The sequence below is a fragment of the Diadema antillarum genome, unplaced genomic scaffold (assembly GCF_040938485.1).
Source record: "Diadema antillarum isolate AM-2024a unplaced genomic scaffold, OU_Dant_1.0 scf00000038, whole genome shotgun sequence".
In the NCBI taxonomy this organism is placed as follows: Eukaryota; Metazoa; Echinodermata; class Echinoidea; order Diadematoida; family Diadematidae; genus Diadema; species Diadema antillarum.
The window spans coordinates 1-116385 of NW_027270927.1; the positions used below are offsets into that span (position 1 = coordinate 1).

General features: G+C 38.3%; 4 protein-coding genes across 4 annotated transcripts; 1 reads left to right on the top strand and 3 right to left on the bottom strand.

Annotated features, from left to right (window-relative positions):
* Positions 1 to 9335: 9335 nt before the first annotated feature.
* Positions 9336 to 10851, bottom strand: LOC139709968 (octanoyl-[acyl-carrier-protein]:protein N-octanoyltransferase LIPT2, mitochondrial-like). The gene is made up of 3 exons (XM_071621920.1): positions 10662 to 10851; positions 10009 to 10290; positions 9336 to 9586 (listed from the first exon to the last, which is right to left on the bottom strand). Exons 1-3 carry the CDS (start codon positions 10849 to 10851, stop codon positions 9345 to 9347), a joined length of 714 nt encoding a protein of 237 aa, XP_071478021.1. The 3' UTR covers positions 9336 to 9344.
* Positions 10852 to 21469: 10618 nt separating this feature from the next.
* Positions 21470 to 70210, top strand: LOC139710538 (run domain Beclin-1-interacting and cysteine-rich domain-containing protein-like). The gene is made up of 20 exons (XM_071622476.1): positions 21470 to 21543; positions 25167 to 25389; positions 26036 to 26192; positions 27495 to 27708; positions 44913 to 45019; positions 48867 to 50046; positions 50689 to 50798; positions 51763 to 51967; positions 55080 to 55139; positions 55669 to 55773; positions 56489 to 56682; positions 59512 to 59580; positions 61050 to 61123; positions 61933 to 61997; positions 62764 to 63002; positions 63428 to 63489; positions 67187 to 67340; positions 68289 to 68379; positions 69162 to 69237; positions 69940 to 70210. The coding sequence occupies exons 2-20, from the start codon at positions 25343 to 25345 to the stop codon at positions 69986 to 69988; spliced, it is 3258 nt and encodes a 1085-aa protein (XP_071478577.1). The 5' UTR covers positions 21470 to 21543; positions 25167 to 25342; the 3' UTR covers positions 69989 to 70210.
* An 11043-nt stretch (positions 70211 to 81253) lies between these two features.
* On the bottom strand, positions 81254 to 104777 carry LOC139709444 (cyclic AMP receptor-like protein A). Its single transcript, XM_071621414.1, has 11 exons — positions 104691 to 104777; positions 102737 to 102789; positions 101547 to 101658; positions 97495 to 97555; positions 96907 to 96994; positions 92523 to 92612; positions 91788 to 91826; positions 91273 to 91351; positions 89140 to 89270; positions 88040 to 88187; positions 81254 to 81812 (listed from the first exon to the last, which is right to left on the bottom strand). The coding sequence occupies exons 1-11, from the start codon at positions 104775 to 104777 to the stop codon at positions 81561 to 81563; spliced, it is 1140 nt and encodes a 379-aa protein (XP_071477515.1). The 3' UTR covers positions 81254 to 81560.
* A 4156-nt stretch (positions 104778 to 108933) lies between these two features.
* LOC139709979 (golgin-45-like) lies at positions 108934 to 114260 on the bottom strand. Its single transcript, XM_071621930.1, has 5 exons — positions 114083 to 114260; positions 113258 to 113457; positions 112183 to 112311; positions 111124 to 111364; positions 108934 to 110031 (listed from the first exon to the last, which is right to left on the bottom strand). Exons 1-5 carry the CDS (start codon positions 114116 to 114118, stop codon positions 109858 to 109860), a joined length of 780 nt encoding a protein of 259 aa, XP_071478031.1. The 5' UTR covers positions 114119 to 114260; the 3' UTR covers positions 108934 to 109857.
* Between the last annotated feature and the right edge of the window lie 2125 nt (positions 114261 to 116385).

The window sequence follows — 116385 nt, forward strand, 5'->3', positions numbered from 1 at the left end:
CCCCTTTGCTCGCTCCCTCCCATGGAACACCCCCCCCCCCCAAAAAAAAAAAAAAAAAAAAAAAAAAATGAAATCCTAGCTACGCCGGTGCCCTTTCCCGCTTGGTTTCCCTAAAAAAAAATAGTAAAAGTCTATAATATAGGGATTGAGAGTTTCCTATATATTCCAACCCAACGTCTGTCCAAAAAAAATCTCGTTACATTTAGCGTCAAAACGCACCCCCTTGAAAAAAAGCTGGTGACGCCCCTGCACTACTGAACATAAACAAGGGAAAAAGGAAAAACAAAATGCTGAATAATCATTTAAATGAAATAAAAAAGGAATTCCTGTACTCAGTTGAAGAATCATATGAAAGCATAGCTTTATTTTTTACAAGATGAAAATTTGCAGGCTCTTTACAAGAAATTGCATTCAGATTTTTTTTTTTCACCTGAGGCTTTACAGCTTAAATTATAATTATCAATGATATACCTAACCTAACAAGGGGAATGCTTACGAAGAAAGAAACAATTCAACAGCAACAATAAAAAAAGAATATTAAAAAAAAAACCGTTGAGGAAGTGTTGAAGAAATGAAAGTCAATCATTAGGAAAATGGGTTTTCTGTGGAGTTCTAACTGCAATTTCATATCCTTAAAAAGGAGGGTTCCGGCTGTTGCCTAAATGAGGCATATGACACAAGTACAATAATCTGTCAACATTACATTGTTTTGAAAGAGAGGGTGGATCCTTTGTACGTTGAAAATTACAGACCTATGTACTACCACTCTTCGATGTTGAATATAGAATTTAATCAAAGATTTTAGCCCAAAAGACGAAAACTGTGCTATGCGAAATAATTTAGTGTTCATAAGGTTGGATATAATGGAAAACAGGAATCCGCGGTGAAGCCACAGGAGTAATAGATGACAGGATTTGTCATTGTTTATAATATCTGTATGTTGTTGTTGATTATGCGGGAGGGAGGGGGTGGGGAGAAAAATGGGCCCGACCTGAAAACACCTTGCCCCAGCCAGTACTGCTACACCACATCAAATGTTTTTATAAACAGATAAAACAATATCAGGATATAAACCTAGGCTAATAACATGAGGCGCTCATAGTGGTACTTTCTCTATACAGAGGAGCTCATTAAGACAGAAAAAAAAGAAGAGAAAAGAAAACAGAAAATTCTCCACAGCAGCTCATTTAACACAGGGGCGTCACCAGCTTTTTTTCAAGGGGGTGCGTTTTGACACTAAAATGTAACGAGATTTTTTGGACAGACATTATTTTGGAATATGATAGGAAGCTCTCAATCCCTAGACTTTTACTGTTTTTTGAGGGAAACCAAGCGGGGAAAGGGCACCGGCGTAGCTAGGATTTTATCTCTTTTTTTTGGGGGGGGGGGAGGGGAAGGAGGATGTAGAAGTACCTGTTGTCCCCCCCCCCCCTCCTCCCACTCTTAGAACTGAAATTGCATTTTGATGTTGTAAATGGTGCAATTTGATGCATGTTTTGCTTATTTTATCGACTTGAAACAGTCCCACTTGTTTAAGGTAGCAGTAAATTTTGATGTAGATTATTAATGAACAATTTGCCCGTAAAATAGTATCATCAAATAAACTTCCTGTTTTAATATTTACACTGAATATCATGAACGCGGCCAAGCAAGAGCGAGAGCAGTGAGCGAGTGGGAGGATGTGGGTGTCCCCCTCCCACGGTGAGCACTTTTTGCATTTTGATGTTGTAAATAGTAAATAATTTGATGCAAGTTTTTTGCATGTTTTATCGACTTGAAACAGTCATTTTTTTTTTTTTTTTGCTTGGAAATTAAGGGGGGGCGCACCGGGTGCAACTGCTGGTAATTACTGGCAGCAACATCGGGTGAATGGCATAACAATTAAATGCGAGCGAGCGAAGAGAGCGAGCTTGAAAAGTTTGACATTTTACAGTCCCAAAACTGCCATTTGGAGACATATTTTTTTCGCTTTGGAAATAAAGGGGGGCGCAACGGGCGCAACTGCCGGCAATAACTGGCAGCAACATCAGGAGAATGGCATAACAATTAAATGCGAGCGAGCGTAGCGAGCGAGCTGGAAATTTTTGACACTACATCACAGTAAAAAAAAAAAACTGCCGTTTTTAGTTATATATTTTCGCTTTGGAATTTAAGGGGGGGGGCGCATCGACCGCAAATGCTGGCAATTACTGGCAGCAATATCAGGAGAGCATAACGATTATTATTAATGCGAGCGAGCGAGCTTGAAAATCTTACATTTCACAGTCCAAAAACTGCCGTTCTCAGCCATATCTTTTCGCTTTGGAAATTAAGCGGGGCGCACCGGGCGGAACTGCTGGCAATTACTGGCAGCAACATCAGGTGAATTGCATAACGATTAAATGCGAGCGAGCGAAGAGAACGAGCTTGAAAATTTTGACATTTTACAGTAAAAAAAAATGCCGTTTGTAGCTATATTTGTTCGCTTTGGAAATTAAGGGGGGGGGGCGCACCGGGCGCAACTGCTGACAATTACTGCCAGTAACATCAGAAGAATTGCATAAAGATTTTAAATGCGAGCGAGCTCGAAAATTTTGACATTTTACAGTCCAAAAACTGCCGTTTGAAGCTATGTCTTTTTTTGCTTTCGAAATTAAGGGGGGCGCACCGGGCGCAACTGCTGGCAATTACTGGCAGCAATATCAGGAGAATTTAAATGCGAGAGCGGTAGCGAGCGAGCTTGAAAATTGTGTTATTTTACAGTCCCCAAACTGCCGTTTGTAGTTATATTTTTTTGCTTTGGAAATTGAGGGGGGGGGGGGCGCACCGGGTGCAACTGCCGGCAATTACTGGCAGCAACTTCAATGGCATTATACGACTAAATGCGAGCGAGCGGACAAAAACTGCCATTTGAAGCTATATTTTTTCGCTTTGGAAATTGTGAGGGGGGGTGGGGAAGCCCGGTGCACCCCACCCCCCCCCCCCCCCGGATCCGCCACTGGTAGTCAAGGGTGTCGGTTTATGTTCTTGACTGGGGGAGGTATAACCAGCGAGGTGGCGTCGAAGTGACCAAGCGGGGGAAGGATGTCCAAAATCTGCACTTTAGAGCATCCCCTAATTGTGAGTGTTTGTTTGTGTGTGTGTATTATATACATGGAAAAGTTAGGAATTAGCCCATAAAGGTCAAGTCTTTTTATTGGCAATGCAAGACATTTTTATATAGACTAAGTAAATATGTAAAGCAACACTGCAAAATCAATGATCTAGCTTTGATATAACGAAGCGTAAGGTACAAAAGTGTAAATTCTACATCACATTGTGCAACATTGTAGCGACTCTTTTTGCCGTTCGGATATTGAGTACACACTGCGCACATACTGCTTTTATGCAGGATGCCAACCAGGGTCCCATTGCATAAAACTTCTTTAGCAACCTTAGAAAATTCAGGTTGGGATTTGCCCAACCTGAATTTTTTAAGGTTGCTAACCTAAGAATGTAAAATCTGTTGCATAAAAACTCTGGTTGGGAGCTTCCAACCGGAATTTTGTGATTTCAACCGGAAAAAAAATATGGTTGGAGTTTTATGCAACGGGCGCCAGGAATCACGCTGAATCACAATCTTTTGTCGGCTCCGGGCTTTTTGAACAATGTTTCACACTATACACCTATTTCATGGTTAAAAGAAATCATAGAAGATTTTCTTACCTTAGATGATTTTCTTACCCCCCCCCCTCCCCCCCCCCCACCCCCGTAGTTACGCCACTGCATTTGGGTGAAATAATTGGACAGATTTCTAACAAAAAAGCAAGAAAATCTTTTCATGGCGGGAATTATGAGCATGTGGGGTGGGGCAAATGGTGCAATTGCCTTCCAATATTTCTTATGGGGGCAACATTTTTTTTCTTTCAAAAGCAAGAAAATCTTCTCATTTCGGGAATTATTAATTATGGGGGGGGCGAAATTATAATAATTATGCTTGCCCCTCCAATATTTTTATGGGGGCAACTTTTTTTTTCTGTCAAATAAAAGGTAAGAAAATCTTCTCGTCTCTGGAATTATGGAGGGGGGGCAAAATGATATGCTTGCCCCTCCATTCTTTTTTTTTATGAGGCTAATTTAGGGCTCGCTCTTGGGCTGGCAATACGGATTGGTCAGAAGTAACCTACATAGACCCTACATACTTGTAAGTAGCACACGTACATGCAAACGTGTACGTGTTCCGTACCGTACGGATGTACAGTACGGTCGATACATAGTAAACACTGTATAGAATACTAGTAGATATGTATAAAATCAGTGCTGCCAGATCTAGGGGTGCGAATTGTTTTTGCCCACGATTTTTTTGTAATGTCCCTGGTGCAAAATTAAAAACAAAATAGAAAAGAATAATTATTTAGCGTCCGGCGTTGAGGTCGCTTGCAGACTGAAGCTTTTTTTTTTTTTTTTTTTTAAGGATCTGAAGGGGGGTGCGTTCGCACCCAACGCACCCCCCCCCCCTGGTGACGCCCATGGTCAAATGCTTATCTTAGAAGTTATGTAAGTGTGGTATAGGTATTCTGTATGTCTCCCGTACTTGGTATACTTTGATATTAAAAATTTCGTCAATGTTTCTCTACACGACTAATACTTTTAAAAATCATATCTATTGCATCTGTCACTGTTTGTATTTTTGGAATATGTGTACATGATTGTACAAATTTTATTTGTTTTCATAAATGAACCAAACAATCTACAACCCCCCCCACACATATATATATATATATATATATATATATATATATATATATATATATATATATATATAATAATAATGATAATAATAATAATAATTAGACAAATTTGTATAGCGCAGCTACTATGTAAATATACTCTACTGCGCTGTGATGTAACAGGGCTCCTGTCACTGATTAGACACACGAAAATAAATAACAAATTAATCAAAGGCTTCTGAAAAAAGATTTGAAGACAACAAGTGATGATGCCTTCCTCAGTTTCTCAGGTAATTTATTCCAAAGTTTTGGAGCAGCACAGCTGAAGGCACAGTCCCCTAAAGTTACTTTCGTTTTTAAGTGAGATTGCTTTAGAAGCAACTTATCCTGTGTACTTCGTAAATTATGAGAATATGAGTGTGATTTCATTGATATCAATTCTGATAAATAACCAGGTGCTTGACCATACAATATTTTATAAACGAGTATCAAAATTTTAAATACAATTCTCTGTCTTACTGGCAACCAATGTAACTTCTTCAAAACAGGTGTAATATGTGAAAATTTTGACGAACTGAACACAAGTCTCGCACATGCATTCTGTACACGCTGAAGCTTGGTTATCTGTGAATCTGGTAAACCAAACAATAGCCCATTACAATAATCAAGCCTATAGCTAATGAATGCGTGAACAAGAGTTTCAGCGTCTTCCTGGCTCAAATATCTACGAATGTGACGCAAGTTATGCAACATATAAAAAGCAGACTTGCATGTGGTTGATAATATATGCTTCTCCATGTTTAAACGAGAATCAAGCCATACACCCAGGTTTTTCACAGAGCTCGATGGTTTAACTTCCAAATCTCCATCTGATATCTTACTAATATCCAGCTTTGCTACTTGTCTTGGTGTCCCCACAACAAGAAACTCAGTCTCAGTCAGCTTTCTATATATATATATATATATATATATATATATATACACATGTATATATATATATAGAAAGCTGTGTTACTATGGGGTTTTGGCACTAGCCATGGCTCAGTGGCCACAACAAGAAACTCAGTCTCAGTCAGCTTTCTATATATATATATATATATATATATATATATATATATATATATATATATACACATGTATATATATATATAGAAAGCTGTGTTACTATGGGGTTTTGGCACTAGCCATGGCTCAGTGGCCTGGGGCCACTAAAAACTGATGTTGGACCACCAATTTTCTGACAAGGCTATCTTTAGTGGCCAAATTAGGCACTTAAAATTCCAAAAGGATTTTGTTTCCTTTTATTTTGGGCCACTACATTGTGTGTGCGTGTGTTTTGTTGTTGTTTTTGGAAAGCGGAGGGGAACAAAATTTCACTTTGAAAGATCTTAGTGGCATGAATGGGCCATCAGAGATAAAAAAAATAATAATGTCGAGCCCCGCTGTTAGTTTATCATTTCTAATAAAATTACCTCTGGTCTAAATGTTATTTTAGAGGCAAGTCATTTGTTTGTTTTATATGTCTATTTCAGAGAAAAATCTAACAAACATCACTACAAAACTGTTTAAAAAATACATGAATAAAAGAAAAGATAGGGTAAAAATACTGGTAGACAAAATTGTTCCATCCCCAGAGCTAATAAACATAGACACAACTAAATTGATGAGTTCATTGTAAAACCATTTTCCAGTTGTGTACACATACATGTATATGTTTATTAGATATCTATTTCAGATTGAGCACTTATGCTGAACTGATTATTAAACAATATAGTTCTGGCTTTGGTCAGTTGCCTGACAGCAGTGGAATCAACAACATTCTTGGAACTCCAGTAAATCACATGATACACACACATTCACAACTATCAGCACAAGTGAGAATACTTCTTCTGTTTTATTTTGTTGTTTTTTTTTTGGTTTTTTTTTTTGGTTTTTTTTTTTAATGTAGAAATACACATGCATTTTACATGCTGGTGAGTAGACTATTGATAAAATCCTGTTGGGAACGCAAGCAAACTTTGGAGCTGCTAATGACAACATTACTCAATGCAGGATGCATGAAATTTGAATACCGGTATACATTATATATATATATATATATATATATATATATATATATATATATATATATACAATGTATATGTATTGATACACTGGTCAATATACACCATAGTATAACTGATTAATTTTAGATACATTCTTGTACACTGACAGATATTAAGCCAAAGTATGGTTATCATACAAACACAGTATGAGAATGACATTACATGTACAGGCTTGTATCATGATTAATCATACACAGTATGAGAATGACTTTAAAAACTAATTACTTATACACACATCAAAATTATATTTATACATTACGAGAATAGATATAAAATGCAGCACCAAGTTCATTTATGAGGGAAAAGAAAAGAAAACTTGGAAAAATGTGTCATGAAGAAACAATAGATAAAGCATGTAAATACCACACAGGCCTTTGTCACCAAAAACCACAAACGAGCGTAAATTCCCAATCAACATGAGGTGTTCAGTCCTTGTAAAGTTATAAAGACATACGAAAGAGCTGTTTGTAGGGTTCAAAATCTGCTTTGCCTTGATAGATATATGAATGGACAATCATGCCAGCATAAAATGTGACAACAGTCACAATCTTTATACAGTCACTGGTGTGGAAATACTTTTGCATACTGTGCTAATGCTTTATTTCACTGATTGAAGTAACAGTGCAATGTTTGTCCTGAAGGACACACTCTAAAGTCAGGCATGAAATATGATTTCAAATTGCTTTGCTTACAAACAAGTGGCAATGTCACACATTCGGTATAATTTCATTAACTCTTTATGTGCCATGTTCGCACATCCCACTCAGTCGATGGCGTGCCAGCTTCGCATATTCAGCTCAAACGCAGTAATCCGCTTCAACCGATTGATAAATCGCCTAATCCCACGGTACAATGAAAGCTTTTCTAGCGCTTTTGTTCCTTTTACATACAGCTTGCATTCTATGTGGTGATTGACTTTAAAGCAGTGTTCCCAACTAAGTTTGCATGTACATTCGAAGTTTCTCTCACGGTTTCATGTGTAAAAGTCATGCCTTCACAGTCGTGTAGCAACTGGTTGTTAAAAAAAAAATAAATAGAAATAGATTTGTCATGCAATTCATATCAAAGCAAAGCTTGGCACTCCTCTTCAACTTTGCTCACTATTATGTCCAGCTTAACAGATATTTGTAGAAGTTATACAGATTGGAAAAACAGAATTCTTTCACAAAGCATGACTACCTTTGTGTCTCAGGATAACGTGGCACACAGGGGGTTTCCACCATGGCAAATAAAGAGTTAATCTATTACTCTATACATGTATTACCATTATGAAAATCTTGATAATGTTTCAAACTATTCATAAACAATAAATCACCTAGAGCTAATCACTACAACCACACTTCAGACAAAAATCAAAGTCAGTTGTGATCTCCCTGTGTTCAACATAAACATGAAAATGTTCATGTCCATCTACAGTATCCAAAACATGGCAAGTTTTAAAATTTAGCTCAAGAATCAATGTGTGACATCTTAGAGGTACTGTATTTGTGCTGAGAAGAAAGGCGTTGACCCTTACTTTTTTTCAATCAAATATAGAGACTTCTTTAAGAAGTAAGAATAAAATGGCATATTTCTATCAAGAGTACATAGACTTGCAGCTATCTTCTCTTAGAAGTCAGGAGATATGACTAGAAGTTGGGCATTTGCGGCATGATTTCCCCTTGTAATGCCCCTCACAATAATACTGTTTTGTCATTTCTCCTTCTTTCTTTACAATTATTGGAGCTAAGCTAGACCCCAGACAATATCTAATGACCCTGACAGAACCTACCACACAGCAAATCCTGCAGAGCAAACACATTGCACTATCCAACCTGTAAGAAACAGGTTTATCACAGAAAAAAAAATACTTTCATCTTGACCATAATAATCACAGTTTGAACAGACCAAAAGTCATTATATTATTCAGCACACACCATCCATTTACTATTTTGTATATATACAAAATAGTAAATGGTCAAGAGTGCAATGGCACAAGATTTTGCACGTGGCAAAAGATAAGATGCTCTACTCAGTGAGGCAAATCCAATTGGAATAGAGAATCTCATTTTTAACAGAATGTGAAATCTTGTTCCATTGCTTGAATAAAGACCACTACAGTATTTTATTTTACACAACATTTTGGACGTTGATGAGTGTGGTCCAAGCCAAGGACTTTCATGTTATCATATTTCAGTACTGCTAACCATTTCTCAGGAAAGGCAACTGGTACAATTGGACAAGGAAGTGATTGAGTAAAATGACTGACAGTAACTGATAGAGTGCTCATGGCAAAAATATGAATATTGAGTTGTCAGAGGTGAGCAAAAATGCTAACCTGCATACTTAGCAGCCTATCATGTACATAACTGTACATGGATGACATCACTATGTGCTATTCAAAAATGCTCTACAAAAAGAGCAGCTGACCAATAAGAATCTTTTGAGGCATTGCATAAATAAGAATAATATAGAGTCATCAACTTTAAAGTGTTTGCATGTAAAATGAATGTCCTTTGTCTGCCCATCAAGTAAGAATTGTCTCTCCATGGCAACAAGCACCACATCATCTCTATGCCACGCCCTGCCTGCCCCTGTCTGCATCCTCCAAGATGCATCCAAACTGTTCACTAAAGGAGTTCAGAAATGGTTCTATGGTGTCCTCAACGGCAACATCCCTCCCAAGCTCCCGGCTGAGTGAGGTCACTCCCTTACCCTCAATCCCGCATGGCACGATGTGGTCAAACCAGCTCAAATCAGTGTTGCAGTTGAGTGCCAGGCCGTGGCTTGTTATGTAGCGGCTACAGTGAATTCCTGCACAGAAATTTTATGGTTGTATTTGAATGACTGAACACATATTTCAAATTGAGTATAAAAATACAATTTCATTGATCAAACACATGTTGCTGGCATATTTCTAAAATTCATCTCCACCTCTCTCCTGCAGTGTAGAAAGCCATTAATTGTTCGCAAAGTAAGGTGCAACAAACAGATGATAACACTGATGCAAGAAGTACATTTTACATCCCTGTCTGGAAAATTAAAGAAAAAGCTTGAATACAAATTACAATTTATCTTCAAGGAACTCAATTACTGAAGCTTTTTTCTCTCTCCACATGTTCTCTCACAGCACAGCCAGTTCTTTAATCAGTGGGTTCAGAATGAATAAAGTTAAAGAGACAGTCATTTCATTTTAACAATCCGAGCACTTTATGTCTGCCTACTAAATCACTCACCTATTGCAGCAATTTTCCTATCCCCGACCCAGACACCAGTGTGAGGTGACCTTTCACCTTGGATGCCAAACTTATCGCACGTCCTGATAACGACGCCCTCTAGCTGTTCCACATACCATCGCACACTGCGATTATAATGAGTCAGGTCCAGGATGGGATAGGCCACCAGCTGACCCGGGCCGTGAAAGGTGATTAATCCTCCTCGCTCAGTCCGAAAGAAGTCAGCACCTAGTGATCTGAGTCTTTCTTCGTCGTCAGGAGAATATCCTTTGGTTCTGATACCTTGGAATCAAGCCACAAAGGTTTAGATAATAAAACGATAGATAGAATGGAATACAATAGAATAGAACAGAACAGAACAGAACAGAATAGAATAAAACACAACCCAACACAACACAACACAACACAACACAACAGGATAGAATAGTAAAGAATCAAATAATATGAATAACATAGATAACAAAGAAAATGTTAAACCAGTCACAGTCACAATTGATGCAATGCTTGATATTTGGATTACTAAAGAAAGTTTTCACCAGACACTGCTACGTCAACTCCTATTGGTGTTTAGGTATGACATGCTACAGTTGTAAAGGATAGAATTTATGAAAATAAACAAACAAACAAACAAACAAATAAAAAAACTGGCTTACCAATTGTATACACAGGACTGTGTGTGCATAGTAAGAGCAAGTCCTGAGTTCCTTCGTGCCGTCGCTCCTTATCTGTGATTGACTGGAGCACATCCAGCTGTCGTCTGACCAATTTCTGCTGCAGATCCCAGGCTCTCCTGTATGATATGCAGCCTAAATTGAGGACGGATACCAGTCTCCTTAAACCCATGGTGGCTATCTGAAGGAGTTAGGTCTCATTTCTCCGGATGAAATTCTTACAGTCTGAAAACGAAACAAAACAAAACAAAACAAAGAAGACGAAATAATAACAGTGTAACACCCTGCCTAGCCAGATAACTACATGTATCATCATGATGCAAAAATGCACTGAAAAGTGAAATCATAGAGACAGAACACTGAAAATATGATAAAGCACCAAATGTGCATACAGGTGTTGCATAAGTTTGAATTGTACCATGTGATGACGAAAATCTCAGTTGCCCCGGCTGGCGTGGTGACCATACATGCATACGTAGCATTTTTCTGGCAACTTTGGTACAATGGTATTTAATCATAATCGCATATTCTACCAGGCTACACATGTCTGGATTTCTACACATTTCCCTATTAAATTTCAATTTAGTGTTACCAGCTACACTCATGTCATGACATAGCCCGACCAGACGCTGTTACGCTATGCGAACTCTATGTACCATGTACAGCGACTGGGCTGTGTATAGTTAGTCATGACACAAATATTGTTGTAGCCCGACCAGATGCCGTGGACAACTCGCCTGGCCTTGGACTTGCTTGCTGTGCAGCGACATGGCTCTCATGTACAGTGTAGACGTTATGCCGTATGCGGGCGCACAAGGCGAGGTTAGCAATCAAACATAACATATATTAATAAGTAAAGGCAATTAACTGAATGCGAGAAACAATATGTTATCACTCACACAAATATCAATGTATGGGACTATGCAATGATATAAGCGAGAGAAGACATTAACAACCGAGCTCCGAGTATGTACGACAGCATTTAAATTTAGAAGTCTAGATCCGTTTCCAAAATCAGGCATCAGCATCATATTGATCTCGAGAAGAAAATGTGAAATTCTACAATACATACCCTCCAAAAGTTGAGAGAAGTGACAGAAGGACTGTTCAGACGTGTTTTTTCCGTCTGTGTAGTTTAATCTAATTTGCATAAATTTAAATATTCATAAATAAATGCATTTTTTTAAAACATCGATTTGCATTCCGCCCTCTCCGTTTGGTGTGAGTTAATAATACGTCCAAGGCAAGCGTCTTCTTGTATTATTCAAAGAATGGTTTCAGAATGGTCATGATGACGATAGCAATCATATAACGATGACATCAAAAACTTGAAAATAGTCACAAAGTTGGCGATGTAGTTGATTCTCATCAAGAGCAGTTCACCACCATGAGAAATACCGATGCAAGGTACTGATCGAATGAAATAATGATCCATCCAACGAGGTGTATATAGTCGAGTTGAATCAGTCAATAATTAACATCTGTCACCTAATGAAATGTTCTGTCCATTGTACGAATGAAAAAAAAAAAATTATTTGTTTTATACAGTACCTAAAAATAGATCCTTGTCATTTGATGACGTTTTATGAATTTAGAAAGAAATCGCATGATCGCATGCACACTGCAAACGCAAGCATTTTACTTACATAGTGTGTCGGGCTCTGGGTGTGCGTGCAAATGGAGCAAATCGCCTAGATTTTAGATTGCACGATAATTTTTGGAGCCACAAGTGCATGAATGATAACGTAATAGGAAACTGGGACAAACAATGATCAATGTCAAACAACCAATCAAATGACAGGGATCCATTTAGGTGCATTATAATGATGATTAGTTACCTAGCAATGTATCTATTGCACAGGCGGGATGTAGTGACAAGTTATAGTCTACCTACCAATACAAATGAGAATAAACAACGGGTTCATATTTTTGCACATCATACGAGAAAAATGGATTTTCCAAATTTCAGTTGATACTTGGAATATTTTCACGAACTTACGTGGAAGGCTTAGTTTAGTTTAGTTTAGTTTCAGTTTAGTTTATTTTGCACCAAGCATTAAAAATATACAGAGCATACAATAAAACATGAGTGTACAAAATGAGATGCAAAAAGAGAAAAATTCATAGGACATACGACATAAAAGTAAAAATAATGTGGCGGTATGACTACATACAGAGACAATGCCATTGGTGGGGGAAGCAGCAAGAAAGGAAAAGCCCTTGTGAGTAGCTGACCCATTTTACTGTAACATACATACCTTTGACATATTTAAGAAAAAAAAATGTCAGTTAAGTTGACAAAACAGAACAAGTCAAACCAATGCAATCATTACAAAAGAAAACTACGGAGGTATGGACGATAACAACACAGAAAACAGCAACAGCTTATAATACAGGTTCATTTCATTTTTATTTGTTAAATTTCTACACAAATTAGTTTGTAACATATTACTAGAGATTAATGAATAATTGCTTACTGCTATAACAAATATTTGAAAATTCAATGTATAGACTTTAAAATCATATTTCATGATACAGAATGGATTTAAAGCTGCAGCAGCAGTCTAGAGTACGTCACAAGTGGGTATTATGTGCGGTGGAACCTATACAGAATCTATAATCATTACTAATAGCAAACAGAAAATGCGGCACCGTGTTGGATAGGAATTAAGATAAAACCATAAATTCGTATAGAAATTTCGACACACTACTCAAACACCTTGCAGAATTGCTGATAAAGCAAATCGGAGAGAAAGAGAGAAAAAGTAGAGAAGGCCTATCTCTTATGGAACAAACACACGGTCACACAGTGTGGTGTATGTGGAAATGTCCCAATTTAGTGTCCAATCAAGAACTATCAACAATCAAGGTAAAACAAAGATGTCCAGTAGCGCACTCAAGGGGAGTAGCTATTAGTCAGAGATGAGGCAGGAAGAGAAGATAATCAGAATAATGCTAGCATGAAAATAAGACAATGATCTATATGGACTGCAAGTTTTAACAACATCTCCAACATCCAACATCTATATACTTTAGTTTTTTAGCGCTTTGATGAGGAAGTGGAGACCTCCCCATAGGCCAGCTGATGGACGGTGGTCCGCCAAGTTGTGTTGTCTTTCTCTGTTCCCGTAGTGAGATTTTGAGGATTGCTCACGAGTTACCCTGTTGGCGGTCTAGGCGTCAGAAAGACAAAGGGTCAGATCATCAGGCATTTTTATTGGCCAAGGTACGAATGCGGATGTGGCTTAGTTTTGCAAAGACTTGTCACACATGTCAGGTGGATGGTAAAGATTACAGCATAGGTCAAGCCGGCGCCATTGATTCCGATATAAGATACCAGCGTTTCAAGAACCTTAATTCTTGCAACTTAGATACATAACCAACCTTTGTCACAATCCATGTCTTACACTTTTGGTTGAAAATTTCCAAAATATTTCAACAAAAGTGTGCAACAGATCGTTGAATTTCGATTTTATACTGATATAGTATTTTCAATTTGAATTCATTTGAACGATCTGGTGCACACGTTTATCATGATATACAAATTTTGCCTTGAAAGTTACTAATTAAAACTATGGGCAGAGGAGTGCTCAATTAGTTCATTCAATTGACTTTGTATTTCATTTATGTATGAAAAAGAAATTCAGAAATAAAATCAAAATCAATCAATCAATCAAACAAACGAAACTATTCACTGAGGGGCGCAGCCCTGGAGTGAATAGTTCTTTTGGAGACACCGAGGCCTATAGTTTTAACCAGAAACTCGAAATTAGGAAAAGTATATTTGTTTTATATTTTTAATCAAAAATTTAAACAAAAGAAGGGGAAATAGGGAAAACGCGAAGCGAGAAGTCGTGTCGTAGTGGTGGATGCGGTGTTGTGAAGGGATTCTAGTAAGCAGCGCACGATGTCACGTTGCTTTGTGATGTCATGCAATGATTGTACAGTACATTTCACAGACAAAGTGACGGTACGAAGCAATGCGCAATGTCAGAATTGCTTTATGACGTCACAATTGCTTTATATTGATACAGTTCACCCAGACTGACTGACGTTACGAGCAGAAATTGTTCCATTTACGATGCGACGCATGCAGTCGTGCGCGATGTCAGAATTGCTTTGTGACGTAACAATTGTTTGTTTAAAAAATTATTGTGACGGTGCAAAGCTGGGCACAACTGCAGAAATGCTTTGTGACATCATTTTTCAAATACATTGTTGTATACTATTTACAAATAGTACTTAATGGAGTGTCAAACATGCAAACACTCTGATATGGCTGAAAATTAACTACCCATAATCACGTGAAGCTCTTTCAACCAATCACTAGAGGATAAATTTTTGATCCAAAATATAGTATTTAGTATGCTACAGCTCCCTTGCGTGAGAGGAGGATACCCATCGCCTCATCCTCCCCTCGCTTGAGTGTTTCCCCCAAATATCTGAGTCCAAGTTGCACCTCCCCCCCCCCCCCCCCGATGAAATATTACTGCCTATTAAACGGCCATGAACTCAACCATCGTCTCTTAACACTCCTTAAGTGTGTACAGTTCTGGTAGAGGTGAGGATTTAATTAGCTTTTAACGTTTAGTGAGATATTCAGAAACCACTCTATAAGATGTCAAAGAGCATGCAATTCTAAAGGGTATCAAAAGTATATGTGATGATAATCGGTTTTGAAATGGCTGAGATATCCCAAAACAAGGTGAAACAAGGAGATCCTAATAAAGTTGTGGCATGTCGCCCTTTATTATTAGCACTTTTTTGGTTATCTCAGCCATTTGAAAACCAATTTTCATCAAATAAACGTTGAATCCTTCTTAAAATTACATGCTCTTTCATATTTCATAAGAGGCTTTTCATTATCTCACTTAGGAATGTTCAAAACATGAATCCCCACCTCAACCAGTACTGTACAGTCCCTTTAATATTTATTACCAGGAAGTGTTTTACCTAAAAGAGGCGGTTGACATCTGACTTCAGCAACACAGCCAAGAAGGATGATCCTGAGCTTGGTAAATCACCAAGGATAGAACATGATCAGAGACTTTTCTCCATGCTGGCTGATACATAGGCCTACGTCAAACCAAACTCTAAAAAGGTAGCACATTAATTGATTTTTATGTACATTTTAATTTAATTTATTTCATTTCCAACAATGCAAAACATTTTCAAACACAACATAACACAATATCAATACAATGTAGTAACAAAGAAAAATACGTGAAATTAGCACTACTGTATACATATCACAAAAGCAGATGAAATTGAATTAAAATCAAAATTGCAGGAAATGGAGGAGACATGCTGAAAAGCTAAGCTTGTATTTTGCAGTCTCCTCGTGGACAAGATAACTATGAATAAAATAACATCAAGGAAGCAAGCTGCTATATGTATATATATATATGCACAACACATACAGACTTATACAAACAAACAAACAGACGGATAAACAAACACAAGCAAGCTCTCTTGTTAAAGAGAAAGAAAGAGAGAGAGAGGGAGAGAGAGAGAGAGAGAGAGAGAGAGAGAGAGAGAGAGAGAAAACACAGTGAAGGAAAAGGAGGAAATTATCTTGAAAGGAGAAACTTTGAAAATATAAGGGAGAAAGATTTGCGGTGACACCATGTGTATGAAGTCCTTAACCGTTGTTTGGCAGAAGAGCCAAGAAAGAGGAGAATTAAAGAGGGAAGCGACATATGGGGGTTGTAAGGAGGGTAAAAAGTGAAGAAAATATCCCTCCCACACCATTTCCTGCCCGGTGTACGGTCTGGGAGGGATATACCTATAAATGCTAATAGAAAAGAGCTCTTTTTGCAATTTTGAATCCCCCCCCCGATCCCAGTTACAGGCCTGAGCATAGGCGCCGGAAGTGGGGGGCAGGGGGGGCGGCCGCCCCCCCAATCCAAAAAGTGGGGGGGGGGCAAAACGCATTTTTGCCCCCCCAAAAAGCCCCCCCCCAAAAAAAAAATAGTAATAATAATAATGATAAAAGTAAATGAATAAACAAAGAAAATAAAATAAATATGTATATAAAAATATGAATAAAAGGGAAAAAATATGGCTACAAACGGCAGCTTTTGGACTGTAAAATGTCAAAATTTTCAAGCTCGCTCGCTTCGCTCGCTCGCATCCAGCAGTTGAGCCCGGTGCGCCTCCCCCTTAATTTCTAAAGCGAAAAACATAGCTACGACGGCAGTTGTTGGGCTCTAGAATGTCAAAATTTTCAAGCTCGCTCGCTTCGCTCGCTCGCATTGAATCGTTATGCCATTCTCCTAATGTTGCTGACAGTAATTGCCAGTAGTTGCGCCCGTTACCACCACCCCTTAATTTGCAAAGCGAAAGATAAATATAGCTACAAACGGGAGTTTTGGGACTGTAAAATGTCAAAATTTTCAAGCTCGCTCGCTTCGCTCGCTCGCATTGAATCGTTATGCCACTCTCCTAACGTTGCTGCCAGTAATTGCCAGCAGTTGCGCCCGATGCCCCCCTTAATTTCCAAAGCGAAAGATATAACTACAAACGGGAGTTTTTGAACTGTAAAATGTCAAAATTCTCAAGCTCGCTCGCTTCGCTCGCTCGCACTGAATCGTTATGCCATTCTCCTAATGTAGCTGCCAGTAATTGCCAGCAGTTGCGCCCGATGCGCCGCCCCATTAATTTCCAAAGTGAAAGATATAGCTACAAACCCCAGTTTTGGGACTGTAGAATGTCAAAATTTTCAAGCTTGCTCTCTTCGCTCGCTCGCATTGAATCGTTATGCCATTCTCCTAATGTTGCTGCCAATAATTGCCAGCAGTTGCGTCCAATGCGCCCCCATTTATTTCCAAAGCGAAATATATAGCTACAGTTAAAACTCCAGTTTTGGATTTGTAGAACATCAAAATTTTCAAGCTCGCTCGCTTCGCTCGCTCGCATTTTATTGTTATGCCATTCACCTTATGTTGCTGACAATATATAATTTGTCGATCGTTTCACACCGTCATTCCATAATCCATGTAAGGAAAACTTACAATGTTTCTCAATGACTGTGTTGTTGAATGTATCACATTCCGTAATGTATTGTAGTCCCATTATTGCTCACGCACACACGCACTTGTAAGCATACAGACCGTCTAAAATTACTTTATGGTTTCCCCCATGTTTCGACCCACCGTACGCCACTTTACATATATATATATATATATATATATATATATATATATATATGTATATATATATATATATATATATATATATATATATATATAGATATATATATAATAGATGTGTGTGCGTGTGTGTGTGTGTGTGTGTGTATGTGTATATTGTGTAACATATGCATGGTCTAATCTTGAGCCCCCTCCAATGTTTGCCCCCCCAATCCAAAACTGCTTCCGGCGCGCCTGGGCCTGAGACCTCAAGCTTCACTCATATTGGCTGATATGTAACAAACCGGAGTTCCTCTTATTGTAATGGAAGAATGTTGAGTTTCTCGACGAAGCAAGCTGCATATTAAAGAAAAAATTTCCATGTATCCAACCTCTTTTAGTGTAGGCGCAGGTACTCGTCATGTGAGTGGTCATAAAGTGCTTCATTTTCTTTCCATATCATTTTGTAAAGTAAGTCAGAGTAATAAGTTTAGGGCTAGTCCATTGATTTATGCCTACTAGTGTTATAGCCTATTGTTGATAATCATTGTCACAACAAAAACAATATTAATAGCAATAATGATAATGATGATGATAATAATAATAATAACAATAATAATAAACGTATTATCGTTATCATTATTTTGTATTATTATTTTATGAAAAGTAACAGATATAGAGTACCACTTCAGTGGCGACTCCAGAGGGGGGCGCACCGGGCGCGCGCCCCCTCTTTATTTTCTGTTAAAACAACAAAAAGAAAAAGAAAAAAATGGGGGGGGGGGGCGCGTGCACCCCATTTAATTTTGTAAATGCGCCTCCCCTTTAAGGAATTATTCTTGGATCCGCCCCTACACTTCTACCGTTTAATACCATTTTGATTTTGTACTATCACTACTCCTACTACTACTACTACTACCACCATCACTATTCTAAAAGATGATGATAACATTGTCATGAGAAAATGTAGGCTCTTTCCTCAAAGGCTAGAGCAATTTTGTATTCAGGTAGGCAACTAGAGTCTCACGTCCTATTATAGGGCTCACACCCGTAAATACAATGGAATGTCCGAGACCCCTTCACAAATTCGTACCAAAGATACCAAAATAAATGAAGAAAAAAATTAATTAAAAATCAATGATGTAGTTTGGCAAAAAAACTGAATAGCTGTAGATATTGAGTATGAATTCCTCTACAAATTGCATTTTGGTTAGAAGATGAAAGCTTTTCTGGTGGAATTTGAGGGGACTATATTTCATTGGGTACGTGTACGGAAAATGGGTGATTTTTTGAGTGACAAGAACTCGTAGTCTGGCTTTTCGGACCCCTGGACAGAATTTGAACTGAATTATCCACCCTGAGAATTTGATGGATGAAAGGGTACATCTAACTTATCCAGGTTAGTGAAGCTGAAACACCTCATTTCTCCCAGCTATTTTACAGAATTTTTTGAAATTTGATTTCTAACACACATCCCTATGGGGAAATATTTATGGGTGTGAGCCCTATAGAGGATGCATGCAATGCACACAAGTCTATGGAAAGTATTCATCCCATACAAACTCTGCTGGTTTATGTTGATATATTGTGTCAGATCTCTTCCTCCCTCCCCCCTTCCCCTTCCTACCCCCCCCCCCCCAACTCTGTTTGGCTATAATTTGTTTTCTTATTATGTTGTTGTGGTATAGATAGATCTTTGTACATAGCAGTCATCAGTATCACACAACTTTGAATGACTGTGTTATTTTAATGTATTTCTTTGTTTGGCTACCACTGAAACAGGTCAAAATTCATAAAGTTAGTCTGTTTGACAAAACAAAGTCTTTTCAAGTATTTTGTAGGCAGTAATGTGATGATGACACCCCCATAATCAAGATTACTGCCTGCATCTAGGTATTCATCTTATGAAGAACTGATCAACACTACATTTTTATTTTTTAAAAAAACCTCAAAGGGTGTGAGTTTCAAAAGTGTCCCTTTGAGAAGCTTTATAACCCTTGAATGTGTAATTTCCCATATGATGTAGGTGCAAATATCATCAAAAACACATTTATGATTGATGTTTAAAAGTCAAATGAGAAATATGACCTTCACTATAGAGGATGCATGCAATGCACACAAGTCTATGGGAAGTATTCATCCCATACAAACTCTGCTGGTTTATGTTGATCTATTGTGTCCACAGAGATGTCTTAGTATACATCTCTATGATTGTGTCAGATCTCTTCCTCCCTCCCCCCTTCCCCTTCCTACCCCCCCCCCCACCTCTCTCCTCTACCCCACCCCCCCCCCCCACCCCAACTCTGTTTGGCTATAATTTGTTTTCTTATTATGTTGTTGTGGTATAGATAGATCTTTGTACATAGCAGTCATCAGTATCACACAACTTTGAATGACTGTGTTATTTTAATGTATTTCTTTGTTTGGCTACCACTGAAACAGGTCAAGATTCATAAAGTTAGTCTGTTTGACAAAACAAAGTCTTTTCAAGTATTTTGTAGGCAGTAATGTGATGATGACACCCCCATAATCAAGATTACTGCCTGCATCTAGGTATTCATCTTATGAAGAACTGATCAACACTACATTTTTATTTTTTTAAAAAACCTCAAAGGGTGTGAGTTTCAAAAGTGTCCCTTTGAGAAGCTTTATAACCCTTGAATGTGTAATTTCCCATATGACGTAGGTGCAAATATCATCAAAAACACATTTATGATGTTTAAAAGTCAAATGAGAAATATGACCTTCACTATAGAGGATGCATGCAATGCACACAAGTCTATGGGAAGTATTCATCCCATACAAACTCTGCTGGTTTATGTTGATCTATTGTGTCAGATCTCTTCCTCCCTCCCCCTTCCCCTTCCTACCCCCCCCCCCACCTCTCTCCTCTACCCCACCCCCCCCCCCCCCCCAACTCTGTTTGGCTATAATTTGTTTTCTTATTATGTTGTTGTGGTATAGATAGAGAAATTTGTACATAGCAGTCATGATCAGTATCACACAACTTTGAATGACTGTGTTATTTTAATGTATTTCTTTGTTTGGCTACCACTGAAACAGGTCAAAATTCATAAAGTTAGTCTGTTTGACAAAACAAAGTCTTTTCAAGTATTTTGTAGGCAGTAATGTGATGATGACACCCCCATAATCAAGATTACTGCCTGCATCTAGGTATTCATCTTGTAAATGAAGAACTGATCAACACTACATTTTTATTTTTTCAAAAAACCTCAAAGGGTGTGAGTTTCAAAAGTGTCCCTTTGAGAAGCTTTATAACCCTTGAATGTGTAATTTCCCATATGATGTAGGTGCAAATATCATCAAAAACACATTTATGATTGATGTTTAAAAGTCAAGTGAGAAATATGATCTTCACTATACTGTATCTGATGTCAGAGCCTTATCTGCAGATATAGCGCCACCTTACGGCACACTAGTAGTTTGATTGACGCTGAAAATGATTGCAGTACCATGTGACCTTTGCCCCATGTACAAGTACAGTAGTATTCTGTGACTGTTTGATGAATGCTATGTGTTGTGGCTGTACGGTTCGGTAGGCGTTGCGTTGCATGTAAATACGGTCCCCTCTCACGCGATCGGAAACCGGAAGACCGGTTGTTTTCATTACACGGCTATTGTATTAAAACGCGACAATCACTCATCTTTCTTGACTCTATAGGAAGATGTTGTGAGACAAGCGGACACAAGGTTCGTGCATGTGACTCCTTGAGGTAAGTAGTTTGTGTCTTGTTGACAATTTAGACTCTAATTTGTTTTACGTGGTAAAAGTGGAAGAAGAAGTGATATTGAGTCAATAAACGTTAGGAGAGTCTATTAACATGATTAATAAACAGTAAAATTACGCGTTTATAGACTAGACGACTACATTCTATACACAGCCCTGTTGCTGTTTATACACAGAATATCGATTCCAAACCAAGTCAGTATTTGTGACTAGATAAAAAGTCTAACTGTTAGTGTTAACGTTAGTTGTCTAGATCTGTACAAATTGTACACTGTACAAAGTTTAGACAGGGACTTTTAATGATTGTGCGGAAAAGATGATTGGCATGAGATGATCTGTAATTTGTAAAATGAAGTCGTAGCTCGTGGGAGTCTAACTGCGACAGCCGCCACACGCAGTGTGGCGGCTGCGCCGTGCTCCCATTCAGATCTTCATGTTGAACAAACGGGTGCATTTGCGGCGCTATATTTCCTTAATTTTTCAACAGAAACTACTAACCATTAGGAATACTTACATGGGTCGATGAAACCTAAATGACTATCATCGGCGACTGTTTGATGCATTTCATTACTTGTGATGCACAAAATGATGTCTTATAAGCAGCTCGCCGATGTTCACAGAATTCACAATCACTTGCACAAGCGCACAGAATACTTGAACTAACATAAGCGAAACTGCGGGGAAGCTGCCAGGACCGCGCCTGGCGGCGCGGTCTCCGGGGCTAGTGGGAGTCGTACTTAGCCTGACCAGACACTAGTCGTACTAGATAGGCTCTGTGTCTGTGAATAATTGGCTTTGATTTTGTTGGGAAAGAATACGACAGCAACAATGTCAGTTGATTGTTATTGTTCTGATCTTTACACTATCACGACTAACCCAGACTTTTCGGTGCTAATATTATAGAAATACTATAGCGCATGGCACGAAGTGTGATAGTGTACCGTAAGTGCAGTGAACGCGAGGTTTCTTTAGATAGGTGCCACCTCTGTGTACGAGCCGCTAGGTGAGTACGCAGTGCGCACCAGTAAAGATACCGAGCCTCCACTGCACTTACAAAATACATTGTCGCACAACGGAACAAGTGAAGTGTGCTATTTCTATTTTTCTTTTATAAAATAGCGAGTTTTGATGAATAACCCCCCCCAAAAAAAAATAGAAATGGCAGTCTAATTAAATTAACATTAAATTAAATACATGATGAATGATAGACAAATTTCAACGCGATTCTATCTCTCGCGAAGAGCGAGTTTTTTATTGAGCAATGATGTGAAAGTTGACATTTACATTGAGACTTCTTGATGACTGATTTGGTTCAAATTTATGAGTAATTGGAATTAAACTATTTGTGATTTTGATGCAGTTCGGTTCAGTGGAATTTTGAGATATCTACTTAGATACATTAGCGCCTTTTATAGACTATACCTCATAAGTCATAAATGAGATTCTTATCACTGATTGGTCAAAAGTATATCATGTGACAAGGTGTAGTTCCGTCTATCTTGCCTAAGGGTCTTCAGGTAGAGTGATTGAAAGCCAAAACCCTCGTGATAGTAAGGCAAACCCCTCATGATAGAATTCGTAAACCCTCCGCGACTTTTGCACACATAACAATTACACGTAGACTTCGCGCGCGGTGTCCGCACCAACTACAAGGACGTTCACTACTGTAATACGCGCATCCTTCAGAACACTTGCACAATCATCACACTAGCTACATGTAGTAGTTAGCGCACAGCAGGCGCACACAGGCATGTTTCAACATGGCATGGCGATCGGGTGCTCCTCCGTGATTTGAAGTGAGTTGAATGTGCGGAGCTGGAGGATTTGGAGCAGTTACTCGTACTTGTCTTTTGGATTCATAGGATCCCGAAGCAGAGACAGATTTCATTAATGTTGGAAATATCGGATAATAACATACTGTAATCTTCTGTCAAGATTTTTTGCAGGAGCTTGCAGAAGGCCGCGTGAGTACTGGGTAGATCTGGGTAGTCTACGATCATGTACGAAAACCATGCAAGCGAGCGTTGCGATGTATACTAGTACTAGGCCTAACGTTAGGGCTAGGCGTAGAATCTACTTCGTATTTAGCTAGCCCCAGGTCTTGAACGATGAGGTATATTTTAAAACAAATATTAACTGCTCTGTATTCGGATGGTGGTGGAAATTATCACTCCCTCGGTGCTTTTCATACCATCCCTTCTATCACCCCGAGGCGTTAGACGAGGGGTGATAGAAGGGTCGGTATGAAAAGGACCTCGGGAATGATAATTTCCACCATCATCCTCATGAGCAGTCAATATTTGTATGCTATTCTGCCTGTAGATCAAAACATCTCGATAATTTCCCCATCAACAATTTGTCTTGATAGTATGAATAAGAGTCTACATGATATTCATATATTGAAGCATTGAATTCTCAAGTCAGTTTCTTTCCTTTACGTAAGCACATGTTAGATGTAAACAACTACCTAGTAGCTAAAATGATGTCGTTTTATAGCAAAGAAAGGTTCTGATTGTTAGTTTTGATGGATTTCTGTGACTCTCTACCCATTTTTGCTGAGGAAGGTATTGCAAAGAATTTTCTAACAATCACAATGATGATAGAGCAGGTCACAGTTTTAACAGTCCAAGAAAGCCAAGTATCTATTAAAGTCTACAAGTAGGCCTTACATACATGTATGTGTTTTTAATATAAATAATGTGGATTGCAGATGACAGTAGTGTAGATTCCTTGTCTGTATGTCTCTAAATATTAATAATAGGCCCTACTGTATCTCAGTGCTTGTATTTTGTGAAGTTCATGAATCGTCTGGTTACCAAAATTGACTTGTGCAGGAACCCCCTCCCCATGCATGAAGACTATTTCTACCCATGATTTAGTCAGTGTGGAATGACAAGGGGATTAGAATTTGATGAGTGCAATTTTCAAGCAGGGACAAATATACTTTAAAGACTTGCTAGATCAAAAAAAAAACCAGCAACAACACACCAAAACAAAACAAAACAAAAACGTTATTGAGGAGCTGAATCTTGGATGCAGTGAAAAACAAACAAAGAGTCATTAAAAAAACAACAACCTGTACTTGGTAGCCAATGCACAGACTGTAAAATTGGCAAGTTCCAACGAGTGATATTTGTCAGAGAATCTTTATGATGCCATATGAGACAAAGCATTGTAAAACCAAAGGAAAAGTTGTGAGAACATACTATACAAGTACCTACATGAATGCATATTCACGATTGTAAATATTTTTTGTAGGGTTCATTAAGTACATGTATCATGTGTGTTCAAAGGTATTGATTTCTGAAACCTAAATGCAGTTCTTTTGGTTAAAAGTATAAAGAAATGATTTAGGAGCTACTGTGGAAAGGAGCCTTGTACTTACAGTCTTTGTACAGGCAATGCTTGGAATTAAAGGTTTTATTTGTGCAAGTCATTATTAATGAACTTTGCACCTGATGGAAATGCGGTCACCGCAGCATTTTTCTTTCTGTTCATAGCTAATCAAGCTGTTACACACATTTGCCAAATGATGCAATGCTGTTGTGTGGAGCTTACCTTCATAGTCATTTAAATGTTCTTTAAATTGTTGGTATGATTTATTTATAGATTGAGAAGCTTTGATTTGGAGTGTGACATTGGAATATCTTTGGACTCATGCGCTACTGATGGCAGAGTAGCTGAACATACAAGTACCTTGGCCTCTACGTGCAAGACCTATCACTGTACCAAACTTTACTGAGTGATGAAGGAGTGGAAGGGTAACAAGAGCTGTGCATGTTGTCATGACTACCGTCAGAAATGATGTCAGCTCTCCTGTGCAAGGCAGCAGGTAAATATGCATTTTTTTTCCTTAATTTCTCCCTCTTTCTTTCTCTGTTGTTTCTCTAATTTTTACTCTCCTTCAGTCAGTCTTCATTTACTTAATGTTTTGATATGTACATGCTGAGCAGTTTTCTAAATCAAATTTCGGTTATCCTGAACAAGAATGGGAAATGAGAATGTTAAATTATCATGTTTGCTGTACAGTATGTAACTTCATATCTTTGATAAGAGATCCACTTATTGCTATCATAAGTAGGAAATGCTACTATTGTTTTGAACCTTTAAGAAATGATATGAATGTAGTGCAGTTTTTATCAATGGGTACAATTTGTATGTTTATGTAAATCGCAATGCACAAATGCTCTGGAGTTGTGCATTGCCCAGATGAGGCACATTTTTCTTCATACCCTTGGTAGTTCAGATTATTATAACCTTGTTTTAGCATTCAGTACATCAACCTTGTTTTAGCATACATTCATGTTGAGAGAACATCATAGAGTGTGAGGTGACATGTGAGGTTTGGTCAAAGGTGTGAAGCACTATCTCCTTATGTTTAGATTCACTTGCAGGTAAAAATTTGTGTTATACTGCTGTGATAGCAGTGAAAAAAAAGAGAAAGAATAAATTTATACAAACCCCCTCTCTCTCTGCAGGCATGAAGAGCACTATGGACTCCTATGGAAGTTGAAAGCCACAACTGAAAGCCTCCTAGCTGCAAATACCACCAATGTATGGTCCATGTATGGCGGTCTCAACCGGCTAGCAAACCAGCTGGATGTAATCCTCAAACATGGCCTTAAATCAGCCCAGGTTAGGGTTATCAACATTATACTGTTTGGTACCGTAATCAGAGAGAGAGAGAGAGAGAGAGAGAGAGGGAGAAAAAAGAAAGGTACATAGATACACTAGAACGAAATGTAATAGCATTAATTAATCATTGTGTTAAAGATGCTCACTCAACAAAATCTTACATAAAGCACTGAAAATTGCCTTCACCAAATTTTTGGTAACACATTGTACAGTGCTAGAAAAAAAAATCAACAAAAAAGGGAGCTTTTCCTTTGGATACCAATTATCACATCATGTAATGGCTACATCCCTCCCTTTCATACTCTTGTATTGTGTGCTCTGTATAAAAGGGCACTATTTGCCTATTTCTGTCCAAGTACGAGTCATTTATTACTTCCTGTACTGTAGATTATTCTCGGGGAAGTAAGACAACTGGGTGATGGATCAATTAACTGCTCTAGATTTTTCAATCATTGTCCTCACAACTGTACCCCTACAATTAAAGTACTAAAGTTTGAAATTCACTGTGAAAGAACATCTGGAAGAGGGGAAGTAGTTAATATTCTGGGCCCTGTTTCATAAACGTTGGGAGCAAACATAAGACAAAAATCAGACATAAGTCCTTGAATACTCAGTTCTGATTTGTTGATACCTGACTTACATAGTATGTTTGATATTCTGATTTTATGTTTGATCTCAACTTTTATGCAACAGGGCCCTGGTTAACCTGAGCCTCTTGAATGCTGTGTCAGAAAATCAAACACAATTCTCTGAACGCTCAATTCTGATTGGCTGGTACCTGATTTACATTTTATTCTCTGACTAATGTTCGATTCCATCATTATATGCAACAGGGCCCTGGATCAATAAACATATTAAAAGATGCCATTCAAAGATTTGATACTAATCAAGAACATCACCTTTCAGTGCCATCAGTGTGTACTTCACACCATCAGTCTTAGAGTCAAGATTACCAGCACAGTACGACGGATAAGCCTCAACTACTCGCTTAGGACTCATAGGGCTAAAGCAGACAATGATCCCTTTTGTAACTCTTTTATTCTTCCCTATTTTTCACCTTGAGTGTTTGAAATAAAGATTGCACAACATTCTTGAAGGTTGCTGTGTTTCAGGTCAGGATTTGTAAAGTTTAGAGACTCGGCATCTTATGTGAAATTTGGTTAGGAAAGATTCACTTGACCTGTTGCCATGGAGATAGTATAAATTCCCATGATTTATACACATTACATCTGGTTTCGTGAAGCAGTAGGAAAAGATTCTTCCCTCAGGTTTACAAGTTTTGTGAAATTTTTCATTCCACAGCATTTTGATGATGACTATTGGTCCTTTGTGCTGGGGCTCCGTCGAATCCAGCCCGTGCTGGCGCCATCTCTGGACCAGCTCAGTCGACGGGCGGAGCAAGAAGGGCGAGTCAAAGGGTTGCTATGGCTACAGGACAGTCTGGAGAACCACACCCTGAGCTTCCAGCTTCAGGTGCTAGTCTCAGATTCCAGCCACCTCAGGGAGTATTACTCAGGTTGGTGTCTACTCTAATTTTTGTGGTCAATGACCTTGTCAGGTGTCATCCTGGCTTGGTATAGACTCTCTCTGTAGCGTGACTCATCCTTTTCTGTCTACCAATGAGTTTCCTTCATTTCAGTTTCAATGGAAGATTTGCCTGACAAGCTACATTTTTTTTATCTTGAGATGTCTTAAACGTTGTAAATGTCTCACAATTCACAGACTAATAAACAAACAAAGTTTCAGTTGTTTTAAACATGAGTAAATTATCAATATGTTTCCACACTGAGGCTTTAGAATGGATTGCCTACATGTATGTGGCTATCGCCAAAGTATCTTCATTTCTGTTTGAATACAATCAAACGAAATACCAGTAATCTGTTGATATTGACCATCATGTGTTGGAGCACAAACTTCCTTGTACATACAACTTTCATTCTAAAAGGGGGGGGGGGGGAACCTGCAAAACCTGTGACATTGAGAGCATCATGTGAGAGTGTGTCTGACTGTGTGCATGGATTTCAACAACCATCTGGTTCGTATGCTGAGCAGATGTGTGCTGTCAGAGGTAATTCCTGATTATACCTGGATCAAAGGATTATTGTTATCAAGGTTGTGGATGGGTGCCAAGCTGGAATGTTTGCAATTGGATGCAAGGTGGAATTTACATATGTGCAACGTATGTGCGGATTAGGAGGGGAACTAATAGATATATCTTATCATTGGGATGGCTGTGATAACTTAGTATCCATAACTTGATGATTGTGTATAGATGTGTTGTTAGCAAACGAGATGGCCATTGTACTTTGCGTAAAAGATCAATAAATGAGTCATTGTTTTTGTCGTTTTCATTTGATATTTTATCTATAAATCAAGTGTGAATATGTCTTTTACAGGACTCTTCAGTTTTAGATACTAAAATTGATATATGAAAGTGCTGCGCAACTTCATAAAAAAACCCAGTAAACCATCATTAGCAAAAATAAAAAATGCAAAATTCACCATGAATATCATTCCAGGTGAGCTTTAAACAAAATGATTGCTGGAGAGAGAGACTCAGCAAGTCAATTATGGGGTACAAGATTAAAGGATAACTCCGGATGATTTTCAGACTTTTACATTTTAAAAACTGTAAATCAGTTAAACTGAGTACAGAGTTTCAGAATTTATAGTGATTGGGATGAAGAATGAGAATGTTTTCAAAATTTATAACAAATTGCAATGAACAAGGATGATGACATGGCAGCCTCACTATAAGAATGCATGAGTTGGGGCTCAAGGAAGCAGAACAAAAGAAGAAGACATGCATAGATTCTTCACAGGTGAACTTGTTGAGCAAGTGGTATTGTAATGGAATTGCACTGCTACATTTCTGAAATATATGAGGCTCTGATGTCATCGACACTGTTCAGTGTAATTTGTTTAAGATTTTCAATTTATTGGTTTCTCTGCTCAAGGACCACAACAAATTCCACGAATCTATACATGGAGCTGTTGATTTATGTACCACATGATGTGAAATTATGAAAATCGTCCGGAATGTCCCTTTAATGTGAGAGTAAGAAGAGAGAGAAGGAAAAAAAAAAAGGACAATTATGACATACCACAGATGGAGGATATAAGTCATGGTACAGTGGTATGGTTCTCATTGTAATTTTTTTTTTTTTTTTTTTTTTTTAAATACAGAATGTATTCTGCATCATTTACACATACAATATACATTATACATATAAGCTTCATTTTTACTATTGTTCATGAAAATCTTGCATACAACAGATACTGGTCTTTGGAACTATAAATTGCTTTTTACGTACAACCGTGTGTCGTGTATGAATTTTGTTATTCTGAGGTTACTATTGTGTACTCTTATTTCTCTTATTGGCAGTTTGCGTTCCCACACTTTGCCATCCATACTGCATGTATGCTGTCTTCTTTTGCCTTTGTTCTTTCTTTTGTATGGTATGATGTCCTGGGTTGATACTGTTTACTGATTATTGCTAGCCAGCTTGGCCATGACTCTTTAACACACAAGGGCCTGAATTCACAAAGGTGGTACAATCTTGTCCATGGTTTAAACTATGGACAGAGACCATGGGGTGCCAAGTGTTGCATGGAATATTTTGTTACGAAATCAGTCATTTGGTTGACAACAAGATTGTACCACCTTCGTGAATTCGGGCCATGGGGTCTGAAGCTCTGTGTGTTGGTTGAAATCATTTAGCTCACTGTCCATTGTGTGTACAACTGTATTGGACTGGTTTGCCTTCTTGCTGTCAAGAGAAAAGGGAAGGGGTGTACAGTTGTTACATATATAGTGCACTCCCGTTATAATGGACATGGTTATAACGAAATTCTGGTTACAATGAAGTGAAAATTCAGGCCGCAACATTATCCACTCTGTTTTTTATTTTGTTATTGTTTGGTTAGAACGAAATTTAGATATAACAAACGAAAACTGCCGGTCCCGAGGACTTCGTTATAAGGGGAGTCCACTGTATGTGAGCTGTAACTCTTCGGTACTGACGAAATGTGTTCAGTGCCCTATCCAAGGGACAAAGCGTCCCCCCCCCCCCCTCCCCACAAGTATGGATGACATGACGTGACAATACAAAGACATTGCTCAGCTGGACTCTGCTCATAGGGGCTGAACCCAAGCCATTCGATTACAAGGCAGGCATGCTACCATTAAAAAAAAAACACCTTTCAACCCATTCTTTCATATTTTGAAGTACCGTACGGTAAAAACTTTGCAACTGTAATCTGTGATTTCCAAAAATGATCCAACATGGAGACTTGGTACAAGAGAAGCTCTGGTTGAGTTTGACTACATGTTGTAGCTTGAGTGGACAATGAATTTGCATCTTTGTACAAGCCATTTTTTTTTGGAGGAAAAATTATGATTGTAAACCTGCACAGAAGTCATGTCTGGTGATTAATCAATGTTTCAGTGAGTAATGCACAGTATCTTTATAAAGCAGGGCTCAACATTAGTGGTGGCTTGGTGGACCAGGGCCACTAAAAATCAATGTTGGGCCACCAAATTTCCTAAAAAGCTATCTTTTGGTGGCGCGATCTGGTACTTACACGTAAGATTCAAAATGGGTCGTTATGTTTCTGTTAATTTTGGGTCGCTACATTTTTTTTTTCAGGCCATCAAAATGTCAGATTTTAAGATTTTAGTGACCTGAATGGGTCACCATGCAGAGGGAAAAAAAAGTAGTGTCGAGCCCAGCTGTAAGTAAGTATACAGTACATTGTATGTCAATTCCCGATGTATTACAAGACATCAGTAACCTGTCTCAATCAGTGTTGTCTGTAAAAGAGTCAAACTTTGCTTTGATGTTAGTGTGTGCCAGGTTTAGATGAAACCACTTTCTATTTATGTAAAGAGAAATAAATGCTTATTAATAGTTTGAATCATCCTTTCAGTTCCATTAAAGTCAATAGGGTAGACATATATTTGTAGCAAACCAACGTTTTTAAAGTGATTTAATTGAAGCTCTGTTCTTGATATAATGGATAACATGTCAATATGTACAGTGTATCAGTGGTAGAGATTTCACTGCAAGATTTTTTTTTTTGACTTGCAAGATATGAAAGTTAATTAGGTAAAGTTTATAACTACAAGCATGTGTGCGTGCATACACATACACAAGTACACATGTGATTTTTTACAATGCATACAATGTAGCTGAGTAATATTTCTTTGTTGTCTTTTATATGACGTACGTAGATTGTGTATACTGGCAAGGGTAAAGTGATGTTAATCGCAGTGTTGCTTCTCTTAAAATCTATTGGACATTGCACCTTGAGCTGCCTTCCATTGATAAAGTATAAGATATACAATGAATTGGTATTCAGTTTAGTAGCCTCGATGGCCAAAACCAGGATCTTTGGTCGTGATGTATTGGGTCAAGGTGCACTGTGACACTAGAAGCAAACTGATTTCTGTGCTTTTGTACACGTGTGGGCTTCCAGTATTGTAACATGAGCACCTCATGGACAGGTGGTAGGAACATACGTGTATATGGCACAAATTGTGTTTGATATTATTATCATGAATTTAAATTGTAGCGTCATCATTTCATTTCACAAAGACTGCATTACAATTGTAGGTAATGAAAAACCACACACACAGAGCTATATACCGAGTATTTTGTGTCTGCTGTAAAATTGTTCTAAATCTTCAAACTTGGCATGTCTTGTGGCGTGCCTACAAACCATTATCATCGTCTAACAAAATGTGTTCACTCACAGATGTTTCATCTGATCATTGCGCATTCAGGAATTTCAGGAATATGCAGGAATTTGCAGGAATTTGCACGAATTCATGTGCTGTACACATGGAGGCATACAAAATGTAGGATGTTTTTTGCTCATTATAGGACCTACTAGTATCTCATTGGCTGAAATGTTGTGGCAACTCAGGTAACTCAAGAGACAGAAAGAAGAAGAAGAAGAAGAAGAAGAAGAAATGATTGAACTTTCACCAAGGCAAATCCAGGGTGATGTCCGAAACATCTTTTGATGAGGTGACAACACTGGTTTCTAGTCCGATCACTGCTGAAACCATCTTCCTCATCTTGACTAGCATCAACTGCTGCCTCAATATCCACACACTGGATTGAAGGTGCTACAACAGCCTCATCCTCCTTCTTGCTCTTCCGTCCCCCAGTGCCCTTGCGTGGCATGGTGGAGGTACAATCCTGTTAGAGTGGGAGCTGCTTCCCTGAGACGACAAGATGGGGGCCAATCCCGAAGCAGTACAAGGGGCAGCAGCAGTAGTAAGAACAAGCCAAATGATGTAAAAGACCTTTGATGACCAGAATGTACAGTATCTGACTTTGGCTGCGTTTATCAACTTTCTCCTGTTTAAACGGCTTTCAAAAGCTGTTTCCAAAGCCCTTTGGAAACGGCTTCCAAAATAGTTGCGTTTATCAACTCTTCGCGAACACGATAACTGGCCTGTCACTGCACAGCTGCATTGCGCAATTCGACCCGAGGAGAAGAGGTCATATAAGGCGTGCATTGTTCGTAACTGCAGTACAATACTACAAAGCCGTTTCAAAACAGCTTTGCGTTTATCAACTTCAAAAGGCTTTTACGAACAGGTTTCTGAAAACCTGTTTAGGAAACCTGTTTGGAAAGCCACAAATTTGCGGCTTTCGAAAAGGCTTTCAAAACAGCTTTGCGTTTATCAACTCGTAAAAATTCCTTGAAAGCTGTTTAGAAAACCTGTTTCTGCTGAGAAAAAGAGTTGATAAAAGAGTTGACGAGGAGTGACGGCGACATGATGATGTTATACGTAGCACACACCCAGTCACATGGTCTTGGAAGTAGGTCAAGCGGAGATGGCGCTGCATCATCGATGCAATGTTGCTGCAATGTCTCCTCAGTCTTCCTGGTCTCCAGAATGTCTCAGAGATGTCACAGATGTCATTGAGATGTCTCCAAGACCTGCAAGAAACTGGAAAAAAGTCTAAAGAATAAAAAATTGAAGACAGTGAACACATTTTATTTTTCCCTCAACTCCCTGGAGACCCAGCCAGTCTCCAGAAGACATCATGGAGATGTCTCTGCAACCAACGGAGACTCCAGTTGCCACCAAATCTTCACGTAGTCTACAGGCCATTGAGATACCCACTTAACCTGTTCGGTACGGGAACCTGGTGGCCTGCGTATTAAGTCTTTGGGCATTTCAGAATTCACCATGGGATGGGTTTTACTAGAACAGCTCATTTATAGGCACTTCCACATGTTCGCAAATTTTCACACATACACTTAATTAGCAAATTTTTTGCATCTTAACCAAGTCTCAGATCAAACTACAATGCTTTATAATTTGGCAAGTAGGAATGTATCTGATTTTGGAATTCTCTCTGAATTTAAATTGATTTTTAAGGATTGAATTTTTCCTTTCCTAGCTTGACTGATATTCTGCAAAAAAAAAGAAGAAAATTCCATCAGTATCAGCTGAGCAGACAGACTGTATTCATTACACCCATCGCATGTTTTTATGCTCTATTTCAGACTTGGACTAGATTAAGTAAGCTTATAGTTTGTCAGTACTCCTCTGCGAATGACATATTTCTGGCCTTCACCTTGTGGTGACGAGTGAAAGTGATAGAGTTTCCTGCAAAGAATGACTTGAGGGGTTGAAGTCAGCAGGAGGACATCCGATTGCTGGCCTCCAGCTTCCATCAGACAGGAAATGATCTAACATACTTTGATGCCTGTCGAAGCTTTCACTTCCTGGCCTGATGTTGGCAGTAAACTTCATCACATTTATACTTCCTAGAATCATTTAAATAGATGGTAGGCTCTTCAAATGTGGAAATGAGTGATTACAAACATCTAGTGAGGGATAGACATAACTCTGTCTATTTTGTGCCCTTTTGTTTCTTTGTTCTGTTATACATCTATGGACAGTCATTGAACATTTTTCATTTTGCTTGCAACTGCTTGCAGAGGAATCTTGCTGTTCATTTCAAAAGGAGGAGCAACTTCTCTCTCTTTTCATGCTGAATACTGCTATCCAATGCTTAATCACTTCCTTTATTCTAAGGAATTTTTATACATCACGTGCTAATACTTCCAGGAGCCCTCCTCTCATGCGTAGGTAGTTCTGTCCTTCAGATGCATTCTGTCTGTTAAACAAAACAAGACAACATTGATAAATGAGCGTGTCTGTGCGATTGAAAAATGTCTTAATGAGTTTGCTAGAAAAAATTTATCTTCACCTTTCCAACCAGCATTTTTCCCCCTCTTGATGTGGAAAAATTCTTGTGACAACCTGAAGTGGATGTACAGTGTAAATGCTTGTTTTATACACAGATATACTAGGTGTTACAAAAAGTATTTCCCACTTTTGATCCTCAATAGTTTGAAAACCATACATCATAGTGCTGTCATTGATATGAGCAATAGCTGAATAGTGTACAATTTATTGGAGGTGATTTAAATATGAGAGCATGAATCAGTTTCATTTAATCCATGATAAATCTTAAAGTTAAGTTCCAGATTTTGGTCAAATTTTAACCCTCTGTACAAAACTGAACTCCACACAGGAACCAATGATGTGTGTGTGAGTGTGTGCCCTGAACAATAGACATGACTACGAATACCATCTTTTCAGAACTCTGCTGACAGGGCTTCTTAGTCCATGGGCCAGGCCAGATATTGGTACAACCTGAGGTGGCAATACCTTTTTGGTGTCATTTTGTTTGTCAGGCATTGATATGCTTATCAAGCTATGATAGCATTTCCAAATGAGTAGCTTAGTCATAATAAATGAATTTTAAACCAATTGGGTCTCATTGTTATATCCCTATACTTCTGAATAGAGACCAACCGCTATACAAAGAAGAGCACTGTCTTCTGTATGTTCACAGGTGTTCTGTTGTAAACGCCAGGCCCCTGGGAGCAACTTTTTTCACAGGGGTGCTGAACCCCTGACCCACCCGTTCGGTTGCAGGACCATATTAGCAGCGTTTCAGTATTGGGGGGGGGGGGGGGATGCATAGGCCATACAAGCACTGTCAACATTTTTTTTTTTTCGGGGGGGGGGGGGGGGTGACAGTGGGAGGTGAAGGGAAGGATAGAGACATTGAAGCGAGGGCGAAAAAAGCCCTCTGCCACACAAGGAAACTTCTGCATTTTTAGTGAAATTCAACAATCTTGTAAACACTTTGTGGTAAATTTTGAAATTCTCCAATCAAAACAGAAAGAAAACTATGTTCATGGATAAAATGTTTTTGAACATGGTATTTGTTATCTCTTGATCCATGTGTGAGCCTTCACTTTGTATAAGTCCATAGAAGGGGACCTAAAGGGGGAGGGTGTGAGGGAGATTTTGAATTTTCAGACCTGAAATTCAGCGTTCTGGTGCACACTTTTGGTGAAATTTTTAAAGAAGTATGAAAAATAAATAATCACAGAAATGTGAATGACCATTAAATCGGGGTATATAATCAGCTATTGTTCCGCGTGTGGGTCATCACTGTTTAATAATTATATTGAACTTGATGAGGCAGGGATGGGATGGGTAGCCCCCTCCAACACGATGGAGCTTTTGCATTTTTAGAATTGAAATACAATGTACAAAGATCTGATGCAAACTCTCGGTGGAATATCCCAATTTTTTTATCAGAGAAGTGTGTGTGGGTCTTTTCACTTTGTATAAGTCCATAGACGGGGACCTAAAGGGGAGGGTGTGGGAGGGGGATACCCCCTCCCACTTGAGGGAGATTTTGAATTTTCAGACCTGAAATTCAGCGTCCTTGTGCATACTTTTGGTGAAATTTTTAAAGAAGTATGAAACATGAATAATCACAGAAATCAGAATGACCATTAAATCGGGGTATATAGTCAGCTCTTGATCCGCGTGTGCGTCATCACTGTGTAATAAATATATGGCAGTTGATGAGGCAGGGATGGGATGGGTAGCCCCCTCCAACACGATGGAGCTTTTGCATTTTTAGAATTGAAATACAATGTACAACGATATGATGCACTCTCGTGGTGGAATATCCCAAAATCTTTATAAGAGAAGTGTGTGTGGGTCTTTTCACTTTGTATAAGTCCATAGAAGGAGACCTAAAGGGGAGGATGTGGGAGGGGGATACCCCCTCCCACTTGAGGGAGATTTTGAATTTTCAGACCTGAAATTCAGCATCCTTGTGCATACTTTTGGTGAAATTTTTAAAGAAGTATGAAAAATGAATAATCACAGAAATCAGAATGACCATTAAATCGGGGTATATAGTCAGCTCTTGATCCGTGTGTGCGTCATCACTGTGTAATAAATATATGGCAGTTGATGAGGCAGGGATGGGAGGTGTAGCCCCCTCCCACACAACGGAGCTTTTGCATTTTTAGAATTGAAGTACAATGTACAACGATCTGATGCACACTCTTGGTGGAATATCCTGAAATTTGTATCAGACGATAGTAAGTCATCTATGGAGGGAGACGAAGCGAGGGAAGGATGTGATGTGAGGATTTATCCCCCTCCTGCATGAGAGAGCTTTTGCATCTTTATGATTGCAATTCAAAGATCTGGAATTTCTGGCGCACACTTCTGGTGGAATTTGTAAATATCTAACATAGCCACAATCAATGCATGGGTGGAGGCTAATATACAGTAGCATATGGGGGAGGGTTTTGGAAGGGGGTGTCCCTTACCCCTCCCATTCGAGAGAGCCTTCGGATTTTGAGGAATGAAATGAAAATATATTGTTTATACTCAATTATAGTAATTTATGATGGAATATTTGAAAAAAATGTCAAATAAAGAAGCATGAAGCTACTAAATGTAGTGGGGGAATAAAAGTAAACTGAAAGAGGACATCCCCCTTTCGAAATTAAGGAACTTTTGGTGACAGATCTGGTGCGCACTTTTTGATGAAATATTCTGAAAGTGTCAATCTCATAAGTCTATACTAAGTGTATGGAAGTTGGCCTAACGGGGTAGAGTGTGGGAGGGGGTATCCCTCCCACGCTAGGGACATTTTCCATTTTCAGAATTGAAATTAAACAAAATGGTGCACTTTTGGTGAAATATGTGGACAGTTAGCAAGATTGTGGGGATTTTTTTTTTTGGGGGGGGGGGGGGGGGGGGGCGGGGTAGGGGGATGGAGAGGGTGGGGGTAAAGTGATGTGTTTGCACAACCCCTACCCAATATTTTTATGCGAGGATTGATGCCATTTAATACAAGGAAACTGTGGCATTTTTGGAGTTCATGTGTCATTATCTCGTAAACAAATTTTTGATGGAATTTGGGAAATTATCAATACCTGAAGTGTACTGCTACAAAGTATATGGAGGGGAACTAAGCGGGGAAATGGTTAAGGCCTAAATGAAAGGAGGATATTATTCCCACACAAGGGAACTTTTACATTTTTTGAACTGAAATGACAGATCTTTTTATGACTTTGATGAAATAATCATTCGGAAATATGTCAATCTAAAAATATGTACTAAATCCATGGGAAAGGATAAAAGGGGGCGGGCTATCCCCCTCCCACGCGAGAGAGATATTGTATTTTCAGAATTGAACTGCAACAATTCCTTGCATAGTTTCGGTACAATATTTGGACAGTTTTCCATCAAAAAAGCAAGAAAATCTCTGACATCCCGAAAATTATGGGGGGGGGGGGGGGTAATATTATGGCAACTGCCTCGCACCCCTGCATACGAGGGAGCTTTTGAATACTCTAGAATAGACAGGAAAATATCGTGGGAAGGGGTATTTCCCTGTAACACGACGGAGATTTCGCATTTTCAGAATTGACTGGTGCACACTTTGGGTAAAAGATTGGGATAGTTTCAACAACAACAAAAATCCTCATCTTGGAAATGTTTGCTCCCCCGCCCCCTCCATCGACGCTCCCATGGAGGGGGTACCCTCCCCCTAAATGAAGGAACTTCTGTATTTTTAGAATTGAAATTCAGTAATCTAGTAAGCCTTTCAGGTAGCATATTTGAAAAAAAAATTTCAACAAAAAAGTAAGAAAAGTAAATATCCAGGGACAATTGGAATGCTTAAATAGTGCTGTCTGCGTTTATATAAGCTTGTTCTGTGTGGGAGGGGGCCACGCGCCTCCCACTCTATGGAGATTCTGCATTTTCAGAAATGAAATTCAGTGATTTGATGCACACTTTGGGTGGGATATTTGGACAGTTTTCTATAAAAAAGAAACAAACAATTTTCCCTGTAAAAAAGATAAAAGTTGGGGGTGCGGAAGCACCCCCAACTTTTGTTTTTCATAGGGGTGCTACGCCCCCCTGCTCCAAAAAGTCAGGGGTGCTGCAGCACCCCCAGCACCCCCGGCTCCCAGGGGCTTGTAAACGCGGTGCGCTTAGTCTTTATTCAAGGCAGCGATGGGAATATCCTAGGGTTATGATGTCCACAGCGCTTAGTCTAATATTCAAGACGGCGAAGGGAATATCCAAAGCTTATAATACAGTGTATATCCCTTTATCTAAAAACAACAACAACAACAAAAAAGCAATTCCTCGTGAATTTTACCATATTTTTCAATTATTTATCATTTTCCGGTGAAAACGCTATGGTGAAAACGCTAATACCACGCCAATGTCGCTTTATTTCTATCCAATAATGAAAGATAATGCAAAAAACAATGTACCGGTACACTACAATACATTATAATCAATTATGTTGTAAATTAACAGAGTGATTTTTGTTTAAAACTGATGTATTTGTTGAGAGGGTGGTATAAAAACAGTATAGATAATCCCTTTTATTAGGAACTTTAGATGTGATAACGGTACATTGGTCTAGATAAAGACTAAGCGCACCGCGTGACAGCTGTGGACATCATAACCCTTTGGATATTCCCTTTGCTGCCTTGAATAAAGACTAAGCGCACCGCGTTTACAACAGAACACCTGTGGACATACAGAAGGCAGTGCTCTTCTTTGTATAGCGGTTTAGTTTCGATTCAGAAGTATAGGGATATAAAAACGAGACCAAATTGGTTAAAAATGCATTTATTATGACTAAGCTACTCATTTGGAAATGCTATCATAGCTTGATAAGCATATCTATGTCCGACAAACAAAATGACACCAAAAAGGTTTTGCCACCTCAGGTGGTACCAATAACCCATTTTTCGGGTCTTGGCCCATGGACTATCTGATCTCTTGCTCCCAGGCACATGAATGCTTTATCAATGATTCATGATGGATTGCCCTGGGCACTACTAGTCTGAATTCATGGCAAAGGGTAAGATGCATGCACATGAAAAAGTAAGCACTTGTTTTCATGTGCTTGCAGTTGCATACATTTCAGGATAAATAAAGACTAGCTGTGATAGTGGAATTTCTCACGAATATGTAATAGAGCATTCTAATCCTGCCCACTGTTTGCAAATAAATCTTAAATTTAACAAAACTGATTTATGGTCTCATTTTTAGATTACCGCGCCAATAAAATTGGACGCTATTCAGCTACTGCTCATACCATTGGGCCGAATGCATAAATGCTAGCAATTGCTTGTGCTAGCCTTTTACTTGAATCCGTATGCATAAAAACAAGCAATTGCTTGCGAGCAGAAGCTTTTGCTAGCAAGCTAAAGCAATTGCTTGCTGTCCGCAAGCAATTGCTTAGAGACCAAGCATTTGCTTATAAACGTGTGCATAAAGCCTACCTTTTGCTTGTTCTTGCTAGCAATTGCTTACGATTTTCCAAGCTCTGTAAAATGAGCTTGAGCTTTTGCTTAATTGGGACATTCCCTTTTAAGTATCATTTTTCATTTTAAAACAAGAAAGACCACACTTGTGCAGGAGTGGTATAAATCTAGAAGAAATTACTCCTAAGTAATGTAAGAAACTTTTTGTTTCAACAACGGGAATGTCCAGTGGTTAGCACGCAATATGTGATGAAAAACAGGTAGGATGTCTGACTTCGGTGGAGAGCAAGGAGACCTCGCTCCACGTGCGATCTGGAACATCCGGGCTACTACATGTATGCAGTGATGGGAATCAGCCAGTACGTGTGTGTGTATAGATGTGTGTGTGGGTCTGGGTGTGCATTTATGAGTGTCATTTCATAGCTCCTTTGCTATGTCAGGAGATGTTTCCACACTCATGCCCTTTCAAATACATGCCGTCACACTCGCCTTTATTCTTGTGTTTGCACAGGCGTGACGTCCTTTTTGTTGAAAACGCAAGCAATTGCTCGTGAGGGACAAGCAAAAGGTATAAGCACAAGCAAAAGTTTATGCATATGGATTTAAGCAATTGCTTGAGCTAGACCTTTTGCAAGACGAGCTTGTGCTTTTGCTTGAAGCAATTGCTTACAAGCAATTGCTTGTTTTATGCATTCGGCCCAATGTTAGTGTTATCTAATCCGTAGTTTTTGAACTATTAATGATAATAAAAAGTTTTGTTACCTCAAAAGTTTCCATGAATTTCCTTGTCTTAGTTTGTGTTTCAGGTTAAAGTATGTTGTCTGTGAGACTTACTCGCCCCAAAGTGCTCTCATGTCTTAGTAATCATGCAATAATGGTTTCGTACCAGAGCCGCCGCCGTACGGCAGCGAGGTAGTATTGTACGAAACCACTGACTGCGACCAGCAGTGTGTAGCCCCATACGCATAGCTAACTGCGACCAGCAGCCCCATATGCATAGCGTAATGGGGCTTCGAATTGTAGCATTCAGGATCATGACAGATTTAGTATCGCGGGTATATGTCAACTTAAAATCCAAAAATTATTTCAATTTGAAGACTAAACAATTAAGTTGAAATATTGAAAACAGGGTTCGAGCAACGTTTGGTTCTGCCAATAGTCCCTTTCTGTTCGAATTGATGACTGAATGTGACTCGGTCGAGAGGACCTTGGGAGAGCTACATACGCTGAATACTACGGCCAGCGCATGCGCACACAAACATCTTATCCGTTCATGGATTTGAAATTCGTGCGCATGTGATGTGTTCGCATGCACTGGCTGTAGTATTCAGTGTATGTAGCTCTCCCAAGGTCCTCTCGACCGAGTCACATTCAGTCATCAATTCGAACAGAAAGGGACTATTGGCAGAACCAAACGTTGCCCGAAGCCTGTTTTCAATACTTCAACTTAATTGGTAAGTCTTCAAATTGAAGAAATTTTTGGATTTTAAGTTGACATTTACCTGCGATACTAAATCTGTCATGATCCTGAATGCTACAATGCGAAGCCCCATTATGCTATGCGTATGGGGCTGCTGGTCGCAGTTAATTGCATGATTACTCCACATGAGAGCACTTTGGGGCGAGTAAGTCTCACAGTGTTAGTTATATGAAAAGTACTTTAACCTGAAATACAAACTAAGACAAGGAAATTCAGGGAAACTTTTGAGGTACCAAAACGTTTTATTATCTTTAAGGATCAAAAGTGGGAAATGTTTTTTGTAACACCTAGTATGCCAGCGGCACTTTTGTGACATTTACATACTGTATACATAAAGTTTTTATTCTTACTTATGGGTAGAACAGACAACTTTTTCCAAAAATTTACCAATGCAATAGGTACTTCTGTTGACAAAACATATGAAATACATGACTACAGTTGTATGGCTATCTTTCTACCATGCACTTTGACAATACAAGTACTGTATGTGGCATTTTGCCAGTAAAGTTCAGTGTGATTGCTACAGTTTGCACAAACGAAGGTAACAAAACAAGACGTGATACATTTGAAAATGATCATCTCATAATCTCCATTCAATGGAAATTTTGACACTAGGGTTGAAGTTTCTTGGAAGACTGTCGTATCTCTACATTGAAACTCTTCAAATTACATGATGTCATAGGGTGCAAGAGTATTTATTTGTAATTGATAAAGATAGTTATTGCTTCTACACTGTATTTACTTAGCCAGATGAGAAACTGTGATTTAGGTTTTTAGTTTACAATGTAGTTCCCCATTCATGGCTCTGCCTCCAAGTTTGTTTGCATGGTATATATCTTGCATCGTTTTTAAAGTTCAGTCAGTTGTTGCTTCACACAGTGTATGATGTGGATCTCCTCATTTCTACAGCAGTACAAATGACTCAGATTATTCAGTTTTTAATTCATCCATCCACCTTATTTACAGAGAATTGCTGGTGTGTGGTAAGTTCTCGTATCAAGTGTCAAGTGTACACTGCACACTTCTGTTCTGTACCATACAAACAAAGATTTGATCTGCAAGTTACAAATGTAGCTTGTGGATTAGTTTTAAATTGTTTATTCTATATTTTATCCCTCATTAATGAGGCCCTTTTCAGTGATTGGTCTATTTAGTGTCACGTGACCAAACCTGACACTGCTGATCTGATGTTTGCTGATGTTGAGAAGAAAGTGCCAATGGAGAGAAATGTGTTGTACAGTAGCGACATTCATGGTAGAGTGCATTGCACCATGAATGTTGTCGTAAAAGTACGTGATGGATTTGAATGTTTTTGATCCAATTTGCACAAATTTAATGCCATGAATATTTCTGGTTTTACAGCACTTGTTCTATTTTAACAATTTAACTTCTTTTATTTTAAGTTTCATTGGAAAGATATAATTTTAAGTAAGACAGTATCATGCATTGTTTTGAGCTACTGCTGAAACTATGGATTCCTCGATGATAGAAATTGGACTATTTTCTTCAGGGCTGCACCCCTCAGAAAATTGTGCTATTTCTGTCACCTTGGAATCCATAGTTTTAACTAGAGCCTCTCAGTGATTGGTATTATATTTGTGACCGTGCACCTCAAAACGAACATAAAGTCGCACACACTGATTTTGCGTGAGGACTGAAAATAAGTGAAATGGGTCAACCTAGCCGAACTTGACCTTTTCATATTTTCTGAAAGAGCGGGTCTTCATTTACATTATGCTAAAATTTGGTATCATAAAACGGGCAGGAAAGTGTGTTTTTTTAGCAGTTTATCTCGAACATTTTTGGTAGAATAGTGTGATTAGGAATCCCTTTTTCATTTCTGAAAAACCTTGTCCACATTCTTCACTTTCAACTCTAATAACTTTTGAAAGGATAGTGCTAATGCTTTAAAAGTTGGCATTGATTATGGACAGAATGTGTTAATGAGGCATGCTTAATTTCAGTTTAATCTGATAATTCCTTCATTGTTGTTACTCTGGTGGTTTACTTCCTTCTTTTTTTTTGTCCCATTCATCGCACAGCCAGCACGGTTTGGTAAAGATTAAACGCTTGAATAGACATTGTACTTCAGAGCCTCTTTTCTCAGTTCACACTTTTCCTGAGTTTGTGCTTTCTTTCCAATATTTAGATAGGTTAGGAGAGTCCATTTCATTTGAGTTATACATCATTTTAAAGCTTAAAGTCTGTTCTTTCAGAATATGGTCTTAACTAAAATTTAATGTCTGGCGACTTTTTGTTTGTTTTGAGGTGCAGGGTCACATTTGTTTATCGTCTTGGGCAGCAAATCTGCATAGCAACAAAAACCTGCCAGTCAACGTGTGCTGTAAAGAGAACTTTTTTTCTCATTGATGCACCCAGAGACAAGATGCTCAGCAATCAACAAAAATGTGTACACTGTATGTGTATGTGTGTGTGTGGGGGGGGGGGGGGGGGGGGTGGTGTATAATTTTACTCTTGTCTGTAGTTTTGATAACGAAGAGTGTATTGTATGAGATGGTCTCCATGTAATGTCAAGCAATTAAAACTCCACAAATGAACAAGTTTACTTTTGCTTTCATCCGATGCTTATGTTACAGATGTATGTGTAGCTGCACGTGCATGTTTATAGTCTGTAATATTTTGTGGTATGAACAGTTTTTACAAGACAATGGTATTCCCTTGAAGAGAAAGTATAGGAGAGGAAACTTAAGATTCAATGATATGCCAACCCCACATCTTTACATACGCGTGTATCTTGCGTGTGCTCTAACAGCCAGATTTGGTGGGTTTTTTTATTTGAATTTCCTTTGGACGCATATTGTGGGATAAATGTAGATCATCGTTGGTGACAGCACCCTAAGTGGTTGGACTCTTCCCTGTGGAAATGTGAATTTTGGAAGGCTACTTGTGGACAACTACAACTACATGTACTTAATGCATTTCCTTTAAGGTTTGGTGAGAGGTGTTTCCCGTGCAATGCATCTGGGTGGAGTTTCTCTCTGTCCTTGCTCAGAAATGGCTTTCTGGCTTTATCCAAATTATAGATTGTCTGCATTGGATATTAACCTGTTGAAGACTAGTCCCGAGTGTAACCAGGCAGGAGTCTATGGGAAAGGCATGTTATAGCAAAATCAGCCTGCCCTTAACGATTTATGTTTTCTTTAGAATGAATTGACGGTGGTTAGTTCAGCAAGAAATCATCTGGTACACTCTGATATGAAGAGCTTACATGCATAAAGCTTGCAATTTTCTGAATTTACTTGATGAAGACACTTCCAATGTAACAGCAGTAGTGATCAGGATCATCGTTATGTTTCATGGCTGGTGCACAAAGTGTCTGAATTACATGAGAGCTATTGTATAACTGACAAGTCACAGTAGTTGCTGGTATGTGTAGATACATGTACCTGCACACATCAGAGCAATGACGTTATCGACAGTCTCATTGTTGTGAAGGGACAGCCAAGAAATGGGATGGCTTCAGCCATACAGTGTAGCTACTGTCACTATCTATATCTGACATGTATCCACAGTGCTACTTGTTTCTCATGTTTTTGCTTATTTTTGTTTTCCCTGTGTGACTCCAGATGATGCCTTTTTGTGCAGCAACGCACACTTCTCTGCCTTACACACTCTCCTGCAAGCAGTGGAGCAGAACAATGCTCGCCTCCTGGCACAAGTTGATCCAAACTTGGTAAGAATGAGAGTCAACTCTTGCTTGGTGCATCTGTGTATGGCATCATCTGTTTTATAACTTCATGAAAATGTATGTAATCCATGGATGCAGTGCATGTGATGTTAAAGTGAAAATCATTATGTGTGATATCAGAAAAAATTTGTGACTGCTTGAATGTCAGGTTAGTCTTTCAAACATTGAGTAGATGTTCTTTTGTGTTCAAATGCTGAGTAATTTTATCCCTACAGTTCTTTGCTGGAGATGGCCATATCAAAGTTCTTGAATGATGTCATGCAAGCACTTTTGTTGAAACAATTATTGCTCTCCAGATTTTGTCTACTTTCAGTCATTGTAGTAATGTTCTGTTAGTATTATTTCTTTAATTTTCTTTGAAGTCAACTTGTCTCTATAGTATGTGGCTTGACGGCAATAAAGATTCATTGCACACTGAAATACACACATGAAATCTTGAGCAGCCATTTTGTTCAGTGCCATTATTAGGCAACCACATGTATGATGATCAATACATATCATAGTATCCCCTTTCCTTGAAGTTTAGTTCTTATCTTTTTTCGTAGATGGTTGCACAGAGTAATGATAACATAGCAATTAAGAAGAGGTTCGCATGTTTTAACCTTGGATATGGTTAATCTTCCATGGTTTAACGCAGGAATGTCCTTCATACATACCACAATGTCATATTCTGATCAATAACAGAACTCTTGAACAGGAAAACCTGCTTGCTTAATAGGCCTAGCTGCTTCATTGTATATACACTATATTCAATTACACATCCTTTCAGGCCAGTACACCGATGTTTGTTTTTGCTTGTGTTACAAAAATACATTGTAGGTGTTTACGTATAAACGTTTCAAGTAACTTTGGTCCTCATATTTTCTTATCTCCAGAACACAACTTGGCAATACTGATAAAATATACAATACTTCCTTTTTCTCGACTGAGAATAAGAACTAAATATTCAAAACACCTATCAACAAATTTACAGAATTTATCAGCTTATACAGTCCCATTCACATAATAACAAGAAAACACTCTAAATTCTGCCTGGAAGGCTCTCTTTCCTTATCCATCATACAGAATTGTGAACTCATTTACTAGTATAAAATGATGGTTCACTGGCACCATTTTCCCTCCTGTTAACAACAACTAAGTGATACCATGTCAGTTGATGTGCAGCAATAAAGATCTGGGTATGCTTGCTGAATGAAAAAAAAAAAGAAGGTCAGTTTAGACTGCATTGAAACTTGGTATATGTTTCATGTTTCAGGATTGAAATCTTAGCAGTTTACGAACCCTTCCTCCTGATCAGGTAGTCATTTGAGTGCATTGTGTGCTTGCCTTGTGGCTGTTTTGCCTGTTTGGTGATTGTGCATTGCTTGGCATAAGATTACCAGAATTGTGTTTCAGTGGTGTGTCATTGAAAAGTATGCATCTGGCTAGGTCAGGCTTGCCAGATAATGCTGTGCTGACAGGCATTTTCCTCCAAGTTGAGAGCAGTTAGGCCGAAGTACAGCACCATGTTGAGTGGAGACTACATATGATTGGGGCTCTTCACACACTTTGGAGATCGTAGCTGGTATCCAGGTATGCTCTAGGGGACGTACACTTGTAGGACATGACCCAGGTGTCCAACATGGAGTGGGGGAAGCTCCTTCCCGACGTGTTTGTACTTATGCATCTCCTTCATCTTGCTCTGTCTGTCCAAGAGATGCTATGTAAGCTGTTATTTTCGCGTACAGATATTTTCGTGAATAAGAAGGTCACAGACATTTTCGCGAGATATTGTTTTCGCGAATTGAAACCAACGCTATCTTGAATGCATTGTTACTCTAGTGTATGACAACATTTTCGCGTGTTGTTAAATTCGTGATCCAACTGTGATTCGCGAAATTCGCGAAAGTTAAACCCTCACAAAAATAACCACTTATACAGTACTCAGTGGTTGCAGAATCTCGTGTGAGGTGATGACTTGGAAGCGTAGCCGGAATAGGTTGTCCAAAGAGAAGTTCTGTAGGGGACTTCATACAGGAGTCTACTGGTGTAGCATGGAGATAAAGCATTGCTACAATTAGTGTATCTGTGGATCTTTATTTGTCAGAGCACACTTATGGAGGAGGGATTTGACAGTTCCTATCACCCCTTCTGCCAGCCCACTGGACCTGGGATAGTGAGGAAACAAGGTCTTGTGAGTGATAGACCATTTCCTACACATGTCCTGGAAAGACTATTCAGTGAGCTGTGGCCCATTGTCTGACATCATCTTGATGGGTGGACCAAAGATGCTGAAGACTCCACTCATGAATCGAGCAACAACCTTACTTGAGGTATCCATGAGTTTGTAAACTTCAGGGTATTTTGTGTGGTAATGTGTGATGATGAGGAGACGTCCTCTCTGTATAGACTGAAGAGGTCTTTTCAAGCTTGGTCGATGGGGCAGTTGGAACATCGTGTTACTGCAGTGGCTCCTTCCGCTTGGTTTGCAGTTCTTGACATGCAGCAGACGTATTTATGATGAGTTCGATGTCTTTAATATGTTTGGATGAAAGACTGACTCCTAGGCTATGGCAAGTTGATGTGTCTGTTCAATGCCCTGTGCCACATGGCATTGCCTCAAGATATCCTCTTGCATCATTGGATGGATCACAATTTGTCCTTTGAAAAGATTCTCTTGGATACACCGAGTTCATCAACATAAGGCCAAAAGATGCAAAGCGTGTTTGGCAGTTTCTGTATGGAATCTGGCCATCCTGTCATCACTAACTACCCTGAGGCACACAGGACAGGGTCACTTGAAGTCTCTCTCCAGAGTTCTTGCCCTTTACTTTGACCAAGGCATATTAGAGATTAATGTTGAGCACATTTCTTGTCTCGGTGTAGACATACTCCACTGTGACATCAGTTGGTATGGCATGCTCTTCTCTAGGATTTGGCAGCTGACTCAGTGTGTCTGATAACACATGTGTATTCCAGTTCTGTAGCAGATGTCAAACTTGTATCCTTGGATTTTAATGACATGGCCTCTGAAGAGTGGGGGTGCACTCATCAGTGGTTTCTTCTAAATCATTTCAAGAGGTTTGTGGTTGGTTTCGGTCATGGAGTTTGTATGGAAGTGATTTATACTGGACTCCAGAACTGAGGTTTGCCCACTTGATGTATGAGTAGTTTGACTCTGCCACGGTGAGGGTGTTTTTTTTTTTTTTTAGACAAAGGCTGGCCAACTTAAAAAAGGCATGCTTCAACACCCTTCATCAATGCATCTACTCCAAGTGTTATGTTCTTCCTTGGGTCAAAGTATATGCATTCTTGGCGAATGCATTCCTATTTTTATTTTTTTGTTTGTAAATGAAGTATAAAATCAAATGTTATTCTTGAAGTGATAAAGTTGATGAATTACTGATAAATAAATGCCAAAGATTGTGATTGGAATTTACTCGTAGATCATCCTGATGAATGCACGAATGAATCAAAACCTTTGTCTTTCCCCTGAATGTCCACAGTATGTATTGCACCTGCAAGACACATTAAGATGAATTGCTATGGTTTAGCATACACTGCCACATTGAAATTTAATTTTGTACTTGCTCTTGTAAGCTCCACTTACCAGTAGTTGGTCCTTTTCAAAGCAAATTGAATTTAAGCAGTTTAAGCAGAAAATCATCACCCCCTGATATCATTTAAAAAAAGAAAAAAAAAAGAAAAGAAAAGAGAGAGCAGATAATGGACTCACTGTACAGCATCCAGCTGGCGTAACTAATGCTGTAGAAAATGTAAGTTCTCACAAGCATTCACCAATTACCCTTATATCACATTCAGTGTAACTCTGTACGTGTACTTCTACTTTCAGTTGCAGAAGCACCTCCCCCATACTGGTATCCATCTTTCCAAGACACGTCCAAGATCACCTGGTAGCCCCATCCCTTCATCAGTGAGAGATATTCCCTCGTCAGTCAGGGTAACCCCCGCATCACCCACGTTGGCAAGACAGGAAAGTATGGAGCCCCTCCCATTCAGCTCCCCCAAGGGTGCATCAATCCTGGACACTGTTGAAGACCAAGCCCTCGGGCGGAGCCCCTCGAATGTCCGGAGGAATTCAGCCAAGGAGGCTCTGATGGCCGTCTTGGAAGGAGTCCCAAATGGAGACCTCAATAATGGGAGTGTAGTGAGTGATGCTGGAGCAAAGGTGCCTCTGAATGATCCTCTTCTCAATCGTCCTGCTGCACCCATTGCCAAGGAAAGTTTCCAGAGGTCACGAATACTACTGCGAGCAGAGAGTGAACCTGCTCTCATGAGGTCTAGGGTGAACATGGATGAAAATGATAACAACTTTTATGGCATGAAGAAAGTCTGTGACAATGGTGATAGGAGCGGCGATGGCAACCACAGATCTCGCCGCAGGACCTCCAGCTCTCTTTATTGGGAGGAAGGTGAGGAGCAAGACATGGATGCAGAGAATATGCATGGAGACCAGATTCAGAATAGGATCATCTTCACCTATGACAATTCACCTTCTTCTTCTGCTCATGCCAGGACATTTGAGTCCTCCATGGAGGACTCGACAGATGGGATGCAAGCCACAAACTGCAATTTATCTCCCGAAGTGCCCAGCTCTCGGACGAACAATCTCCTTCGCAGTGATTCTATGTCATCCGGCAAACAGTCACTACTGAACTCCAGCAGTGAACATCTCTTGTTTTCCGAGGAGGAGGAAGACCAGATCGGGTTCCTTGGAGAGGTGGCACGCCAGGGAAGACGAGGTCGAGCAGCTCATCGCCGTAGCAACGAAGACCTTGTTAATGAGTCTGGGTCTCAAGCTGTCAAGCACAAACACTTAAGGCACACGCGATCCAAATCTGATCAGGTTTTAAATGTGAAGGGAGGTGGTTTGGACCAACAGAGAAGGGACTCTGTTCCCATCAGTACGTTCAAGCCTAATAATGGGACCAAACAGTGGACGCCAGAAGCAGATGGACTCTCCTCATCCTTGCCTGCAGATCCTTTGTCAGTGAGAAAATCATCAGGTATCAGTAAGTATGCAAGCATATAATGATTGATAAATAAATTGTAATAGCAAGTACACTCAAGACTGCCTTAGAGGCCACCTGTGTATAATGGCCGCCTGCCCAATGAGGCCACCAAAGGCAATTCCTTCTGATTGGATAAGCCGTATAAACAACCCTGTCTATAGCGGACACCTATCTATTTAAACAGCCACACTTTTATTGTCTCCTTTTGGTGGCCAATATAGACAAGTTTGACTGTCTATGTATGTACATTATTGTATGTGTCTGTGTGTATGTGTGTATGTTGATGTGTATAATACCATACAGTATGCACACATACATAAGTGTTTTATGTTCATACAGTTACTTTTGTTCCTAAATTTCTAAATGAGGGTACTGATTCTAGTGAATTTCTTAAAATATGTCACAGTGTATGAGAAAGGTACATGTAGAGCCACAGCGGTCAACAACATCCTGGTACCATCCTAACTCTAGCCACACAACTTTCAATAACTGCTTTGTACAAAGTGTATTTCACAGTCCAGTTTGTCAATCACATTTTGATATTCCAAAACTTATTAAGGCACACTCCTTCCAGTCATACCCATTCTCTATCCCAAACTCTTGACTAATTATTTCACTCGTTTCCCTGGCAACCGTAACCAGGCAGTCCGTCTCCAGCGTGCGATGGATACTTTCCTCAGCCCAGCCAGGGAGAATCCCTCTTCACATTCCTGTCTTCTCAAGACTTCGCTACCTGCCCAGAAGTGGATAAGGTACGTCAAAGATCACCCCTTCTGCCAGCATAGTATGAATTCAGCACGTTCACACTTTCCTGCTGGAGGAAACTTAACTGTTCTCATTCATTGGTTTCAGAGTGCAGTGTGAACTCGTTATCCTTTCTGTGCATGTGTCAAGGATAGTGTATGTTCCATTCACACTGTTCAGAAATTTGTTGTAATTTGGTCAACACTGCTGCAGTCATGGTCATGGTGATATGTGAATTGTATGCCTGCATCTTTATTTATGGTATATTTATTGCATGTAGAGGTGCAATGCTGAACTTCTTTAGGCGTTGCATCAAAATTATGACTAGCAGGAACCCTCAGGATCCTGATTCAAGCAGGCTCCTGAGGGATCCTGCTGGTCGTAGTTTTGATGCAACGCCTTAATAGGTCTTTAATACATAATAATAGGGAGTTGAGGGGTTATTAGGTCCGGTGTTTGCATATATAGAATGAATTTATAGTTAGTTGATGTTGGTAAGCAATAGAGCATATCATTCCATGAATGAGGGATGTGTCGTAAATCAACAAAGAAGATTAGGAGAGTAGTGTATGGAACAATTGGTACATTAAAAAGTTTCTCACTTCAGGGCAGTGAGTTAGCTCACTTGGTAGCGTGTCGGTCTCACGATCCACAGGACCCAGGTTTGATTCCCGAGTCCCACTGGGTAATGTTGTGTGTAATCATATCGTCCCTTTTAGTAAGAGGCAAAACTCTCTGTCCCTCAGTTAGGACATAAAATGGAGGTCCCGCGTGTGAGTAAATGATCCCGCTTCATGAATTCATTGCAAAGAACAGGGTGTTTAACCCGGTGAAGCGGTCCCGCCTAACATCCAACTGGACCCCATGGAAGACTAGCTATTGCAACTGATTATGGGCTATCCATCCATCTTCTCATATGGAAACGAAATAAACAGACAAACAAGCAAAATATTTCTTCTCTCACCCCACCAGGAAAACGCCCATTTCTGTATCTCAGAGGCCATCATTGCTGCTGTTGAACAGATCAAGTGCAAGCAGCTGAGTAAGCAGTCCCCGTCGGATCACGAATCTGACGCCTCCGACGAGGAAATCCAACAACTCAAGCAGCGGATTAGACTGAGACGGAGCGAGAAGCGGGAACAAAGGATGCAGTCTGAGACTGACAACCATATCCCAGGTAAAGTGTCATCATCTCGGATGATACATCAGCATCCAAGGTAGCACATTAACAACCCAGATTACATATCAACAATCCAGATAAGACATCAACATCCAGGGTCATCATCATCATCTGAGATATCACAGCAGCATTCCAAATTACACATCAACATCCCGGGTAATACATCATCCAGATAACACAACAGCATCCAAGGTAACGTGTGTACAACCCAGATAACGCATCAACATGGAAGATAATGCATCATCATTCCAGATTACACATCAACATCCGAGATTACACATCAACATCCCATGTAATGCATCACCATTCCAGATAACTCATCAACATTCCAGGTAACGGATCATCATCCAAGATGATACGTCAGCATTCCAGATTACACATCAACATCCTAGGTAATGCATCATCATCCCACACAACACATCAATATCCAAGATAACACATCAACATCCAGCGTAACACATCATCCAAGATTATACATCAACATTCCAGATCACATATCAACATCCAAGGTCATCCTCATTATCTCAGATTAACCTCAACACCCCGGATGATGCATCAATACTCCAGGTATCACATCAACATCCCAAGTAACATGGCAACACTCCAGGTAACATGGCAACACCCTAGATGGGTATTACATCAACATCCAAGGAATCATAACAACATCAAGAATATCTACCCTGTGCCATTTAGTTAGTCTTAATTACTGCTAGTGTCTATATATCACTGTCATGTTGAGAGTGAACAAATATTGCATGGATACACCTTTGATTTCATTTTGTTTGAATACTGTCACTTTGTGTTATTGCACATACATCAAATGCACCTTTTTGTTGGAGGTATAGTATAGAACATCATTGTTTATTTTGTTAATTGTGAGTCAAAGTGCCGATTTACTGTATTCTTACTCCTTGAAAATATGACAGCCTTAGAGCATTTCTTGCACAAAATAGTTAGATTATATAGCATGTATGTGATTAGAAATATTGATGCATGTTTTGTCGAGCAGTATACAGTTTGGACGTAAGCATTCAATGGACAATGGTAGCCATTATGTGTTCAGTTTGTTGGTAATGTTGCTTTGGTTTTGAGCACACTCTCCACTTATGTTTACTTTTTTGCTATCACATGTACTTTCTATGTTTTCTCAAATGATCATTTGATTGTGCTCTATATGTTTATCTCAGAACCAATTGGGCTATGTTTCTAGGTGCCTATGCCCAGCTTGACTGTAGTCAAACAATGAAACATTAAAGTGATTCAATGTACAAAAGAAGTCAGAAACAGGGATGGTACTCTTTGTAATTTAACCCAGCCTTACCATTAGGTTGCAATGATATCCAAAGGGTTGACAGCCTTTCACTTCCTTGTATTTTTTATTGAATGCACTGCACATCAAGTTTGACTTTCTACACAACCACCTGCTTGCTACATACTGTAGCTTCTACTTTTGGCACCAAAAACCAAATACAGCACACAAAAAGCGCTTCCTATTGTATTGTAAAGGACTAGCACACAATAGGACCGGTCCCATAATCACCAAGTAACTTCCTCGTCTGGCAGTATATCATGTAATGATAAGGCAATTGTTAAGATTGAATAGACTTGGCCAGGGTTGTTGTGAGACATTGTGTCATGCCAACTCTAGCACACTGACTAGTCATAGCAGGTAGTTGGGATTCTTTTCATTCACATTGGCTTTGACGTCTATTGAGAACTTACTACCCATAGTATTGGTTATCTCCCTATTACACTCTAGATTGATTTTATTTTTGTTTTTGGCAAAAAAAATACTGTTTGTCTGAATACATTGTTGTATGTGAATGTTTCAGCTTGAACAGTAAAGGAAAATACTATTATTAAATTAAGATGCCATATATTTTACAAGTACGATACATTGCAAACTGAGACATGCAGGACAATTTTGCAACTTACAGCTCTGGTGAATTCCTGATTGAGAACCACTTTCGAGACCATGGGAAAGAAGTATTATTTCGTTTTAGGACAAAAATGTTGATTTTTTTCTTTGCAAATTTTCAATTTTGCAAAAAATATCAGTTGGTGAGGAATTTTGGAACATCAGGATATAAACTGTTTATACAGTACTTAACAAACGTGGTGTAGATTACTGTAAAAGTGGAAATTTTCGCGCATTTGTAATAAAATTAAAGCACGCGAATATTTTTTGCTTGTCATATATATGTTCCAGTAGTTGACGTTTTGATTCTGCGGAATTAAAAACACGCAAAACTCTTCTAACCCCCGCTGAGCGCAAAAAAATTAGTCACGTGAAAATATCCACTTTTACAGTAGCAATAAAGGCGTACCTGAAGAAAGCTGAAAGCATGCTCTGCAGCTTACTCTAACCGAATACTATGCAGGCACAAAGATGAAATATTACTGCTCCTGCAAACAGCTATCGTGCACTATTCCACTTTAGTGTTTACAAAATTTATTCCCAATCTGCAGTGTCAGTGCGTTAGGAGCAGTAGGTTGGTCTGATGTTTTACAGTTTTACATGAGACATAGTTTGAATTTCAGATTTTACCCAACAAAAACAATCAGTGGTGTTATTTTTGAAGTGAAAGAGAGGGATGTTGTAGAGAAACAGATTTACCCTAGATCCATGTAGCTTAAGATGGTGACTGGGTTGCGCACCATGTATCATATGATTTGTGTTGATCACGCTATATTTGTATTACGAGGAAGAAGTTATTACCCATTTAAGGCAGGAAACTGCTCAGGGAACTATACAAGGACAGCATGAGACTTTTCCTGTAGCACATGATCCCATCAAGTCTAGGGGCACATGCTCTTTGCTCTAAATTTGAACAAACACCATTCTGGTCCTTAAAAAAATACTGCCAAAAATACTTATTTTTTGAAACTTTGCCCAAGGTAATTGTTCATGTTTACAGGAATTAATGAGTTACATTGTCAATGTCGATGTTCGTGGGGAAGGGGGTGGGGCACCCATGGTTTAAAAGAAAATGTTTGCATGACATGTATATGTGCCAGCATGCCTGTAAAATTCCTTTGCATCACATTGCCTTCCTTTTGTTTTTGTTTTTGTGTTTCTGTTTGACTGTCGTGGTGGTCTATGTCGTAGAAATTGATAGTGGATTTCTACCCGGCGACCTTCAATCCCCAGCCGAGTACTCAGACTCAGGTTTGTCTAAAATTGTTGATGAAGCAGATTATAAGAAGCATGGATTGGTTTTACTTTCATATCACCCCACTTCACATAACTCAACTTTTGAGACACTTGATATCGTATTGTAGCTTACCTCTTTTGTTATAAATCATTGTTTTGTCTTGATAATGTTTTTCTGTTGTCATAGTAGCTGAGATGCTCAAAGCAAGTGTTCAAAGTATTGTGGCATGATGTCTACAAATGTACATTAAGATGTTTGAGGTAATTTTCTATATGTGTGTACACCCTCAGCTTTTGAATGGAAAACTTTTGGAAAAGAAACAAAAATGTAAAGGTATTTAAGGTACTTGATAAGGTACTTATCAAAGATATGTTTTAAAAATCCTCTGATATGACTGATTTGGATTTTGATAATTTGATTGATCAATGATCCTGAGCATGAAATTGTGGCAGCCAGGCTCTGCAAGTGTTTCTGGACTTAAAAAAAGTTCAGTTTGATGTGGTATGCACTCGAATATTTTCCCTTTCATCCTTTTCCTTGCAGAGGAATCGGGGGAGGAGGCGGAGGATTTTGCAGTGACTTGTGAGACCAATCTGGTTGCCATGAAAATGGAGGGATTGACTGCATCCCTTGGATCACTTTATTCAGGTGAGCGTGAACTTATATTTTTCATTAATTTTTTCCATTCCTTTTTGCCCCTCATCTCTAGCACACTACTGTTAATGCAAATTCTATATTGTCCCCATGTATAGTCAATGTATCTAGCAAAGTGCAGTCCATGTACTGAAGGAAAAAAAAACACACATGCTGTAAAACCAGAATTATTTGCTGCATGAAACTTTAGTGAATTAGAGCTGGCGGCCTTTTTATGGCATGAAACTTTTGCGAATTGCAGACTATGAAAAAATTATGAGTTTACTACGTGTACGACAAAACAGGGATTTGTTGAACACACACTGCTATTCGATGTAAAATGCTCAAGAAAATGGAATGTGCATTAATAAACACACATAGTTTTAAAAGGAGAAAAGAATGTATGCTCCTAGTTGCATTAAGTTTTGACGTGCAATACAGTTGCAATTTTATTTGATCGTGCACCAGGTTTACCAGTACTGTAACAGCAGTAGTACACAGTACAAGTCTACTTTTAAAAATGTATCATGTACAGCATTCTGCTGGCATTCATTGCAGTGCATTGTGTAAAAAAAATCTTTCATGTGCTTTTTATTTTCGCAAATCTTGGCTCCTCCCGAATTTGTGAAAGCTTTGTTCACACAAAAATTCTGGTTTTACAAGTAGATTGTGATTGCAAGCTATTTTTCAACACTTTCCTCTCACACTGTTCCACTTTTTTCTCCTCCAGATGCGGAGCTGAAGCGAGCTAACAAGATGCATCCTCTAGAGACGGTGATTCCTATTGGTAAGATGGACCCGTCCTCCAATCAGCTGTCGGCTGAAGCCATAGCGCTCTCACTCATCAAGAAGTTCTCCTTTCGTCAGCTGCCCGCCGCCTCTGAGCTCGAGTGGCTGGTGTCGGAAAAAGATGCCCCTCAGCAGGTACACAGAAAAAAATAGGCAAACAAACTGTACAGGAGACACCGATTATTTTCCCTTCTCCTGGCGATTAAAAAAAAATAATCTCCACCAAAAACAAACAAATTGATATTCAAGAAAGGAAAGAAACCTGGCTGTCATATTCAGTTTAAACACAAAGGCCAGCATTCACAAACATACTTTAAATCAGATCTGTGGTTTAGATATACATATTGTAGTCCATGAAATAGAACAAATCGAAATGTGAAATGGGCATACATTTCATGTGGGTGTGCAGGGCGTATTCAGCATTAAAAGTCTGCTGGCATGTGCAATATCTTGTGTCGTGCTTATTTTCACATTCAAAATTTGCCTAATATGTGGATTAGAGTTAAACTACCTTTGTGAAAAAAAGGTTTTGGATCAAACAGCCTCTTCATTGAACAATACTCTTGACTACTACTGTGCAATACTTTTATGTGTCATAACCTTTTACTGTAACATTGCATTTTGTTAATTTTGTCTCTATCAGATTTGAGTCTGCAGAATTGCTCTTTATCAATTTTGCATTTCTTGGTTTTTATCTTGGTTTTTAGCTCACCTGAGCCAAAGGCTCAAGTGAGTTATTGCGATTGCTCTTCGTCCGTTGTCTGTCGTGCGTAAACTTTTTACATTTTCATCTTCTTCTTGAAAACCCCAAGACCGATTTTCACCAAACTTGGCAAGTAGCATCCCTAGGGGGTTAGGATCTCAATTTGTTAAAGTGGGCACCATGCCCCACCCAGGGGGCCCCCAGGGGGCCCACCCCCCCCCCCCCCAAAAAAAAAAAAAATGAAGGAATCTTAAAAAATCTTCTTCTCTAGAATCAGAAGTGATAGAGCTAAGGTAATACTATGAATTAGTACATTGATGACTGTAGTTTCAAGTTTGTTCATAGCGGAATCAGGGGTGCCCCCCTTGGGACCCGGGGGGAGGGGTGGGGAGGGGTCCTCATGGGGCCGAAATTGTACATTTTCATCTTTTTCTTGAAAATGCCATTATGAATTTTCACCAAAATGGGCAGGTAGCATCCCTAGGGGGGAAGAATCTCATTCCCATTAAATGGGCACCATGGCCCACTTGGGCCTAAGTTTGGACCTAAATTTTAAATTTTCATCTTTTTCTTGAAAACCCTATCACAAATTTTCACGAAATTTGGCAGGTAGCATCCCTAGGAGGATATAATCTCAATTCCATCAAATGGGTACTATGCCCCACCTGGGGGCCCCAGGGGTCCCCCCCCCCCCCCCCCCCCCCTCCTGTAAGGAATCTTTACAGATTTTCTCTGGAACCAGAAGTAATTGAGCTAAGTTAATACAATGAGCCAGTATATTGATGACTGTTGTTTCAAGTTGGTTCATGGGAGAATCAGGCCCCCCCCCCCCCCCAACTCCCTTGGGACCCAAGGAAGCGGGGTGGGATGGGGGTCCAAATGCGGGCCTAAATTTTCATCTTCTTGCTGAAAACAATGTAATGGATTTTCACCAAACTTGGCAAGTAGCATTCCTATGGGGATAAGATCTCAAAGTGTTTGAATGGGCACCATGCTTTCCTTGGGGCCCCAGGGAGTCCAAACCTCCTAAATTGATGAATATTCAATTTTTCTCTAGAATCAAAAGTGATAGGGGTTTAAGTCTTTTTTTTTTTTCCAAACTGCATAATCCAACATTCTATAAAGTACAGTGTACATGGCAGGTATTTTTACCAGTGTGATGGAATATGTAAATGGACACCATGCCCCCAGCTCTCAAAGCTGCCCCCACCATAAATTTCCAATTTCTCAGGTAAGAGTCTGCAAGAATGCATAGAAGGTGAACTTGCGATACTCAGGTGAGCGCGAGACCCCTGGGTCTCTTGGTTTTTTGTTTTTTGTTTGTATAGAACTACAATATTATTGCTGTTGTGTCCAGGCTATGTTATATCAGGAGATGATCTGTTTCATAACATTTCACTTCCATTGTCTGTACATCTAGATTAGCAAAAACATTGAGAGTAGTCTAATTAGTTTTTTTATATCATTGCTTTGTTTTCCCATTTATCCTCGAAGATAGATGATACTTTGCAAATATCGTGAGAACCGACATTAAATTATATCAATTTAACACTATCATCATTTTGACTATCCATGCTATGCTCTGTGCTGGTGGGGAGCAAAAGGTTTTCTAATAGCTTTTTACTTTCTTCAAGGATTGATCCAGACCTGATTCTATCGCTCATATGTACCTTGCAAACAGGCGACTAGAATTCAGTGCAAACGTGCTCTTCTCTTGTGATCTCACTTTTCAATCATTCTGTCCCCAGCCACTCACTGCAGTCTCGAGCCATTATCATTAATCTACAATGAAAAACTGTCACAAATCAAATGAAAGCAAACTGTTGTGTGAAAAAAAAAAATGTGATGCATGTCGTCTTTTGTCTTAGTTTGATTTGCTGCAGTCCATTATGCCAGCAAAGAATAGGATGGATACAAAAAGAAATAAAAATGTTTTCATGTGACTAACACATAATAAATCAACCTTGGAGCAGCCATCCATGTGTTCGAGTTTCACATTGACGCAGATATTGAATTACTAAAGTACACAGATATGTTAGTGACTTTCCGTATTCCTTTCCCTACTTTGTAGTACAGATGGCAATTTATTGGAATGTAAAGGGTATGAATTAGGGGTAGGTATTTCCAGTACAACATGTCAAGTAGGGAAATCAAACATCTTTCTTTTGGCAGTACCAAAAAAAGAAGAAAAAGAAGAAGAAAAAAATGTCCTCCTGCCCAGATGACAGAGTAGCTTATCACATTTTGTTTCCTCCCGTTAGCTCCTGCCACTTCCAAAGTCAGTTCCGATTTCTCCCGATGATGGCGAAAACGGAGACCTGTACAAGAACGTAAGTGACCCTTTGTGCATGATGGTCAGCACAGACCACAAAGTTGACCTCCGTGATAAGTCCCACTCCTTAACACTTCATTCTCATTTGCATGTAGTGTTTTATTTTCTTTCCATCCTCTCTCATATTTCCTTTCCTTTGTATTAAAGCAATGACTATGTACATTTTATTGAATTTTATTTGTGACTAACAAGAGTGAAGAGTTCTCATCAATAATCAGACAGTGACAGCAAGTTTGTAGTACTGCCTGCCAGCTAAAAGTCTAATATCAGCGGCTTTAATCACATTGTGTGCTTCATTTACGTAGAGCAATGCAAACTTCCAAATAGTGTTTTTTGTTTATTACGCTTCATCCTGTCTTTTCATTCTTGAAATATAATGTCAGTAAAGTGAACTCATGATGAATTGATATCGTTTTACACTTTCTTTTTCATCGTAGTACAAAAACTAATTTACAAATGCAAGAATTCGTACTGATAACCAATTTAATGACATACTTGCTTTTAGTTTTTTCATGCATTGGAGAATAATCAGTATATTGAACAGTTTAATCAAAGGAAAGAATGTTATAAGTAGGCTCACTGCATTCTAAGAATAAGAGTATCATGGTAGCTTTTGGGTCTTTGGAGCAAAGGTTTGCCTAACTTTACTCAAATATTCCTAATGTGATCATTTTTTGGAGCCTAACCGCCCCCAGGTTCTAATTTGCTATTGTTGTTTTATCGAAATCAATATATTCTATACAAAAATCTTTCTCATGAGGTTACTCTGGTCATGGGAGTCATATCATCATATTGTACACATTCGTCAAGGAATGAGGTGACTATGACAACAGTCAGACCCAAAACATACTAGCTCTCATAATTATTATGTGCTGTAGACTTCCATTGCTGTCCAGCCTTCATATGGACATTAAAACCACATTTTAAAGTGCACATCATTCAGGGGTTCTGGAAGCAATTATTTATTCATTTATTTTTATCATTTTTAAGCTTTCATTTTGTGTCGTCTTATTATGTGTATTATTTTCCTGTTCATGTTTTCATTCTGTGTTACTGTGAAAATTAGTAAAAGTTGTGTCAAACTTTGTGAAGTGTACATTATTCATTCAATCTATCATTCCATCACAAAATTCATTAAAAAAATAATGTTCAGTTTGCTTTTTTTTTGTGGCAATTTTCTGTAAAATGCTTTGTTGTCTGAATCACAAATTGAAGTGTTTAATCATTGTAAAAAAGACGAGAAAATCAGGTTATTACTTCTATGTCAGGGTATAGTGTCATTATGAAGATGGAGGTTGTAGTATGATACAACAAACACACCTAATGGGCAAATGAAATGGGAAAATTTAGCAGCAGACAGTCACCTTTGGATGGCAGTGCAAATGTCTACAGAGTTCATGGATCATAGTAAACTCTGTTATGCCATTCGGTATAATCATATACATATTGTGTTTCTGTAATTATCAGATGCGTCTCCGTGGAAACCTTGAATGGGCCCCGCCCCGACCTCAAATCATCTTCAGCATTCATCCTCCTCCAAAGTAAGTTATCAATGTGCTCCTGTATATTCTATTGTGTCTCTGTAGAAAATTTTTCTGCATTTAAATACTAAACAAAAGCTTTGGCTGTCAAACAACTTTGGGAGGAAAAATCCCTATGAATGTGTTTAATGCACATTTATTCCAAACCCTGACTATTCGTGAGGGTTGATGGGACTCGTTAAACTTTGTGAGTGCCAGTGATTATATTACATGAGATATATTTTTCAGGTTTTGATGATCAAATGATGCCTCAAACTTTAACAGATAGTCAAGTTCATTCAAAAAGAGAAAGGTATTCTCAGATATTTTCGAGTACTGCACTAAGGAGGAATCAAACTGCTGTACATGTAATGTAACAATTTTGAAACTAATATGTTTCACTTCAGCTGCTTTATCTTACATCTGCAAACAAGATCACAAAGGGCATTGGCACTATGTGTACATCAATGCCCTTCTTGGACTCAAATAAAATGATTCAGTTATGGAATCAAATCAGTCATATTTAAGAAAACTACATCCTTGGAACCTGGAACTACTGGGATTAGCAGTAGGTGGTATGTTTATGTATGTGCAGGTGTGTGTGTGTGTGTGTGTGTGTGTGTGTAAGGGGGGGGGGGGGAGATAGCGGCACATCTAGTCAAATAAATAATGTTTCTTGAGTCCAATGAGAAATATGTGCTCTGATGGCAAATATTTCGTGATCATCATACAGTTGATTGAACCTTCAGTTATCATGATATCAAGGGCAGTTTGTGGATAAGTTTTGTCTCATGAATGCTTGTCAATGTCATGAAATTACTCTCCACCAGACGCAAGCAGCTGGTTGCTAAGCAGAACTACCGATGTGCCGGGTGTGGAATGAAAGTGGAGAGAGGTAAGATTCACATGCCCAATTCTATTTCTCAAATAATTGTGTGTTCTTTATTGTACAGTGAGAGTATGCAGCTAATCACTTTGTGCATTGCATATAGGATCAGCCTCATGGTATTCTACATTTATCTTTTTATGTTCCCCTTCTTTTGAATACTGTGCACTCATCTTTAGAGGATTCCAATACATGATTTGATTTCCTGAGGGCACAGTAGTCATCAGATATTTTCAAATTTAAAATGCAGTTCATAAATGATTACAGCCTGATGATGCTTAGCATTCATAAAGAGTGATGATTATCCACTTTACAGTGTGTCTCCTGATGTGTACACTGACAGGATATTATTTTTATGTCAGACTTTAATACTAGAAAAACAACTTTGTACCAAGATATTTATGAGAGTTTCACTTATACTAATTACTTATAGGGATTGATGAGTATGGATGTCTGTATGTCTTTGTACTATGTTGAGCTGTGGAATACTGTTAAAGTGGAAATTTTCATGAGAGTGATTTTTTTTTTCACTTGGTCTGATTAGAAGAAGTTTGTATGTTTTTAATTCTGTAGAATTAAAGTAGTATTGTGTAAACTAAGCAAGGAAGCAAGCCAAAAAAACAACAACAAATAGCCTGTTTTTGTTTTTGCAGGAAAATTTATGCTTCTACAGAAGCATTTAAAGTTGAGCTTACATTCTGAATGAGAGGACTCAAAAACAAATAGACAGAAACAACACGACAATCAAGCCAATTTTTGTCTCTCACTCAACCAGGTTTCCTGAAGAGATTGAGGTACTGTGAGTACCTTGGCAAGTATTTCTGTCAGTGTTGCCACACCAACATTTCTTCGCCGATCCCGAGCCGCATCCTACGCAAGTGGGACTTCAGTCGCTACCCGGTCTCCAACTTCTCGCAGGAGCTGCTGTCCAAGATTTTCTCCGACCCCGTCTTTAACGTGGCTGACATCAACCCCATCTTGTATCGGAGAGTGCGACAGATGCAGGTCGTTAAGGTTGGTGTCTTCTCCTTATCTTCTAGTCCATTTCAAGAGTGTAGTCTGTTTTAGAAGACCACCAGTATGATAAGGCAAAGGTTTGATATTAGATTAGTACAAACTTGACTTTTGTAAAAAGACAGGTTGTAAGTTGTGTGTGAAGGCAAGTGTTGGAACCAAGAGTGAAAGGCTTTCAGGGAACATTTTCAGTAGGTTTGTGGAAAATCAGTTTTCCAGCAACTTTTTTTTTTCACTTTCGTTGTGATATTCAGTGTTCTTTGTGATTTGTGAAAATACAAAATCAATGTGCTCTGTGTCTTTGTAACCTTTGTCATAGTAGGTAGATAGCGAAAATATGTTTTTGTGAAGCCAAAATTTCTGGAAGCGTAATCATTGGAAGAGTACAATTACTATTTTTCACTATGATTCTTATTCTTTATTAGGAACTGCGAACCCAACTGTTCTACCTCAAGGACTTCTTGAAGATCTGTAGGCTGTGTGAGAGGTAAGCAATCCCTTTGGTCACCAAGTCTTCCAAGCTTTTCAGGAAGAAATGATTATCTTGGCAGCACATTATGCTAGAGTTTGCATGGTTCAAAACCTGATGAAAGAAGATTGTTATGGTGCTACATCACTATTGAGTTGGATTAGGAAAAAAAAAATATTCATGTGAAATTCCAAAACCTTATATTCTTTCATTTAATTGTACTCAAACTTTCGCTGATTTTTTTTTTCAACTTCACCCGGTTGACTGAAATCAACTGTGATATGTAAAAGAGTTTCCATCTAACATATGAGGAGTCATAACAGATCATAAAAAAAGGTTTTATGTTTTCAGAAGAGACATCCGCCTGTTGATATGAATATATGGCAGTTGTAATGGTCTTATCACACTATAAACTATTTCAGTGAATACTTGTTCACAGCATTATACACTTCACAGTAACATGTAGTAAATAAGATTCCAAGTATCAGTTCAGTATTGACCACTGCTACTTGAAACCTCCAGCCAGGGCGTGACTTAGTGGTAGCCTGGGACCTACCCTAAAAATTGATGTCCGGCCACCAAATTTATCATTTGGTGGCTCGATCTGGCAACTAAGGTTCAAAATGGATCGTTATATCTGCTTTGCTATGATTTCAAGCTGCTACATATCTTTTTTCGGGCCATCAAAACTTCAGATGTAAAAAGAGTTGAGTGGCTCAAACAGGCCATCTGACAAAAAAGTTAGTGCCAAGACCTGGTACAGTCGTCATCATAGTAACCCTGAAGGTAACCCTCAGATGATGAACTAAACCTAATACAAAAGCAAGTTAGACTTAAGGGAACACTATCGATGCTGATGTCCAGAATAAGAATCAGACCAAGTATTGTTTTTAAACAGATGTAATCAGCAGTAGACCTGGTGCTATTTTAACCGCATCCGGTTTGTGTTTACCAATTTTTTATTTTTTTTTAAATGAAACATCAGTCATCACATGCATTGCAGATGAGAATTATGTCTTTTTATGCTGCTTGGTCCCCATGAAAATCCATGATTAAGGTTTTATTGTACTTCTTTGCAAATTTATGTTGTGACATTACTCTATTTTAAGTGTACACGACAGTATCATGTAGTAACTGAATGGCTGTAGATGTCTCAACAAGCCCAAACAATCTGAATGTGTTTTAATGATATCAAATATTTGTGTTCATCTCCCATGCATTTTGTACTTAAATGCTTTGTGTATGGAGAGTAGCAGGTGAGTCAGCATACCACCTATGATTCAAATCTTGTGTGAAAACGTGTGTTTCGTCATGTTTTGCATCGCTATCTAGGATGTGTTCAATGTCCTGCATATCATTTTGACCCTGTCTGTGTGTGATAATGTACCTACCCGTATGTTTGAATGAAGCTGAATATTAATTGAGTTTTGACAAAGGCCATAAGGAAAACCAACACCAAAACAACAACAACAACATCAACATAAGTAAAAAGCAACAAAACAGCAGCAACAACAACAGCCACTGCCACCACGTATTGGCTGTCACTGCCATACGAGAGATATAAGATTAATGAGATGGGATTGTTAATGATGCCCATATTTGAACACCTTGGAGAAAATCCCACTCAGCGTTGCTGAGAGTTTTGCATGTCCAGGTCTAATCTACGATCAAAACTGAATTGATTGTAAAGCATACCTGAAGAGGTGATTAGCAGCTTAATGATCATTTACAAAGTATAGAGAGGGTATTGAAACCCCTTATCAGATAAGGTTATTTAAGGCAGTAGTTATTTACAGTATTCATTTTAACACTATAGGTGTAATAATATGTTGCTTGAAGGTTTTATTCATGATATATATATACGACTGTTATTGTCAAAGCTTGTGAATAATATGAGTGTAGTCACACCGACAACTTGTGACATGGCCATTCTAGTGGTATGTGTAGATGAACTACATGTGAGCATGTGTGCTGTGGCATGTAAATTGCCTGCAATGATCAACAACAAAAAACTATTACTGTCCTTTGAAAATAAGTTGCTTGTGTTGCCCTAATTTTTGTTTTCAGCAAGTCAATAGCATCCACGTGTGTAATAGTGAACAATTGTCCAGCATGGTGTTGGTCTTGGGGGCGGATCCAGGAATTCCATAAAGGGGGCTCTTTACAAATCAAAGAGGGTGCAGGTGCCCCCCCCCCCCCCCCCCCCCTCCATTTTGTCTTTTTTATTTCTTGTGCCCGTATGCCTGGATCTGCCACTGGGTCAAATGGTATAGTTTTGTCATATGCTATGCATTTTCTAGTAAAGACTGTATTGGTTTAATGGCAAAGTTTTCTTTGCCAGATCCTTTGTACAACAGTATGAGTTTAATATACATAAAGAGAATTTCTTAAGCATGCATTTATTCGGTGTCATGTTTGTGCATCAGATTTATTTGGGGATTATTATTTTGGGAATATATAAGTAGCTCAGGGTCAAGATAAGACACTTGAATGAGAATGAAGGCCAAATAATTTTATGCAGACTGAAAGAATGAAATTATATTAGTAGAATACACTTATCAGCAAAGTCTGAGGAAAATCAGGAAATCTGTTGAAAAGTTTAAAATCTTCAAATTTTCTGTGTTGCCATCACTGAAGATGTCAATATTTTGTGACACCACTCATGGGCAACAATGTAAAAGAAATTCAACTTTTTCACTTTTCTATCATCATGAAAAAGCTCTTGACTTTCCTCTTTCAGGAAGCAGGCGAAATTATATTACACGTAATATATTTCAGTAACAAGGTGAGCTAAAGTGCACTTGTCATAAGAAGATGAAATTTTGTGGAATTCTCTTTATATTTCCTCTATACCCTTGTCCATACATTATATCACAAACTATTGTCGTCTTCTCGTTCAGGGATGAGGGTACCAAAATTTCAATGCATTGTCTGATTTTCCTCCAACTTTTGCTGATGTGTTCTGCTGATATTGCTTCATCCACTCAATCCACATTATATTTGGGTTTCATTCTCTCTTTCACTTGTGATTAACTTCAGAAAAAAAACATCTTGACTAATTTCTTGTATAATTCCCATTGCCTGTGTGCATGCAAGAAAATATTCTTAATCCACTACCCAATTGTGATGGTCCTGATGGTTTTGCCAAAATCATTTTGATATATACGAGTTAAATGCTTCCCGTAATTTGTTTGAATTTGAATTTTTAGGTCGGCAAAGACTCCATGGAAGCGCAATGTATTTGATATCATAATACTTCTCTGTGATTTGTCAGTAAATGGCAACTTGGCCAAGACTACATTGATTTCTAGTTTAGATGCATTGTTCTTCAAGCTGGCATGGAATAGAAGAAGTGATGTGGCAAAACTTGATTGAATCTACTTCCACTTTCTGTGAATGCCTGATGCATCATCTCCTGTCAAGAGAGATATGTCCTTCAATGACTGTTAAATGATCATTGTAAGCATATTCAAGCATTTAAGATTGTGTTAGACCTTCTTTATACTGTGACTGATGACAAGACATTCCCACTCCCTGAGTTTCAGTTTATACTTTGTACCCGTAGCTTGTAATTTTCTCCCATCATTCATGAGAAGACATTTGGTGAAGTGAACAGACTCTCCTGGGTGAAATCAAAATGCATCTTGTCAGAATGTAATTAATGTCCTTCTAGCTCTGAATTTGATCTGTGATGCTCCCCTCTTGCTCTCTCCAGCCTGAAGGCAAAGTTTGACCGGCAGCCCGGTCACTGGATGGGCCAGCCTGACCTCTTCTCTCTAAGTGACCTTATCCAGGTGCGAAGCGGTGACATGGAGAAAATCCTCAGCCAACTTGTGGGTGACGGCGTAACACATGTCAACCAGTGTCAGGTACGGTTACCCCCATTCCACATCACTTAGTCCCTGGAGAGGCCCCAAATTGGCAAGATCCCTTATAGCAAGATCCCTCTGCAGTCTCCAAAAACAGATAAAGATAGTGTTTATGTGCAATGGCTCTAAAAACCCTTGAAAGATCATTGAAAGACCAAAAAGTAATTTTCGAGCAAATTTCTCAAAAGATCTCTGAAGGACCTTGAAGACTGCCGATCATTCATTGAGAAATCAATAAGACTGTGGAGAGATTTTTATCATTTGACATACATGTGTTCTCTGTGAAATCTTCAAGAGTTCAGTCAATATCTCTGAGAGACTGATTTTTCGGTGATCTCTCAGTGATCTGTTAATAATCTTTCAGTGATCTTCTCTACAAAATGTGGCAATTCTTCAGAGACTGCCAAAAGATAATTGAAAGACCAGTAAGACCCTTGAGCGCTTGTTAGAGATTCCTAAAAATTGCTGAAAGACCACTGAAACACCATTTTAAAAAAAAGACTACCAAAAGACTGTTTAAAATTGTTTTTCGGAGACCATGTAGACCATGGAATTCACTGAAAAATCATAAGGAATCACGGAAATCCTCGAAGATCATTGAAAGTTTATGGGAAGATCATCATTAGAGATCACAAAAGACCTCCCAGATCATTGAAAGTTGACTGAAAGATTGTGGAGAGTTCTGTCAATTTTTATGCTCTTTCAGTGGTCCTTCAGATATCTTGCCTTATGTCAAATGGCCCCATTAACCATCCCATCTCTCCTTCTTTTACACCCCCACCTGTTGCCTACTTGCGCTCTACTGGCCCCCTTTGTGAACCCCTACCTGTACCCCTCTGTTCCTACTATTTATGAAACCCACTTCTACCCCATCAGTATGGCAATGAATGCAGATGTCTAAAGCAATAATCCACTCACTCACTCATGATTCACTGTGTTTATTTCCAGCTCTGCCAGGCTAAGGGCTTTGTTTGTGAACTGTGCAATAAAGACCAGATCATCTTTCCATTCCAACTCAACACAACATACCAGTGCCCAGGTAATCCTTCATTTTCCTTTTTTTTTCTGCTGTGACAATCAAGTAGAGGTGTCAGTTCTTGGTTAGTTATCAATACCAACATAGTTCCATCTACTGTAAAAGTAACTGTACTCTCTTTTAATATGCAGATGAATCATATACACCTATGTGTTTAATCTTTTTACAGTAATAGCTGTTCTGTTCTTGATGACATTGCAGTGACCGTAAATTGATCAATTGACAGCTATGGCATTAAACGGAAGACAATTTTCACTTGAAATCCAAGTGGACAAGATTTGACATTGGGTACATTTGTACCTCTTTACTTTACTACTAGAGTTCAAGGAATTTGAATTACAGCTGTAGTGCTTGCATATCAATATCTTACAATTACATCGTAATCTCTGCTGAATATAAGCATGATAATTTAGTCATATTAAATATTACATTGCTTTCTCTCAAAGCTTCCTATTTTTCGTGCAAAACATTAATACTTTCATGTGCTCAAAGTTTTAATACATTGTATATCATGTTTTGAGTACATCGCCGCAACTATTGCTGGGATGATTTTCATGCTGAGTAAATGACGTGTAAACCTCCAATGGCGATTGTAAACTTCTGTAAACTTTTCCTTTATTTCAGTCCCATGTATTCTGAACTGTATTGGTTCAGACAAATATGTCATTCCATGCTTATAGTTGTTCTTGGCAATAAGTAATAGCAGTGGTGTTCTGACATGATGTGTTGTACACTATAGTGTGTGATAACATTCCTTTTGATGATTCTGCCCTGTTCTCTGACAGACTGCTGGGCATGCTACCATACGGTTTGCTTCTCAAAGGAGTCTCACTGTCCAAAGTGTGACAGGATTCTGGCCAGGTATTGTGTAGTCTCATGTTCAGACCTTCCAACTTACACCTGACAGCATTAATATGTATCACGATATTGAAGAGCAAAAAATACCATCAGTTCGATTTATTATCCTTCTTCAGCAAACTTAGTCAATGTCAAGGGACCTCTCTATATGGATGGAAGATGTGGAATGCATGATGAATTGAATATGTAAAATACATTTCCTTCAGCTGTTATGTTGCAGTGAGATTAGCATGATTAACACTGCCCTCCTCTAGTGATAATCAATGTAGACATGGTTGCCTACTTACTTTTTATAAGAATTGAGAATTATAGTGTTCAGTCTACACTTTATGCCAAAACACTGATACAGAACTGCAGTACAATTTCAGTTTATGAGCCAAATATTCAGTTTTGTTTTGCATGTTGAATCAGAGAAGAAATGGAGAAAAAAGGAAGGAGATGCTGCTTCACATGATTTAAAGATATCAAGCTGATAAAGATGCTACAATCATCTCATCTGATGTGTTTATTATTACTCTTTGACTGATGTTCATACTGTTTGACATGTTGTCAGTGTCCGAATAGTGTGTTTCCAGTGTTTGATGACTTTGTGTATAGTGTGTGACTGAAAAGTTGACTGAACATTGTCTCATTATTTGACTGGTGTTTTCGTAGTGTTTGAATTGGCGTATTCAGTGTATTGACTGGTGTATCTGTCCCATGCAGGAAGAGCCATTATGCTGCCAAGAGACAGCTTAGTGAGGAGGAGGCATAGGAAACACCAGCTAGCTAACACTTAGCACCAATTGCCTTGGTCATCCAGCTCATCTCTCTGGCTTCATGCATCCTCTCCCAAAGACATTCCACAGAGCTCCCCGCCAAGCTGCAAACGAATTTCGAGACGGTATTTTTGTCATGCCCATCCAGGTGATGGAGTGGCATCTGTCTGGCCTTCATTTTCAGCTTTTAATGAATGAGTATTTTGAACTTGTGTCACTCAGAGCAGAGCTTCATACTTAATTATGACAACTCTTGACATTAAGCGTTAGCGCGATGTAGTCTCCAAGTATGATGATATGCCCTATGGTCTACACTTACTGTTATATTTTGTAGAAAAGTGAACAATGTGTAATGTTATCCTTTTTTGGGGTGGGGGTGAGGGACGGACTTTGGGATTGTTGGGGACATATGTGAATGTCACATAGATTGCCAAATGATTTGAATTACACTATTCTTCTTCCCTTTTTAAGTTTTATCATTTTAGGGAATTCTTTGTCTCTTGTTTTACAGCCTCATTCCTGACAAAACTTACTTTATGCAACATTTTCAGCATTGTTTCATTTTCAGATATTCTCCCCTTTTTGTCACTTTTCAATTTATGCTTTTGCCAATGTCCTTTGGCCTTTATTTGCAACAGTAACTATGCTTTTAAAATGTTGTTATGATTTCTATTACCTCATATATAAAGCAAGACATAGATATTGAGCTTATCCCCATTATTCCTTTTTTGTTTTATTCCCAGTACACGCTTATCGCAGCTTCATCCCAAATTTTCTCACCAAAAGCTGTAAGAGTGGACTTTTCTCTTGTTAGTTAAGTGACATCTCATAACCATATTAAGATATCGTATGATAATGATGTCAGTTTTATGCAAATGGGATTTGTGAATTCCTGAAAATAGCAGACAATGTCACCAGTATGGAGTAAATTTGTATTAGTGATAGATGAGACTGAAGTATTGCTGTATGATGGTAGATTGTCTTGTGATACAGAGGAACAGCTGATTTTATCAAATGCTGTTGATAGCAGACAAGGCATACGTGCCACAAATGAATGAACTGGACCAGCAATTTCACTTTGCATTGTTCAAAAGTTACCCTTTCAGGAAATGAAGTATTTATGCTCTGTTAATCAATGCCTAGCTGTGTTTGCTTGCTTGTCACCAGAACTGGGAAAGCCTGTATCATCAAGGTTCATTTGAATATATTTTTATAGTCCCAAAGTGCTGCATATTAATTGTGTTTTAAAGTATTATCGTGTATTCCACTTCATCTAGCTGCATGTGCAGTTATTATGCATGAAGAATATTTGTATACAGTGTACATTGCTGGCAATGTAATTAAGGAGGATGCATGCACAAGTTGGTGCGATGAATGTGACTGTAAACTGTTCATTGTAAAAGCCATGTGACACATAATTGTATGTTCTTAGTCGTTGAGTCAAATCACTCAATGTCACGTTCATTGAGTTTGCAGTGTGTACATGTGTAGCACTCAAGAACTCACACTATTTCCAATTACTAGCATGCACTTTAACCTGTCGAGGACGAGCTGATTTTGCCATGATATGCTGGACTATAGTTTTCAATGCGTTAATTATCACCACAACTTGGCCTGACTATACCACATAAATTGCATACACTCGCTGAGGTGCGATGATGGCACAGCCCTACCCAAAGCATGGGTAAAGGAGCTTGTTATGCAATAGGTATCATGAGGATCACCTTCATTAGTCTCCACCCATAGACAGTTTGTTTTAGTAGATTCAAGAGGAAATTGTGGAAAGGGTTGCTTCATCTGGAGACAGAAAAAGAGGACAAAGAAAGTCAGGCCTGAAACGAATGTCAGGGAGCAGTGGAGCAAAAAGTGGGCATGTCTGTGTGTCTGTTGGAATGGGAAGGGGGAATGGGGGTAAGATAGTTGACTAGCAACCCCTCCTCATACCCTATGACACATGGTTTGCAGTGCATGAAGTTTGTCGTATACTACAAGTTATAAGTATCCGAACCTAGGTTTGTGGGCATCCTGGCATAGTAGTTGAGCAAATGAATTGCTTTGACTGCAGGGTCAGTATGTCTGTTAGGTTTCTGTATGTTTCTCTTTTTTTTCGTCTGTTTAGAATGTCTATGGGTGACTTTCCCTGTTTTCCCTCCTTGTGGATATTTAGGGATTGATTTAAAAGAAATATCCAAGTTAATAGCCTTAAGGTCACACTTATGCAACAACAGATACCCAAGTGTGCTTCTACAGTGTAGGCATAGAAATTCCTTGTCAAGTAGATCTGTATGAGAACCAAAGTGTGAAATCATAACCATTCATTGCCATGGAAACTGGTACTAAACAGCCTCATGTAGGCTAAATGTCTGTTAAAACAACAACTGATTGCTAACCATGCTTGAACAAAAGACTGTGACATTACTACTTCATTACTCTGTTGTTCAGATTACTAAGAGCTCCTGTCTTGGTTGATAGTACTGTATAAGCTGTTATTTCCGCGAGGGTTTGATTTTCGCGAATTTCGCGAATCTCAGTTGGATCGCGAATTTAACAACACATGAAAATGTCACCATGCACTAGGGTAATAGTGCATTTATGTTAGCGTCGGCGTCAGTTCACGAAAACAACATTCGCGAAAATGTCTATGGCCTTCTCATTCGCGAAAATATCTGTACGCAAAAATGACAGCGTATACAGTAACTGAAAGGATAAACTGACACACTTCACAGAAATGCCGGTTTTATGTCGGTTGGTTTCTACTGATAGCAAAACCATCAACTTTTGAGTGGCCCATCATCATGAAGATTATCTCTATTTCCATGTACAGGAGTTAGCCTTATATTAGCCAAATGCCAAACATTTGGTTTATGTGTGAATATGGCAAGTTGTAAGTGGTACAGGCAAATTATCACTTATCACATTCTCAGGCAAAATGATCCACTATAGAATATACTGTGTATGAAACCACCCTGTAAAGACACATACAGTTCGTGTTAATCTAATGGCCTTATATCCAGTCAGACTTGCCAGTATTTAAAGCCAAGTCAAAGCTCAGCAATGGTTGGGACTGTTATCTCATTGATATGACTGACAGTAAAGGTTTTTGAGTAAGATATGTGTAATTTGGACCTCCTTCTCTGGCCAAAATTAACATAAATTGTAAAGAGAGTTGTATCTTTTATCTTGTTTTTTTTTTTTTTTGTACAGACACAAGCAACATGGTGTATGTTTTCATGTAAAGACAAAAAGGATGTATGAGATATTTTCTTGTATTGACTAAAAAAAATGCTGCTGAAATATACTATGATAGGGGTGTGCAAATATGATCTTGTATCTATAGATAGTTGAATGAGGTATTTATAGGAGTCATATGTAAGGATATAGAGATCTATTTTGATAATCAAGGAGATGTAGTCTGATAAAACTGTTAATGTTGAGACATGCAATGAAAAGGGAGATGATCCCATCCTAGCAACCAAAGTCATTTGCGTAGAAGAGGAAATTTTAAATTTCATTGTTAACTTGTGAGTTTTTCTCAGTATCACAAATTTCTATCTTTGCTCCAGCAGCACAAGTAACACATTTTCAAGCATTCAGTGTGATTCAAGTCACTGTAACTCAAAATCACACAAACACGTTAGCTTCAAAGTCAGAATTTAAATAGAATCACTGTGCTGATAACTGCCAAGCACATTGCAAATCTCTGCTTGGCTTATAAATGTGTACATAATTCATACTTGCTTTCAAAGAGTCTTGACAATTAGATATTAATATAATGGGCATTAATAAGGATAAAAGAGGATTTTGTTCAAAGAACACTAGTACTTAATTTCGAAAATCCTCTGATTTAAAGATCGGATATGTATTGGAAAAATATTTGATTACAAGGCATGCAAACTGTGATTCTTTGTGCCCCGATAGAAATAATGATCTCCAAAGAAGAAACTGTAGATGTGCTTTGATAGGCTCCCATAGTGCTGGTTAAGTCTTAGCTACATTGTATGACAATATTGCCGTATCACAACTACACCATGTGCCATCTCTGCATTGTAGAAGAAGGAATCAAAAGTGAGAAGTATAGAATTACACGACTTTCGTTGTGCAAAGACACTAACAAACACATGCTAGCAATCGGGAAGAAACGTACCAAGAAAATTGGCAACCATACATATCTCAAATTGGCAACCATCCATATCTAAAAGCATCTTTGGTCAAGTGGTACCGAGGTGAACAGGGGGTTGTTTCATAAAGCTGTTCATAAAGTTACGCATGAATTATGAGCGCCTGGCGATCAGTTCTGATGTGTGTTGTTCGTAACTTTACGAACAGCTTTATGAAACAGGGCCCAGGTGGCAACACCTAACTAGTCTATTAGAGCTTCATGAATCTAGTACCCTGTCTCAGAGTTGATGGACGATGAATATTGTGGATCTTGTGATTTTGGAGATTTACAGAGAAGACAATCCAAAAGATTCCAGTTGCCAGTGACACAAACCTTTTTTGAAACAACTCTCTGAATTTGACATTCCACTTGCATCTTTTATCTAATTCATTTTTTTTTCTTCAGTTGAGCCATGGGGGAAGCTGTTATACATGTATGCAATTCTCTTTAAATGTTCTTTAATGAGAGATAATCCTTGTGCTAGATTTCTTCTCTTTTTTTAATCATCTGTACAAATTATTGCAATCATGTTTACCTTTGATTTGCAAAGATGTCAGGATCATGAAGAAATTTAAAAAAAAAAAAAGTTAATGTGTGTCATTTCTCCATTCCACTGATTGAGGACCTGTATTCTGGTAAAAGGTAAAACCCTTTAAAGGGTGTGAAAAGACTAGCAATGACCATAAATAGTCTGCTATAGTAGCAACGACACTTATATACTTTGACACAAGAATCACCAAATTACATTTGTATGAAAGAACTTTTTGAAATATTTAAAAGCAATTTGATGTCAAAATGCGCGAGGAAAAATAAAAGAGTAGGAGGAGAATCATTCATCAAATTTGTCATTTTAGTTATAGATTTTAGTTGTATATGATCCATGTAGTTGATCATTTATGGCAACGAAGCAACTGTATCATCTTCTAGGGCGCCGGGCAATGGGGCCATTATCATATGGGCATAATGTAATGAGGGAATGCCTTCTCCTTGTAGACAACATTTGTGTTTTCTCAGCTATCAGTTCAGCAGTTTTTGTACACCTCTGCTACATTATACCAATGTACTACCTTTGAAATGAATTCCATGATGGTGCTTAATATCTAATGTCTTTACAGCTGTACATGTAATTCTGTGTTACATACATTTATTTTATAATACGTAATGGGGAAAAATGATTTGAATCATTCAGCCAGTGATACAAAGTAACGTTATTTCTGCTCAAACGGAGGATTTGTCTTTTTGTCCAGTCACAATATGCATATTTGAAAGAAAAGTGAGATTAATTTAAGATGCAGTGTACATTGTATGTTTTCTATTGTTATGCACATGGAGCATGCCATGTATAAATATGTGAATTATTAAATTCTTATATAAAGAGATACAGTGTACAATTTTTGCTTTCCTGTCTTCCTTTTTTTGCATAATACACGTAATGTATCAATGTATGTGCATGAATGCTTGTGCAGTGAAATTCTGTAATTTCATGATAAACAGCAAAAATGTGTTTTATTGGTACATACGTATAGACTTAAAATGGATGAACATTTTCTTTATTCCATACACACTCTCCCAAAAATCTGTGAAAGCAAGCTCTGAAATACATTCAACTTGTGATGGGTGAAATATATTCTAGGTAGCTCTATACAATTTACCAAATGAGATATTCAATGGAGTCTGTATGTCTGTAATACATCAACTGTGAAGGTTGTATTAAATTTTGAGAGGTTTCTATCAGTTTGTGGGCTTGTGTACAATATCACATCACATACAACTGTACACTTTGTACTACAGTAATTACATGGGTTTAATAAGTTTGAGTCAGGAATTGGATAAATTGTATGACAATGTAGTCATGTTCACTTATGTCATGCCCATAGGTAGAATATTGTCTGATTTTCTCTTGTAAGAAAACATTTTTGCATTAGTGGCAATGACTAAAATGATAAAAAAGATAGGCCTATGTCTCACAATCTTGATTTTCTCTTGTAAGAAAACATTTTTGCATTAGTGGCAATGACTAAAATGATAAAAAAGATAGGCCTATGTCTCACAATCTAGTCCATGTATTTTTGTATAACATGCATTGCTTCAAAACACACAATTTAAACATGCAGACTGCGGATACCTGGGTTCCTATGATTTGTGAGGTATAAGGAAATGTGATCTAGGAGGTGGTCTAGCTTCGCATCTGTGGAGTGCCTGACAGTGATTGATGCATCAGGTTTGGAAAAATTTTGAGTAAAGGTATGTGGTCTTACTACCCCAGAAAAAAATCAAATGGATGGACTTTGGTTGCCAGGCTTCAACAGAATGCTCAGACCTCACTGAGAAATGCTATTTAGGGGAAGTTTCACCCTCCTCAATAGCACTGCAATCCCCTCAAATGGAATGTTTTGTATATTCCCCCCCCCCCCCCCCCCCCCACCGGTCTTCATCTGCAAAATGTTTCCCCAATGGCTGCTACAGCTCTTCCCATGACTTTCTCCTGCCTGCCCTGTCCTTCTGCATCTCCTCTTCCTAACCCACCTCTGCCCTCTTCCTCCTCAATCCACCTCCTACCACCCCCTCATTCTCCTCCCTCCTCCTCATACCCCTCGTCCCTCATCATCCTCCTACCCTTCCTCCCTCACCCTCCTTTCTACCACTACTTTCTCTTCTTTCTCCTTGATCCAACCTCCTCCTCTCCCTCTTCCCTTTTCCACAACTCCTACTCCTTTCCTATTCTATTCCCCTTTCCTTCTAGCCCACCTCCCCTTCCTTCCCTTTCCCCTCTCCTTGTACCCCTCCTCCTCTCTCTACCTTACTCCTCCCTCTTCAATCTATCCTCCTCTTTCTCTCTCTTCCTCTCTTCCTCCTACCTTACTTTCATTCTACTCCTTTTGTCTCAGAGAAGTAGAGACTGGTTTAGGGATGTCTATACATGATGGAAAACAAAGGACAAAAAAACAACAAATTTTTTTTTGATTCAATGAATTATGTCTAGTAAGAATTTGATGATTGTGACACAACCCCTTAAAGGGACTGTACAGTACTGGTTGAGGTGGGAATTCATGTTTTGAACATTCCTAAGTGAGATAATGAGAAACCTCTTTTGAAATATGAAAGAGCGTGTAATCTTAAGAAGGATTCAACGTTTATTTGAGGAAAATTTGTTTTCAAATGGGTGAGTTATCCAAAAAAGTGATAATAATAAAAGGCGACAGGCCACGCCTTTTATTAGGATCTCTTTGTTTCACCCTGTTTTTGGATATCTCGGCCATTTCAAAACCGATTTTCATCAAATAACCTTTAAGATACCCCTTAAATTGCATGCTCTTTGACATCTTATATAGTGGTTTCTGAATTTCTCGCAAAACGTTATAAGCTAAATCCTCACCTCGACCAGAACTGTACACACCCTTTAACTTTTCTCAGTACATTGTACATACCACACATACCTGTAATTGTATTAGCAATAACACTGCAACACACAACACTCAAGACAATGTTCTTGTCAAGTTAAGAATGTTTAATTAACTGCCTTGTGTATTAAACAAACTTCATTTGCAGCCCACTGTGGAGCTAACAAATGAGCACTGGAAGAAAAAAAGAGTCACTCTGGGAATTCAAAATTATACATCAGTGAATTAACTCTGAACATGTTGCATCAAATTAGCATACCATTACCTTAATGGCCTGGCACCTACTTCATAGCAAGGTCTGCAATTGTATTGTGCGTACGTAGCAATAATTGATGTTACTATAGTAACAGATAGGAAACACTCAGCAGAGAGGATCACATTTGTTGCTATGGTAATACCAATTATGGTATTGCTAACAATAATGATAAAGGACATTTATATTGCGCAGCTATTGTAATGATATACTCTACTGCACATTACAAAGTGATAATCATGGCATACACAATTCAAACATGGAATGCATTGTTCAAAGGTGTGTTTTTAACCTGGTCTTAAACTCATTAACTGTAGCTGCTTGCCTTACAAACAGAGGGAGATTATGCAATATCGTTGTATATGCACATACAACCACAAACATCTCTTGCAACTGAAGCCCTGGTCTCACTCATGGGTAGATCATTCCATAATTTTAAATACCACCTCCCTGTTTTAAAACAGTGAAAAATAGCCATCTGTTATAAGTGGGCTTGTGCTGCAGATTGTTTATACCATTCATATCATTACCCCTGACAATGTCAAGATGTCAAAGGTTTGGAAGTCTCGACAGTCAGACTTTTAGTGGAAAGTCACTCAAAGCCTTTCACACTCTTTTAAGTATCTTAATATTCTACATGCAAGATGTTTGCACAATTTTACATTTAAAAGAAACACTGAATACACAAGTCCAATAGGACATGAACAGACCTTCACATTTTTATGACTATAGAGAAAGGATCATAACTTCTGTCTACTGTAGTGATTCCCAATCAACTTTTATGACAACTTTGTTACACATAAACATCAAATTTCAATCCTTTACACATGACAGACCACAACCAAGTGCATGGGGTAATATATGATATACATGTATGTACTAACAAAAATATACTATATCCAGTTTGAATAAATGTAATATGTATGACAACAGAGCATTTTGGAGTTTGAGCTTCATTTGGAGAATACTGACATGACCTCATTAACTTACACTGCAGTTGCTGCAAATTCATCAAAAACATCACTTTGTACAAATTTGGGATATTTACATTGTGTTAAGTAGTACTAGCAGCACAAAGTATGCATAAACATGTGTACAACTCTTTGTTTACATATCCAAATACTTTCAGCAATGAGCAAAAACTGGCACAGTCATACACTATTAATTGCAACAGTGAGTGATTTTTAGGACACGATACCCAACATGATGACACCATGCACTCATTCACAAATCATCTATTATAAATACAACCCAAAAAAGGTATTCTCACTTCAGTTGCCCACTGATGCAGGTTTGACCTACAGCTAATAAATGTTACATGTTTGCTGCAATCAGAACTCTCTATGGCAGGCAACTAGGTGACCAAAAGTATTACTGCCACAGTACAACATACATTTGACACACAGTAGGATTACAGATTCACGATCTAGATCACTAAACCTCTCAAGACCTAGAAAACACTTTGTGGTTTGGTGCTGTATTGCTTTATTACCAGAAGGGTTGCCAATTCTGTATTTAAATTCAAGAATCGGTGTGGACCACATCCGTCAGTGTCTGAGGTGTTGTATACAAAAAAATAGCGTATGGTCTTTACTCGTGCAATGAAGTGAAGGAAAGAGGCACTCTATTCATCTTTCAACCCGAGTGCAAATTTCGTTCAATCGCACTTGTGACTACTCACTCTTTGAATATCATTCATTGTAGCATTTCATAAAGAAAGCTAATTCTTGTCTTCTTTTTTTCACTGAGCTCTTCATAATTCATGTATGAATGTTTTATGCAGGTGAACAATTTTTAAAAGCCTTTGATCGCTAAATTCATATCTTATCAAATTGGCAACACATACTAATCAAATTTTGGTAAGATTCTTTCTAATTGTGTGCAGATTCAATGACTGTAACCAGTTTCATCTCATCTTTCTCCAACAGAAGATATGCAATCAAATTCAGAGGTGCCAATTTAAAGACCATAACATGAAAACTTCTGCAGCACAAATTTCCTCAAGATTTGATTGTTCGAATAACCTGTATTGTGGTTTGATGGAAGGACAAATTAGAGGTCCATGGCATTTGATACAATGCACATCCGATATAATGAACACAGTTACAACAAAATTCTATTTACACCAAAGTAAAAATTCTGGTCCCAAAGTTATTGTCTATACAATCATCTTTATATACTTTATAATTCAGCTATGATGAAATTTCAACATCTAAACAAGAGAAAACTGCCAGACCCGAGGCCATTGTTACACTGGAAGTTGCCTTACTACTCATCTCATCTGACTGGAATCTGGCACTATGATTCCAAAATGTCTTTACTCTTCATGGCTGCACAAAATACTTTTTTTTTTTCTCTCTTTTTTTTTTGCAAGGGTCTGCTCCTGGCTTGTCAAAGCATATATCAGCCTTTACCAACTAGAATGCCACACAATCTTAAGTTGTATTCCATTCATATTGATTTAAATGACAGTTTTTAATTCCCCTTTATAGACATATTTGCTTAGGATCGTGAGATAAACCTAAGTACAATTTTTTTTTTCATGAAAACTTTGAACTCAATATACAATGTATATATAAAAATTCTGCAAAATAAAAACTTCAATAGGTCTGCATATGAAAGCACAATGGAAATATTTCAAAGCTATCTTGTCTCCACATTTTCGTGAAAGACATGCCTAGACACAATATGGAAATCAGTTGCTCTGCTTGTACACTAGACCAAGGTCCACTAATAACTCTGTATCTAGAGATCTGACTTACAAAATACCTGATATAACAATCATTTCTTTGGTACAAATGGAGCCAATGTAGTCTTTTGTCCCTGTTGCAAGCTAATCATAGCAAAATATACACCTGATATATAAGAAAAATACATATACTGGCTCTGATAAACTTTCAATATCAAGTTTCCATTGTTGTAGTATGTAGGGTCAAACCAACTGATTAATTCCAAACAGCATTCAAATTTGTTACTGTCTGTAGAGAAAAGCCTAATTTAGTTGGATTGCAGGAACCCTTTAAACACAGTATCACATTGCTCCATTTATCAACAGTCTGGTGGATCACAACGATCACTTCTATCACAGTCCCCGCAATAAAAAAAAAGGAAACAAGAAGGAAATCACTGATTTTATCTGCTCTCCATGAACAAAAAGTACTTGGCACATGAAATGAGACATCACTGCATGTACACTGTATGGTTACTGGGAAGTCGCTGATAGGAAATATGGCGGGTATTTCAGCATGAAGCACTGATGGATCCATACATTTTGTACGCCAGGATGCATCACTCATTTCACAACCTTACAGGTGTACATCAATTTCAAGATGACAATTAGTAACCTCCTGACAGTTATATGATCCCTGATGTGGAAAATAGTATGAAACTCAATAGTATGAAACTCATATAAAACAATATCACTTACACATTCAAGCAGGATCCTCATTTCATGTTCTCTTCATGACTTTCAATCACAGCCACTCACTATCTGTCTACTGACATTTAAAATGAAGCCACACTCATCTCCATGACACAAAAGTCGAGTTCGTCTTGACCAGCCTATTTTTACTATACATATTCACTGTCTGCACAGAAGCACACCAATACACTCATGGCCACTGTCACAACGCATCACATATGATAAGTAGAGCAAAGATGGAGGACAAAGAAAATGCATAACTGTGATGATAACATCTTTGTGCCATCTGATCACTTGATCTGGACTGTGTTTAGACGGTTATCTGGAGCATCTCTCAAGAAACTGAGACTACTTCATCGCCCTTTTCCGTCTTTTCCGCCTCGCCATCCTGGGTCGCGTTCTTTGCTCCCTCATTGTTCTCCCCATCCCTCTCGCGTCCACCATCCTCCATGGAGTACTTCACATCATCAGTACCCAGGGGGCCCCCTCCATCCACATCTAATTGTCTCTCTGTCGGAGGTGCCTCCGTCGGGACGTCATATTCCTGGATGATGACTCTGGCAGCTTGGTGGGACTGGAACGCTAGCTGTAAAAAAAGAACAGGAAATAAAGAATAGAAGGATGAAATACTACCAACAGTTCCTCCAGTGAGAGAGAAAGTACATGTACATCAAGCATGTACCCTAGCTAGTCAGTGAGAACCAGCCCATACCAAATTTTGGTATTTGTTCCAAAATTGAACACTTGAGATCTTTGGTACAGCCTTCTTAATCTTAATGTGAAAGACATCCATGGCTTGAAATTCATGCTTTTCTTTTCTCTATCTTGAAAGTATGTTGCTACACTGCTTTGAAATGATCCATATCTCCTCAAAACTGGACTACATTCAATCTTCAGAGTTAATTTGCTCATTATGTTATTTGCCTGATTGCCAGCTTTCAGATCTTTTCTTTGGTGGGTTTGTAGAAATAAGAAATAAAAAAAATTACATATCTCTGGAAAGCTTTGGAGTCTCAAGAAAACGGAAATGTTAAAATCATGCAATCAGACATACTTGTAACACACAGATTTGGCTCATATCCTATAAATGAGAAGCATTTTTGGTTGGTTGTTGGAAAATGTCAACATAGTTTTGACATACTTATTTGATGAGCTGGTGTATACCTACATACCACAATGAGAAACTGACAGAAATTACAGGCACACAGACAGGTAAATGTTTACATGCAAGAAGTGAAAAAACAAACAAACAAACAAATACAAGCTAAACATAAGCGGGAACAGAAGTTTTGCATGCAAGAAGACAAAGTCAACCATGGAAAGGAAATTCAGAACACAATGGATGCAAAGGCATGAAAGAATCACACAGTGGTGCAGCCTGATACATGGTACTGTAAAACCAGAAACAAGTTCACAAATTGGAGCCGACAGCCTTTTTTGAGGCCTGCATTGCATTACAATGACAAAACCTTTCATGTGCATTTTACTTCTGGATTCTTGGCTCCTCTCCAAATTCACAAAGTTTCATGCAAGTGAAAATTTCTGGTTTTACAGTATTGACAGGGCATTAAAGCAGGATTAGATTTGAAGAAAGGACTGCATGATTGCATGATTTCAGGATTTGTCTCACGTAATAGTAATGGTAATAGTAATAGTAATAGTAATAGTAATAGTAATAGTAATAGTAATAGTAAACGTAATAGTAATAGTAAAAGTAATAGTAATAGTAATAATGATAGTGATAGTGATAGTAATAGTGGTAGTAGTAGTGGTAGTAGTACATGTAGTTGTAGTAGTAGAAGAAATAGTAGCAGTAGCAGCAGCAGCAGCAGCACTGGTAGTAGAAGTAACACATGTAAGCAGTAGCAGTAGAAGTAAATCTTACATATAAATGTCACTAGTAGTGGCAGTATGTTATAACGATTGTGTCAGCAGTAACAGAAGTGCAAGGTCACTGAACATTAAATGCAGTTTCAGTGACAACAAATGGCTGCAAGGACAGCAGTGGCAAAAGTGGTGTCTGTAGTGGCAGAACTAGCAACAGGTGAAACTACTACCAGTAATCTTAACCCATTGAGGATGGGTTGAGTTCGCTACAACACGCATTTCCAATAGACCCCTGCACGAGTATACTCGGGACTCGTCCTCAATGGGTTAAAGAATACAACAGAATGGTGTGTATATAATGTATATGGTACATCTTTAGCATGCATACAAAGAAGGCAATCCGTGCTGTGGTTCTGTGGTTTGGGGTGCACATTTGACTGGGAATCATGGGATCTCAGATTCAAAATGCATCATAAACGTGTAGTGAACAAGATGGTAGTCATCCTCATCCTACAACATCCAAAACAAACTGAGGAAAACCAATATCAATCGGCTTGTCTTTCTTCAAATCAAATGCTTGCCAAGTAATATAAGGCAGAAGGTTTCACCATTTCATGCACAGGCAGACAATGATATCACTGTGCACAAATACAAAATAATGCTAACAAAAACAGGCTCTATTTTCAGTAATTTCAGTGAGTAAATTTAAGAAGTTTAAGGAAAAATAAAAGGGTTTCTTTAATTTTTTACTCTAAGAGAGCACACTCAACACCAATCCATCTATCTTTCTTGACTAAGACTTAAAATGAACATTTACAATTCTAAGTGACTTTAGATTGATTACTTATGTTCATAAAGTAAATAAATTATGGCAGAAACAAAAACTTGCAACTGAGACTTTGAACAAGACAGAACCCAACTTGAACATGTGATAATGGTGTATCTGACAAATCATACTAAAATAAATACTAGTTAACACAAGTATGGAACCCTATGGTGAATTAATTCAAAAGATTTCATATCACTTACACAAATATACCGTGAAACCACACATATTTGTGATATGTCATACTCTCCTTTGGGTTTATGGCCCTGATTTGATTTGTGCGGAAAAAAATGTCAGCAAGTGCTGTAAGCATGTCATTTCTGGCAATCAGCTGAAAAACATTGGGTATCAACTTTGCACAAAACCTATACTGTATTGTTTATTGCTCTTCTGCAACCAATAAGTGAGTCTGCTCATTTGAGTGGTCATGAATGTGGTAAGAAAAGCTACTACAACTTACAAGAAATACTGATGACCTCAAAAACTAGTGATTAAATAATGTGTAAAACATGTGGGAGAAAAGTAAGTAACAGGATCTTTTTTTTTTCTTTTTTTTTTAAACAGGAGTGGATAACTATATAATAAGCATTCACACTGCCATCTAACTATCATGCACTTAACAAAACAATACAAGAACAAGTTGAAACAGGCGGATCATGCTGGGGACTAACATTGTGGTGTTGCGCATCACAAAGCAGTCAGCACTGCACAGAAGGCTATTTCATTGGCAAGTGCTGGTACTGGTTACGGTGGAACGCAGATTTCATTCCCAGGACGGAAACGTCTTCGAGATCTGGGGTCTCCGGGGCGGAGACGAGAGGGTACTCTCTGATTGGTTGGTGGGCCGATCGTTTGTTAAGAGCACCCTGTGTGAAGCGGGGGGTGAGACCAGACAGTGTGCAGAGGAATGAAGAAGTAGAACCACTAAAGGACTTCTTGCCATGTCAGGCAAGGCGCTATTAAATGTCCCCTTCATGTAATCACTACCAGAATATTGACATGCACACATCTGTACAGTTATGATTCCAAATGCTGTTGTGGAAGAGTCATGCATATAATCTATGTTAAACACTGAAAAGGGATATATTTCTAATTCTTTTATGTAAAAATAACATTCATTCTCATTGAATGTTATCATGTCCTTATCATTGTTGGCCTTTTACTTTACACGAAAAGGTGCAAAGAATGAGAGGTGCAAACGAGAAATCACGTTTCACTTATATCCTACTGACTACAGTACAAATGAAGACAAAGAACTAGTTTCCTTTACTCCTCATTGATTAGAAAAGACTGATTATCAAACTTGAATTACACTTATTGGATCCTTTTACAATGATATCTTGAAGCTTACAAAAAAAAAAGAAGAATAGAAACATGGTATTTCAATGGAATTCTGGACATGGGATGAATACCTTAGTGTTCAGATATGAAGGCTAAGCATTTAGATACATGTGAAGATGATCAAATTCATCATTCCCATTTAGTGTATACATTGTAATGGAGGTAGAATAAGAATATTTAATAATTAAAGTAAGGAATTTTGATGCAAATCAAATATTTTGGAATGAGCCAGAAATACAAACAAGAGAGATGGAAAAGAGATTAAATGAAGCAGTCGAGGAACATACAGATGCTAGGAATTCTGTGTTAGTGGTCTGATTATAGCATGGGCAAGTAGTATATCAATTCGACCGACAAAGTACAATTTGAACATGACTGCGCAACTTCAGATTGGGAAAGGAAAATATGCAATTTCCATGAAAAGCCATGAACACTGGCTACTAAAGGTATGTTCATCCATAGTAATTGTTTAAAACATGAAGTTGACCACTTGCCAATGAAGAAACTCAAACATACACACATACACACACTCTATCATCATCATCATCATCATCATCATCATCTGTTCCTTCCCCACTCCACTCCCCCCCCCAAAAAAAAAAATAAAAAATAAAAAAAATAAAAAAAATAAAAATAAAAAAAAAAATAAATAAAAGAAAGGAAAAGAAAAAAGCTCAGATCAGTATAGCAAATCCATGAAACACTAGACAGATCTAGACAGAAACTGAACTGGATGGATTTTAAAATCATGAGCAAACTTATTCTGTGATCTCTAACCAATTTGTCAAACAATATTCAAATATTCTTTTACCATCATATAGTCTCTAATATAGATAACCATAACTTAAATTTTTTTTTTTAATAAGCAAGAAGTTGAGGCAAGTTTGTACGAGTGTAACCACTAAAATTTGAAAAATCTTTTCAAAAATTCACATTGTGCACGTGACAGTCAGTTGATCTACATTCTACCGGGACTTCCAAATTGCACTGAAAGTTCATGAATCTTTCATTGAGTAAATTCGGGTTTTCTGTCTGACTGTTATTGTTGTAGTTGCTTTACTTTGCAGATCTCATTTATTGTGAACACTCAATAAGTTTGTCATTATGGGAATGCACAAAGACTACTATCAAAATCTGACACAAGTGGAACACACAAATTTGCTGAAGTACATACACAGTACAGTGTATGTATCACATGTGCTCATGGCAAAACATAACATAATGGTAATATGTTTGAATGTCATCTCGCCACTTGCATGTAACACAGGGAGAGTGATAAATCCAGCAGCATCATACAAAACACACATGTAGACACTCCAACATCATTATCATAGCCCTTACTGAATCCAGTAACTCTAATACATTGTAATTTTGATTGAATTCATAGTAGATGCTGATGCCAAATTACTAAAAGGCATTATGAAGATTAATATCTTTCACACAAGGTCTCCCTCCAAGTCAAGCCTGTAATTTTAGACATCAATTGTTGCGACAATACCAAGACATGTATGCTACTTGTAGGCTCTAGATCCTAAAAATTGACTACTTATTGAATACTTTTTGTATCACAGTGAATGATTACATAGGGTGACATTAATCAAGACACCCTCAACCATCATGGCTTCTAAAAGGTCTTGTACTGTGACTACTCCAAGAAATAGTGCAGTGGACATACATACAAAACAATCAACTTCTCACATGTTGGACATTTCTACAATGTGCAAGTCAGGCAAGTGACATGTTAATAATGGGTATCTTTTATGTCACTGGAGCATACTAATAACAGACACTGATATACATGTATGTCAAAATCTCTCATGCTGGACAAAGATAGTGAAGAAAAGTCAACATACGGATTTCAAGGCTACACTGTTCAGACTATTCAGACTATGTAAAGTGCTTATATAATGACACAAATGCCAACAAATACTAGTATTTGGTCACATATTCACTGAAGGTATTGATGTAAAATGCATTGTTTAACAGTAAATGTAAAATTCCTGTTAATCTAAAATCACTGACTTAGAATTACTTTGCTGTAATGCTGATGATTCTCTTCCATACTCTACTCATATCTATTAAAAGAGTGTTTTAAGTTTACATGATTATCTAATCACAAACACCTGAATGATGTATAGTGTACAAGTATTGCAATAAAAAACACACAAACAAACCACCAAGCAGATACTGAACTCACACTTAAGAAAGGAAATCTATTCATTTTAACAGTTCGTCTTCCTTTCATTGCCTTCGTTAAATGAAAAATGTACTTCGCAAAGCACACAGAACTTCTTTTTTTTTCTCAGAATGCAGATGATTTATGAGAATCATGAACAGACATAAAAATATTTTTATGACAGTGTCTGCATGAATGGAATATGAATGAATCTAAAACTTGTCATGTATACTGATAGTTCACTGCTTCATCAGTGTAACAGTAATCAGATCAATTCTCTTTCTATTCCTGCAACACTTTATCCCAGGTTGTTTGAGTGTTGTGGGAAAAGTCTACAATGTATGATTTTTATGGAAAGTGTCATTTTCATCCTTCTATGTCACACGCTTCTTTGGACATCTCAACATCTTATGGCATGAAATACATTGCACATTATGTCTTTTTTTTAGTACTTGTTTGATTCTACACTCATTACTTGCTGTGACTTTTTGCTGGCACATTGCTTTAAGTCATGAATCCAACAATATGTCATCACATTGAAAAGTGATATACACAGAACAAGTATGCAGTACTGATGGTTGATATTAAATGATTTTGATTCACAGTGCCCACTGATGTGCGATATAGCACACACAGCCTTTACCTTGATCTGTGTCCATGAGAGCCGGCTCCGTGTCTCTGGGTCCATGCCGTAGACAATGGCATTAACGAACCCAACCAAAGGATCCGACATGGCATGCAGAAGATACAGTGCAAAGATGGGGTTATTTGGAGACACTGCATTCTGGATTCTGCAAAGAACATGATAGAAAAGAGAAATTAATTGCACTGCGACAAATGGAATACATCAACCACAACTGCACAGCCCCTTAGAGGTATTTCTCACACGACAAGAATTTTGCTGCAAAGATATCTGTTCAAAAGTGAACCTTTTATGATTACAGTCAAATAGTGAATTACAGAGATGAATATGAATTGCTAGGATAGCACCTAGAAAACCACTTGGCAATATATATCAATACTTTTTTTGCACAGTATTCTGACACTTTAAAAGATGAAAGATAGCATTTGACTCACTAGTATTGTTTGCCATACCTCATGGCAAAGGCACCACTTACAGGGCAAAGATTTGCAGTCTTGTTTGTGTATGATTTCAATCAACACATGCTTTGTGCAAGAGAGGTCATTAGTAGAGGTCACTCCTTTACACTCCAAGGCCAACAATGACTGTACATTTCATTTCCTCTCACAAAATTGATTCTGCCCCAAGGTAATCTGCATGTAGTGCCCTTTGGTGGACAAATCACATGGGGAAACGGAGGTTAAAGGTCTTGTTTACCTTTAGGAGCAGTGATTTTAAAAATGTTCAAGATATCACTTTTGATGCATATATGTAGGTCAGTTGTATCACAAAATATCCTACCATATTATATACATTTTTTTTTTTTTTGCAGTAAAGCTTACAATATAAGGAAATAATGACTATTTCTGTCATGAAACCATAACTATAGACGGTTTAGTCGGGACACATTTTTATTATAACTATTGTTCACATTTGATATATTTAACAATACTTAACACTGATTATGCTGGTTCAAATTTTTACATTGGTTGTTTCTATTCCTAACTCACATTTTAGAACTATTTTGAAGCACTAATGCTGGGTTTTTGTTACATCTGAAAATGGTAAATTCTACCTTTAACAACTTAGGGCCAAACACTGATTTGAAGCATTACTTTTACCTGTTGATCAAGGGGAAGATGGAGAGAACGAGATAGATGAAGGGATAAGCCCTCAACGGCTTAATCTCCTCTCGGATTAGCTGTCTGCTACGTTCGATCTCCGGCTCATAGGTGCCCTGCCAGCTTCGTATCTAGACATGATGAAACAGATAGCAATAGCATGAGGAAGTCTCCTAATTAATTTAACCAGTTACAAGGCAAAAGCGTTCATGCATCAATCAATCAATTACACCACTGCCATATGGTGACTGTAAATGCGGAAATATGATTGCAAAAATAACAATGCTCAACAATGTTGACAAAAAAATATGGAAACAAAAATTTTCCCTGCACACACCGTCAAAGGCCAGCACACTATAGCATCATTGCAACATCAAGTGACTACTAGTATTGAAGGACTTTTTTCCTGAGAGATTGATACATGTACATTTGTATTATCATTATTATTATCATTATTATTATTATTATTATTATTATTATTATTATTATTATTATTATTATTATTATTATTATTATTATTATTATCATCATTATGTTGTTGTTGTTGTTTTTGTTGATGTTGTTGCCATTATCATGAAAATGAGAAGACCACAAAGTTAACAATTTACGACAATGTCTGATCAACCGCTGTTGGGTTAGAACAGATTTACCTCAGTGGAACACCACTGCCCTACTGGCAGGCCTCGAATTAACCGACGGCCACCGACGGCCATGGCCGTCGGTGCCCCTCTCGTTGGCCGCAATGCCTTTTGTTTTTTGATCAAAGTTACGGCCAAAAAAAATGTGCCCTTTTTCTTGGGGCCGTGGTGCCCTTTTAGAATGAAAGTTATTATTTATGACGTATGATATGCCCTTTCTCAAAGTCTCTTTAATAAGCTTGAACAACTTTCCTGATCTCAAAAATCATACCTTCAGTTCACTCGCGTCCCAATATATCTGATTCAAACTCAAAGTATCTTTCCGAGATACGAGACGACGTGTACGTACATGTACGCCCGACCGGCTTTTACCGTCCTGACTGCCTCCTCAGCGCAGCGGCCATAGAGTTACTAACTAGGCAGCGCATACTGGTATAGAGTAAAGAGTGAACACCAAGTTCACCAAGAAAAAAGAAAAATCCCACGATGCCAAGGTGTGCCAGACTGGGGAATGGGGAGGGGTGGAGAGAGAGAGACCAATCAACAGAAGAAACCGCGCGTACTGGCGCATTCTTGGAGGTCATGAACTGTCTGTCACAGACTAATCAATTCACACGCGCGCGCAAATTCCTTTGCCATGTGATTTTGCCAGCCAGCTGTCGGAATGTGCTTTGAAGTTTCATGGCAGCCTGGCCTGGCTGGCCTGAAAGAGTGTCGAGTTTCAATCAATACCTACTGTTGTTTTATTCCTGTTTTAAAAAATGTTGTTTCACCTGATAGAAATGTGGAGATCGGGAATGTGTTACAGCTGTAGGGAAGAGGTTTTTGTTGTGTGTTGCACTTTGTGTGTGTGTGTGTGTGTGTGTGTGTGTGTTTGTTTGTTTTTCTTCTTTCTTTTTTCATAAACACCAAACATGCCCTTTCCAATGTGGCCTTGGTGCCCCTCTGACTGACCTAAGTGCCCTGGCCTCTTGGAAAAAGTGCCCTTTTCTAAATGGCCTTGCCCCTCCAAAATCCTATTTCGAGGCCTGTACTGGGCTACAATATCTTTGTCCATGTGAAACATGCTTGCCCGACCGGGTGCGAATATCTTTACCCCACTGGAATTGACTGCAGCACTGGCACAATTGCAAACAGTTACATTTCAGGAAAGCATGGAAATCATGCTTTAGTCTGACTTACATGTACATCAAGCCAGATGAAGGTTCAAATCGCCTACATGGTTGAAAAAAAAAAAAAAAAATGAGCGCTAGCACGAAAGCCTTCTCACATTTTCACAGTGTGTGTACCATTTACATACCAGAGGACTCTAGCCCTTCATCGGTCATCTTGTTTGTCTTGAGCTATCTCATCTCTCATTTCATTCCATAGAATGAAGATGGACCACTCTCAGGTTTGTTTTGCTGTAAACTGTGGCCTCTATAAATCAACTCTGAATGGACTAATCTTCTGTGGCGCTTGATGTTAGGAAATGAGTAGAAAATACAGCACTTACCCTGTGGCGGAGTTTGTATGTGATGTAGGTGTAGGTAACAAACATGAGAACGATGAGGAGAACCAGCGGTCCGTACCACCTGTTTCAGGGGCAAAAAGGGGGAAAGTTCAGCAATCAGAATGGGCATTGTAGCTTTTTGTTTGTAAACTTTTTCATTTCATTTTTCACACTGCAAGTTTTGCTCAGGCTGAAAGAGACAGTTGTCATCACATCCTCTACAGTAGATCATATTTAGTGCTTAATTTCCACTCTTTATATGACAGACTCTACAAATGACATTTCTTAGGACCAATACTAACTTGAATGTCAAATACAGTACTGTCCCATTATAATGAACATGGTTACAAAGAACCTCTCCTTTAACAACATAGTAGATATTCAGGTCCAAAAATAATTGTCTGTATATCTTTCTACACTTTACTGTTCATCGAAAACGACATTTTGATATCCAATGGAAGAAAAATGCTAGTCACAAGAACTTTGTTATACCAGGAGTTGCCCGTACATATACTTACATGAAGAATCGCCATACAGGGTATTCATCTTTAATCCAACTATAAAGAGAAAAATATGGAAAGAAAAAGGATAAATGAGATGTCAACAAAGAACAATTTTCTTCCCAGCTCTCCACTGGCTCTGTTGATCACGTTGAGCAAAAATTGCATTAAAAAAAAAAAATTATCTCACCTTCTCCACCCCTCTATCTCCTATAAACACCCTACATACATTCTGTTAAACAGATGATGCTATTTCTTTCCACAAATTCATGAAAAAATATAAGATATGTTTTATGCACAAAATAGATACAAAAATATGCTGAGCCATGATCTCATAAAACAAAACAAAAACAATCAAACAAAAAAAGACTATAGAATGTAAATCTCCTATTGCACCATAACACAGGTTCCCTGTTGAAGAACATGATTACTTTTTATAATTTCTTGATGATTTATTTTTTTTTTAATCATTCATTAGATTGCCAGCATTTTCCTTGTGAGGTCAACTTTAATATCACTGCATAAATCATTTCAACGTGCAAAGATGAGATGAAATGACAAGTACATGTATCTCCATCTTCATGTGAGTGCAATGAAATCTCTGACAACTGATGTGTAAGAGACATGTACAGGAATATGAGACATAAATTTGTTCCATGAAACATGGCCATTCACTTGAATATAAGATTATAAATACATTTATTGATCCATAGCAACGCATGTTGGTTCCTTTCTCTGAAGATTATTACTCACCACCATGCTCCTGCCGGACCATAGCGGTCACCGATTAGAGGGAGACACGCCATCAGCAGTGAAATGCCCCACGTCACGATGTGATATATGCTGGATGACAGGAAACATGAAAGACATCACCAACTTTATGATTAACCCTTTCTGTGCCATGGATTTTTGGCAGTGTGTACAATGCTATGGGGTTTTCTGTGCCTATGGGCACTTGATGCACTCAATGGGTTAATCAACACATGACAATGATTTGAGTCCACTGCTCCTATGCATGTCCAAATCAAGTACAATGTATTGATGATATTCGTGTGATTCAATAATCTATGATAAAAAATATGCACTGTCTGCAATATCAAGCAGAAAGATCCATTTCAATCACTAGTAACTGAAACATACTAACAGTTGTGATGTCTGTGAAAATTCTCATGCTCACGTCATTTAAAATTAAAAAAAAAATTTCAAGAGTGAAAAAAAAAAAAAACTAAGCTTTTGAATTACAATGAAGTCAACAACACATGGACCAAAATGAAGACAGGGCCCTGTTTTATGAAGAGTTAAAATTGATTCTAAAGTTGTTTTCAACTGTAAGTCTATGGCAGACTGTGTGGTAAGGAAATTTAATATTGATTTATCTTTTGATGAAATGGGACTCAGGTCTGTCAACAAGATCAAAGACCTCCTTGCAATCCACAAGAGATGGAGGAGTTTCCAGCAAAAAGCACTATATTGGACAGTCTCCTAAAACTGCAGGGTAGATTTAATGAGGAAAACTTGTACGGTGAACTTACCACATGTACAATGTAATCAAATTTATATCAATTATGATTTCCTTTACGGCAGAAAATCTAGCTGCGGTAAGTAGTTTCTGTTTCACATGAAACTATTCAATAAACAACATTTTTAAACAAAGGGGAGTTTCCTAAAACAACAAAACAAAACTATATTGAATAGTCATCTAACACAGATGGTTAGATTAAAAATGGAAAACTTGTATGATGAGCTTATCATATGACTGTAATGAAATGTATATCAATTATGATATCCTAGGAAATCTAGCTGTAGTACATTATGTAAAAAGTTTCTGTTTCACATGAAGCTTGGTACTAACCGCAATTATTTCATTTAAAATATTACGCTTTTTCTCCATAATAACTGACAATGGAAGTGCTATCAGTTTCAAATCATAAATACATTGTCTGTTGATGTACAGGCTTGTATAGATCTACACATACACATTCAACTCATGCTTTATTAAAAAAACACACACACACACCAACAAACAAAGTGTGCAAGGCATGCAAAAGAATCAGGGATTGACAATGGCCTAAGAGGCCAATAATTGATCTAAAAGTAACTAGAACTATCACTCATTGTGATTAATATACCCCCACCCACAACTGAGGAAATTAGCTCAACCAGGACTAATTTCTTTTTAATTTTTTAATAGCAAAAAATGTTACCATGGCAATGCACTGTTCAAAAGTGAATATATGTATTGCTCACTGTTAGTCATATGTCCCACATCTCAAGTCAAGTGCTCAAAAACTGAGTGAGCAAGATAAATAAACTGACAATTTGTATGGTTTTCATTAAAAATTGTGTGTTATCATGGCAACACAATGTTGGACATTAAGAAAAAATGAAGTTTGCACAATAGCCGTTACATGTGCAATTTCAAGCCAAATGATAAAAGGCTGAGGGGCTATAGTTGAATTCACAATACTAGTGTATCATTTTCATTCAAAATATATTGTTACCATGGCAACACATTTTCAACACTGACAAAAGATTTTTTGCACATCTCCGTAATATAGAGGTAACATATGCCAAATTTGAAGCCAAAATGCTATAACACAGTTAGGAGAATCAAAATGTTTGCATGATTTTCATTCAAAATGCACTGTTACCATGGCAACACATTGTTTCACAATGATGAAATACGAAGTTTGCATATCTCTGTACTATAGTGGTTGCATGTGCCAAATTTCAAGCCAAATGCTCAAAGACTGAGGGAGTTACCTGAATCCACAATATTTTTGTATGATTTTCATTGAAAATATGCTGTTACCATGGAAACGCATTGATCAACATTAACAAATGGTTAAGTTTGAACATCTACGTACTATAGTGGTCACATGTGTCAAATTTCAGGCTAAATGCTCAAAGACTGAGGTAATTACCTGAATCCACAATATTTTTGTACGCATTTTAGTGAAAAGATGCTGTTACCATGGCAACGCATTGTTCACCACTGACGAAAGATTAAGTTTGCACATCTATATGCTATAGTGGTCACATGTGCCAAATTTCAAGCCAAATGCTCAAAGACTGAGGGAGTTACCTGAATCCACAATATTTTTGTATGATTTTCATTGAAAATATGCTGTTACCATGGAAACGCATTGATCAACATTAACAAATGGTTAAGTTTGAACATCTACGTACTATAGTGGTCACATGTGCCAAATTTCAAGCTATATGCTCAAAGACTGAGGTAGTTACCTGAATCCACAATATTTTTGTATGCATTTTAGTGAAAAGATGCTGTTACCATGGCAACACATTGTTCACCATTGACGAAAGATCAAGTTTACACATCTATACACTACAGTGGTCACATGTGCCAAATTTCAAGCCAAATGATTAAAGACTGAGGGAGTTAACTGAATCCACAATATTTTTGTATGATTTTCATTCAAAATATGCCGTTACCATGGCAACACACTGATCACCACTGACGAAAGATTAAGTTTACACATCTACGTACCACAGTGGTTATGTGTGCCAAATTTCAAGCTAAATGCTCACAGACTACGGGAGTTAGCCGAATCCACAATATTTCTGTAAGCTTTTCGGTAAAAAAAAACTCGTTACCATGGCAACGCATTGTTCATCACTGACGAATGATTAAGTTTACACATCCATATACTATAGTGGTCACATGTGCCAAATTTCAAGCCAAATGCTCAAAGATTGAGGGAGTTATCTGAATCCACAATATTTTCATTTGATTTTCATTCAAACTATGCCGTTACCATGGCAACACATTGATCACCAATGACGAAAGAGTAAGTACGCACATCTACGTACCACAGTGGTCACATGTGCCAATTTTCGAGCCATATGCTTAAAAACTGAAGGAGTGAGATTTATCTACACATTTTTGAATGATTGGTTAAAAAAAAAAACCTGCCGTTGCCATGGTAACAGATTTTTTAACGCACACACCAAAGATGTTTTGGCACAACTATATAGTACATTGATCACATATCCCAAATTCAAACTGAATTGTCACAAAACTGAGAGAGTAGTTCGATCCACAACATTTTGTAAGATTTTTATGAAAATCTGCAGAGACTCCAACTCTCCCGTTTTCGACGGGAGATCTCCCGCCGAAAGCCCATTTTTGCAAAATCTCCCGTTCTCCCGCTTGAGATTTGATTTCTCCCGCCCTGGCTCTGTGTCTCCCGGTGGAAAGGATTTCTTACTGATTGCTGTCGTATGTTGAAAAAATAAGCCTTAGATAGCACCAGACAACATCTAGAACCCTAGGAACTTCGCGCTTCGCACACATCAACTTGGAGTCTCCCGTTTGCTAGGGGTTTCGGGCGGGAGAATCTCCAGATCAGAAGGTGCCTGGGGTTGGAGTCTCTGAATCTGCCGTTGCCATGGCAACGCAGTATGAAATACTAATGAAAAAGGTGTCTTGCACATCGGCCTGTGGTAGCAGTCACACATGCCAAATTTGAAATTAATTGCTCAAAAAATGAGAAAGTTGTTCGATCCACAAGATTTTAGGAAAATTTGCCGTTGCCATGGCAACGCATTATGCGATATTAACGAAAAAGGTGTCTTGCACATCTACCTTTGATAGCGGTCACACATGCCAAATTTGGGGTCAATTGCTCAAAAAATGAGAGAGGAGTTCGATCCACAAAATTTTGCAAGATTTCTTTAAAATTTGCCGTTGCCATGGCAACCCATTGTGCAATAGTAACGAAAAAGGTGTCTTGCACATCTTCCTTAGATAGCGGTCACACATGCTAAATTTGGGGTAAATTGGTTAAAAAATGAGAGAGTAGTTCGATCCACAAGTTTTTATGAAAATATGCCGTTGCCATGGCAACGCATTACACGATACTAACGAAAAAGGTGTCTTGCACATCTACCTTCGATAGTGGTCACACATGCCAAATTTGGGGTCAATTGCTCAAAAAATGAGAGAGGAGTTCGATCCACAAGATTTTGCAACGGACCGACCGCCCGACCGCCCGCCCGACCGACCGACCGACCGACCGACCGACCGACCGACCGGCCACCCGACCTCAGAGTGATTCCTATATACCCCCCCTACACACTATGTGTGGGTGGGGGTATAATTAGTCATACTCACATTTCTTTCTTCTCTGTGTTCATCATCCAAATGATAATAAGATACAGATTGAAGGTGATACAGCTGACCCATAGCAATGTGACCCAGTCTGGAGTGAAAATAACAAGAAAGGTTCGCATAAAAAATAATGATGACTTTGACTATATACCTTTCTTGTTTAAAGAGTTTTTAGGACTTTTTTTTCAAACTTTTGCGTTGACAACCTATAAATCAATTGTGTGGGGAAAGCAAAAACAGCCCTATGCATTTTCTTCTTACCATAATTTTAATGCTTTAACACCACTAACATGCTGAATCATGGTTGTTCTACATACCCTAATTGTTCAAATCAAATTCAACATTTATAGGAAGTTCTGTCTAGCTTGGAAAAATATGAACATGACTACTGTATGTGCATTATGTTTCTCTTTATCTGCATGACAAATCCAACACCAACTCCAATTTCACCACATACACACAAACACATATGCTGACAAAGAAAATAGAATGAAAAAGAGATCTCTCTAGCATACCTTATAGTCATCTGTACATCGTGTTGACCATTTGCACATGACACACAAGTAATGATACAACCTGTAACTAGCTCACCCCAAAATGACGTCCACCACGCTTCAAAGTTGCACACAGCGCTATCTTCACGAGGGCTTTCCTGTAGTGAGCAATGACAGAGAGGTTAGCATACAGCTGTACATCAGAAAAACAAAGAACTACAGTTCCAAGGTTCCTTGGTCAAAGATAGGCTGTCATTGTATTTCTATGTAAGTGTAAACCCCTGTCCTTTAGCCAGTTTACAAATTAAAGGGGCATAGTCCCAGTAGTGCAGAGGGCGCTGTTGATACTGCTGATCACCGTTAGCATTGATACGAAGATTACCGAAGTTGAGCTGTCATCAAGAGTAAAGTGCGTAGGTGTTGCTGAGTAACGTTGCCTTCGTTGTCTTCTCTGCGCATCGTGCAGTCTGTAGTAATGCCAGGGTGCGTGCATATGTGCTTGTTATTATGACATCAAAAAAGAAGTTTGCTAAAGCTGTCATCCCCCTCAGCCGAATCATGAGCCGAACTGTGATCGGACCACTGACTACAGTGGATCGGACTTCTTCGGACTAGGGGAAGTGGGCCAAAGCAAAAGCGCTAAAGAGGAGTCGGTAGCGTAGGCCTATATAGGAAACTTGCGCCGTGGGCCCGTGTATGCATTTGGCTAAAACACCGGGACCATGCACCTTTAAGAATCTGTTCAGATGAATGGGACAAAAGAGATAAGAATTCGGTAGTGCAGAGACTCCAACTCTCCCGCTTTCGACGGGAGATCTCTCTTCAAAAGCCCATTTTTGCAGAATGTCCCGTTTGAGATTTGTTTTTGTTTTACCACTTGAGATTTAATTTCTCCTGCTTGAAATGATTTCTTATTTAATTTCATTTTATGTTGAAAAATAAGTCATAGATAGCGTGAGAGAGTATCTAGAACCCTAGACCGCAAGGGACTTTGCGCTCGTGATGTGCGCGAAGCGCACATCAAGTTGGAGTCTCCCGTTTGCTAGGGATTTCAGGCGGGAGAATCTCCAGATCAGAAGGTGATTGGGGTTGGAGTCTCTGGTAGTGCGCCTGTATTGGGGAGAGATTTTTACTCTCTCGGTGAGAGCTCATTATGACATTGGCTATGGAAGGTCATATGTTGCAAAAGTCAGGGAAACACTGATCAGTGGTTTGAAACCACTGATCGGAGGTTTTTCTTTGCTCGTGCAAAGTAAAAACTACTGAGCAGAGGTTTCTAACTCTGTATACGAGCAAAGCAAAACCTCTGATCAGTAGTTTTAACTCTGCACACACAGCTTGAAACCATGATCAGTGGTTTTAAACCTCTGATCTGTGGTTTTATCTCTGCACGGACAGCTCGAAACCTCTAATCATTTATGGCGTTCCATAATCGGCCAGATAAGACGCACAAAATTGGTACTGTGGCTGCTCTCATACAGCCAACTGTCATACCCCCAATACAGGCTAAAGCTAACATGATTCCTCATTATTTGCTGATTATAATGTCCACATGATTATGTTCATAATTATGTTGTATGAGTTTAAGAATATTTTTATATTATGTTTCTGTGCTCTTCTCTTCTTACTCTCTGCTAGTATCTCTCTCATATACTGTCTTCTTCCTTCCCCTTTCCTTCTTCTTCTTCTTCTCCTTCTCATCTTCTCCTTCTTACTCCTCTTTGTCACTCAATTTTGAAGAGTACGACTTAGATATTTTGTGTTAGTTTACAGTTGTCCAAAGTATATACAAATGTACTCAGTATTCTGGAGTATTATGAATACACACTGTACTTTAATTGGATTAAAGATGATGATTGATGTATATGACTATGCAATGAACGTCCAGTAGTATGGCTTAGCTGCACATATATGATGATATTGTTCTGGCTTATATTTGAGTTGTTATTTAATATCAGCATGAGTGGATATTGCTATTTGTCTCCTTTGACAAAGCCAAGAGCTAGGAGGTTTACTCGAATTGAATCTTGGGTCCCTCTATACATGACAACTATAAGATATGTGCTAGCACCCCTACAGGTGGATCTGAAAGCCTATATACTGAACATTCCTTATTGCAAAGTCACCACAATTGTATATAACATGTCGTTGTGTTAATTAGGTAGATTACTGAGCTTATAGGAGAAAGAGTAACACACAAAAACATATGTGTTATCGCCTTCGCATTGAATGTCGCGATTCAGTTGTAGTAGAAGCTGTTAAAGGAAATTACAGATTGAAATGGATATTGTATTATTGTTTATTTTTGTTAAGTATCACATCCCAACCTTCATAAGTTTATCATCGTAAACAGTGACTAGGTATAATATAAATTATATCACCGTTTAGAATTTGTATAGCATATTGACGCTTACCCGAGTCAGAACAATTAGCTTCTCATCCATCTGATATTAAAAGGTTCGATTGTGAATTGACACAATAGATTAGTTACAACTAAATGTATTCGTTGAAAACATTTCATATTTCACTATGATCAAGCTCATGTTTATACAAGACTCGAGTTCAGTTCAAAATTAGGATTAATTGAGGGGTTATGGAATTATTCACTTCTAATTTTATGGAATGAAAGTATGAGTACACCCAGAATCAATGTTAATATCAAAAAGGAAATATGAATATTTGTGTGATTAGTTTTAGGTGATCATACAATTCTATCCTTGATAAAGCTGTTTATATAAAACTGTAGGATTATAATACAATCATATTCAGTTTTTCATCCCTCACAGTTATGTCATACATTTGTATGAATCGGATAATTAAAGTTATTGCATATTAGTGTTAAAGTTATGGAATATTATGAGCAATAATGATAAGTACATTTTGGCAATTAACCTCCACTATCTCGAATACTTGTAATCAGGTCAAACTGCTGACTCATTGGTAAATAAAGGGAGAGCTTGTTGTGACATCATCCAGATAAGACGCACAAAATTGGTCCTGTGGCTGCTCTCATACAGCCAACTGTCATACCCCTAATACAGACGATCCTGCTCCTTAACATCAGGCCCCCCTTCCAGCTGGTAGTGGACCCCATCTACTGCAATCCCGAGCTGAAGGCACACTCTCTGCCTGAGAGAAAGGACGCGCCCTACAAGACCCGCCGATAATCCACATAATCGACCTTTCATTGATTATAATTAATCAGTCCCTTGACTTACTTGAAGTTGACAAATTGTTAGTGTTAGGATATACCTTCACCTGTTACTGACAAGCTGTATAGGTTGTTACTTATTGTTAAGCACAATTATATTGACTGCATCTTTAGTGCATTGTAAAGTCTTGTTGCCTATATTGTAACACCGTCCATTTGAAGGTTTAGTTGATTGACCCTAAACCTACACTGTAATAAAGTCGGTCAAACTCATATATTGATTTCTGCTTATTAATCTATTGTTGTATGAAGTAAATGTCCTGTTTATAAACTAAACCCGAACTGGGCCAGGTTTCTAAGTAAAACCTGTGACACACACACACACAAAACAAAAACAAAACAAATAAACAAACAAACAAACAAACCTCTGTGAGCAGTAAGTTGGCAACACATCTTTCCAGAGAATACAATTGGTTGCTACTGCTGTTGTGCATGATTGACCACACAATCCTACAATGTACTTTAATACACAATTAGATTGTGTGGACTAATGTTTAATGAACATACACACAGTTCTTGAGACAGCTCAATACCCTTGACAAACATGAAGATTCCTGTATGAAGTGAATATAATTGTCTGTCTTCATTAAATAAATTATCGACGGTCCAAATTTGGAAATTTTCGAGATATCATCAGGCCCCTTCATACAAGTTGTACAAACATTATAAAAATAATAATAAACTATGACAATGATACATTCGCACATTTCATATGCTCAAAATTCACATCTGGCAAAATGTACCATTTGAAACACTAATCTTCAACAATTTTGACTTCCAAAGAATAATCATAGTGACAGCTTTGTTGCAGTTCAACAGCTTCAGGAATGGATACCAATGGACGGCTGTTACTAATCACTGTTCAGTCATGCGACACATCATAACTTGTATACTGAAAGTCTTCTTGTGACAAGCTCTAAACAGACTAACTCACTTACCATGAATTTTGAGATGGAGCCAAAGAAAGCCGCCACCGTAAGATAGAGGATAAGTCTCTGCACAAAGAGCTCATATTTCTTGAACAGCCAGATAAGTGTGATCATGAAAATGCTGGGGAAAGAAAATATGAAACAAATATTTGGCCTTGTCAGGAAAGCATAATAAATTAATCATCATTTGTTCTTTTTCACTATTTGATCAGGACTTCTCAAAGATAATAATGCAGTGACCATAAACTAAATTGGATTTGACACGGATCAATTCAAAGGTAATATCAGAGTTTTATGATATAATCTGATTGAGCCTTTTTGTGCTAGGGAGTTTGGACAGTGTGTACTACGCCATGGGGTTTTCTGTGCCAATTGGTACTCAAAGCACACAGTGTGGTCATATGGTGTCTTTCATGTGATGTGAGTAATGTGCAATTCCCTCCCCAGCTTTATAGCTTGTGTGGATTTATGACAGAGCCTGAGTTTTCAGGAATCATGAAGGACCTTGGAGATTACTGAAAGTTCAGTGAAAGATCATTGAGATCTTGAGATCTAATTTTTATGGTTTTTCAGTGGTCTTTCAGAGGTCTTGCCCTACTGGTTGTTGCTAGGTAGGGACAAGGTCAAACAAGCTTTCTTGTTATCAAGGAAAATATTTTGTTTTTGAGTTGTGCATAACATCTTAGTTTATAGTAAAACTCCCTTTGCAAACTTAAATCATATAGTCATAACTATAATTAGCATTTGTGGAAATCATGACAAAAATGTACACTATACTTTGGACATTTTTTTGTTGTTGTTGATATGATGTATCCATAAATTATGATGAAAATAAGAATAAAGCATTCTCCCTGTTTCCTGCAGACCTGGGGCCCGTTGCATAAAAGTTACTATTATGGTAACTTTGCCATCCAATGGTAACTACCATGGCAACAACACCCAACAACCAATCAAAATCAAGAATTCCATGGAAGTTACCATCGGATGGCAAAGTTACCATAATAGCAACTTTTATGCAACGGGCCCCAGATAAATTTTACACACTTGCCCGACATACTAGTAACTACAATATGTATCATTACACTATAAACACCTTAACACACAATCAAATTGAGACAGTAGAACATTAATTTGATCAAATTAAGACAATACAATATGACTAATTTGACAATGCTTTCAGAGCTGAAAGATAAACTCACCAGCCAACCAAGGAAAGAGATGCCAAGGCTTTTCTCACGCCGTAGATCGTATTCTTTATGTAAAAAAAGAGGAGTCAAACAAGGAGAAAAACAGAATGAAACACAAAGAATGCTACTCTGTGGATACAATGTGTAACTATGAAACACAAAACAATGTCTCAAGCATGACTTAAATCACCAGACACAACTTGCCTTGCAGCTTTGTTGTTGAGCTGAAGTAGTGGCCAAATAGACTCAAAATTAACAAAATATAAGTATAATTTTAGGGTGGGAGCTAGTAGCAATAAATCAAATTAGGTATTCTTCAAGGAATCTTTAGACCACTTTTGTTCACAGAGCCATTCAAATACTGAGCAAATTACATGTGCCCAGCACACTAAGATAATATATCTCTATTACACTGATGCAGTTGTGAGATATCGGGAATACATGTACTGTAATTACCTTTCATAGTTGTATATGGGATATATGCCATATGATATGATTACAGTAGAAATGGAGTACAGTATTGGATTGAGAAATGTGCAGTGTACGTGTGAACACGTCACATTCATGTCAGGATCAGAGTTGAATATTTTTGCATCTTTCTATATTCACAAATAGCACCGGTCGGACTTGTAGAATTTGCAAAGATAACCCCCACCCCCCCCCCCCCAAAAAAAAAAATGAGAGGGCGTAAACAGACACATCTTGTTACACTGATCAATACCCGTTGTCTCTACAGAGAGTAATTTCTCTTGGATCCTGCAAACTCTCAGTCTAATGATAATCATACCTACAGCACTGCACCAAATATTAATAAACAAAACAAGACAAACCCTATTAAAAGTGAAAACAAAGATTGTGCTTTGATGCATGCATTGATACTCGATACCAAACCTAAACAATTCAAAAGCATTAAACTATAGATCTATAGCTTGGGGGAAAAAAAGTTTTTTTTGCTGCAAATTGTTCCAGTTTTCGATTTTGTCTTTTTTTCTCCCACTGTGCTAGCTCTCTGTTCATAGAAACCAGATGGTAGACTGACTTAGAACGTGACATCCAGCACAGGCCCCCAATGAACATGGACCTCCAGTACGCCTAAAGCTTCTCATTCACTCAGGACTACAAAACTTAATTAGGAGTTTTAGTACATGCAGCCAGCCGTGAATGTGAGGCAGGATTATGCTGCCAGTCCGACAGGTCCGGGTGCTTCATGCCAATACAAAATGAGGAGTTGATGAAATACTTTTGTTGAGCTGTTTTTATCGCAACTGATTGTTGACAAATTGCTCTACGACTACATCAATGTAAATACTAAAGTACTGAATTAATCAGTGTTAAGTAGTATAGTGATCAGGTGGATGATGTCTGTCCGGTGATCCAGAGCCTGGCAGAGGTCATCTACAATGTAGGTTCAAATCCCGCCCGAGTATGCATGCCCGTGATTAATTCAGTGCGTACATTTGTATGTACAACATATGTTGATGTAGGGTTTGCCAATCAGTTGCAATAATGTGAGGAGTGTAGAACCTCTACTTAAAGTAAAAATTAACCCGTTGAGGACGAGTCCCGAGCTGCGAGTCTACTGATCGAGCTGAGGCAGCTGTCTATGGGGAAATGCGTGTTGTAGCAAAATCGAACCATTCTGAATAGGTTAAATCAAGGTCCGTCCCTGCGATCCAAATGTATGGTGGGGACTTCTAACCTATTTCCATGTATATTGCCGTGTTAACACTTGAGCTGAGGTGAGTGAGTTATGTGGCTTCCCATGCATTTGTTATGATATGTCAAAAACTGTCACTAGTAGACAATTTGCATTTTCTATGGCAATATGGAGTGCAGTGATAACAATCAATGAATGGTAGGCACATATACTGTGTCGGCAACATACATCTGGATTGCAGGGACCTTCGCTAAATACAGGGACCAACCTGATTTAACACAATTTAAATAGCATGATTGCAATACTTACACACTTCACAAGATCCCCATCAAAGAGAGGGCACTGGTCCATAGGCAGAGGTGTCGTAGTGCCGGCGGTAGTCGCTGGTAAGGTCATGATTGCTCTTTCGATTCGAACACCACGTATGAGTCTAAGCAGGAATAAACGTCTCTTTAAATCCACTGTCAATCAATCATGGAAAGTTACAGGCTAGATTAGACTTGGGATCAGCTGAATTAGTCATCGTACACGGCTCAGAGTCCGACGAAGTACCAAACCCGGCAAGAGACGAGTCCGGGGTGGGTTGGGTCTATGCGGAAATAGTACTAGTAGTACGCTACATAATACACGCGACGACGTAGACCGTAATGGAAAATTCGGGCCGCGGTCGCGGGCGGGCGCGGGTGCACTGCATCGTGTTGTTATTTACACACAAGAGATATCAATTTACGTACGTTGAGATGTACGTCAATGAATGTGTGAAATCAGTGGGCGGAGCTAGTTGTATCTCGAGTCTGCTACAACCGCGACCTGTAGTTATGATGGAGCGAGCGCAGCATACAGTACGTCATTGCCGGGTTGGATCAGTACAAGTTTGTACTACATGTAGTATGTTGTACAATGTATAATATCAAAGAGATTTGGAGAATGATAAAGTACCGTACATGTAATTCAATTCAATTCAATTCAATTTTATTTGTTCAATGTACTACTACTTTAATCGCATCGCATATGATAAAGCCAATTCTAAAAAATGTGTACCAGTTTGGTATCTATGATGTGAAATATGTGCCAGTAATAAAATAGTACATGTAATAATAATCCTCTCTTTACAGTCAAGCTGATATCTTCACAGAGTACTGGAACTCACCCTTCAGTACAACTTCTTGTGATGTCACACGTGCAGAACAATAGGCCTTTAAAGAAAATAAATAAAATCAACATTCTCACTTTTCTTACATGATAAAAGAGCACTTGAATTGCCTCTTTCAGAAGGCAGGGGGAATAAGATATATATCAAGTTGAGGAAATATGTACTTTTTTTTCAATTCAACATTTTCACTTTTCTTACACAGTGGCGGATCCAGAGGGGGGCGCACCTGGCACCAGAAATATTAGTTGCGCCCCCCCCCCCCCCTTTACAGAAATCCTCGATCCGCTCCTGTTATGGAGCACTTAATTGACTTGCCTCTTTCAGAAGGCTGGGGCAATAATCTATTTTACCCTTAGCATATATCAAGTCAAAGAAATGCGTACTCTTTTTTTTTTTATGAAATTTTGTGGAATTGCTCTCATTCTCCTTATATTGCATGTGACATCATAAACTGCTGTAGTCTTCTCATAAAGCAGTGACCAAGCAGAAATGTTACAAATAAACATTTGAACAGATTGTCTGATTTTCCAAAAACTTTCACTGATCTATTAAAGTGTTCTACTGATATTACAAAACATGTATATTGGAATTAAGGTGCTCCTTAAAATCATTACCACACCACTAACATGTGGATATGTATGCTTGCAAAAGTTTGCTCCTCAAGCAACTTTTGTTTTGAACCAATTAGATTTGGCAACTATGATATCGTTGGTCAAGAATGATAAGGGCATTAAGTTGCCACTAAACCCGTAGTGTTCAAGACAACGTAACGCCCTTCTCATTCTCAATAGACGATATGATTATAGTTACCTATTTCTCTGCATCATTTCTGTATGTCCCTATACAGACACCTATGGCAAGGTATTCAGTGACTTGCTACTGTCAATTTCTCTAAAACTTGATTATTATTTGGACAAACCCTCCAAATGTAATAATGTGACTGTCCCACTTGGGAGTTATAGCAGGAGAAAAGAGATTTGTAGAAATTCTTATAAAATCCTTTTCTGTTATCAGCAAGTTTCATGACATGTCTGTGGTGAATGGAGTACTAAAGCATGCCAAGGAATGCACCAATTGTTGTACAAAGTTATGAAATGAGGGTTGGTTTCAAAATTAATTTTAATTGTTTTATTTTTTCAGGAAGAGACTTGCTGAGCAAAAAGCGCTCTGTCAGGCAAACTAAAACTAAAACCAGAAACAAAAGAACAACCTTTAAAACTACATGTAACTGTACTTATTATACATCACAATGTAGACTAAACACTTGTGTATTACACGAGTGTCAGTCTCCCTGCTTAAGTGTCATTACTGTAAAAGTGGATATTTTCATGTGAGCAACTTTTTGCCCTCAGCCAGGTAAGACGAATTTCACATGTTTTTAATTCTGCAGAATCAAGACATTAATTAGTGGTGCATATATGTAACAAGCCAAAATACTTGCTTGCTTTCATCATTGTGCTAGTTTCTGGTTGCGCGAAATGCGCACAAATTTCCACATTGCAAAAATTTAAACCTTTACAGTACTTGATAAGCAAGTTTGTGTGTGTGAGTGTGTATGTGTGTGTGTGTGTGTGTGTGTGTGTCTGTGTCTGTGTGTGTGTCTGTGTCTCTGTGTGCTTGTGTGTGCAGATGTACAAAGTGTATTCTCAATTCATCTATTGTGCACACAAGCCTGATCTTTACTGAATGAAATACAATGTACATATTGTTCAAATCTAAGGGTGAAACCGTCTCATTGTTTCCCCATACTTTCATGCATCAAGCGCTGAACAAAACAGCTTCAAGGTTTCCAGGAAATGCAAAATGAATGGAAAGAGAACAGTCATGTAAACATTGAAGGACTTCAGTATGTATATATACCACTCTTAAGGACTTTATGTATGTACTGTACTTCATATTTCCTTTATTTCATGAAGTCTCATGGCACAGCGTGATATTATGTGATACATACAGTAAAAACGATTCGGTGAAAATGGCAAATATGGAAAATGATAAACAACCCTAACCCCCCTTTTTTTATATAAAGAGAAAAAGTAAATTGCTATTGAACAGAGGTTGTATGGATGCATATTCTCTGCAAAGGTTACACTGCTGCAACATGCTTCATCATAAATGTATCACAAAGCCTTCAGAACGTCCGAATATGTACAAGTACAAAAATATCTCAAATCTTTTTTCACTTGTATACATTATATTTTCACCATTACATCATAATTAAGCATGTGCAGTTTGCATGACTTATATAAGTAGTGTAGCAAAGGTGGGTGTACACATTTTCTGCAAAACATGTGTCAGTATTTCAAGCTATGTGATATTGCAACACCCCAGGCTTTCAAAAACAGGACTCTTGAAATTAAGGCACTATCACAAACACTAGGGTTTGCTTGCTCTTGCTATTTTCTTTGAGTGTTTTTTATATCAATTTTACTCTTGTTTTCCAGCCAAGATGGACATTACTACGGAAATAAAGCTATAAAAATTATAATGTGTAGCACAACAGTTCATACAAATTGCACTTTTCAGTTCAGCTCACTTATTCAAAAGAATGTTCATACTCTCTTGATTGTACTTCTTTGCTGTCTTCTTTTTTTTTTTTTTTTTTTTTTTGCACTAAAGCTCTGCTATAAAAAGTTACATGGCTTTGAAAAGTAGAATGTTCCCAAAAATGCTCATGCATTGCAGTCTCAGAATAATGTGGAACACACGGGGTGTATGATTATGTACACCATGGCATACAAAAAGAAAAACAGAACATCTGAAAAGGCTCTCTTCTATCACAGATGATAATAAGAAATGTGTGTATAACAAACCAAAAATTTTCTGTTTTGAATCTGGAATCATGGAGGTTGTTGTTGCTGTTTTTTCATGAACACCTGAAGTTTCCAAAATATTGTGCTGGGATTGAGGCAAAATATACAAAGGTATTATACACTAAATTACAATGCTACCCCAGTGTGACATGCCAAGCAGGCAGCTGCCTTCCTAGACCCACTCTTTATGGCAATTGGTAATATGAGTAATGTACGGTAATAAACATAGCAACTCATTTTTCTCAACTCAAATAAAACAATCTTGTCAAATTAAGCTACACATTTTCACATCATCACACCTTTCTGCATGCCATAATAAACTATTCTGGAAATTAAAGCAGAACTAATTTCCTGGTGAAAAGTGATTCATGTGGAATGCTACTGCTCATTGCTTTTCACACAAGAGAAAAAGTTAGAACTACTGTTGACCAAAAGATCGGCCTGTATCTTGTCATCAGGGATATGTTCCGTGGAGACTAAGGGGGTGTTGCAAGAAAGTTGAGTTGCAATCAATTGCAAATATCTATTGCAAACTTTGCAATAGATTTTGGGAGATGCAATTGATTGCAACTTTCTTGCAACACCCGTAAGTCTGGCTTCACGGAATCACCTCAGAGCCAAATAATATCATGTCAAAAAATGATTCAAAACTCCTCCAGACAGACAAATTCTTCTGTGTAGAACTACTGCTACATACTGTGTATGGCAATATGGTGCACATGCATATCATCACATTTGCAAACTTGGCTAATAGCTGGACAATTATACCTTATTCATACACACATGTAACTCATTACAGCTGATCATAACACAGGCATGTTGTGTGTATGCTCAGCTTCAACCATTGTTATGTTTGTGCTATAGCCTGCTCTGTCACCAGTCACATGGGCTTGAGTAGCATATCAGAACATATTGGGCTCAATGTGCATAGGATTTTGCTGCTTTATTAAAACTGTATCTGACTGTCAGTATCTGTTTGATAAAATCATCTCAAATCCTCTGGAAAGCACCTATAAAGTATGTTTGTGGTATAGAAATCTTCCAGTCTATGACAGTTATTGATGACACTGTAACTACATGTATGTAAACTTTTAACACAACCTCAAATCCTGTTGTGGATGTTGCAAGTGTTCATGATGTAGAGACTCCAGTACTACCTCCCAAAAATGAAAACTGATGAAATGATGCACCAAAGCAAAATAAATATCAGTGAGTTCCCATGTGACACATACTTCTCCATTTAGACTCCTTTCTCCAAGCTGAGATATTCATATTGACCCAACTAGTCACAGTATATGAGTTCGTCGGAAAAAGTGTTTACTGTTTCATGATCTGTTACAAAGACGCCTTATATTCCACTGATGCCTGATATTCCACTGATACAGCTGTAACAAATGGGGATGTTTCTGTATGACAGCTCAGAGTCTCACAAAATGTCTCAAAATTGAGGATGTTCCTCTTTTGGCAGAAACTGATGAAAGCCATGCTGTCAAGCCTTTGTTCCTAAGGAGTTTCACACCACATGGATTTCTCCCTTGCAGCGGTTACAGCAGTTGACGGTGATGTTCTCATAGCGGGTGTGAGGGTGGTAGCGATGGGTCATGTTGACCTTGGGGACAGGGCCCTGAAGGAAACTTTGTTGCTGAATCTGTTCAAGTTTCATGATTGGCTGCTTGTTGAGCAGAATCTGCAGACAGGAAGCAAGGAACCAATGGAAATCATTAAGAATCAACCAAACTTCAACAGTTTCTCCTATCTGTAGTTTTTGCAGATAAACAAGCAGATATTTTTGTATGAAAGCCCTTGAAAGTAACATAGTTTTTATGGAACATATGCAAATAACAAAGTACAACATCTGCAAACACTGAGCAAAAACTGGTGAGATATGAGAAAAGAGAGGAGTTGCACCTTTCTATTGTCAGATACAGCACTTACTTAACATGATAGCTAAGTGAACAGAAAAGAATCTCAGATCACACAACTATGCCACTTTCAACTTGCTATGTCCATAAAAGAAGAAAAACAGAATCTTTTCCACCATACATGAAAATACTGAGAAAAAAAAAAAATGGCATGACACCAAGAACTAGCAAATCGCCAGTCAAATGCTAACATTTCAATTCGATTTCAAGACAAAAAGTACAATTGAAGCTAAGCTCTCTTTGATTACATCACTATCTGAAAGATATACCAAATCACGACACAGATATTTGGCATTGTGAGTTTTGTCTATCTAATCAATTCGATTATTCAATCATTTGACAAACAAATGCAAATATAAAGAAACTAGAAAAGCACTCTGAGAGCGCAGACCTCCGCTAAGCATGCAGCTCATTTCCACCACTGATCTTGTTCTTCCATAGAGATATCAGTGATTTGCACCCATACGTACTTATAGCATTGTGTGCTGAAAGTCGCTCGATTTCCCAATATAGAAACCTTTTGTTATGTCATAAACCCTCAGCTGCGCGGCGTGCCTTACCTTGGCAGAAACTAGAGCACGCACTTTAGTGCACGCATGCAAACCTCAAATACGCACATCCTGAACTCCGAAGTTCATTGACCCTTCCTGCCAAAATATAAAAAATCCTTCATAAATTCCCCTAAATTCTCAGATCATTACCAAAACTTAATCATCTCTTACTTGTATCATTCTAAATCTTTCCTGCAAGTTTCATTCAAATCCGTTGACTACTTTTTGAGTTATTTTGCACACGGACAAACAAACCAACGGTAATGAGAACATAACCTCCTCCCTTGGCGGAGGTAATAATCTTACATCTTTGGCAAGCATCTCTGCAGTCGTCCAGTCCACAAAGTTAAAACCCCTCTGACCAGGAATGTTTCCCCCTTCTGGCCCCTGATGGTGTCGACCGACATCACCCAGGAGAACACTGGAGATCGTGGAAGACAGCTGCTCATTGACCAGGGAAAGCGTGATGACGTTGCTCGGCGTTTTGCTGCTCTCCTCCGTGATGCTGTGGTTTCTCTGTAGAGCCCTGGATAGATACTGTAACAATCTGGAAGGACGAGGAAGAAAGGGAAAGATCATAGGTCCGGTCAGCATGAGTGATATCTTTTTAAGTTTTCTCTCATATATATATATTTTTTTTTGTATCATGACAGTCTCATCAAAAGGATTTGCTGCTCTGCATGCGGACTCCTTAGCCAAGACATGCTCATCATCCATTGATAATAACAGTACATATTTCACAAGGCAGGGAGAAGATACTTTGACAATGTTAAAGGATGCATAATAAAACTAAAACGGATTTTAACTGAGTTTTTGCCAGCATTCTTTTGTTTATTGCAACTGATTAATAAATTGCCCTACATCAATGTAATTTGGATCAGTCGCAATTAAAACAACTTGACAGGACAATTTAAAGAAAAACAACTTCAGGCAAAGAATTTCATTAATTTGATTTCTTTTTTGTTTGTTTGTTTGTTTGTTTAGTTTAGTTTAGTTAAGTTTGCTGGCAATAATACTTCAAAAGCTATGAATAATTTTTATGAAATACTCAGGACAGGTCAATTGTGGTGAAAGGAACAGGTGATTGATTTTGTGTTGTGACCCATGTCATTATTAGGATTCAGCCTTTTTTTTTTCAAGGATACATGCAAGAGTTGAAGTGGCATTATTGACCCTATGGGCCTGGTGGAGGCTTGCGCTCTCAAGTAGCTTCTAACTTTGGTTTGGAGTTGGACTAATTTACAAATGTTCAGTCTTCTCAGCTGATGTCAATGCTTGAGTATTTGAATATGAGAGGGTTTGAAAGTGGGGCACACAACCCGCAAGCATGAGAGGGAGAAGGAGACAGGTGGATGATGCTCTTACCGATTGGTGGACATCATGTGTCTTCTCATTTCAGCTCTCTCGTCAAGGAGCTTCTGAAGGGCGTGGCAGGATTCCTGCTGAAGCATGTCTAGGTGTGTCCTGGAAGACACTAGTTCATCTACCTGTAATCTGGTAGTAGTAGAGAAGCGGAACAATACAGATAAGAGTGAAGTTCATTACAGTAGATAGACATTGACTGGTTATTCAAGAGAAGCTTCAATGACATAAATTGGCATAATTAATTGTTGACTAGGCATCTAGTCGTAATTCTAAGATCATATTTCAAGATATCATCATCCGGTAAATCATGTTGCATTGCATTTGCAGACCATCTAAAACTAACCTTGAGAAAAAATAGAAAGAAAACACAGCGTACAATTCTCTTGCATTCATCTAGCATAAAATATGTTGAATGGAGGCCTTGAAATTAATATCAAATACAGAAAAGGGAAAACAGAAATATTCGTGCATTGTTAAGTGTCGTAAAACACTTCAACTAACACATACATCAAGTGATTCATGTTTTTACAATCTTGAGACGACAAACACATTATCATAATAAGAGCTTGACATATCTTGTATTTTGTGATATTTCTACAATATTACTGCCAATACTGTCATTATTGAAAGCAAGTCAGAAGCAGGCAGAGACATGTCAACCATCTTCTTCCCTCAGAGCCAAGCTCAGCAAAGGGTTTACTTGAAGAATAATTAACCCATTGAGGATGGGCTGATTTTGGTACAACACGCATTTCCCATAGACACTTGCCTGGGTATTACTGTACGAGCTGAAATTTTCGCGGTGGTTTCATTTTCGTGAATTGCTTTGAACCGCGAAAATAACAACATGTGAAAATAACAACGCGCAAATAGCTAAGTTCAGTTAGACCCTCGCAACCGCGGAATTAACAACACGCCAAAATGTCCTCCATGTAGCAATTCGCGAAAATATCTGTACACGACAATTTCAGCTCGTACAGTAGTTACTCGGGACTCATCCTCAATGGGTTAAATTCTCATGAAATACTGTAGAAGCCCTCTGTGCACATCGAAACTGTACAAGTACAACCAGTACCTGCTTCCCAGAAATTTGCTCCTCCACACGTCACACTGGATGTTGACTTTCTCCAGGGATTCGCGCTCTTTGAGGAGGGCCGTCATGGTGTTCTCTAGGTCCTGGGCCAGTTGGGCGCGGTCCCGGGCCATGCCCTCTAGTTGCAACTGTAGGTCTGCCCCCATTGAAGCTACCAAGAGTTTCTTCAGCTCCTTATTAACCTGCACAATTAAACAATCAAAAGAAATCAATGTAGAAGTTTACTCCTGATTTGAACTTGGGAGATGCAGGTTTAGCTCTATCAATCAAAACCAGCTATCTACATCATGCAAATGAGGTAGTGACTGGGATCACTGCAACAAATTTGACCACCTCAACTTCATCCTCTGATGTATTGCACATTCAAGAACTTATTACCAAATGATGCTAAAGTGATATGACTGAGACAATTTTTTCTTATAAGACGTGCCCATAGGACCTCAAGTTGAATTACTGTCAGCCAAATAATCATTGACAAGATTGACTTCTTATCAAATCTAACTTTGTCTTCACTACCATTATCTGTTGGATTTCCTTTTCCTACCCTTCAGTGTGTAAAGTGTAAATGTAACTGTGAACTTGATGGAGCATTTTTGACACCCAACATGCAAAACATTTCGTTTGGTACCAAATCAGACTTGCCCTTAAGTTACCTCCATACTAATAAATAAATAAATAAACAAATAAATAAATACATAAATAGTACATATATTTTACAGACCAAAACAAGGCCATTATGGATTACATTTGCACATTTCGTAAGCATCAAAAGCCACAAACTTAGGTAAGAGATGACTGGATCATCACCTGAGTCTGTGCAGTGAGTTCTGCTTGCAGCTCCATACATTTTTTCTCGAGCGTGTCCCTGGCTTTCTGGGCTCCATTGAGGGCGTTCTCCGCCTTCTCCAGACGTTTGCTTTGGTCTGCATACAGCTCTTGAAGTAGACCTTCCCCAGCTGTACTGACTGAAAGACCAATTCATACATGAAAAATAAGCTGCATGCTAACTGCTCATTGACAAAACCCAAACTTGTTTGCATGCACACACTATGGGTTAGAATAATGCAGTAGCATGTGCTTACTACTGAAACCATTTACAGAGCAATGATATACACATATGAAAATTTGGAAAACTGCCACACTGACTACTGTTTCATACTTTTAAAACTTGCAACTGATCTTGAAGTAAAAATATCAGAGATATAGGAAGACAGGCAGATCATGTATACATGAACACAGTCATTTAATTCGTATACTTTATAGAACATAAACTGCACATTGATTCATCTGTAATGCCTATGGTAACAACTTCATGATTTTTCTGCACATTAGATGACACTAACATACTTGTAACAATAAGAAAGATGGTGAGTTTCATATGCATTTATCAATAATTGCACAAATCTTAATCTATACATTTCATGGAGTTCAAAATCACAAGGCATGTTTACCTGCTGTCTTCGTCTCTTGTAGCTGTACTGATTCATGAATGTCCTCAAAGTTTTGAGCTTTTTGGCTTTGTCTTTGACGATAGGCGACATCAGTGGAATTTCTGTTCTTGCTCTCAAAGAAAATCGGGTTGGCTCTTGCCTGCCTGAAGCCACCCGTTTGTCCACGTTCAAGTGATGATGGCAGCCCAGTCATTTCTCTGCCCTCAGCTTCCGGACGCGGACTCGAGGAAGTGAAGGTTTCATTGTCACGTATCATGTACTGTGATTTCACAGACACGAGGCGTTGCTGTCTCCGTATTGATGCCATATTTTAAATCTTTCGTGGTGTCACCTCCAACCTTTAGTTTAACAGCACTGTCGACCGGTCTCTAGACACTCTACTCTCCACTGCAAAAAAGGACATTCAAAATGTACAGAAATTTGATTGTTTTGAAACTGTTATTAAAGGACAAGTCCACCTTCATATACATAAGGATTGAGAGAATGCAGCAATATTAGTAGAACACATCAGTGAAAGTTTGAGGAAAATTGGACAATCCGTTCAGAAGTTACGAATATCTTAAGTATCTGCGCAGTCACTGCTGGAAGAGAAGACTACTACAGTGTATGATGTCACATGCGTACAACTATATAAGGAAAATAAAAAGAGAATTTCACAAAACTTTACTTTTTGAATAAAGTGCACATTTCTTCGACTTGCTACTGACGTATGTTAAGGGTAATATTATTCCCCCTGCCTTCTGAAAGAGAGTAGTCGAGTGTTCTTTTGTTATGAGAGAAAAATGGAAATAAATAAATTATGTTCAATTTTCTTTATTCTTTCTTTATGTCGTTGTACTCATGTGACATCACAAGCTATAGTAGTCTTTTCATCCAGCCGTGACTGAGCAGAAACTTCAAAAATTCATAACTTTTGAACGGGTTGTCCGATTTTGCTCAAACTCTCACTGATGTGTTCTACTAATATTGCTGCATTCACTCAATCCACATGTCTATGAAGGTGAACTTGTCCTTTAAAGATTTGTACAGAGAGGTCAAGGTATAAACAAACAAACAAAAAGTTCATGGCAACTCTTCAAAAAGCCAATACAATAAGTCCATACAGTATTTTTCACTATCTTCTTCTTCATGTACTGGATCTAACCAGGTTACTATTCATAATTCTAGGCTACCGAGTGATAGGGGACTCTACTAAGTTTATAGTAAAAGACGTTGGAATAGACTTCCCAATGTCCCCCTCCCCCCCCCCCCCTCTTCATTTCGTCATACCACCCTACCTCATCAGTCAACCTTCTCAGCTCAGCTTATACACATGGGTACTATCAATATGACTGTGATTTACCATGTTTAATGTTGTCTGTAGACAACTTGTAACTGTTACAGTCAGTCCGCAGCGCGTGCGATAATGAGGCACGAACGACTATTTTATTCAGAATCACGTTTGCGCAGTTTGTGCCCTTGAGACTGACGAGATTTCGCGATACTTTGCGAGAGTTTTTGCAGAGGTCGCAATAACAGCTTTCATAGCTTTTGCAGTGCATTGTCAGACCCAGGATGGTTGGGTAGGTTATAGAGCTGATTATGCTCATTAATTTGATACCTAATTTCCCTATTTTTGATCTCAATATAGTAGTCCATTTCAGCATCAAAGTAAACAAT

Excerpts from the sequence above, each read along its gene's own strand:
- LOC139709968 (XM_071621920.1), bottom strand. The coding sequence starts at position 10,851 with ATGGGTTTAAGGAGACTGGTATCCGTCCTCAATTTAGGCTGCATATCA. Across the intron at positions 10,291-10,661 it reads CAGTCCTGTGTATACAATTG|GTATCAGAACCAAAGGATAT; the intron begins GTAAGCCAGTTT and ends CTTGATTCCAAG. Across the intron at positions 9,587-10,008 it reads TAGGAAAATTGCTGCAATAG|GAATTCACTGTAGCCGCTAC; the intron begins GTGAGTGATTTA and ends ATTTCTGTGCAG.
- LOC139709444 (XM_071621414.1), bottom strand. The coding sequence starts at position 104,777 with ATGACCTTACCAGCGACTACCGCCGGCACTACGACACCTCTGCCTATG. Across the intron at positions 102,790-104,690 it reads ATGGGGATCTTGTGAAGTGT|AATACGATCTACGGCGTGAG; the intron begins GTAAGTATTGCA and ends TTTTACATAAAG. Across the intron at positions 96,995-97,494 it reads GTGGTGGACGTCATTTTGGG|ACTGGGTCACATTGCTATGG; the intron begins GTGAGCTAGTTA and ends TTTTCACTCCAG.
- LOC139709979 (XM_071621930.1), bottom strand. The coding sequence starts at position 114,118 with ATGGAGCTGCAAGCAGAACTCACTGCACAGACTCAG. Across the intron at positions 111,365-112,182 it reads CACATGATGTCCACCAATCG|ATTGTTACAGTATCTATCCA; the intron begins GTAAGAGCATCA and ends TCGTCCTTCCAG. Across the intron at positions 110,032-111,123 it reads CAGAGATGCTTGCCAAAGAT|ATTCTGCTCAACAAGCAGCC; the intron begins GTAAGATTATTA and ends TCCTGTCTGCAG.
- LOC139710538 (XM_071622476.1), top strand. The coding sequence starts at position 25,343 with ATGACTACCGTCAGAAATGATGTCAGCTCTCCTGTGCAAGGCAGCAG. Across the intron at positions 25,390-26,035 it reads TCTCCTGTGCAAGGCAGCAG|GCATGAAGAGCACTATGGAC; the intron begins GTAAATATGCAT and ends CTCTCTCTGCAG. Across the intron at positions 50,047-50,688 it reads GAGAAAATCATCAGGTATCA|GCAGTCCGTCTCCAGCGTGC; the intron begins GTAAGTATGCAA and ends AACCGTAACCAG.